This window comes from Atractosteus spatula, chromosome 17 (genome assembly GCF_055471065.1).
Source record: "Atractosteus spatula isolate fAtrSpa1 chromosome 17, fAtrSpa1.hap1, whole genome shotgun sequence".
Classification (NCBI taxonomy): domain Eukaryota; kingdom Metazoa; phylum Chordata; class Actinopteri; order Semionotiformes; family Lepisosteidae; genus Atractosteus; species Atractosteus spatula.
Genome location: NC_142722.1, coordinates 4,560,280 through 4,685,094, shown reverse-complemented (window position 1 = coordinate 4,685,094; position 124,815 = coordinate 4,560,280). Strand labels below are relative to the sequence as shown.

The 124,815-nt window shown below is 52.6% G+C and overlaps 6 protein-coding genes and 4 non-coding genes across 12 annotated transcripts; 6 read left to right on the top strand and 4 right to left on the bottom strand.

The window, feature by feature from the left end:
* Positions 1–11,469: 11,469 nt before the first annotated feature.
* Positions 11,470–14,758, bottom strand: cldn5a (claudin 5a). The gene has a single exon (XM_088935640.1). The coding sequence runs from the start codon at positions 13,176–13,178 to the stop codon at positions 12,531–12,533; it is 648 nt and encodes a 215-aa protein (XP_088791766.1). The 5' UTR covers positions 13,179–14,758; the 3' UTR covers positions 11,470–12,530.
* An 8,634-nt stretch (positions 14,759–23,392) lies between these two features.
* On the top strand, positions 23,393–56,899 carry LOC148818880 (septin-2). 3 transcript variants are annotated; one of them, XM_088935638.1, is made up of 13 exons: positions 23,393–23,509; positions 29,143–29,192; positions 30,027–30,126; positions 30,385–30,471; positions 31,222–31,345; positions 36,549–36,683; positions 37,890–38,007; positions 48,881–48,982; positions 49,187–49,332; positions 50,118–50,201; positions 51,554–51,611; positions 53,402–53,520; positions 54,683–56,899. In XM_088935638.1, exons 2-12 carry the CDS (start codon positions 29,166–29,168, stop codon positions 53,468–53,470), a joined length of 1,050 nt encoding a protein of 349 aa, XP_088791764.1. In that variant the 5' UTR covers positions 23,393–23,509; positions 29,143–29,165; the 3' UTR covers positions 53,471–53,520; positions 54,683–56,899. The 3 variants fall into 3 exon arrangements, with proteins under 3 accessions (XP_088791764.1, XP_088791762.1, XP_088791763.1); XM_088935636.1 differs by having other exon boundaries at positions 54,680–56,899; XM_088935637.1 differs by having other exon boundaries at positions 23,425–23,494; positions 54,680–56,899.
* Positions 56,900–68,849: 11,950 nt separating this feature from the next.
* On the top strand, positions 68,850–81,620 carry septin5a (septin 5a). Its single transcript, XM_088935635.1, has 11 exons — positions 68,850–69,026; positions 72,095–72,185; positions 72,962–73,048; positions 73,372–73,495; positions 74,739–74,873; positions 75,604–75,721; positions 76,550–76,651; positions 77,351–77,447; positions 77,596–77,731; positions 79,199–79,301; positions 79,818–81,620. The coding sequence occupies exons 1-11, from the start codon at positions 68,850–68,852 to the stop codon at positions 79,878–79,880; spliced, it is 1,233 nt and encodes a 410-aa protein (XP_088791761.1). The 3' UTR covers positions 79,881–81,620.
* A 1,807-nt stretch (positions 81,621–83,427) lies between these two features.
* Positions 83,428–89,548, top strand: gp1bb (glycoprotein Ib platelet subunit beta). Its single transcript, XM_088935639.1, has 2 exons — positions 83,428–83,463; positions 86,045–89,548. The coding sequence occupies exon 2, from the start codon at positions 86,058–86,060 to the stop codon at positions 86,667–86,669; it is 612 nt and encodes a 203-aa protein (XP_088791765.1). The 5' UTR covers positions 83,428–83,463; positions 86,045–86,057; the 3' UTR covers positions 86,670–89,548.
* Positions 89,549–91,351: 1,803 nt separating this feature from the next.
* trnad-guc (transfer RNA aspartic acid (anticodon GUC)) lies at positions 91,352–91,423 on the bottom strand. Its single transcript has one exon. It is a non-coding gene; the product is annotated as a tRNA-Asp (tRNA).
* Positions 91,424–91,961: 538 nt separating this feature from the next.
* On the top strand, positions 91,962–111,344 carry dhx37 (DEAH-box helicase 37). Its single transcript, XM_088935633.1, has 28 exons — positions 91,962–92,029; positions 93,739–93,962; positions 95,097–95,272; positions 95,897–96,009; positions 96,451–96,814; positions 97,638–97,786; positions 97,991–98,083; positions 98,204–98,300; positions 98,836–98,949; positions 99,500–99,601; positions 99,870–99,984; positions 100,284–100,382; positions 101,586–101,656; positions 102,315–102,456; positions 102,786–102,862; positions 103,172–103,404; positions 103,787–103,898; positions 104,417–104,523; positions 104,910–105,098; positions 105,687–105,811; positions 106,084–106,200; positions 106,357–106,529; positions 106,609–106,723; positions 107,155–107,292; positions 107,383–107,477; positions 108,443–108,516; positions 109,845–109,942; positions 110,595–111,344. Exons 2-28 carry the CDS (start codon positions 93,860–93,862, stop codon positions 110,669–110,671), a joined length of 3,468 nt encoding a protein of 1,155 aa, XP_088791759.1. The 5' UTR covers positions 91,962–92,029; positions 93,739–93,859; the 3' UTR covers positions 110,672–111,344.
* Positions 111,345–112,199: 855 nt separating this feature from the next.
* On the bottom strand, positions 112,200–112,271 carry trnaa-ugc (transfer RNA alanine (anticodon UGC)). The gene has a single exon. It is a non-coding gene; the product is annotated as a tRNA-Ala (tRNA).
* Positions 112,272–112,441: 170 nt separating this feature from the next.
* On the bottom strand, positions 112,442–112,513 carry trnad-guc (transfer RNA aspartic acid (anticodon GUC)). Its single transcript has one exon. It is a non-coding gene; the product is annotated as a tRNA-Asp (tRNA).
* Positions 112,514–112,951: 438 nt separating this feature from the next.
* Positions 112,952–113,023, top strand: trnaa-ugc (transfer RNA alanine (anticodon UGC)). The gene has a single exon. It is a non-coding gene; the product is annotated as a tRNA-Ala (tRNA).
* Positions 113,024–115,595: 2,572 nt separating this feature from the next.
* Positions 115,596–118,442, top strand: LOC148818872 (polyubiquitin-C-like). The gene is made up of 2 exons (XM_088935632.1): positions 115,596–115,720; positions 116,958–118,442. Exon 2 carries the CDS (start codon positions 116,965–116,967, stop codon positions 118,336–118,338), a length of 1,374 nt encoding a protein of 457 aa, XP_088791758.1. The 5' UTR covers positions 115,596–115,720; positions 116,958–116,964; the 3' UTR covers positions 118,339–118,442.
* Positions 118,443–124,815: the final 6,373 nt, after the last annotated feature.

Sequence of the window (124,815 nt, the reverse complement as noted above, 5' to 3'; positions counted from 1 at the left end):
CTTGACCCATTCCTGTTGGATAGCACTTCCTAAACAGTCCTCCTCCAACAGGAAATGAGCTCGCAGGCTGATTAACGTGTTTTCATTCCCAGCTGGGATCACGCTAATGACCGCCGAAAAGCAGAGAACCGCCGCCACTAATTAACAACGTCGACTGAAGGCAAACTTCCAAAAATTAGAGCAAAGTTCATTTCAACAGGCCCGAGAAAACCTCAGCTGTGCCTCCCTTGTGCTGCTGCTCCTGATCTTGTTTGTGCATCCCAGAAACAATAAGAATAGCTCCTTCGTATGAAACGTGTTTGCAAACCTAGTGCTTGATACAGCCCAAATCCCTGCTCCAGTTCAGCAGAGGAAACAGTGAAGGCTGTTTTCTGGTGCTACTATACAGACAACTGGATGGATGGATTAATACCCTCGTTCATTTATTTCCTTTTTTTTTTTAATTGTCTAATGTTAGCATGCCCAAAGGGGTTGGGCAGCCAGTTGACCTTGGACCCCTAGAGGTTTTTTTTTCTCCTTACTAAGGAGTTTTTGGTTCCTCTGCTCCGTTGTCTTCTGGTCTTTTCTGTTCTGTATTCACAACATGTAGGGTCACTTGCTTTGTTAAGCAACCTTGTTGTGAAAGGCGCTATATAAAAATGAATTGAATTGCACACGTTCCGTATGATAGGTCTGAGTAACCCTATAAAAATGTACTCTTCTGGTAGTTATTTTTAGGAAGAACTGAGCCAACTACCTCCGCTACCTCGCCGTTGGGCTCTTCATGTCTGACCCTGGTCACGGAGGGGCCCGGGAGTTTCAGGATAAGCCTCCAGTGCTCCTGGCTCCTGCTGTGAAGTGCTTTGGCACAAGAGTTTGACAACCTGCTGCCACGACGTGACCCTTCCTTCTGTTTTCCAGTTCATTCTTGGCAGCTGTTCTGCCTGTAAGTTGGGGATGTTTTGAAAGGCATGCACCAGCTGTGCTCCAAATCCACATGTTCTCTTTCAGCTTTTGTTTTTTTTTTAACTTTACTTTAAAAAGATTAAAGGTATAATTAGAGGTGTATTTATAGGAGTTTTAAAAAAAAAACAAATGTAGAGGAAGACAAGTCCCAGCAGAGTCCCAGTTCTCCAGATCGCAACAATTAGTTTTAGGTGCTTTAAAAATAGACACCTGGGATTATAGCTTCTTGAAGTTTAAGATATCAGTTTTAAACGGGCTTCACGTCCGTTCTTCCGCATTTGCAATTTTCCTGCCCACTAATAACGGGGTCTGATTGCGGGCAGTGGGTCTGATGGCAGGAAGGTGGAGCTTCGTTTCTGGAAGTGGCTGGGCTGGGCTGCGCCGGCTCTGAGCCGGTTTTTACACAAGCCCGCCCTGTTGCTCCGAGCGTGCGTGAGCTGCTGAGCCAGCAGGCTCTTCGCAATGAACCGGCCCGGCTGACCTTGGCCTTCCTCCCGCTGTACCGGAGGGTGAACCGGGTCCCTGCGCTTCGGATCGGCTCTGCCGGTTCTACACTCGTCTCGTTAAAGAGCAAGATACCAACAAAGTTGCCCACGGTGTTCGCTGAAGCCGGTATTGATGTTATTGAAGGATATCCATTTTCCCGGAGGCGTGGGGGGAAGCCCACTGCTCAAAGAAACGGACTCTGTTCGGCCCGACCCACGCGTTCGCGAAGTGTAAACCTGCTGAAGAACTGAAATCCTCTTCCGATTTCCTTTGTGCCCAAAGCACACTCCTATAGGGAAATAAAGGCCCTTAAACTGGATCCCCCTGTCTTACAAATAAACCAGCGATGGATGAGAGAGAAGATGTTTAACGAAACGCTCGTAAGAGACGCCCCGCGGGAAACCGCGAATCCGGAGTGACTCCGATTCTCTCGCTAGCTCTTAATCTGGTGCAGACAAAATCCCGACCCGAACGCGGTCCAAGGTTGTACTCTTCGAGCTGAAAACAAAAAGAACCGGGTGGCTTTCTCTGCCAGCCATTTGTTTCTGAATCCTCACCGGACTTGAGAGGAAAAACTAAAAAAAAAACCAACAACCGAAAACGACTAAAGGGCTGGAAGTTATTTTTTTTCCATCTATTTTCTCCACAGGAGATGACAGGGTATTTTAAATTGCTGGTTATTTTTAGACCCGTTACTCTGCTCCCCTCTCAAGTCGTGGCCAATTAAATTAATTGTGTTTTTAATCTGCCTTTTTCATCGAGCATTTTTCATCCCGTCATACTTCTTGAGACGTTTCCTGTGTGGATGTCTCTGTTATCGTCCGGTGCAAACGAGTTTCTGCTTATGAGCAGTTTTTTAAAGATGTATTTTGCAGCCGGCTCGCGACAGGGCCGTGACACGCGTGGGGCCCCTGCAAGGGCTCTCGTGACTGCGGCCCATCCACACGCACGGGCCTGTTTACAGCTGGCTGGGCGGGTAGCCGTCTGCCGCCCGTGTTTATTTTCTGTAATTGTTGTTCCGAACTGAGCCAAATCAGTGTTTATCTGCGCTTGTCTTGGAGGAATACACAGTGACGACAGAGGCGAACGCGCTTTCTGGAGGGAACCGCCCACGCCGGGCTTCTTGCGTGGGGGGCTGATTATCACGGAGTCGGCAGCAGCTGAAAGCTTTTACCCTGATGCATTAGGTGCCCAACCGAAGCTGAGGTGCGCAGAGGGGTGCAGGCGTGTCCCTCCTGAAGAGGGATCTCTGGGCAACGTCCTTAATCTGGTGCGGTGACCTCCCGGAGATGTTCCTGATTTTTAATAATAATAACAACTCATTACACTTATATAGCGCTTTTCTGGACACTCCACTCAAAGCGCTTTACAGGTAATGGGGATCCCCTCCACCAGCACCAGTGTGCAGCCCCACCTGGATGATGCGCCAGCAGCCATAGTGCGCCAGAACGCTCCCCGCACACCAGCTATTTCCCAGTTTGGGGGAGTTTCCCAGAGCTTTTAACATGCAGAACCTTCTGGGATACTCGTGTTAAATTGGGAAAGCGGCAGTACTATGACGGCCGGATTAAACTGGATTCATATAAAACAATATATTCCGAATTGTTCCGGTTTTGCGCATTAAATTTAAGCGAGCTTTGGAACGAAGTTTTAAGTGCAAACAAACCACATTGTTTTTTAAATAGATTGGGGTGATAAGACGGTTCTTCCAATTCCGGTTTTAGTTTAGTTTTACATGATCATGATCCCTTCTCATTGGAGTGACCCTCCACTCAAAGCACTTTACAGTAATGGGGATCCCCTCCACCCCCACCGGTGTGCAGCCCCACCTGGATGATGCACCAGTCCGCTCCCCACACACCAGCTCTCAGTGGGGAGGAGAGCAGAGTGATGAAGCCAGTTCAGAGATGGGGATTATTAGGAGGCCATGATTGGTAAGGGCCAATGGGAAATTTGGTCAGGACACCGGGGTTACACCCCTACTCTTTTTGAGAAACGCCCTGGGATTTTTAATGACCACAGAGAGTCAGAACCTCGGTTTTACGTCTCATCCGAAGGACGGCGCCTGTTTACAGTATAGTGTCCCCGTCACTATACTGGGGCATTAGGACCCACACAGACCGCAGGGTGAGCGCCCCCTGCTGGCCCCACTAACACCTCCTCCAGCAGCAGCCTCAGCTTTCCCAGGAGTCTCCCCTCCAGGTACTGACCAGGCTCACACTGCTGGGCTTCAGTGGGGCTGCCAGCTGGGAGCGGCAGAGCAGAAACAGCTGCTGCGCGCGTGATGTCTTGCGTTTCTGTTCACGAGGGGCACGGTGCTGCGCGCGGGAGCAGTCCTTCCGGTTGAAGCTGTCTCGTGGCGCAGCAGCAGTGGTGCATCGGCATGGCTTCAGGCTTGCAACCTCTCTCAGCGCCCCGCCACCCCGGGGTTACGCCGTGCAGAGACCCGGTATCAAAGAAACGCTCGGAGATCACACAGATACCCCTGCTGGTTAGGGTTCGGGGGAGATAACCCCCTTTTCATTCAGTGTCTCCGAGTGTAAGGTCTAGAAATCTAACGCACGGCCTTACAGCTCCGCTACGTCCGAGTTGGCAACAGGTGTGGAGAAGCCCGGCGATGGCTTATAACGGCCACGGGCTGTCTCGATTCATACCCACACCGGGTGCAAGTCCACGGCTCTTCTGCCTATTTTTTTCTTTCGGTACATTCCCACGTTCAGCCCGTCCTCCTTGCGATCTCGCCCATGAAACCGGGTGACAGCGAGTCCAGCTCGTTTCTGCGTCCGAAATTCGCAGCTTTTGCGCCGCGTGCCCCCGTGGAATGCGACAGCAGCGGCTCGCGTGGGAGGCGTGGGGGGGGGCATTATTATGCTGTAACGGGGCAGAGGGGCGAGTCGGGACTCGAAAGCCGGATCGGTGCGATTGCATCTCCAGCCGCCGCCGCCGCCACCTTCTTTAAAACAAGACGGAGTCGCGATTTCCAGTCGCTGCGCCGCTGGGGAAACGAGTCGTTCCTGAAGAACACAGCCGCGTTCGCTGCTTCCTTCGATTCCGGAGTGCAAGGCCGCAGCCCGGAGTCGCTGGGCTGGGAAAGACAGAGAAGGGATTCCTGGCTGGATGAAGTGAAGTCAGCGCAGCTCATGACCGGCTGCGAGCTGCCAGACATCCAGGATGTCTACTCCGCTAGATGTCTGAAGAAGGCCAGGTCCATTCTCAAGGACCCCAGTCATCCCAGTCACAAACTGTTTCCCCTCCTACCGTCCGGTAAACCGGTACCGAAGCATTCGGTCCAAGTCCAACAGACTACGGAACAGCTTCTACCTCCAGGCAATAGGACTGCTAAATAGCCAACCTGCAGCTCCTTCAGGAAACCACCTGTAACGGCTACATGGACACACAGTTTTCACTGTATTCCGCATAACTGCACTACATGTATATATTGCATACACCTTGGACACATAGCAGCTCTACTCATATTGAGTTTTATTCAATTTCAAAAAACGTAACCTCAATTTTGTGATTTTTGTGATTTGTGATTTTTGTGAGCTCGCAGGAAAGACATTTCATTGCCAGCAAATACTGCTGCACGCCGGACTGTTGTGCATTTGAGAAATAAACTTTGATTTGATTTGATTTTGGATTAGCGGTCCCGGATAGTGGGGCAGTACTGTTGCCCTCCCGGAAGTGGTCAACGGCGGTCAGACATTCCCGGCTCTGTCCTCCCCCCGGTACGAGAATCTGCACCTTCCAATGCACTGACCCCCGAATTCAGCTACGAGACGTGTATGATTTCACACCGTTTCTCACCATGAACGCGTGTGAGCCCCGCTGGGCTCTGTGAGACGACAGTCCACCTTTAACGACACGGCTCCTGCGTCTCAAATACGAGCGGACAGACTCAGTCCTTCACACGGGGGTGCCCAGCCCTCATCGCAGCTGAGCGCTCGGGTCCAGTGCTCCCTGGTCGGCGGCCGGGAGAGTTTAAGTGACTTCAGGGCTGCGGTGGTTAAAAGACGACGGCCTGCATGTTAGGGAGCTTAAATGAGTTGAAGTTAAAACCTCTCCTTGCTGCGGTTCAGTTCTTTATTTTAGCTCTCGGGTGGGACAGACCCCAGCAGGTATGGGGGGGTCCCCGGGACCGCAATTCGGAAGCCCTGCACCCCACTGAAGAGAATGAATGGAAAAGGCACATGTGCGCGTTTCCGGTCTTCTTTTGTTGTTCCTCAGTGTTTTTCAGGGAAATAAATCAAGAGAGGACGCTTTTTTCTTAATGCTTCAAATACACGTGTCCGCGGGCGGACATTATTGTTGTTGTTGTTCTTGTTGTTGTTGTTGTTGGGCACACATGGCCACATTATCACCGAACGTAATACCGACCATCTTGTAGATACCCTGGTTCGCTTTCACTGCTCAATCCCAGCAGTGGTTGGGGAGCTTTCCTGTGTTCAGCCCTTAGGAATGAGAGCGGGGGGGTCAGTCCGAGGCGGTGGGGACGAGGAGGGGGAAGCTGGGAACAAGAAGGCGTTACGGTAAACCGGGGTGTTACGGGAGGACCTTCTGACGCAACTGAAAACGCATTTCGGGGGGCTGTAGACCCTGCGGGGCGCAGGCTGCCCCTAACCAGGCTCAGCAGCTGAGAGGCGGTCGGTCATGTGGCCTGTCAGCCGGCCCTGTGCTGCGGTTCGCAGAGCGGAAAACGACATCGGTGCGCAGAGCCGGCGGTCTGAGCGGGAGCTCGCTGCGGGACCGCACGGACCGCAGGAAAGCGCCAGGGCTCTCGGTAACAGGTCTTCACGAAAGGACGCGATTGCACAAAGCTTTCATCAGCAGGAATCCGCAATCGGATGGGGATTTTTTTTTCCAACCTTCCACTTGGAACAGCAGAACGGTTCCAAATTCAGCCCAGACAGCCCGTTTAGTATAGGCAGTGAGTAGCACTGTGATTTCCGGATCTCATTTTCAGTTGGGGTAGGGTATGTTCCACCCTCCCACCACTCTTTGCATAGAGACGTGCCCCCTGTTCTTAGTTTCAAATACACTGCGTGAGTCGAATTATCAGAAGTGTTTCTTGAAGTAGACAATTTATGTGATGTCACTCAGCGTTTGTAATACCTTTATACATTGTAAGAAGTTTGTAAGACTTCCCTATATTAAATCAAAATCAAATCAAAGTTTATTTATCAAATGCACAACAATACAACGTGCAGCAGTAGTAGCTGGCAATGAAATGTCTTTTTCTGCGAGCTCACAAAAAAATCACAAGAATCACAAAAATCACAAAAACACAAAAATGACTAAATTGAGGTTACTTTTTTTTAAATTGAATAAAACCCAATATGAGTAGAGCTGTTATGTGTCCATGGTGTATGCAATATACACATGTAGTGCAGTTATGCTGAATACAGTGATATACAAACCAAATTACCATTTGGTTTGGTTACCATTACTGCAGATCCAACACTGTTACTAATAATCTGTTAACATTTCAACATGCATGTACAGCATAACGTGTTGAGGTGAAAATGCTAGAGACACCCAGAAGGATTCATATTTCTACCCAGATAGTTTTTAAACAAAACCAGCTCCTGCTTTGTTGATGCTTCTACAGCAGAAGCAGAGATTGCGAGATAAAAATATCCCCAGACTGTAAACAGTGGCATGTCAAAGAGTTTCCTGAGAAATGGTATCTGCTTTCCACCACCACAACAACAACATTTTTCTTGAATTGTTTTCTGTGTCGATGAAAACCAGGATCCGAAGGTGGCTGCTGGGAAAACACCCCCTTGGTCCCCTCTCTGCACCCTGACACCGAGTTCAATGGTTAGATTTTCAAAAGCAAGGGCAAGCTATCACTTGTGTCAGAAAAGTAACGCACACTCATACCGTCAGCTATGTTGACTCGTAAACCCCCCAGATAAGTTACACAGTAGAATGAACTGTGATTGCACCTGGACCAGGACTAGTTTAGAAACCTAAAACAGGAAAGTCAAATGTTCAGATATTACTGCAAGGCTGAGACTCTTTCAGATTTCCTGACACTCTGACCAGTCTGGGTTCGTGGTGGTTTGTATTGTGACAGGGAGCACACACATGATTAAAGACTGGATTGCGCCTTGACTTGGGATTTGATGATTGCCTTGGGAGGGCAGCAGTGCTGTTTTGTATCATGGCATTGTACAGTTCTTGGATTGATTTATTGTTGTATGTGTTATTCACCTTGCGGGCAGTAAAGGTTAATTCAGTTTAGTACCCTGGTGCAGTGGTGAGTCCTGCTGCCTCACAGTGCTGGAGCCCTGGGTTCAGTTCCTGGGGGGCTGTCTGTGTGGAGTTTGCACGTTCTCCCTGTGTTCTCATGGCTTTCCTCCAGGTGCTCCAGTTTTCTCCCACAGTCCCAAGTCGTACTGGCAGGTTAATTGGCTTCTATGAAAACTGGCCCTGCTATGAGTGTGTCTGTGTCTGTGATGGACTGGCGTCCTGTCCAGGGCGTGCCCTGCCTTGTGCCTGTTGCTGGTGTTTAACGGTTCTGGGGGTTCCCACCCCTGCCGCTCCTGCCCTGCCAGTTCGCCCCTCACTGCCTGGGCTTGAACCCGGGTCTCCGGCGTCACGCAAGAGGGAACTCGCCAGCTGAGCTAAGGGAGACCTCCCCCAGCCCGGGCGGCTGAGATCCCTGTTGTACACAGGGGCGTATTCGTGACACTTGCCGGGATGGGCTCCAGCTCCCCTGCAGCCCTGAAGGGGAAGAAGCGGTTAGGAAAGGGGGGGCTCTTTCCTGGGGCCGGCACAGGTGCCAGTAGTTGCGATTCCACACCGGGCTGTTGTGTGCGGCTGCGGGCGCCGACGGCGAGTGGCCCCACGCCGCCCACATCGCCCGCGCCGAGCTGCTTTCCCTCCCTCTTCCTGTTCCCACCCCCCAGGCGGATGTGTGGCAGTCTCTCCCTGCAGCGGCTCAGAGTCCCTGCTCTGACACAGCTCGGCCTGTGGCCTGTTTCTGCTTTTGACGCCTCTCTCTGGAAACCCCCCCCAACACACACACGCACACCTCCCCTCCCCTTGCTCCCAAAACCCAGAACGCTCCTCCGGGTTTCACTGGAAAACCAGGATGGCCATGAACTGTCACTGTGGTCACAGTGCATCGAGCAGGCCGGGAGAGCTGTCAGCTCTGAGGCTGGTTCTGCTCGTTCCCTCCTTCCTCTCTGCTCCCTGGCAGCGCGATTCTCTGCTTTTTTTAAGTTTTGATTTAGGCTGCATAGCAAAGCATGAAAGACAGCAGAACAAGAGAACTGTGAGTCCATTTCTTGTTTTGTTTTTTTTGCCTTGCCTGAGTTTGGTGTCAGTTTTCAATTGGACCTGTGCTTTCCCTGGAAAACTGCTGGCGCCTCCTGGGTGGCCACACGTCGCCGATGCGGGTGGGGCGGGTTCAGGTCGGGAGGTCAGAGACCGCGGGGTGGCCTGCGGTGGCAAGTGGCTCTTCTCTCCCCCGTGGGCGAAGGGTCAGCGCGTGCGTCAGGGGAGACACGGCGCTTACAGGCCCAGTACAGCACAGCGCTTTCTGCCAGCTCAAGTGTAGCACAAGCACGAGGCTCGAAGGTATATCGCAGGCCCTAAAACATCACGTCTCACACCAGGCCGGAAGGTGCTACAAGACCCTCTTTAATCCTTGTGTCAGCCTCTGCCCTGAACAACTCAACAAAAGTAGATAACGTTTGAATTTGCAGTGTCTTGCACCAGACCTCACTCCTGTTTCGGACACTTGTGATGGTTCCAGTGTGATCCTGCCTGTCTGTGACTGTCGGCTTTGCCAGAAGACGGCTGTACTGCAATGTAGTAGCCACACACACACACAACAAAATCGCTTCTAATCACAGATGTACTGTGGCTGTGATCGGAATTCCCTCTGTCACTAGTGAAGAATCTGGAATGCCTCTTGGGCCGTTCCGGAATCAGTATTGCAGGGATCAGTGGAATCAGTAGGTTGGGAGGAATTTGCTGTTCTGTTAAACACGGCCATTCTGACTAAGTTGTAGCCGGTCCCTGTATCCAGGCAACCGATGGCACTCAGGGGTTGCCATGGCGAGAATTCTTTTCAGTGATGTCATCGCCGCCAAATCTCTCCTTTTCTCCCCTCCACCAAAAGCAGGAATGAGGGGCTTTTAAAGGGGGCAGAAGACCCCCCCCACCCCCCACCCCCGCCCCTCTGTCTGCGTGGAGTGGAACTAACAAGCTCACAATATGCAGCACTGAGAGCCGAGCCCAGCTCCAGCAGCTACAACCAGGCTACTTCTGGACTGGAAAACAACCACCATGACCAGGTCTGACAGGCACTGAGGAGCAGTCTAAAGACACGGCTTGCCTGCTCTGAAACTTACTGGGGTCATTTTCATGTCTGAAACCCAACCTGAGTCCTCAGTCCCACAGCTCTCAAGGCACGCGAGTCTATACCACGAAGGATTTCGTGGGCAGACTTTGTTTCGCATTAATCTCTTTATCTCATTTATCAGGTCTGCTGCTCTGTGCCTAACGAGCTTGGAGGAAAATCGGAAATGAAAGGCTTCAGCGCGGAAAAGCGCCGCCGAGGGCACCCAGCTCTCGTTCTTACGACTCTTGTTCACTTTCGTTGCGAGTTTCAGGTGCTGCGGGAAATAATCGCAGGAATTGTTCTCGGAAATAGACCTCAGCTCACAGGGCCCCCGGAGTACATTTTGTCTCTGTCCCCCCCCCCCCCCGATCGGGTGAGTCATGAGGAAATGAGCTCAGGTCCGAGGCACAATTCCGGAGCTGGAACCAGCACAATTCCAGTCATCACAACAGCGGTGGAAGGGGTTGCCAGGGATACCAAAGAGATAACAGGCGCGCAATTACAGCGGCGAATGAAGCAACAGGTGTTTCGCTTTCAATGCAAAAGTCACGTATACGTTCTGGCACAGGGACGCGGCCCCGGAGTTTCTCCGTCTGCTTTATTCCCGCAACGGATCCGACCCGCCGTGTCCCCCCGTTACTGATATACCTCGGGAATGAATATGAGTTTCAGACCTGGACTGGACATCTCCGCATGACACAGAATTTCGCTTGTGCACCTCAACGGATCTCAAGCTCCCAGCGCGAAAGCTGGGGGATTGAGTTGACGTCTTACGTAATCGATTGGTTCGACGCACTAACGGCCGTGACAGGCGGCGGGGGAGACCTGCAGGCGGCGAGATGCATCCTCGCCCTGCCTGACCCTTATTATCTGTCCGCCTCACCCGGCCTGCCTTGTCATTAACACGCACCTACTGTAAATGCGTGCTGAGGAGTCAATCTCAGAACTTTCTGTGGGTTGGTTTTTTTACTCGTCCAGCCAGCGAGCACACACTCCCCCCCCCCCCCCAATTCGCGCTGATCGGAGCTCTGAACTCAGAGAACGGGGGCGGGGTGGGGGTTGAGCCGGCGTGCCCGACTGGGGTTGTGCGCCGACGGTGCTCCCCAGGGAAGTCGCTTTGTCCTGCGCGCTTTATGACTTAACAATTCGTTCTCCCGCAGAGTCCTGGTGCAGGCTCTCCCGGGAGACGTTTGGACACCCGAAGAATTAATGACGCGTCTCTCGACCCTCCCCGAGACGGTTATTTGTCGGGGACACAGCGGCGGTCAATACCTGCTGCAATCACAAACGTTCTTCTGAACACACGCCTCATTTCGAGAGGTAAATCTCTCGTAGCCTTCTGCTTCTTTGTCTGGGCAGCCAGGGGGCCCTGGGAAGCGGTGCGTCTGTTGCCTGAGGGGGAAAGATTCCGAATCCCCCCTTAGTCTAAAACGCGCAGAGTCTAAAACCGGTGAAAATTAACTTGTTAACCGCGCGTTTGAGGAGTTAGTTTGCGACGCGCGATGAAGCGGTGAAATGAAAAGACGAAAGACAGAAAGTTCTGGACTTCTCTCACGCAGCATACAGTAGCTCTGCTTTAGACGAGTACTTCGAAAATTAACCCCAGGAGCAAGGCGAAGACAACGCAGCGGACCGAAACAGATGTTCGTGAATATCACAGAAGTTCACACAAGAAAATCTCAAGCATGAGAGCAGTTTATTTCTCTGTACTTTTTTTTTTACACGTCACACTCGAATTGATCAAACATGCATTTTTTTTACCATTTCTTAAATACAAAAATAAATGCTTTCAGGTGAAAAGGCGATTGAAAAAAAAAATGTTACACAGTTGCGCAAGACACAAAGCCGAACTGACTGTACGGGAAAGTTATGTGGTTTAGTTTTTCTGTCTTTAAACAGAGTATTTCTGCTCGGATGCAGCCAAAACAATACACGAACAAGCAGCCAGGGACGAGCGAAACAAAGGTATGAGCTCGTTGCTGTTTCTAAAAACATCAGCCGTGTCCCTCTGTTACTGATATACCTGAGGAATGAATATGAGTTTCAGACCTTAACTGTCAGCTTTGTATGACATAGAATTTCGCTTGAGCGACTAACTGTTCTCAAGTTCCCAACTTGAAGTTGCTGGATTTAGTTTCAGTGAAACATAATGACAGAAAAATGTATTTGGGGGACAGCGGTATTAAGGCAGTGAGCCCCTCTTATCAACAGTAACACGCTTCCAGGACCAAAAACTTCACTTTCAGTTCAGTTACAGAATATTCCGAAATACACTTTTCATATAACATTTACAGATACAAATGCACAAGGGCTATCAATCCCGAGTTACAAGGCGTACAACGGTTTAGGAAAATCGACGAGCTACGACTAAAATCTAAAGGGAATATATACTTTCAGATTCATAACAGAAGCTCCGCAGTCGAGCCTGCGGCTACGCCCGGTACCTAGAAGAAATGCGTTCGATTGTTCGTGTCCTCCTCTCGGTTTCCTTGGATATGTCGAAACAAATTCGGTCCCACTGATTCGTTTATTTGCGATCCGTGACAAGTCGATGGAGAAAAAAAAACAAAGCGAATCGTCCCGATTCCAGTTCGGACCGGGCGGATCACATGTGCAAAAGCGTGTTTTCCAGAGCGGAGCTCTGCCGGCAGCCGCTGCGAGGTCTTCGATCAGCCCAGAGACCGACAGGTGCCGCTGGCTAAAAACACAACAGCTGCCCTTCGCGGGGCGAGATGGGGGGCAGCTAAACGTAATTGCCCTTGTCGTAGTCGCCGTTCTGCGTGGCTCTCTTTGTAGGGGCGTATTTGACCGAGTAGGAAGAGCTCCCCGGCGCAGGACACGAGCAACAGAGCAGAGTCCCGCCGATCAGCAGGAGAGCCGTGGCCGCCCAGCCTATGTACATCGCGGCTCCGATCTCTCGCTTCCGCGACGTGGGCACCTCGGGGTTGTAGAAGTCCACGATGATTTTGTTGGCCATCCAGCACAGGGGCACCAGCACGAACAGGCCGCTGATGATGTAGATCACCCCGCCGGCGTTCACCACCCGGGCCTTCACCTCCTCGCCCTTGATGCAGTTGGTGCACTGCACGCCCGCGATGGTCACCATGAGCCCCAGCACGCCCATCACCGAGGAGATGATGGTGAGGGCGCGGGCCGTCTGCAGGTCCTGCGAGAGCGCGAGCACGGAGTCGTGCACCTTGCACTGCATCTGGCCCGTGCTCTGCACCACGCAGGTCATCCACAGCCCGTCCCAGATGGTCTGGGCCACCACGATGTTGCTGTCAATGAAGGCCGTGACCTTCCACATGGGCAGCCCGCACGCCACCATCACCAGCAGCGAGCCCACGATGCACAGCCCCAGGCCGAGTATCTCCAGTCCCGCAGAAACCATCTTCCCTGGCTGCCTTTGTGCCTTCGGCGTCTGCCTCGCAGAATTCAAAAGCGTCGCTTTTCTGGGGGGGGGGGGTTGAAATTCTTATTCTCGGCGCTGGAGTTTTGAACCTCCGCCGTGCCTTGGAAAGCGAAGAACTTTTTTTTTTTATTCTTCTGACTCGCTTCGAGGGCACATCGCTGTCTGTGGGCTTTCTTTCTTCCAAACCAAGCAGAAAAGGGTCTTTTCTTGGCGGCTGTCCCCGTGTTCCCTCCGGCTGAGACGCGTCGCAGACTGAAGTGCTGAAGTAAGCGGCTCGGAATATTTAACTCGTGGGGTGGGCATTTCCACGGGTGTGGAGAGCCAGGCGAGAGGGAGGCCGGCGCCCAATGAGGGAAGGGCAGCCTCTCTCGGCCAATGGCGAGTGCGCTCGACAGGGAGTGAGAGACACACAAAGCGCAGGCGATTTCCAAGAACAGTTACTCAGCGCTGAATGGGACGGGGGACAGGGGTGGGAGCGGCAGAGGGAATGGGGGGAAGAAAAAGTTTGTTGTTTCGTACATCCTGCCGTGGTTTTTAAGAGGGCTTGTTCATTAAAAAAAAACGTTCGCTTTCTGCTACAACAACCCACTTTACTGCGGCGCTCGGGTGCGCAGACAATACCACCATGCCAGCTGGAAAGCAACAAGTGCGGAGCTCGTTCTTGCAGTTGTTACAGCCTCAGAAAAACAAACGCCGAACAATATTCTTCTGTAATAACCGGCTGTGTGTTGTTTTATTTTACAACCAGGCTCGTTGCGGTTGTTTTTTTTTTTATCTGAAGGAGACACGTGTGGAAGGCCGCGATTGTAATTAGCCACGGCGAGCATCCGTGCCCCTTCACTTTCAATTACCGCTGACAAGGTGTCCGAGACCCCGAGCCCAGCCGGGGGTATCCGTGTGCCGGCAGACGCGGGCCGGTCTCCGGGCACTGATGCTGGCCGGAGTGCGAAGGGTGATCAGGTCTCCTTTAACCCCCTCTTTCAGCATCTGCGCCTTCCCCAACGAGCGTGTTCAAGCCTTTACCGCAGCAGATTTTCGTATTGTTCCCTTTTCTGTTTCTTCCTCTACTTTATATGGTAGTCTGTGGAGGCTCGGGGCGAACAATAGCCGTGCGTTTCTAAAAATGTATTTCAGCGCTGCGTCGAACAATCGCGGGAGTCTGAAGCACCATCTTTCGGCTATGAATACTTTTTTTAAAGGACAATAAAAGCCCAGATCCCTATCAGACATCTGTACTGTGTTTTTCTTCGCTTCACAAAGCCCGATTTCCACACCAACACGAGGGGGAGCCAGGGGTACCCCAACCCCCTGACATTCTTTACCGGCTCCCTGCTGCCGCGGGTTCAGAAAAACAAGCCCTTCCTAAAGTTACAGTTAGAAAACAACAACAGTAGGTTAGAAAGCAGTGTTTGCGCGCTGACTGACACGTACGATTTTTCCTCGTCAATCCCAGAACACGACCCGAAAGCCGGCGTTTCCGTCTTGGCTTCTTGTAAATCGTTAACCCCGTCTCGAAGCCGCACTCCTCTCGGGAGTCCGGCGAAGTCCGCGAAGTCCAGCCCGCCGTCTCCCGGAAAATCGCTTCCTCCCCGCCGGGCGCAGGGAGCTGGAGCCGAGCCCAGCAGGGCCGGACCCAGCCCGTCACATGCGAACTCCACAGGGGCAGAGCGAGTCCACTACCCTCCGGCAGGGCTACCCAGTGCGCTGCGCTTTACCACGAAGCGCAACAGAGAGGCACTGGTCTCTGTCATCCGTGGCTTGAACTGAACCTCAGAGCACAGCTTTGCGGCAGCTCATCCAGGGGCTCCAAGCAGAGTCCGCGGGGCCCTGCTACAGTATGTGTGTGCCCGGACACCGAGGGCTCAGCTGGGAACTGGGAACCAGTGCGAAATGAGCTGAGAGGAGGGTTCCCTATTCCAGGTGAGCTCCAGAGTCTGGTTGGCGAACCCACCTGCTCAGACTGTTCCAGGAGATCACAGGGTGCACCTCCGGACCCCCAGAGTCACAGTCCAGCAGGTGTCCCGGGTCTCTTTAAAACTGCCCACAGCTGCAGACCCTTGGAAAAGTGCTCAGCTGTGAGACCCGATGATCGGCTCAATGAGGTCATGGAGGACAACAAACAACATGACAACATACACTTGATTGGCCATATACAACTTCTTGTATTAGGAATTTGTGTTTTCGCAGACCCCAGCTGGCTCTCCATGAGACACACAGACAGGGAGAGAAGCTGGGGGTCAGAGCGCAGGGTCAGCCATTTATACAGCGCCCCTGGAGCAGTTGGGGTTAAGGGCCTTGTTCAGGGGCCCAACGGAGTAGGATTCCTCTGCCGGCCACGGGATTCGAACTGGCAACCTCCCAGCCACAGGCGCAAATCCTGAGCCACAGAGCCACCGCCCTACTGTGTGGCCAGACTGAGATGGTACAGGCTGTCCAGCCCTCCAGCACAGGAGCTGTGCACCACTGTGCTAGACCCTCTGTTACTGTAATACTCTAATAAGAAACTGTGCTTTGTATAGTTGTCTTTTTTATGATGGCTTGCACTCCTGCGTCACAGTTCCAGGGTCGGTGGTGACTCTGGCCAAAGACACTCTGGTGTCTGGGTGGAGTTTGCGTGTTCTCTACTCTTAACTCTACAGTCCTGCGACTGGTGTCCCTTGTACGTGGGCGCAGGCGGACAGCTGTCCTGTGCTTCCGGGACGGGCTCCAGCTTGTCGCGGCCCCTGCCGGGCTCAGCGGATAATGGGTGGAATCATCTCACTCCTGCAGCTATCCGTCCCTCGGATTGGAACTGTGCTGAATTATTGTGTTAATTGTTTTCTGTGTGTTCTTTGGCTCTACATCGTGTTTTGCTCCAGAAAACGTAGGTTTTCTGCAGCTCTTTGATTGTCTTGGAAGCGAGTCACCTTGGATAAATAAATACTAACGGGAGGAAATCGCAAGCTGCTTCATCTGTAGCTGCATTTCTTCTGACATGTGAGAGCCTGACCGTGGCGGACCCGGAGAGAGGGAGCTCTGACTGCACTGGATTCGCAGTCCGGGCTTCAAGTGCAGTGCGCTTCAGACCTGGCCACAAAGCCCACATGAGCACGTGCAGTGCTGGATTCATCATGGGACTTCTGTGCTGCTACTGTGGATGCACTTTCCTACGGGTTCCTGTGGATCTCAGATGTCCTCCAGGCTTTTGCGGTCTTGGACTTCGGATTATAGTCCAGCGCAGTAAAGGACAGGGATGTCACGCTAAAATCATATGAAACCGTGGTAGACTGGGTAGTATGCAGTACAAACACAAACAGGAGTGTAGATCTCACCCAGAACCTACGAACTGTTACAAATCAGAGGGGGGCTATGGGTCCACCCTGCTCATTTAGTAATTAATTGATCCAGGGACTCATCTACTTGTTTTGCTGGAAGCAGCAGGGTAATCAGTTTCGATTGCATAGCTGAGAAGCTTGTTCCAGACCCCCACAACCCTTTGTGCAAAGACGTTTCTCCTGTGTTCGGTTTTAAATTCACTTCCCTGTGGGGTTTTTTTTTTTTGCCCGGGTGTCCCCTGGTAATCCCGAAGTACGACATTAAAGAAAGTGGAAGCTGTGCTGCAGTGTCAGGTCCGGGCTCCAGACACGACGCAAGCGCCTGTGCGGATGAAAGCCGGTGGCCCTCAAGGCCCCTCAGGGCCCCTCAAGGCCGGCCCCTCCTGGGTCCGCACTGGCACACCCCCGGAAGGAAAGCGCTCTTTCACAGCGCTGCCCGAGATCGCCTTCCATCATCTCCGGAGCTCCGGGAGCTGTTGTGTCTAAGGGAGAGGTGGGATTGAGCCGGTTTGTTTTGTGTTCCCAGTGGATGCACTTTAGGCTTTCCGTCCTGCAAACCCTGGGAGTCAAGGATGAGTGTGGTTTTCACAGGGAGAGAACTTGAAGTATGTCACTCGCCACTGGAAGTGCTTTGTACAAACTGTCCATAGGAAATCAGCTTGGAAGGTTAGCACTGTGTACTTATTGAGCCTACACAATGCACAGTGATTGAATGATGCTCACTGTGTGTTCTCAGCGCCTTTCTGTAATCCATGATAATTATCCTGGATGTGTTCGTGATGCAGATAAATGAGATAAGATAAGATTTTATTGTCCCCAGAGGGAAATTTTTTATGGACACCCAGCACTCCTGTACATTTAAATAGAATAGAATACAAAAAAGAGAGAGAAGAAAAACATTGCACATTATACTATTACAAAAAAAAATAATAAAAACATTGCACATCCCTCTAATGCACATGTACAGTATAACACATAACAACGTGTAACATTTATAACACATCACAAAAACATATCGCACTCAAGTGGGTTGTCAGAGTCCAAATTGTGTTTATCCTTGACATTTGCGTTGACAGCTTTAGTGGACAGTGGAACACAGGAATGTCTGTATCTGTTTGACTTATATTTGGGAACCCTAAAACCTTGCCAGAAGGAAGAAGCTGATATTCCGAATTAAGGATGTGGGAAGGATCTGATATAATTTTTCCTGCCTGTTTGATTAGGGATTTTTCAAAGATTGTCTGCAGGGAGGGGTGCTGTTTCACTCCCATGATCTTCAAAGCTGTCTGGATGAGGCGGGCGATTTGCGATTTTAAATTAACTCATAGATGACCAAACCACACTGTAATACCATATCTGATAATGCTCTCGAATACAGCACGGTAGAAGAGTAGCATTACTTCCTGTCGAACTCCAAACACTCTTAGTCTTCGCAGGAAATGTAAGTGCTGCTGATCTTTGGAGCAAACACTCTCCACATGAGTAGACCAGCACAGGTGACTGTCTATGTGTACACCTAAGTGCTTATATGAGCCAACCTGAGTGATAAGTTCGTTGTGGATTACTACCTGTGAGTGATCACCAACTGTCCGGGGATCGAAAACTATTTCTTTTGTTTTATTAGCATTCAAAATTAGGCTGTTGTTGTCACACCATTGCACAAATCTTTGGATTTCTGACATGTACACAGATGAGCTGCTGCCTCTGTGTATTAAGCCAAGAGCAGCTGTATCATCTGAGAATGTGAAAATGAAGTGGCTTTGACTCCTGCTTGTACAATCGCTTGTATAAAGTGTGAACAGAACTGGAGAGCTCACACAGCCCTGAGGGGCACCTGTGCTCATAGATCGTGACTCGGAAAGAGTTTTGTTGACCCTGACATACTGTGTGCGGTTTGTTAAAAATTAATGGTACCATCTTATAATGTTATGGTTAACAGACATTTGCTTCAGTTTACTAATTAATAGATGGGCCTGCAGCAGAGCTGAAGTCCACAAACAACTTCCGGGCATAGGCATTGGGGTCCCCTAGCTGATTTAGAATAAGATAAGGGGGAGTACTGTCTCACAAACATGTGGCATGCTCTTGGAGATCTCACCCGAGGGACGAGAGCCGAAGTTGAAAGGGTTGTCATTTTTCTGTTGCAAGTTGGTGCCTATTATGAAGAGCCCTGCTTTCCGAAGGCTAGGGCTTTCTTTAAGGACTCTCGAGCGTGTACAAAACTTGCATCCCTGCCTGGTGCCACACGTCGGTCCCCCTGTGTTGTGTGTCAGCCTGCACTGCAGCAGCCTTGACCCACGGTGTGCGTCTCTGGCTTCACAGTGCGCAGCAGTGGGGTCGAGCAGTGTGAGAGCCGAGAGCAGCTCAGGAAACTGCTCACATGCCTTCAGGAGAATCGACACTCTTGCACAGAAACCACGAGATGCAGGAAGGTCCAGTCATTCTGAAGTGCATCATTTTCCCATAATTACACTGTAAGATTAATATCACTGTCTATAATTACTTATGATCATCTTAAATTAACTTCCTGTCATTTATCAAGCGACAAACAGAAGACCAGAAAAAAAAACCCATCCTCAAGGAAACTCTCAACTTTTAAAGAATGTATTTTGCTCAAGTGTGAAACATAACAGGAAACTTGCAAACCCAAGGGAGAGGGAGGGAAATGGATCTGGCCAAACTGGGCTTTGTGACTGTGTCACAGAGGGCTTTACTGGTCAGGCACCTGTCCAGCTCAGGGAAGACATCGCCAGAGCCGAGCCCCGTGACCCCTGACCCATAGTGTTCCAAACATGAGAGTACCTACATCGTCACAGAGTAGATAGACTATGACAAAAGAGAATTGTGGACACATGGTTGGGCTCCAATTTGTATTTAAAACATAAGAAAGTTTGAAAATGAGATGACACCATTTAGCTCTTTTCTATTCTGTAACTACAGGGTTAACCACCACTAAGTCCATAAGCAAAAATCAGTGTAAAAAACTACAACAAACACTGTACAAAACTCATCACACTGATAATACCAAGGGATATCAAAACCACACTAATGTGCCTGTCCATTCTTAGTTCTGGTTTCTGATTTTCTGGCTCCGGGATTCTCAGGACCCCGCCAGCATATCAGGATGCTGTTCAAGTTTTGTTTTTGTTGCTCTGCACTTGTTTAGTCTGAGACACCAACCTGTAATTTTGCTTCTAAATTTAACAGCGTGATCCGTGTGGCAAACCTACTGTTTGTAGTGTAACCTATGTGACATTAGAGTTCCAGTCGCTGCCATTTACAGAGAAGAGCTGTTCTCTGATTTTTGTCTCGTCTCTATCCCTTCCCTCAGGTTTCTGGCTTTTTTTACATTGAGGAGCCGTGCTGGTGAATGCACCCAGATGGCAGGGCATAGAGTAAGGTGTAGGCACGTATCCTGTCATGCTTGTTTGTGTATTTCTGCATGTAAATAAGTAACAAAAGAGATCACAGCTGAAGTGAAGACTGATTGCCTCAGAGGATGAGCAGAAACAATAGTATGACTCTTTATGGTGTCTGTGAATGCACAGCCATCCATTTTCTGACCAATCTATCCAGTACAGGGTTGCAGGGCAGCTGCAGTCTGTCACAGCAAGCAACGGGCACAAGGCAGAAGGGGCACCATGGATAGGATGCCAGTCCGTCGCAGGGCAGACAGCCACAAACACCCACCTGTGCGTGGCAGGGACAATTTTCCCAGAAGCCAATAATCCTACCAGCATGTCTTTGGAGCGTTGGAGGAAACCCACACAGACAGGAGGAGAACATCCAAACTCCACACAGACAGCACCCCAAGCTCAGAACGGAACCCAGGACCCCAGCGCTGTGAGGCAGCAATGCTAACCACTGCACCACTGTGTCATTCATTAACCGCTCAAACTGGAACGGCAGAAAAAAGTTATACAGTATGGAGAGTCTGCTCGTGAAAGGAAGATGAATCAGTGTTTTGGGTGTAGTTTTGTCTAATGTTAGGGGTCAGGTTGCAAGTGAGTCAGTATAAACAGCTTCCTGTTCTGCTATAAACAGAGTATTACAAGGTGATCACAACCCCGATTGCAAAACTCCTAAATCATGACTTCTTGTGCTTGTGGGGTCAGAGCAATATCTGATCATGGGACCTGACAGTAGGCTTTATCAGTCAGCTAGCATGAATTTCCGCAACATTCCTGCAAGCGCTACGCAACTAGGCCAATGACCCAGATGTCCAGCAGCTATTCGGAAAATTAAAAAAAATCCAATCATGATCTTGAAACTGTCAGTTTTGTGGACCCTTGCATGGTTTAATTGTTAGAATGTGCCCAAGTATGGAAAGGAATTTCAACAGGTCGGCCTGTCACAGCCAGAGCTGCAATTATTTGCTAGCTGATAACTGTGCAGATCAATGTAATTGCAGCAAGGACACTGGCTGTATGAGTGTGCTGGAATGAAGTGGACTGTAAGGGCCTCATGCAGAGTGGGTTGGAGATGAGTGACCCCAGCACAGCCTGTAATTGGCTCTTGAAGGTCTGCCAGTTGGCAGGCACAACCCAATTATAAGATCTGACAGGAACATACAGCAGATGCAAATTAATTTGGCCTGCTCAAACAGGGTAGTTGGAGCAGCCTGGTTCCTCTGCAACACAAGAATGGTTGAAATCTAAGCCATGGTAGTATTGTGCAAACGAGGTAGTGGAGTCGAAGTTTTTCACGAAATGTTTGCACAGGGTCTTTTCAGACAGCAGACACCGAGAGGCTGAAGGAGCTGAGCCTTTTCGAGTCTTGGACTCACCAGACTACAGGCGGACTACCTCATCCACGTGTCCAAAGTCCTCCAAGGCTCTGACAAAGTCATCCCAGAGGTCACAAGTGGGAAGCTGTGGACATGAATGTCAGTCTGAGAACAGGAGGCACCTCTTCACTCGGAGGACCATGGGAGTGCTGACACACACAGGCGCCTCTGGTGATTAGCGCCAGAGGGATCGTTCCCCTGAGCACGTCGGCTCTCCTATCACCATTTCGTGTGCGTTTCGCAAGACTCGGTCTTCCCACACTTTCCAGATCTGAACGCCAACCATTGCTCGACCTCATCCCCTGCTTCTTTTATTTAGTTCAGCTGTCAGTGGTATCCAAAGCGACTTAACATCTGTTTCCATCTGAACAGCTGGGGTTTGTACCAAAATGACTTTTCTTCAACAGAAATGTCCTTCTCGTCACCATAAGGGTAGTGGGGGGGGGGTGCAGGGCCCGGGTTCTTTCCCAATCCTCTCCCTCCCTCCCAGAGTCTGACTTTGGTAGGACGTTGGGATCCTTACGAGCGAGAGATGAATATGTGTAAAGTATAAGAACAGCTGCCCAACCCTCCCCCCACTGCGAGGTACAAGGGTGAAGATGTGGAGGCAGAGAATGTGAAAGAGATTCAAGATCCGGGTGTGAGACTTGGATTTTTCTTTCCAAAATAAACTTTATTTCACAAAAGATAACTATAATATAGGTATACTGCAGGTAACAGGTAACAGGTGTGGTGGCTCATTCGGAAAGTTTTTATTTGATGTTAAGCTAATAATGTTTTAGAATGTAAGAGATAAGATCACTTTATTAACCCTTTACAATTTCTTGTATTAGAAATTTGTCTTTTCGCAGACCCCAGCTTGCTCTCCATGAGACACACAGACAGGGAGAGAGAAGCTGGGGGTCAGAGCGCAGGGTCAGCCATTTATACGGCGCCCCTGGAGCAGTTGGGGGTTAAGGGCCTCGCTCGGGGGCCCAAAGGAGTAGGATTCCTCTGCCGGCCGCGGGATTCGAACCAGCAACCTCCCAGCCACAGGCGCAGATCCTGAGCCACAGAGCCTCCGCTCCACTCCTAAAGTGGAAGTGTGGAACAAACTGCCCAGCAAGGTATTGAAGCCGATACCCCAGCTTCCTCTGGCAAGAAGCCGGCAGGATGTCTGCTGTCAACACCATTGCTTTCCCCTGAGGGACAGCTTCGCGTTCGCCTTGACGATCCTCGCACTCCAGTTGAGGGTCTCGTTGTCCTGGCTCTGGAACGAAACCCCCAATATCTTGAGGAGCCCCGTGCAGAGCTCGCACTTGGGTGCGAGATTTATATACGTAGATAAGCAAAAGTGTGTGAGAGTAGGATCTAACCTTCTGCCTGAATTTGTGTTGTAAACTCCAATTGCTACTCTTGTCTCTTTATGGTAGGGGACTGGTGCTCCCTGTATGAGTACTGGCTGTGGGACTACAGTGAAAACAATCAGCCTGCAGCTCCTGACTGCCACCCCATCCTAATCATTTGTGGATTTTCCCAAATGTAGATAATTAGTTGAAAATAATCCGGCTATCTCTTTTAATGTCAAATCTCTTTTCATAACTGCTCACATAACTATGCAGACCTGGACACATATTTGGCTGTATGACAAAAAAAAACACTTAAAAAGAGAAAGAAAAACTTAAGCTTGCTTGTTGCTGTGTATTGCATGTAAATAGCGCGGTAGAATCGCACTAATTTCAAGTTATCATTGTAGTAAACCTTGTTTCTAATTCGAATGCATATATATGTTAAAACTGCATCACAACATATCATATGTGTATTTGGCTTCTCTCTGTATGATGCTATTGCTACTAAAATCTGTAAAATTAACTCGGTTGAACACGTTTTAAAATTAGTTTTCATGTTTTTAAAATGTAAGACAAACGAGAAAGGGTGACGCCACCAACAGAAACAATGGAACGAGAGGAAGACACTGCATCCCTCTGTCCGCCATGTTGGCTCAAAGCTACCTTTCGGTTACACCCTTTACCACAGGCTGTTAGATCCAAAATGGTTTCCGTTTCACGCACTTTTACAGTGCTTTCCGAAGCGTAGCGCAGAAGTGTGCATTATGGGATAAAGGCGGAATAAATCGGGGAGGTTCCGGATTCCCTGGATCGGCCTGGGATAGAGAGAAGAGCAGAGGGAGACATCATTTTTAAAACTTTATTCAGGTACATTAAACTGAGGTAAGGAGTGCTCAAACAAACTGCCTAAACTCAGGTGGGCGTAAGCTGTGACGTTAAGGATAAAACCTTCAGGGTTCATTTGTTGGAAGTTGTTTAAGTAATCCTTCTGGAAAACACAGAAAAGTTTGGGGTGTGAACAGCTTATTTTGTATCCAGGTGCCCCAAAGTTTTTGTCCATTTGGAAAAAGACGGGAAGAAAAGTCGATACGACGTTACCGAGCGACGAGTTAACTAATAGGCGCACAGTACTGTGATACAAACAATCCTTTAATGAGCTCTGGTCTGAGTGCGGCCAGTTATAGCCCCGTTCATGGCTCCGTCCAGACTCTGTTCTCCCAGCTGGGTGGGGACGGATTTCGGGATTTTGGGGGAGAGCGCGCCCTACCTCTCACGAGCTTCTCTTTTCCCAAAAAATTCGCCATGCACGCCTGATTAACTGCAATAAAACGTAAAACCGACAAACTGATTAATAGCATAATTAATTCACAGCAATAACGGCTCTATTAATATTATTATTATTATTATTATTATTATTATTATTATTATTAATAATTATTATTATTTTCTTACATTTCTATAGCGCTTTTCTGGACTTTCCACTCAAAGCGCATGTTAGTAGTAGTAGTAGTATTGCGTTGTTTTATTAAAAACGATTAAAATCCATCCAACCGGTTTGGTCCAGCTGTAGTCCACCAATGATGCATCTCCTAAGTGTCACCTAATTCCTTGATAAGAGAGACAAATCCTTAAAACGTGACGCAATCCCGGGAAGGAGTTTTGTGTAAAAAAAAAAAACTGTTTCTGACAGAATTAATCATTACAGCTCTTATTCCCTCGTGGTGTTCTGGCATGAGTGACCCCGCTGTGCTTCATCATTTTTATAACACTATTTTCCTGTTTCAAAGAAACAATCATTAAAGCTCTTATCGTTTGGTGCGCCAGTAACATGGCTGCAAGCCACCATTGAATTTGCGCGGCGGCCGTGATCCCCTGGTTGTGCGGGATAAAATATTGGCCGGGAGGGAGCCCTGGTGCACTTTGAACCAACTTTCTCACCTCTCTTTACCGAGGAAAACTTCATCAGTTTTTGAGTCGCGAATTGATTAAGCAAATTAAGGTAATAGAACTGTGACTTAAAGTATTTTGTTTTATATCTCAAAGCTGAAGCTTTGTATAATTGAGCACGAAAGTCCGCGAATTTTAAATTGGCGACCGTTTCCATCCTCTTTGTTATAGCAGGGCTGTGTTTCCTCAGGCTGGGTGTCTGGACACTGTGAATATGAGGGAGAGGTGAGAACACCAGAAGAGTTTTTTTTTTCTTTTAGATGTGTGGCGATGTAACGGAGAGCACGCTAATCTTAGTGCGAGTTTGGCTTCCAGGAGCTGAAAGACAGCGTCGCTGGTGTCGATTCTCCGGGATTCGTGTCTTTCATTTGCCCTGTCTTTATCGCCAACAGGACCTCTTGGGTTCCCTTGCTGAAACGGCAAATTAAAGAAGCTCGGAAATGATGAGAAAATATGTATGGAGCTGCAAAAGAACCTTGGCTCTCTCTCTCTCTTTTTGTATGTTTTTAAAAAATGACGAATGCCTTGTATATTGATTAAATAGTTCAGGTGGGGAGCTGCGTCAGCATGCGTAGGCTGCAAAGGAACAAGTAATAGGTTTATTCCATGCTGAAAAGAGATGAAAGACACCACCACAGTTGTTTTTTTTTCTGTTTTCAGCACGGAATAAACCTATTACTTGTTCCTTTGGTTAAATTAGCCCCTGTGTTGTTTTGATTAATCGGTCGTTCATGATCGATTCACTCGAGTGACTCTGCGGCTTGAGCTCAACACCACCTCGTTAGGGCCGATCTGATTGGCTCAGGGGCTGGCGTGAGCGTTGAGCCTGTTGAAAATCAAGACTGTGTCACGCGGAAAGGTCCCCGTTATCAGGAGGACGCCGCCTTTGTGTCGTCGAAGGGCTGGAGGCCGGGCTGAGGCTCTCTCCGCTGGGGTGAGCACAGCCCGCGGTTTCGAACCCCGGCAGGACGAGCGCCAGTGTGTTGCAGACAGCTGGCAAGCCTGGGTCTTTCACGGCGTGCCCCCTGCCGGACAGCGCTGCTGATGGAGCCGTCAGTCGGCATTAACAGATCAAGCTGTGTGAGGTCTGGTCAATTAACTGTCGGGCCGCCTGTCCGGGGCAAAAGAAAGGCTAACATCCGGCGTCGGAGCTTCTGCTTAAAATAGGGAAAGATAACAGGTTTTGTTTTTCGGAGGAGGAAACAAAAGCTCGACTTTGCTGCCTGGTTTGACTTTGCCTGTGCGTTGAAGGAAGAAAGCTGAAGAGCTTCTCTGCCCCGGCTCTTGTAACTGTAAACCACCTGAGCCTGGGGCTCGGCTTCAACCCCCTGGCTGGGTAGCTGGTCCCAGATTCTCTCCTCCCCTTTCTCGCTCACGGTCAAAGCTGAAGGGATTCTGAAACCCGGCGCCTCTCCCAGGCCTCCCGTTCGCGAAAGTGGAGCAGCCTGGAGCTGAAACGGCCAGCAGTGTGGCACAGCAGTCAGGGCTCCAGACTAGCACCTGAGGGGTGGGGGGTTGTGGGTTCAAATCCCAGGGGCGGCACAGCTGTAATGCTCTTCTGTGAGGGGGCGTCGCTCCGTTTGCTCCAGGAAAGAAAAACCCCAGGCTGTGTGTGAGTGGGCACAAGTTTAAGTCACTTAAAAAAAGTGAAAAACGAGCCATCGTGGGGGGAGGGGGGGACAAGACACAAGTCTGGATGCAAGCAGAACTCTGTGCGGAATTATATTTCCTTCGGTTGTCAGTTATCAGCTGAGATCTTCTCCCATCTTGTCAAGGGGAGCAGGGCACGTGTCCTGCGTGTCCTGCGTGTGACGCGTGTGTGCCCGCGCCCAGTTTTGTGCGGCGGCTCACCTTCTTGAACCTGCGGTGACCCTCTGTGCTCCCTCTGGTCTGGCGGTGGGGGCTGTGTGGTAAAATGAGTCATCTGTCGGCATGAGTTGAGCTGGTGGCCTTCATTTCTTGAATACGAAACCGAAGATCTCTGACATTCCTTTTGCTTGGGTTTAGCAGCCCAACTAATCAACAGCCCAGTGTGGATTGTTGTGGAGTATTCTCTAGGTAGAGACGCAGTACCATTACAGTTCTTGTCTGTCATTCTTTGTCGGTTATTTTATTCTTCAGGGAGGTAAAAAAAGTGCCCAGTACAGCGTTGCTTTGTAGCACACCACTTGTAAAGTACCCTCCTGAGAACAGTACAAGAAAATCCCGCAGCAATTCAAAGTCGGAAAGCAGTGTGCAGACGATTTTGATTAAAAAAAAATGGCATCCAAGGAGTCTTGTTCGCCCCTGAAAGTCTTTGATCCTGGCTTTCCTCAAAAGCAGCTGGATTGGTCCTCTGGGTGCGGTGTGGCCCAGAGAGCTGCGTCCGTCTGTCAGGGGATCTGAGTAAATAATTCACCCCTGTCGCTGGCCATCTGTTCCCTGGCAGCTCGCGGTTTCCTGCCGCCAGGAGCGTTCTCAGCAGAGCAGAGGGTTCGGCCTGAACCCCCAAGACCCCTCACGCTAACATCTATCTCGGAACTAGCTGTGTTTATCTGAACAGGTCGCCGGGCAGCATGTTTTTCCAAGTTGTCTGTGGGTTCTGAATTCCGTTGATTGTTCGGGAGTTTCACAGAACGCCCCCCTCTGCCAGCGCTCTGCGCCCCAGATAAGGCAGCAACACGTGAAGAAGAGCTTATTTTTTTTAAGAAAGAACAGTTACCTGCTGTAACCGGCAGCAGCTGTTTCAGCCGCGGGTGACGGTTTTAGTGTTTCAAAAAGACCGGCGTCTTTCTGCAGAGGGGTGCTCGTGAGAACCATTCGGGATTTGAAAGGATTGCACTCCTCGTTTCCTTTAGCGCTTGACTGATTCCTTCTTCTGCAGCCTTCGGGCAGCTGGACACGATACATCTGTGAAAACCTCGCTGCGTTTAACTTTCACTAAATCTCTACTGAAGGATTTGTGGGCCCACTTTGTTGCTGTTGTAAATTCCATCTGGGTTTTTTATTTACACTCCTGTGCTTGATTAATTATCTCCCAGATGATAAGTTGAAGTTGATTTAATATTTCCGCAGACCACTCCAGGTTCAGTTAGCCGGCGCTCTGGAATAACAGCCCTCCCCAGTTCCGGGAGCTGGCTGGAGGTCTGTTCCTGCTGGCGGACACCTTGGCCAGCGCGCTGGGGAGTCTCGTGTTTGGATTAGCTGTAGCTGTTCCTCTGTGGGCCGGCGTGGGGTTGCACCGGTTAGCCTGGCTTCCCTGCAGCGCTGGGGCCCAGGGTGCACTCCCGGGCCTGGGGGTACTGTCTGTGTGGAGTTTGCATGTTCTCCCCGTGTTCACATGGGTTTCCTGCCGGCGCTCTGGTTTGCTCCCACAATCCACAGACACGCTGGCAGGTTAAATAACTTCTGGGGAAATCGGCCCTGGTGTGAGTGTGTGTGTCTGTGTGTGCCCTGCCCTGGACTGGCGTCCTGTCCAGGGTGTACCCCGCCTTGCATTACACTCCTGTGGCCTCCTGCTTCTGCGTTAGGCATTGACCCCTGAAACATTACCCACAATGTCGCAGCCTCTCAGCGCAGTTTTCTGCTGCCTCTCTCTGCCAGGCGCTTGCTTCACGCAGTCCGGCTGCTTGGGCAGTGCGACTGCATGGGGGCGTCAGTGCTGCGGCGGGGTCCCGGGTTCGATTCTGGGCCGGCACGCCTGTCTGTCTGGAGTCTGCATGTTTCCTGTGGGTTTCCACCTTCATGACACAGGCTGGGTGGGTTTGGCAGGCTAATCCAAATGATCTCTCTCTAAAGGGGGGTTTCAAAGGGACCTCGACCTTAGCTGGGAAGGGAGAGGTACCGTGTTCTGCCTGTGGAACCATCAGTAGAGCCAGTGACCTCCTCTCTGGTGGCCTTACTGGTGTTTTTTCAGGTTGGTCTGAAAGAGGTGGCACAGTTATAAAAGACATCTATCCAGAGCAGATGAGAATGTCAGAATGGGAAAGAGACATGAAACGGATGTTGTTATCCTCAGCCTGCAGTGGTATCAGAATATTACGCATGGTTAGGAAAATTGGTCCAGTTGGCACAGCAGCAGGAAGCCCTCAAAGGTCGTTTTCTTAGCAGGCTGGGCTGCTTTCTCCGTAGGCCCTTGATCCCAGTGGCCTGTCGTTACTTATTATACAATTTCTGGGCCGTCGGATACTTTTCCCCTACTTAAACCCGAGACCAAGCTGTTTATTTCAAGCCCGACGCGAAACGTGCTGGGAAAGATCCAGGGGCTGCTGGAGAGCTGCTCTGGGATCAGCCCCGCGGAGCGTTTCTGCTGGTGTCTGCGCCACGGCGGCGGCTGCCCGAGCTTAATCCCCAGCAGAGCGGTGGAGGAAGGAAAGCTCTTCAGCCGGACTCGTAAAACCTCCTGCCTCATTCACATCCCCAGGTTTTCTTTCCCACAAAAGAAACCTGCACAATGGGGCTGTAAAATGTCTCGTAAATCTAGACTCTCTGTAGGCTCTTGAAATGCCTCTTTCAAAGTTTGTTTTCTTAACTGGCAGTTTTCTCTGAACAGCAGTGCAGTGAATGAGCCTCCTGTGTTTGTGTTGTAGGTTTGGGCTCCTAGTCACTGGAGATGTCTCAGTCTGGAGAGAAAGGGAAGGTGAGTGAGAGTTCCCACGGGCCTTGACTGTCAGAAATTTAACTTGGACACCTGGACATCTCTTAGTGATAATAGTCACTAATTCCCTACACGTATATAGCGCTTTTCTGGACACTCCACTCGAAGCTCTTTACAGGTAATGGGGATCCCCTCCACCTGGGTGATGCACCAGTCCTCTCCCCACACACCAGCTCTCAGTGGGGAGGAGAGCAGAGTGATGGAGCCAGTTCAGAGATGGGGATTATTAGGAGGCCATGACTGGTAAAGGCCAGGGGGAAATTCGGCCAGGACGCCGGGGAAACACCCCTACTCTTTTCAAGAAACGCCCTGAGAGTTTTAATGACCACAGAGAGTCAGGACCTGGGTTTTTCGTCTCATCCGAAGGACGGCGCCTTTTTATAGTACAGTGTCCCCGTCACCATACTGGGGCACTAGGACCCACACAGATCGCAGGGGTAGCGCCCCCTACTGGCCCCACTAACACCTCTTCCAGCAGCAGCCTTAGCTTTCCCAGGAGTCTCCCCTCCAGGTACTGATCAGGCTTCAGTGGGCTGTCAGGGGCGAGTTGCAGGGTGATATGGCTGCTGATGAAAGAAAGCCCTTGCCGTCTTCCTCACTGCTCCTCTGAATCAGCACTGTAGTGCAGTACATCTCTTGAAAACTAAGTTAGTTTCCACACTGTGCTGCAGGTGTAATAATCTTGGTTATGGTGCTGGACTGTCTTCAGCACTCAGTCAAAATACCGTATAGAGGCAGTTGCAGTCAGCGTATGGCGAGTTTCCTGCTCCCCAGAGACAGGTCCTTTCAACATGTCTTACTGTTCCCGTTTTGCAGTTCCCAGAGGCTGCAGGATATGTGGGATTTGCCAACCTGCCGAATCAGGTCCATAGGAAGTCGGTGAAGAAGGGATTCGAGTTCACCCTGATGGTCGTGGGTGAGTCTGCGTGCTGGAAGAGTGGGGGGCGATGGGTTTTCTGGATGGACCCCTCCATGGGGAGGAGAGCTCGTGTTTCTCTGCCCGAACCTCGGTCGCTTCGCAGGCTGTCCACTTGAAACTGTCCCCTGGAAATAAAAGCTGGGGTCCTGTCCTGCCCGAGCGGGTACAGTGCCGGTCCCGGGGAGCCCCGGGTGAAGCTCCTGCAGAAAGTCGTCTTGAGGCTCAGCGTGGGGTGTGCTGTCTCTGTTCCTGCAGGAGAGTCGGGCCTGGGGAAGTCGACGCTCATCAACAGCCTGTTCCTGACGGACCTGTACCCGGAGCGCTACATCCCTGGGGCTGCAGGTGAGGCCGAGAGTGAGAGTGCCGTAGAGTGGAGAAGTGCAGCTTGGCAGATGCCAGGGTTGCTTCGTGGTCCGTCCGGTCTCGACAAGCCATGAGCAGTACCCCCTGCACAAAAATCGTAAGGAGGTTTGAAAAAGAGAGGAGTCTGCTGAGCCCTTCCAGATTATTTTGGCTTTAGTAGCTAAAATGTCTGAGGATCTCATCCTCATCCTGTCTTTGACACCATTTTATTTACACATCCATCTTGGAATTGCTGATCGTGTGTTTTTCACATGTCTGCACACGGCCACAAACACTGTGACCGCACACGGGGGAGAATGAGGACGTGCACAGGCAGACTCCTCCTCCCACCCTCCTTCGAGCCAATCGCCTATTAACACGTCACAGATGCCCCTCCCCCGTCCTAGAGGTTTTGGCATTGATGGGAGGAGCGGCACCACAAGCCTGCAGGCTTCTGCCTCTCTGAGAAAATGGACAACCCTGTCTGGATAATCAGACCTCATCCCTGAAAAGCTGAGCTTGTTGTGTGCCGCCACATTGGGAACCAGGTGGCAATGTGACCCACGTGACCCCGGCTCGAACCCATGACACCCAGATCTCAGATTTCAACCTGCACCTTTGCCAGCTGAGTCTCCCGGGAGGCTCTCGCGTCCATCCCACCGGCCGTGTTGCTTTTTCCCCGTCACCGAATGCGTCCTCGATCCGGTGGGCGGGCCCTTGCGGTAACGCGGTGTTCTCTTCGCCTCCCAGAGAAGATCGAGCGCACGGTGCAGATCGAGGCGTCCACGGTGGAGATTGAGGAGAGGGGGGTGAAGCTGCGCCTCACGGTGGTGGACACGCCGGGCTACGGCGACGCCATCAACAGCCAGGACTGGTGAGCCTGCTCGGCGCTCGGCCTGTCCTGCCTGCGTCTTCCCCGCTTGACAGCGCTGCTCTTTCTGTGTGTGATCTTCTGGAGTTGGGATTGTCGACGTTCTCAGTCTTGGGGAAGAGGGCGAGACTCCTGTGGTATAAAACGGGGGGTTTGTCACCAGCATTCTTGGGGGCTGTGCAGGGGGGGTCCCCATGCTGGCAGTGAACGCATCTCCTGCAGGCGCGGCAGTTTTATAGTCAAGAGTAGGAGAAGTCAGGACTTTAATCTGGTTTATCTTGAAACTGGGTGGCTCTTCCTGAGAGGTATTTCTTTGCACAGTGTCCTCCAGCCAAAAAAGTTTGGAAACCCCCCTGGTACTGTAAAAGGGGTTTGTAGTGTTGGAGAAGGGACACTACGGATCTGGTGTTATCTGATTTCCCTCCATTCCCAGCCGGTCAGTGTAAAGTGAAATGACCCATCGCCTAGTTGTTGTTTTATTCCTGGATGGATTATGTGCCCGGAGTGGATCAGAGCGCTGTCCGCTGGGAGTCTGGTCCGATTCCCTGTGTTGTCAGTGTGCAGCAAGAACATGGCTCTGCATGCGTCTCCTGCCCAGTCCTCCGGCCCGCCTGAGGACGAGACGGCGTGAGAGGAGTTACTGGTTACTTTTTTTTTTTCCCGGACCAGTTTCCTGAGATGGGCCGCATGTGTGGTAGTTTTGCACAAAAGAGAGGGGGGAAAGTGGGGGTGGGGGGGGTGTCTCTGTCAGGATTCTGGGGAGCGTGAAGGAGAATCCCCAAGCAGTGAGCCAGGGGCGCTGAAAGCCCTGTTGTCGCAGCTCCATCTTTTTAAAACAAACAAAACGAGGTTGGGAAAAGCTCAGAAAATCCAAGTAAGTGAGTAAGACAGGGCAGCGGGTGAAAGTTGGACATGGCTTTCGTCCAACGGAGATGACAGATGACGGAGGGGGTGGTGGTGGGGTGAGGTTGTATTTTTTTTGTTTCAAAGTTCCCTTCCTCCCACTCCTCGGCACTTCCGCAGCGGGCTGCTGACGGGGCAGAGCGAGCTCCCCTGGAATTCACGGAAAGCTCGGACTAGCGGCCATCCTGGAAAAAGTGTCGTTCGCCCTGGTTTGATCCCCAGAGAAGCTCTGGCGTGAGGCTCAGGACTCGCGCTGGGTCGCTGCTTCCAGCCTGGCCAGCAGCAGTGAAGCACCTCACTGCTGGGCAACATCCATCCGTTTTCTAACGGTCCAGCCTGGGCGGGGGCCCTGGGTTCAGTTACTGGGGCGCTGTCTGTGTGGAGTTTGTCTGGTCTTGCTGTGTTCATGCAGGTTTCCTCCAGGTGCTCCAGGTTCCCCCCCCCGCAGTCCAAAGACTTACTGGCAGGTTAATTGGCTTCTGGGAAAATTGGTGAGTGTCTGTTTGCCAGCACCGAGATGGGCTGGCGTCCATGGTGTACCGCTGCCTTCTGGGACAGGCTCCGGCTCTCCCGCGTCCCTGACTTGGATGAAGGGGTTAGAAGATGAACGTGTCTCTGGTTTCATTGTATTTTTGTTGTACAGGCTGGGAATGCGATCACAGGTGCTGGCGGAGTGAGGCAGGGGGTCCCCAGAGGGCACAAGTGGGAAAACTGCGTTTAAAACCGAGAATAGGAGGCCCTTTAACTACTTTACACAAAGGGTGGTGGGAGACTGGAACGATTAGCCACAGACGGGGCCAGATGGGCAGAAAGGTCTCCTCTCGCCTGTCCGTTTTCGTACACTTCACGTGCGGCGCTCCTGGTGTACCTGCGGTGTCCTTTTCCTCCCGATGTGCAAATGGGAGCCGACAGGCAGAGCGGCTGGACTTCCTTCCGAGCCCCCCCCACCACGGCCGCCGGGGCCTGCGGGCAGGGCATTGTATTAAAATCACGGCTTCCTGTTTATTGTCCTCGTTTGCCTGTGTTTATCTGTCGGGCTTTCATCCAGCTGCCCAGCGGGTGTCCTGCCGCTGTCCTCTCTCTCTCTCTCTCTCTCTCCCTGCTCCCCCAGAAAGAGCAAAACATCTCTCGCGCTGACCGTGCGTTCTGTCTTCGCCGTTTCAGACTGAAGCTGTTTATCTTTTGTGATTCCTGAGTCCCAGCAGCAAGCTGAGAAAGAGAGGAGTAAACAGGAGGGGAGTCGTGCTCTTGGCAGGGAGCTCTGTAACGAAGGCGACCAGCCAGACTGGGAGACTGGCGGGCGGGAGGTCACGGAGAGGGGTGGGGGTCCGAGACGGGTGGGGTGGGGGGGGGGGCAGGATCCTTCTTGGTTCGCAGGCTGCTCTCCGTCTGGTGTGTCCGCCGTGGGCCGCGGTTTGGAAGTGGCCGTCCCGGTTTTGGGCTCGCGTGCAAGATGTCTCGGGCCTGTTTCTGCACCGTCAGGTGTGCACGTCAAGACAGCGTTTAAGAGTCCAGTTGTCAAATAATTCCTCACCCTTCTAAAGCGCTTTTCTGGACCCTCCACTTGGAGCCTTCACAGGTAATGGGGATCCCCTCCAACACCACCACCAATTTGCAGCATCCGCCTGGGAAATAAAAAAAAAAACAGCAACCTGAAATTCACAGGCTGGATTTTTGCTTTTGTAAATTAGTTTTTTGTGTGTGTGTGTGTGTGTTGTATAACAAGGTGAGCACTGTGCTCAAAGTCACTCGCGTGCTCGCCAGAAAGGGTGCCATTGTGGCTCTGTGGCAGGGGCTGCTACCTACCTCCTCCTGGTTTTCATTCCGGAAGAGGGCACCCTCTGTGCGGAGTTTGCATGTTCCTACTGCGTCCTGTTGGGTTGCCTCCCGGCTTCCAGAGAGGTGCTGGCTAGATTGATAAAAACGATTATAGAAGCTGTCAGGGCGTCGTCCCACTCAAGAACAGATTTAACCTATTTGAGATGTAAGCTGAGGCTGCTGATGAAGGAGGGGTGAGCAGGACCAGTAGGGGGCGCTCACCCTGCTGTCTGTGTGGGTCCTAATTCCCCAGTATAGCAACGGGGACACTGTACTGTAAAAAGGGCGGCCTTCAGATGAGATGTAAAACCTGACTCTCTGTGGTCATTAAAAATCCCAGGGAATTTCTTGAAAAGAGTAGGGGTGTTACCCCAGTGTCCTGGCCAAATTTCCCCCTGGCCTTTACCAGTCATGGCCTCCTAATAATCCCCATCTCTGAACTGGCTCCGTCACTCTGCTCTCCTCCCCACTGAGAGCTGGTGTGGTGGGGCTGCACACTGGTGAGGGTGGAGAGGATCCCATTTACACGTAAAGTGCTTTGAGTGGAGTGCTCTATATAAGTGTAAGGATATTATATGATTAATGTATGTTTTCAAATCATTTTTAAGAACAGCCAACAATAATTTACTTGAAGTAACGACACCCTCGAATGAAGGGTGCTGTAAGGATTCTGGAGTGTTTAGTGGAAAATATGGCTGAGCCTGCTTGGCTGAGGGCCGAGCTCCTGGCCAGAGGACAAGGACACCCTGGGGCCCCTGTGAGTGAGGGGTGACCCACGGGCAGCTGCAGAGGGGGAGGTGGGAGACGAAGGGATCACCTGTAGGATTGATAACGGTAGAGGTGGATAGTGGATGTCAGGAGTGACTGCGAGATACTGACAGCCGAGTCTGATTGAGCTGAGCTTTCATTATAGTGCTGTACTGCCGGGGCTCATACCTACCTGAGCCTCAGGGCTGAGTCTTTCCTGACGAGCATGACGTCGGTCATGCCTGTTTCCTTGCTTGTCAGGTGTTTACAGAAAGTGAGAATATGTGCTGCAGTTCCACGCTCTGTATGGGCATCATTAAAACCACGTAGTACCTGGGGAGGACCCGACCCCTGGCATCCGTGCTGTGCGGTTTTCATGTCCATCCTTTTTGGAGCTCGAGAAGGCGGTAAACGTCTGCACTGTGCTTTTAAATGAAACGCTTCTCTGCAAAACGGGGCCACTGCCTTTTAATCAGAAGACTTCGGGGGGGGGGGGGAGCCGTCTCCGAGCAGTCAGCCAGGGTTTGAGGTCGGCCCCGTTTGCGATCCAGAGGCCGGGCAGGGAGAGCAGCAGCAGCAATGTGCTGTGTGTACCGGCCCCGGCCCTCCCCCCCTCCCCGCCGAGCCGCTGTGGTTGCGGGTCGCGGGAGCGCGATGTGTCACAGCGATCACAGAAGCGCTCGGTTTTTAATGAAGTCTTCCCCGCTGAGGGGCTGAGGGCTCAGTCCTGGCATGTGCGGAGTCTAGACAGGCCGGCCCTCCATTGATCGAGCTCTGGAGGCTCGCAGCCCGTCGACAGAGCTTAATTAAACGGAGCTACACACAGAGTGGGCTGTAATTTGTGTCGGCTAGAGTGCGGCGGGGATTGTTGCCGGCGCACGTCGCCAGCTGTGACCCAGAACCGCGACCCCGTCGCGCGGTTGCAGTCTTGATCTCCGCGGTGGGCTGAGTGCTGATTGGAGGGAGAGGCATGTCCCCCGGCGATTTGTCCCTGCAGGTGTTCGGGAGACGGCAGGGGGCGCCGTGTCACAGGGAGACGGGGGTGTGCCCTGGCCGGGTAATCCCCACCCTCCCTGCCCCAGCAACCCCTGAGCCGAGGACGTCCTGATGATCCAGACTCGAACCTGTGACACACCTGGGTCGCCACACTCAGTCCTCTCCTGTAGCAAGACATTTAACCAGTTGGGTCCCATTGATCAGCACTGTGCAAGGTCTATTTACTGAGAGCTGGAGGATGACAAAAGTATCAGTGAATACTGATAAACCGTATTGTATTCAGGCACTGTTGTTATTTTTTGTTTTGAGTGTAAAATGAAACTTCTCTCATGGCTGCATCTCAAACCCAGATCGTCCCACATGCACTAAGTATTTTAACAAGGGACTGTGTCTTAAGAGGCCACAGCGAAGAGGGGTCTCAGTCTAACTGGTTTGTTTTAGTCACTAAGTTGATCTGAGGATCTCATTCTTGAACACAGGCAGGGTATTGGCTCTGGCAGCATAGCTGGGCGGCCTGTTCCATACTCCCGCAGCCCTTTGTGTAGAGGGCTTCCTGTTTCCTTGCTGTGTTGTCTCCGGAGGCTTTTATGTAGGAGTTTCGGTGTTGGGACTCCCACGAAGAGTGTATTGATGGTGTCCCCCAGGGTTTTTTTGGGCGCCCCTCCCCCTTTCTTCATGCACCCCGTCTCGCTCTGCACCCTCTTTTCCTTCATCTCCTGCGTCTCTGCCTCCTCTCCTGCAGCTTCAAGACCATCATCCAGTACATCGACAACCAGTTTGAGCGCTACCTGCACGACGAGAGCGGCCTGAACAGGAGGCACATCGTGGACAACCGGGTGCACTGCTGCTTCTACTTCATCTCACCCTTCGGACATGGGTGAGAGGGCGGGGGCAGGGGGGCGCTGGGCGCAGGGGCGGGGGCGCGCCTGTTGGCCTTCTGCCAAACCGACGGCGTGCCCGCGAGCAAAGACGCCATGCTCCTGCTCTGGAGCTCCGTGGTGAAGGAGGTGCCAGGGCGTCGCCAGCTCACGGTCTTGACACAGGCCGGTATGGTACGGTATGGTAACGCTTGGCCCAGGCTGTGGGGAAACGGCACAGATGCTGTTCTGGTGAAATGCAGGGGTGTGCAGCTGGCATCCCCATCAGATGTTGTGATCGGGCGTTTCCTGTCCTGCTGCAGGAGAGCCACTTAAACCCTCAGCTTACATAAACCTTTTCAAATCGTCTGTTACCTGCTGTACAAGGGGTATCGGAAGTCAAAAGGAAATATATGCCTCTTCTGTCCTGAACTGGGATCCTGAAATCCTGCGTATGCAATATAAGCTCTTGTTTCTGACTTTCAATGCTCTAAACAATCTGTCCCCATCGTACTTCTCTGAACCCCTCCATGTTTACACCCCTAGGCTCCAGCCAGCTGAGGCCGGTCCTCTACTCACTGTCTCCAGGGCTAAATCCCAGACATTTGATGGTCATGCTTTCTGTGTCACTGCTCCAGTCTTGTTGCATGACCTCAGACTTTACGAGAGACTAAAGTCTCTAAACTCTCTTCAAATCTAAACTTAAAACTTACCCTTTTTGCCAAGGTCTATGTCTGATTACCTACAGTCAATTTGTAAAATTATTATTGAACTGGCTGATGGACGGGACGCCCTGGCCAGTGGCGTGACCTCCACAAGGTCCAACTCCGGTACCACTAGACTTTTTCCAGCGGGAACAGCCGGAGTCTGTGGTCTGTGGTCCGAACCAGACAGCACTGCAGCCCTTAGGGCAAAACTTCGGAGTGCACAGTTTAAGATCACTGCTTCCGTCTCAAGTATTGCTTAAGAAGACATTCATAAAATATGGTATGGATGGTAAAGGCAACTAGTTTCAGCAGTAAATGTTTAACGTGTCCAGACTTCTGATACACTCTGTATAATCAGTAGATCATAAGGAATGAAGGGGCTCTTCATCTTTAAAGAGCAGGTGATTTAATCACAGCCTAGCGGAAGGGCTGTGGCGGGGCCCTATGCGACCCGGTCCGCAGAGGTCCCGCGGTCGTCGTCCGTCCGGTGCCCCACGTTGACCCGTTCTGTCTCCGCAGCCTGAAGCCGCTGGACGTGGAGTTCATGAAGGCCATCCACAGCAAGGTGAACATCGTCCCCGTCATCGCCAAGGCCGACACCCTGACGCTGAAGGAGCGCGACAGGCTCAAGAGGAGGGTGAGAGAGCCGGGCAGCCGGCCAGTCCACCCGTCTCATTCTGACAGTGCTCCTTTCAACACAGAGCCTTCTCAACACGCTCCCTATAAACTACACATACAGCTCAGCTCTTATTTAAAGAACTCCCCCTCCCCGTTTAACTGACACAACTTTTTGGAATTGGCTCCAAAATGATGAAAACCGTTCATAAAACTGATGAGGTCAAATTTTTTTTTCCTAAGACTTCATTAGTCATTTGATGGCGTCCGCTATTTAAAAAAGCGGGGCATCGGTTAAAAAGGTCTGATTAATCAGGCGGCTGGTTCGTTTAGGGCTCTGACTGAGCCTTTGGACGTTCAGCTTGACAGAAAATCAACAGACGCTGGCGTTGCAACTGCCAGGACAGGAAGGGTCTTCTCTGGTGTGTTTTCCATCCGAGCTGAGCAGGTGAGAAATCTCTCTAGAGATGTTTTTTCCAATAGAGGACGAGAACAAAGCCAGGTCACAGCCAAGTGGCTCGTCGTTCACCTGCACAACAGAAATAATCCCGCGCTGTTTACTGCTGCGAGCTGGCTGCTGCAGAGGGAAGGCCGAAACGGGACTTCCCTGCGTGTCTGGAGCGGTCTCGCAAAACACACGGCTTGTTTTGATAGCTGTCGGCACAATCGCGCCGACCCAACGAGAGCGCGTGAAAGAAAAGCACATCTCTGTTTGTCGGGGGGGCAGGTGTTTCCTGCGGCCTGCTCCGTGTGCCGGCGGTGCCGCTGGCCTGCAGGTGCTCGCTGCTGCTCGACCTCCCCGACTTCTTTCCAAAACGGTCTTTGGACCGGGTCGGGCAAGTGTGCGCTGCGGTTGGAAGTTTGCACAATCCCGACCGGACCCCGGGCAGCCCGGCACGGCGCCAGCTGGCCCTCTTCCTCTCCTCCCTCGGCACCGGCTGGGGTTCTGAGACCGCGGGCAGCGTGCCTCTCCGTGGAACAGCGGCCTCAGGCCCTTGGTAACCAAATAAACTCCACCGGGCAGGAGAGAATTGCATTGTATAAATAGGATTTCCTGCCCCTGTGATATCACATCCCTTCCTTGAGCTCTGGACGATTGTTCCTAACAGGGCACTGTTGTGGATTTCTTTTTTGTTTGTTTTTAATGGGCCGTCTAAAAGGGCTCTTGATTTGAGCAGTGCCCACTCTGCGTGCAGCTCCTTCTGATTAAAACGCCGGATGCAACAGCACACGTAATCCTTCTATATTCTATTCCGTTTTTCTTTCAATTCGCTCTTTTGGGCGAAGCCCTGGCCGTTTTAGCAGTGAGCCCCTGCACTAATTACTTGAATTCTTCTGGACTGGATTCAGATTCGGTCCTTAAAATCTCACGCTGCAGGGCGCTGTTTGCTGACGGGTGGTGTAACGCACAAAAGCTTTTGCGAAAGCGTCATTTGAGATACTTTTCCAGTGCTAGGAAGTCATTAACAGGCAAACGGAATGTTATTACCTGGAAATAAGTGTCCGATTTAAACTTTAACGGATGATAAAATTGTATAATGCTCATTTACAACATCGGAACAGACTGGATCAAAGCGCTCGGCCACGTTGCTGAAGCTGATATTACTGCTGCTTTGTAGACACAGCCGGATGAGATCCTAGGATCCATTAAGCACCAGACTGACTGAATAGCTGCTCGTGTTTGCAACCGTTCTTGATTCTATCAGCTGTACTGTATCCTATTTGACGAGTGCATGAATAGCAGCGTGCTCCCCCTTCTCTTGCCCCACAGCTCCCTGCTGGGCAGTGTACTCTTTCTCTGCCCACTGCTGTGAGTGAGTAGGACAGGTCATCAATGCCTGCCCACCCCCCACCCCCCCCCAATCCTTTGACCAGCAACAATGACTCTGTCATTGAAGGCAACTGTTGGGGGCAGGAATGCCCTCTGAGCTGTCCCTCACCAGGGTCAGTGCGGTACAGTGAGAGCCCCTTGATCTCCTGCCGGCGTTTTGTTCCTATAACACTTCTCCGTGGAGCAAAGCTTCCTCTCGCAGGGCACCCCAATCCCCCACCCCCCTGTACGGGACACACCCGGAGCACGATGGGGATTAACAAGTTGAAAAAGCAGCATGAATAACTCTTCCACTGGGTGATGAGACCCTTCTTCTCATTTTGTGTCAGGTTCGGTTGTTATCACTGTTGACTGTATTTCCTGCGTGTTTGGTTTAGATATTTGCGAATCCACTCATTAACCAGCCTCACCGGGATCTAGCATTATCTTGATTTTGCTTACAAAAGCAGTGTATGTAGTTACTGTACGTCAGGCCTTGCACAAGGCAGAGCTGTAGCAAATATGTGAATTCTGTTTTGCTTGTCTGAGGTGTTGCATTTTAAAGAGGCACAACTCTGTGTACATATGTCTCCAAATCAACATTAAGCTTTTTTTTTCTTGCAATTGGCAATGCCTATGAAATATAAAAAATATCGGCCAGTCAAATTGTTTGGTTTCAAGGGAAGGACCTGAAGTGCTTCTTGTGGAAAAGAATGAGCTTTTTAAAATATTGAACAAGAATAAATGCCTTTTCCCTAAGCAGCTGTCCTGAGCCTTTGAAGTCAGAAGGAGCTGCAGCTGAGCTGTTCGGGGTTTAGAAGCGAGAGGGAGAATTTCACATTCTGAAACCAGTGGGAAGCCAGGGCAGGGAAGCCAGGCCTGGAATGAAAAGCAGCTCCTGTACGGCGCCTTTCTTATTGCACAGGCTTGGAAAGCAGTGCTGACGCAGCCCCAGCACAGGGGAGGTCTGTACCCCGCTGGGGGATCCCCAATAACGTTCCTCCGTCTCGCCCGGGAGACTCTGCCGCCCCCGGAACCTTGTGCGCTTGCGGAGGTCTTTCTTATAAACAGCAGGGCTTGTTGCCATGGCATCCCCTGGACATCCTGCGGTGTGATGAGATCTCCGTGAAAGGCCCGAGGTTTTTTTTCAAATTCAAACAGAACGACTGGAGTGCGCTGTGCACGTGAGTTTCCCGCACGGTCAGTCATCGCAGGGAGCATACCCCCGTCCTCCCTGCGCTCCCCGAGCCCCGGAACACCGCGACCTGCGGTTTGGAGTTATGTTTTCCGCTGCCTGGTGTTTTGGTTTATTTTGTTGTTGCTTCCTCTTGTTGAGAAGCGTCTCGCACGCATGACAGTGCACGGGACCCTGGGCCGGGGTGGCAGGACGGGACCTGGAGACTTGGGGTGTCCTGGGTCCCCTGACCCGCTGCGCGGACAGGTGGACGTGGAGTAAGACCGCGTGTGGTGATTCCAGGCTGGACAGCCCAACCAGCCCGTTTGGTAATGAGTAGTCAGCTGATTCCAGGGTCTGATCCAGCCGCATCTTGGAAGAAACCAGGGTATCGGCTTCAACAACATGGCTGAGCTGCTTGTTCCACACTCCCACCACTCTTTGTGTAAACAAGACTCTCCTGTTCTCCTTTTTAAATTTGTTTCCAGCAGTATCTTTTTTTTCTGCTCTCTGCAGTTGCTCTTCATGATCAGCTTTTTCCTGTTTTGTACTTATAGTTTGTTTTGCTCTTCTTCACGTAATGAAGGTGTTCACTGCATCTTGAATTCTGTGTAAATCTTTTTTGAATGTATTTTGCGGCCTCAGCAGTGTTGGGTGATTGGCCCTGCTTTGCCCATGTGTCAGGCCTGATTGTATGTATATCGGTTAGTACTTCAGATTGTTTTTGAAAGGCGCGTGCGAGTGGATTACATTTGTGCTCGGCTGGGAGTAGAACTATATTAGTTATAGTACAGACACTAGCTGAGGGACCCTTCCACTTCCAGCTATAATGGCAAGGGAAGACTTGTAAAATATGAACACGGAGAGAAAAGGATCATCACTTTTTTTTAAGGTTCTTGCTCTGCTTTCGCTTAAGCCCTTAAACCAGTGCCCCGCCTTGCTGGGACCCATGAGTCATCTTTGCACTGTTTTTTTTTGTTTTTGGCGATGTCCCTCGCCTTTCTCACCACTGCATGGTGCAGGTCTCACGGCCGAGCGCGGCGCATGGAGCCTGGCCATTGTTCGCTGCCGGTGGGAATCGGTTGGCGCTGAACAATGCATGCTTCCTGCCATGCAGCTGAGACGAGGCCTCGAGGCACGGCCACCGTCGTGCCTGTTGAGCCCGGTGGGTTGTTTTCCCAGTTTCCCTTGTTCCTGAAAGGCTGCTTTCCCAGCTGTTTGAGAGGAAGAAGGGTGGGGTCACCCTCCCCCGACCTGTCCTGCCCTGTTGGCACTGCCCCCCCCCCCCCAGGACAGGTCCTCGTTCTCCAGCACATTCCCACAAGAATGGGGGTGGCTTTCCCATTGAGCCTGCAGAGGATTTCCAGCTGACCGATACCCAGACGGCTTTCACTCAAGAGAGCGCCCTCTCCAGGAAGGACCGTGTCAGTGGCTGTCTTGAGAAAGGGTGCGGCTCGCAGCGCCAGGGGCCAGCGCTGCTCTGTAGGAACCTGGAAGGCCCGTTTGCAGGCCTTAAGGTTGGGCTTAAGATTTGGCTTTCCGATTTAGATTTGGGGAAAAGCCCGTCAGCAGCTTCTCTTTATCTGAAACGGCAAGCCGCCCGTCACTTCCTGACTCTCGAGCTGCAATCTCAGCCACTTGACCAACGTTTGCAAAGGAGATGGGGGGGAAACACTCCAAAAAAACTATGTTCACTCTTAAAAACAAACCTGTCAAAAGTGGCTTTGGTGTTACCAGTGACAATGTGTTAACCTCTCTGAGAAAACAGACGAGAGAGCTCTTTCCTCTTATTTTTACAAGCTTCCTTGTGTCATACTCAGAACTTGAGACCTCAAGACCTCTGAGTAGAGAGGAAAAAAAACAGACTTGTCGAGATTGTGATTGAGTAGCATGTCAGCTGACGTTAAGGATTTAAAAACCCAGCAGGTGTTGGGGATCCCTGCCCTCAACACAGGAGAGCAGCAGGGTCAGGACAGCAGGATCCAGGGGTCATCAGATTGGGAAGGATTACCGCCGGTACCCCCTCTCTCCTGGGACGCGTTCGGCCCGTGTCCCAGCAGGCTCTGCTCGCCGGCGATGTGTCCGCAAGGTGATCTAATTGTTGGCGTCTGCGGCTGGGGCTGCCACAGGAAGGTGGCCAGGCTCGGCAGCTGTAATAATTTATCCTCGTGCTCCTTGTCACGGGCTTTCCCGTCATTGTTTCTGCCCTGTTTCTTCCTGCGAGCTCTGTCAGGCGTGATGGATTGTCCTGAGAGAGCGGCGAGCGCGCGGCCTAGCCTCGGGCCCAGGGCAGGGCAGGGCGGCGGCAGGCCGGATCGGCCCGAGCTGGCCGCTCTCTCAGCTGGCTCCCGGGGAAACCCGCCGCCGGGCGGCTCTGCTCCACCTCCGGCGCAAAGCGGGTGCGTTTCGGCGTCTTGCTCCAGGAGCACGAGAGGCAGGTCTCAAAACGCATTTTACGTGTGGAGTGCATCATTCACTGAAAAGGCAACCATCCAGTTGATTAATGTGTTTTTAGACAATGGATGGATCTTTTTCTTCTTGATTCTACAGTTTATTTGGGATGTGCACCCCAGTCGGCGCCGGATCCAGGGGATTCTGGGACCCAGAGTGGCCACTCCCCTTCTCTGCGTTTCCTTAGGATCTCAAAATTTCCTCGGAGCTGTTCCACACTTAACTTCCTCGTGCAGAGGAGCTGTCAGGCACTTGTACTGTTTTTTTCCCTGCATTATTTGGTAAAAGTCACGTATGGGGAATAGTAGTAGACGTCCTTTCTGTGTGTGTTTTATTGGCTGTAATCCGAGAGCCGTGTCGCGTGTCCGGTGTGGACTCTCTGCGGCTGGCCCGCCAAGGGGATCGCAGTCCGGGCTCGTGGGCTTGGCGGACACGAGCCCTGGGTTTCGCCACCACCGCCTCCTGCGGGAGGATCAGCCGGCTGTCAGACGGACCCCGACTGAAATGAGTTCGGCTTTTAACGCGAGCAGGAATGCGCTCTGCTCGGCATCCTGGGCAGCAGGCCGGGGAAGGACAGAGCCGAGAGAACTGCTGTCTGCCCATGCAGTTCCCCTAGAGCTGCGAGTGTACCAGTCTGGCCCCGTGATCCTGGTGGGTGGCCCGGGGGCCTGTTTAAACGCAACTGTAAATTCGGGGGGGAGGGGTGCATAGTGATAGGAATCGCCCCCTCCCCCTCCCCTCCGTTCCTTATTGAGCTGTTGCCGTGGAGATGGTCTGACATGCAGGGCTGCTGACCCTCTGGTTTGGGCAGCTCCTTCTGTCTAATTTAATCGCTCCCCAGAGCTGTCCTTATCTCCGGCTGGGCCGGGCTGGGCTGGGCCGGGCCGGGCCGGCTCCGGCGCTCCGGCGCTCCGGGTTGGAGGCACCACAGCTCTGCCAGCCGCCGGAGGCAGGGAGTCGTTTTTAGGAAATGAAGGAAGGTAACTAATGATCGTCTCTCCCCTCCAGCCCACGTGGCGGCGGATCCAGCTGTTGTGGGTTCGAGCCTGGCCCCGTGGCGGCCATTCACCGCACTTCTGTAGCCGGTGGAGCACGGTATCGGCTTTGTACTTCAAGGAAAGCCCCTCTTTCACACTGCATTTCGGGTGCTCATCTCGGGCAGGCTGCACGCTGCGAGGTTACAGTACCTCCATCACGTGCGCGTGGCGGTGCAGACGGAAACCCCGTGCGCTGTCAGAAGTGTCTGTGCTTGTTCAGCCTCGGTGACGTGTCCTGGGTTTGCAGCACGTGCGCCTCCAACCCCTACAGTAAAGTGTGGATCAGTGGAGGTTTTCGGTTAAAGGAAGGAGGTAACTCTTATCTTCAGTTAGCCTTCGCCCTTCAGCAGAGCTGTTGGCACCCAGGAGAGCCGAGCCACGAGGGCTGAGCAGAGACGTGCGATGGTCCAAGCTGCTGTCGGGAGCAGTTTAGGATTTAGGGTTGAACGGCGGAGTGCGGCGGATTGGATCCTTTGCACACGAGCTCCTACAGCTCTTCCCTGCGGAGTAGCAGCCCATTCCCAGGAATAAGGCAGCTCCATAGAACAGGATTCCTTTTAATGGGAGTTCGGCTGAGGACAGCCCGCGTGTTCTCGTATAGCAATTACTTGGAACGGAGGAAGGCTCATTGTTTCAGCTTAATTAGGTCTGATTTGTGGTATTGATTGCCGGGGTGGGTTTTCAGACAGATCCTTCCAGCCTGCCAGGCCTAATGGAGCCGCCTGGCCCCCTGATTTCAGACTTGGGGGCGCTCTGCCCACCGGTTGGACAGTTTCCGAATTTCGGTCGACAGACCAGTCACGTGGCCGAGCCGCCCTGCGGGGAGCCTGGGCCCCCAGCGGCCGGCTCTTTCTCGGGGGTCCGAGCAGGACGGGCCGAGCGCAGATGTTGTTCCTGCTGAGATGCTGGGGCGGGGGAGCGGGGGAGCAGGTGCAGGCCAGGAAAGAGCTCGGCCCGGGCAAACAACGCCGAAATAAACAAGCTCCTGTGAGCTATAAATACCGAGCAAAACAAGCACAGAAGCCAAGCAGAAAGACCAAATGAGAACAGGGGAAAAGATTGAGGCAGACAAACCCTGCAGCACGATGGGGAGGCAGAGGGACCCCTGAGGCCTGGGGGTCCTGGACCCCTGGCTGGTCCGAGACGGACACCAGCTTGTCAGTCCGAGCAGTGGAACCGGGCAGCGGGCAGCCGCCTGTCAGCAGTGGACACGATGAATAAAACACCAGTGCGTCTTTTGTTTTTAAAGTACGTCCTCTCGAGGTCTCCCTGAGGTCTCGCTTTTTTTGTTTTTCGAAGACCCGCGTCGGTGCGCCCGCGGCAGGATCGACGTGGACTGAGCCGCCCCCTCCGTGCCCGCCTGGCCTGGCCACGCTGCCACCGGGGCCGTGGGGGGGGCACCGGGAGGCCCGGCGCCTCTCCGCCGCGGTCACCGGTGACCCGGCTCGGTCCGCACGGCGGGAGAGCCTGGCGCTCCAGTCCGCGGGCACAGGCAGGGCCGGATCCTCCGGGACGTCCCAGAGCAGATGAAAGGAGGGCGATCTTCCTTTCGAAATTAGAGGGGGGGGGCCCCCCGCAGCACTGTTGTTTTTAAGTTTCGTTTTCCTTGCTTTTCCTTTCCCGTCGTCCTTTCATTTACTTCTTTTAGCGGTAATTACCGATGTGTGCGACTCTGGAACCGCTGCCAGTTCAAACAGGGAGCAGGAAGCGGGAAGCTGACTGCTTTTTTCCCCCCCAGCTGCTTCATTCGAACCCGGGTGTCATTGGTTCCACGTGTGCCAAGTTGGACACGGGGGGGGTTGCTGCGCGGTTTCAGGCCTGAGTGGAGCCACCAGCTTCCTAATCTCTTCTTGTTTGGTACATGTTTGTTTGCTCCTAGGCAGCGGCCATCCCCAGAAAGTTACAAAATGAAATCGCGTGGCGCAGAACCAGTCACAAGCCATTGCTCGGGAAGTGTTTTCCGTTTCTGAAATCTCCAAGCGGGGCTGACTGGAGACAGTATCTGGGTGGCAAAACCTTAAATCTGCGTTTTCAGAACTCAGTGGCTGCCTGGTTTTGTGTGCCATTCTAGCTGCCTTAAAGCAAATGACTCTCTGAAAGCCGGCCTCTTCAGTGGTCATTTTTACGGTTGAGCTCTTTGGAAGGGGGGTTGCCACTGATGCTGCCGAAGAGAGTTTTGGGGGGATCCAGGGCCAGCCTGTTACTTTTCAGGACGTCGGGGCAAGGGAAGACGTGTCAGTAACGAACAGCCCAGGCTGTTGGGTCCCGATCCTGGAGGCCGAGTGCTTGTCCAGGTTTTCCATGTCTCTTTCCCCCAGCAGCACCTGCAGATTCATCCAGTTGAGCCAGTAACCAACTGGGTTGGTTACCAGTAACCAAGAGACGGGTTATAACAAAACCCTGGATTGCCTCCGAGTCGGGATTGGACATCCCCAATTTAAGGAGTTTTATAAAGAGCATGGTCAGAAAAGATCAGAAAAGAACTCAAGCTGGACAAACAGACTCTAGTTTTGGAAGAGCTGAACACTTCCATAATAATAATAATTGCTTACACTTATATAGCACTTTTCTGGACACTCCACTCAAAGCGCTTTACAGGTAATGGGGATCCCCTCCACCAGCACCAGTGTGCAGCCCCACCTGGATGATGCCCCAGTCCTCTCCCCACACACCAGCTCTCAGTGGGGAGGAGAGCAGAGTGATGAAGCCAGTTCAGAGATGGGGATTATTAGGAGGTCATGATTGGTGAGGGCCAGGGGGAAATTTGGCCAGGACGCTGGGGTTACACCCCTACTCTTTACGAGAAACACCCTGGGATTTTTAATGACCACAGAGAGTCAGGACCTCGGTTTTACGTCTCATCCGAAGGACGGCGCCTGTTTACAGTATAGTGTCCCCGTCACTATACTGGGGCATTAGGACCCACACAGACCGCAGGGTGAGCGCCCCCTGCTGGCCCCACTAACACCTCTTCCAGCAGCAGCCTTAGTTTTTCCCAGGAGGTCTCCCATCCAGGTACTGACCAGGCCCACACTGCTGAGCTTCAGTGGGCTGCCAGTTGTGAGTTGCAGGGTGACATGGCTGCTGTAAGGAATTCCTTTCTCAACTGGTCACAGATCTTGTGGCGAAAAGATTAAAAACAAGTCTCATCATGCAAGGAGTCCTGTTTGGTTTTTTTTTTGCAAGTACTTTTTAATTCAAAATCTCCCAGAGCAGAATCGCGGACTTGCCGCATTGCTGAGCCAGAGGCCCGATTCTCAGCGCCGTTCCCAGCAGCAGCGCGTCTCCTCGGTGGCCCTGTTCCGTTTATTTTCAGTGGCACAACAATGCGGTCCGGGTGATCTTTACCTCGGTCAAATGCTCTTTGAATTCATGTTAAGCAAACAATCCAACGTCCTAACAATGTGTTTTTTGGGAAGGATTGAATAGTTGCAGGTTCCTGCTGCATTGAAGTCTGTTCCTTTAGATGCAGAGAGGTGGAGGGGAGGAACCAGAAACCCGGAAAAGAGCTCTGTGCTTTTCTTCAGCATTGTTATGTAATGCATTGTTAACAGTTATACAAAATATGGCTTTGATGTTTAAAAAAATAAATATTGGGGGGTCAGTTCTGATCCCCTGATATCTGTATAGAAAGAATTATTTTTTGTTTTTTTCAGGGTTTGCAGTCCAGATTTAACCTGTGCATTCGGTCTAAGTTCAGATCTTGCTCATCTCCTTTTTCCCTCCTGTGCTTGGTGGCACAGTGTTGCCGTTCTCCTGGCAGTGAGCAAGCCAACAGCCTGCTGCGCTGGTTTTGGCCCTGACTGGATATGGACTGGATTGCAACAACAGTCATCGCTCCATTCCTCTGCCACCTCTGCCCCCTGCTCCTCCAGGGGCAGTTTTAATTAAAGCTCGCGCAGTGTCAGCAGGAATGGTATTCCCTGATCATTATTTCTAAGGAAAACAAAAGGCTCAAGACTGATCTGCTTATTCCCGTCTCAACTCTGACCTGCGGCGTCTTGTGTGCTGGTAGATTGCTTTGGAGCAAAACGATGCATGTGAATGATCAAACTGTTCTCTTCGTAACCAGAAGTATAGGTGAGACTTCTTACTTCTTGCCTTCGTAGGGACTCGCAGCCTTTCAGCTGCGGTGTGTGTTTCAGTAGTTGGCGCTTCTCGAAAACGTTTCCCTTTAATAAATGGGGAAAGAACCGTCTAGCCTCGGAGCCCAGTGTGGCAGCACCGGTTTCAGCATGTGAAGAGTTCAGAAGGGAGGGTGGGTCATGGGATCTCGACTGCGGCCCTACAGCGTGTGGCGGAGCACTGCCCGGGCGTTTGCCCGGTCTCTGTCGGGGCCGCCTGGCCCGGGGTCTCTGTCCAAACGCTTTCCGCTCTCGTCCGAGGGATTTCACCTGGGGTCTCCGGGTCTCCGCCCTTCCAGATCCTGGATGAGATTGGGGAGCACGGCATCCGCATCTACCAGCTCCCGGACGCCGACTCGGACGAGGACGAGGAGTTCAAGGAGCAGACGAGGGTGTTGAAGGTGAGGGAGCGAGAGAGACCGTGCTGGGAGAGCCTCAGAGCAGGAAACGGACTTTTTCTTTTCGTCATCTTATAATTATTTTTCCCCCCCTCCACCCCTTCCCTCTGTCTCTTTCGCACTCCTTCTCTTCCTGCGTCTCTCCCCCTGGCGCGCCCCTCCCTTTTCCTCCCCGGCCCTCGTCTTCTCTCCCCCTCCCCCTCTTAGGCCAGCATCCCCTTCGCTGTGATCGGCTCCAACCAGCTGATCGAGGTCAAGGGGAAGAAGATCCGCGGTCGCCTGTACCCCTGGGGTGTGGTGGAGGTGGAGAACCCCGAGCACAATGACTTCCTCAAGCTGCGCACCATGCTGGTGTGAGTCACCGTGGCGATGGCGGTGGGGGGATGGGGGGGAGGTGCTGAGTGATGTCACTTGGGTTCTAGAATCTTCGGGAAGCTCAGAGCCACATCCCTGCAGGTCGCTGGTGGCTGCACAGCTTGGGGTAAACAACCTGAGTAAGTAAGGAGGAAGGAGGGCAGATTTCTGTGCCGGGCACATGGAAGCCCGTTTGCTCATGTGGATCGGTTCCACTCTGTGTCAGTCAGGTAACATCCAGCTGCTTAATTGTTTTATTGAGGGGCCGCAGGGCCTGTCTGCCGGGACTCCAGAGCACAGTCTGTGTCCTGTCCCCCCAAGACTCTTATCTGAAATCGCCCCCTAGTGTCGGAGAAGACAAATGACCTCTTTTGCTGAACGGGCAGAAATGTGTGCATCCGCAGACTCAAGGAGGCCCTGCTGGCCGAATTGTCCGAATGCTTTGCGGCCCATTACCTCGGGGGGTTAAGAATGCTGAGGCACTTGAGTCGCTCGCCCGGTAAAGATGCTGGCCCAAGTGTCCCAGGACAGACTCTGGATCATGTCGTAGGAGCGGGGAGTCAGGATCCTGCTCTGGGGTTCCAGATGGGCGCTGGGGGGGGTCACGTGCCTCTCCTCCGGCTTCACAGAGCATCCTGCTGCAGTGACGCCCTGTGGTGGCCGTGTTCTGCACTCTTCCTCTGGGCTCAGAACGGGACTGCAGTGTTTCCCTGCCCCTTGACGGCTGCTGCTGTTCAGGTCGCCGCCGCCCGTCTGTGTGAGTCACGCTGTCGCTCTGTTCCAGGACCCACATGCAGGACCTCCAGGAGGTGACCCAGGACCTGCACTACGAGAACTTCCGCTCCGAGCGCCTGAAGAGGGCCGGCAGGTGAGGGACAGGCGCCCAAAGCCCAGCGCTTCCACTTGAATCGGACGGGCCTGTTCTGACGGGCCTGAGACTGGGTGCTGGTCCACCTGGCACCTGCAGGCCGGCACTGCTAGAGTCCGGCTGTGACGTCACCAGAGCTCCCAGCAGCCCTGGCGCTGCTAGAGTCCGGCGGTGACGTCACCAGAGCTCCCAGCAGCCCCGGCGCTGCTAGAGTCTGGCTGTGATGTCACCAGAGCTCCCAGCAGCCCCGGAGCCGCTGGAGGCCCTGCTGTGACGTCACCAGAGCTCCCAGCAGCCCCGGCGCTGCTAGAGTCCGGCTGTGACGTCACCAGAGCTCCCAGCAGCCCTGGCGCTGCTAGAGTCCGGCTGTGATGTCACCAGAGCTCCCAGCAGCCCTGGCGCTGCTAGAGTCCGGCTGTGACGTCACCAGAGCTCCCAGCAGCCCTGGCGCTGCTAGAGTCCGGCTGTGATGTCACCAGAGCTCCCAGCAGCCCCGGAGCCGCTGGAGGCCCTGCTGTGACATCACCAGAGCTCCCAGCAGCCCCGGCACTGCTAGAGTCCGGCTGTGACGTCACCAGAGCTCCCAGCAGCCCCGGCGCTGCTAGAGTCCGGCTGTGATGTCACCAAAGCTCCCAGCAGCCCCGGCGCTGCTAGAGCCCGGCTGTGACGTCACCAGAGCTCCCAGCAGCCCCGGCGCTGCTAGAGTCCGGCTGTGATGTCACCAGAGCTCCCAGCAGCCCCGGACCCGCTGGAGGCCCAGCTGTAACATCACCAAAGCTCCCAGCAGCCCCGGCACTGCTAGAGTCCGGCCGTGATGTCACCAGAGCTCCCAGCAGCCCCGGCACTGCTACAGTCCGGCCGTGATGTCACCAGAGCTCCCAGCAGCCCCGGCGCTGCTAGAGTCCGGCTGTGACGTCACCAGAGCTCCCAACAGCCCCGGCGCTGCTGGAGTGGGAGCCAGGATGGATGTGGTATAATGGTGCTGGTGGGGTGGGGGAGTTCAGCACAGTGAACAAAAGTAAACCATATTTGCTGGTTCATTGCGCCTTGCCGTGCAAATGAATGTTGTCGTCCTTGCGTGTGTGTGTGACTAACAGAGTGAAGAGTACCCTGTGGCAGCTGTGTCGCACGTTAGCAATGTGCATGAGAGCTGTTCCATCACTGCACATGAATTGCTTGGCTGCAGGGATCAAGGAGGGGGTGGGGGGTAATTTCGAGCCCACCCAGCCGTGAGGGGGTGCCTCCGAGCCGACCGGAGGGGGTGTTGTGACACTGCCCCTGCCAGGTTTCGAGGGACCCTGGGTGGTGCTGCTGTGGCTCAACGCCGCGTGTCTCTCTGTCTCCCCCTGCAGGGCGGTGGAAGACGAGGTTGTGGACAAGGACCAGATCCTGTTGCAGAAGGAGGCTGAGGTGAGTGAGGGCTGGGGCGAAGGGGGCGCGAGGAGCAGCTGAGCAGCAGAGGCTGTGTAAGGAACGCCCAGTGCACCCCTCCGGACTGAGATACGAGGCAGGGCGAGTGTGGCTAACGAGCTGCATGCAGGCTGACGCACGGTGAGAGGTTCAAACCGCAGACCCCTGGGGAATGCTGGTGCTGGTCTCCCTGTCCCGGTGGGATTTAGCTCCTTTTAAAAACGGATTATGGGCAGCACAGCAGCCGTGGTTGTCGGCGCTGCTGCCTCTCAGCTCCCGGGGTCCCTGGGTTCGAATCTGCTCTCAGCTGCCTGTCCGTGTGGAGTCTGCGTGTTCTTGACACGCCCCTCACCAGGATAATCGCTGAGCCCCTCTCTTAAATTGAACCAACAAGTTTCGTCCTTCCTGTTCGACACTGTTCCAGCCCCTCAGGCATTTTGGATGCTGAAAACAAAGCGTTTTGGCTGGTGTGGGGGATCCCCAGGGCCGGAGCTGGGAACCCCAGTGTTGCAGACGCAGTCATGGGGAGAACTAGAACCAGGGTTCGGGGTTCCTAAAGGTTGTTCTGCTGGCCCGGACTGGAGGGAGGAAAGGGACGCAGTAGCAGCGCCTGTGAATTCTTGAGGGGCAGGATTAGGGAGGAACTGCTCGGATAAATGGCTTTGTGATGTTGACAGGCAGCAGAGGGCCTCCTGTTCCCTGATATTCTGCAGTCCCAGCCTGGTGGAGTGTAAAGACTCCCAAATCTCCGAATTTCAGAGAGTGGCGACAGGCTGTTCTTGAGTTCGTTCTTCAAAAATTTGCACAATCTTTCTTTTAGGTTTGTTTGTAAGAGGCACAGGGAAAAAAGAACATAAAATTCGATACAGGCATAAACTCAGATCTAGCTAGAATAGTCGTGTTACTGGGTTCTAAGTCAATAAAAATGTGTCAAAGAATAGTAAAGCTGCTAAAACAGAAGCCCGTTTGGTAAAGAAAACGATCACAGTAGCTCTGCTGATGTATTCTGCACAGCTCCACTAGAGGGCGCACAATCCCTCTGTTTACTGCAGGACGGCCTTGCATGTGTTGGTTTGCTTCTTCACATGTAGTATAACTGCTTAAAAAACATCCTGCCCAGGCGTGTTTCTCCTGGTGCTCTGGTCCCTCCCACCTCACAAAGACACCCTGGTTGGGCTCATGGGTGTTTCCGAATTCTCTGTACATGTGCCCTGCGGTGGACTGGCGTCGCATCTGGGGCTGGGTCTTCCCCTGGCGCCCTGTGCTTCTGTGTTCAGCTGCCAGGATCCTGTTCAGGAATAATATGAGCGGCTTCTGGATACTGGAGGAACAGAGCCGATTAGAAGGCAGGATACAGGATTGTCAAATCAATTCGATCTCCTAGGCTCTCAAGACTCCATTGCGCTGTACAGCAGTATGTAAATAATTCTAATATTTAGCAGTTTTTCAATTAGGGTGGAGCAGTGGTCAGCATTGCTGCTTCAATTCCTGGGGTGCTGTCTGTGTGGAGTTTGTATGTTCTGCCCTTATTCACGTGGGTTTCCTCCGGGCGCTCCAGTTTCCTCCCACATTTCCAAAGACATGCTCGTAGGTTAATTGGCTTCTGTTAATTGGGAAAATTGGCCCTGGAGTGAGTGAGTGTGTGTGTTTGTGTCTGTATGTGCCCTGCGATGGGGTCCCCCACAGCCCTGAACTGGAAGAAGTGGTTAGAAAATGGACGTTATTGATGGTTAATGACGGCCCCTAATGAATGGGACCTGCCCTCTGACCCGCTCCGTCTCTGCCCACAGCTGCGCCGGATGCAGGAGATGATCGCGCAGATGCAGGCGCAGATGAGGAGGAAGCCGGCGGACGAGTGACGGGGGGGGTTGTCGGGGGCGAGCTGTCCTCCCCCTGCACAGCGACGCAGGTCAGAGCGCCGTCGGGTCGCCCTCTCTCTGATAGCTGCTGTCGATCCCCGAAGCTCCTCGCGGTATTGTTTTCCAGACAGTCCCAGTGTGAAGTGCAGGGCTCTGGACACGAGCCCTGGTCATTTTCCCACTTTCAGTACCAAGACCCTCTCAAGTCATCGAGCGGGAAGTAGCTCCTTTCTCTGCCTGTGGCAGGCAGCTGTAAGGATGTACTGCGCTGCAGTAGAGTCCTCTCCGGAGTGAAGTCAGAGATTGTAAGATCACTTTATTAGCCCTGTACAATTTCTTGTATCAGGAATTTGTCTTTTCGCAGACCCCAGCTGGCTCTCCATGAGAGACACAGACGGGGAGAGAAGCTGGGGGTCAGAGCGCAGGGTCAGCCATGTATACGGCGCCCCTGGAGCAGTTGGGGTTAAGGGCCTTGCTCAGGGGCCCAACGGAGTAGGATTCCTCTGCCGGCCGCGGGATACGAGCTGGCAACCTCCCAGCCACAGGCGCAGATCCTGAACCACCGAGCCACCACTCCGCCCAAAGGGTGCTGTGGGCTTCAGCCAGAGCAGCCGGCAGCGAGGGGGATGAGCCCCAAGCGTGGCTGTAGCTGGTAGCTCAGCCCCACTCACAGCAGGTCAGGGCAGCTGGCGACAGGGGGGAGCACTGCTGTGATTGGGGCATCATTGTAACGTGCCAAGGGCAGTACCATCCCGCTTTGAATTAGCACAGCTGCAATATACCAGATGGCCACTAGATGGAGCAGCATACACATTTATGATCTTGTTGTTCAAGGGGGTAGTTAATGGGGAAAACAGTTCAGACACCACGTGTAGTAAGATAACAGTTATTGGATTGTCCTTCTTTGGTACGCTTGTTCGGCCTCGTTTTGAATTTTCCATTGCCTCCTGTTGCGAGCGAGTGCTGCTGTTGCGCAGTGGTTTCTTTCAGGCCTGGAGAAAAGACCGCCGGCGTGGTGCAGCGGAGGGAGTTTCTGCTCCTGCACCAGTTCAGCACCGGGCTGTGGCTTTCAGCCCCCTCACTGCCGCGCGCCTCCGTCCCAGGGAGGGAGGGATGAAGCTCTGCGGGCCGTCGGGCTCTGGTCTCTCCTCCTGCGCTCCGTGATGACGGAAACCTCTTCCGTTGTTTTTTTTCCCCTTTGTTAAACAGCAGAGCGGAGGCCACCTCTGTCCACACCCGGCTCCTCCCTCCTGCGCGCCACTGACAGGACTCCTGCCCCCGACACCCCAGCACCGGGGCAGGGGGGCCCCCGAGCCCGGCCTGCCTCCGCGACGCCACCCGCAGCCTCTCTCTCTCTCCCTCTCTCCCTCCCCCTCTGTCCGTCTCCCTCCCGGCCCCGAGAGACCCCTGCAGTCCCAGCAGCTCCGGCTCGTCTGCTCCCGGACCCCCTCTCGCGCTTCTCATTCCGCTGCAGCGTCAGCTGGGCCGCGCTGAACGTCGTGGCCAATCGCCGCCGGCGTGGCTCGCCGGTCTCCAGCGGGGCGTGCCGTGTTCCGGCCTGTCCCAACGCCCGGACCCTCACCCCGATCCCCCACACCCGCTGGGCCTTGTCCTGAGGTTTGTTTTGCTCGGCGGAGAGCACTGCTCTCCCACCAGCAGGACCCGTGGGCAATCCCGGGACCCTCTGGGATACATCCCGCGGACGGAAAGCTCCTCGGTTGAGCAGTGGGGCGCTGGGGGGGGGTGGAGGACCAGGGGCTTCCCCGGATAGTACTGTTAGTTTTCCCCACCGGAAAGCAGCTTGCAAGTCATCGTTCCTGTCTGCTCTGAGCCTCCCCCCCAGTTCCCCTTTTTTATTGCAAACCGTTTTCTTGGGAACCTCCGCTGTTCTTGTTTCCCAGTCGCTCAGAACGCTGCGTTTTTTTGGGGTTTTCAAGAAATTCTCTCAGAAGCCCCCAGATAAATGACGCGTTCAGCCAGGGCGCAGGCCGAGGGCCCGTGCTACAAACACCCCCGGGGGGTTTGAAAGCGTTGGAGTGAAAGTGACAGGCTGGGACCCCCGCTGCAGGTCGCGCCTGGAGGGCAGGGCCTGGTCGGTCTGGGGGTCACTTTCCCCAGATCCCTTAAGGATCAGGGGTCTACAGCAGGGCTCCCAAAGTCCAGTCCTCAAGGGCAGCACCACAGCGGGCATGGCAGGTATCCTTACAGGTAAGCCAGTGGGTCAGAATTAATTAAGACCTAATTGGCGCACCAGTTAAGCTTTCATTGAACTAATTTAACCCTCGCGCTGAGGAGCTGTGCGGCTGATGTTTTGGGGCGCCTGCAAACCTGGGCTGTGGCCCTCAGGGACGGGACACGGGGACTCTGGGACACGGGGAGGCTCACTCCAGAGAAGGATTGGACAAGCAGGTGAATCCCGAGCTCTTTCATAGGCTCAGCAGGGGAACGGGAGGCTGTTTGATATCTCGGTACCATCTGCCCCAGAGGGGCAGTCTGCTGCCCCTGCGCTGGGTTCCTGTGCCAGGGCCAGACTGGCGCATGCAGGTCCCCTCTCCCGCGGGTGCTGAAAGCAGACGGCGCGGTCAGCCCTGGCTGATGGGAGCATCACGCGGATTCCCCCCCCCCACCACCACCACCACGTTCTCGTTTTGGATCGGTACGCGTTTCTCGCGGGCTCGCTTCGTCTTCGCTGGTCAGGGGAGAGAGAAGGCAATCAAGGGCCGTGCTGCACGAGAAACGCCTCCACATGTCCCTGATATTTCCTTTGTTTTAAGCCCCGTCTGCTGTGAGGGTGCCGGATGTTGCCGGGTGAATCGTTTTTGAAGAGGTTGTACCGCGTTCCCAGTATCGGACTGGCACAGAGCTCGGGGGCGGCGCTCTCAGCGCGGGGGGAGGTTTAGTTGCTTCTGAAGGCGGTCACTGGCGGTGCAGAACGAGACGGAGGAAAAGCTTATCGCAGCAAAATCCCGACTCATCCTCTGCAGTTTCTCCGTGAGCCGAGGGTGGGCGGTTCCAGTCTATTCGGAGCTCCGCAGCCTGGCCCGGAAACGCGTCGGATCGGACCGGACCGGTCCTGGACTGGCTCTAAAAGACTCCCGTTTTATCGAGGAGGCAGGGCGCTGAAAACCCCCTCTCCTTGTTGAAGAGGGGCCGGAGGAAAGTGACAGCTTGGCGTGAGCTTTTTTCCCCGGGTGTTGTTTTCCAGATGTGAGCTCTGTGCCAGCCCGCGGCCGCCACCCCCGTGGCCCAGAACCCTTACCCCTCCGGGGCCGAGCCCAGGTCTCCGGCGCTGGCTCTCTGCGCTTCTGGGGCCGGGCCGGACCGGGTCTGTGTTCTGTCAGACTTCCTATGTGTCTTTATTTTTTTTTTTTCGGATTTCCACACTACAGTTTTAATAAGAACTTTGAACAATAAAAGATTTGAAGAGAAGAACGCAGTGGGTGTTTTTCCTTTGGCTCTTTGGGAGTAATTCTCCTGTCCTGTGACCTCGGTGCTGGTGCCTGTCTCTCCAGAGCAGACGTGCTGGGCAGCCGGACTGCTGGGGAGCCCTGTTGGCACGTCGCTGTACCCCAATTTTGAAGAACTGGCGGATTTACGCAGGAGAGGGAGCAAAGGGCCTGAAATGTAGTCAAATGGAGTGAAACGCTACTGAGGGACAGTATAGCCTGGCGGGTCAGTCTCTGGCCTCGTGGCCGGCAGGTTGTGGGTTCGAGCCCCTGCTGCTGTCCCTTGAGTGAGGTGACTGACCCCAGAGGCTCCAGTTCCCCAGCTGTGGGAGGGGGGACCTGTGTTCACTAAGACTGGCTCTATGATGGACTGCTGGACACTGTGGTCAGCAGGATGAGCTCTGGGCCACTGTTGCTGGAAGACAGGATGACCTGCCTGCCTGCTGTGTGACCGAGGGAGACACACTGGGCCCTGAGGCCCCTGGTCTAGAGGCAACAGACCATGTGTTCATGCCTCTGCTCTCCAGCCCCCCAGCCCCCTGGCTGGAACAGGGTCCCCCTCTGCTCAAACACTGGAGTCCTGAAGCCGCCTGATACTCATTAATAGTTTTAATTCTCCAGCAGAACCTACAGCCCACACATCCTCACTCGCCCTCCAGTCAGCGATGCGGCTGTTTGTGTGGTCACTCCAGAGTTCGCTCCACGCTGAGGACACCGGGATGAGCTCTGGACCAACCCCGATCAGGCCGAGTGCTCACCTGCTGCAAGGGGTCCCCAACACTGGTCCTGGGGAACCCCCTCACCTGCTGGCTTTTGTTCCAGAATAATTCTCTGCACTTCTATAGCGCTTTTCTGGACACTCCACTCAAAGCGCTTTACAGGTAATGGGGATCCCCTCCACCAGCACCAGTGTGCAGCCCCACCTGGATGATGCACCAGTCCGCTCCCCACACACCAGCTCTCAGTGGGGAGGAGAGCAGAGGGATGAAGCCAGTTCAGAGATGGGGGTTATTAGGAGGCCATGATTGGTAAAGGCCAGGGGGAAATTTGGACAGGACACCAGGGTAACACCCCTACTCTTTTCGAGAAACACCCTGGGATTTTTAATGACCACAGAGAGTCAGGACCTCGGTTTTACATCTCATCCGAAGGACGGCATCAGTTTACAGTATAGTGTCCCTGTCACTATACTGGGGCATTATAACCCACACAGACCGCAGGGTGAGCGCCCCCTGCTGGCCCCACTAACACCTCTTCCAGCAGCAGCCTTAGCTTTCCCAGGAGTCTCCCCTCCAGGTACTGGCCAGGCTCACACTGCTGGGCTTCAGTGGGGCTGCCAGCTGGGAGCTGCAGGGTGCCAGAGCTGCTGCTGCCTCTTCCTCTGCAGATGCTAGAGATGATGGCGGAGGTGCCTTCTGACCCCTGTCTTACCCTCAGCGGCCCCAGATCTCCGCCTCCTGAGTGGGAAGCATGCAGTGGTTCCAGTTAAGCCCCTCGGTGTTTCGGGTTCAGCGAAGCAGGGGGGCTGGGCAGAGGCGCCCTCCACTGTACTGGCCGCAGGGGCGCCGTGCTCTTGCCCGTAGTCCGTCAGTACACGCATCGGTATGAAGTATAAATAAAAAAGAGAAGACGAATCGGTAGGACCCCAGCATGTCTGTCCGGCTCAGGCGGCTGCAGGAATGAGCACTCTTGCAGACTCCAATCGCACGGGGATGATCTTGCGCTTGCAGCGCGAGTGTTGGTCTTATCAAACAGCAGAGAAAAGAACGAAAAGCGACTTGCCAAACCACAAATGCCTAAAGAAAGGACCACAGTCTCGGATGCGTTCCTAGCCTTTTTTTTTAACTGTTCTCGTCCTCGGCGTTTTCTGCCAGGAGCCGCCAGCTGTAACCCCGGCAAGCGGCCGCTGTCAATCACCCCACCAGCAGGGGCGTGATTGGGTGAGCGCGGCGAGGGCGGGGCCCCGCTGCGCTCCGGCCAATGGGGAGGCGCTGCGGGCACGGAGCGCTACCGTGCCGGAGCCGGAGCCGAGCAGGCAGCGCACACCGCTCGGCGCAATGACCACCAACGTCAGGTACAAGAGCCGCATGATCAAGTCCGGTAAGCAAACACATCCACCTGATCCACCTGCCAGGCAGTCGCAAAGGTTTCATTCCTCTGCCGCCTTGCTTGTGTGTTCTAATGTCATTCCCCTCCTGTCTCCTGCTCTCCCGTCCTGGGGCTGGGAATGAAACCGCAACGCCCGTGCGCGTCTGGGCGTCGCTTCGCACCCCGAACCGGTGACGCGCGTCTGCACCTGGGCACCCGCCGCGGCCGCCGCAGAGGACGGGGAGGTGAGTACGGGGGACGGGTCTGGGCGGCGGGGGCGCGCACGGGTCGGACCCAGCCCGCCTCAGCCGAGCCCCCCGCACCGCGGTCCGGGGGCCGTTCAGTCTGCTGCGCGTTCGCGTCTGCTGGCGATTTTCGGAGACGGGCGAGGCGCCGGCGGTGGGGGGGGCTGGAAAGGTGCGGCCAGGTTGCCCCCCGGGGGTGCGGGAACGTCATCGCGCGGTGGCTTGGGGGCCGGGCTCGAGGCATCCTTTTGTCTCGCGCCGCGGTCCCTTGCGAACAATGCGCACGGGGCGGCCGGCCGGCGCGTGGCCGCAGCAAGGTGACAGCGCTCGCTCCGCACGCGTGGGGCAAGGGGGGGGGGGGGGGTAAACAAACCGGGGTCCCCTGCGCACGCACACGTGCTGAGAGCGCTGGGGGGAAGCGGTCCGAGGCTCGGACCCCCAGATGTGCTGAGCGGGGCGGTGACGTCAGCTCGTCTCGGTCGTGGGCATCAGGGAGGGACGTTCGTGTGACACGCTGGGGTGAAATCGCGCCTCACGCCGTTTGAAATGAAGCCGCAGTGCAGCAGGTCTGAAGAATGATCTAATAGAGGAGTGCGATTCCTGATGCAAAGCATTTGGTCAGTTTTCTCTGTTTTGGACACCGTGGGACAGGCCGTGTGTCTGGTAGTCGGTCACCGTGAGCTGTGTGCACTGTTACTGCATCTCGGGCTGTCCTGACCCGAGAAGGGAACGGGTACGAGCTTGCCTTTGAGCAGTCTGGAGCTTGCAGGGGGCAGTGCTGACCACTGACCGGGAGCGTGTGGCTCTCCAGTGGGGCCGTGAAACAAACAAACTCCAGCTCTACAGACACTGAGAGGGTCTTTCTTGTAAACTGGGAGATCTTCCTTTAAGGACTCCACAGGGCTCTAGACTCTTCTAGTGGAGTCCAGCACACTGACACAGCCCAGTCACAGGGCTCTAGACTCTTCTAGTGGAGTCCAGTTCACTGACACAGCCCAGTCACAGGGCTCTAGACTCTTGTAGCGGAGTCCAGTACACTGACACAGCCCAGTCACAGGGCTCCAGACTCTTGTAGTTTAGTCCAGCACACTGACACAGTCCAGTGGAGTTGTCTAGTGGAGTCCAGTACACTGACACAGTCCAGTGGAGTTGTCTAGTGCAGTCCAGTACAGTACAGTGTTTTTTTTTCTCTAATGTATTTGACTGTGTTCATATCTGTTACTATACTGAGAGGAAGGCAGAATCAGTTTGAATTGCAAACGATCCTCAGCCACCTGTCAGCTGTGGGTGTGGAGGTTGTAGTAACTTGTAGTAAAGCTGCCTGCAGTGACCAGCGTCACAGACAGTGTTATCTGCTCTGCTCTTCTTAACCTCTCACTTGCAGGCCTGTATCTGCACTCTTTCGGATAAGAGAGAGATCAGTGAACAGTGCTGGTTGCATCAGCCCTTGTTCTTCCCCCACGTGGTGCAGGTGTGACCTCGGTATGTCACAAGCAGTGTGAAAGAACAGACAACAGGTTGCAGAGGGACTTTGTGCAGGCTGGCTTAATAATAACAACAACTGTAACATTGTCTGCAGGCACCTGAGCCCATTTGAACAGTGAAAGTTATTTGAAGTTCTGCAACTTTCCTTTTCATGTCATTGTCTTGGGCCTCAAGACATTGTGTTTGCACTCCTGCGCAGTGGGCTGCAGTCGCTGTTTGCACTCCTGCGCAGTGGGCTGCTGTCGCTGTTTGCACTCCTGCGCAGTGGGCTGCTGTCGCTGTTTGCACTCCTGCACAGTGGCTGCAGTCGGTGTTTGCACTCCTGCACAGTGGGCTGCAGTCGGTGTTTGCACTCCTGCGCAGTGGGCTGCAGTCGGTGTTTGCACTCCTGCGCAGTGGCTGCTGTCGCTGTTTGCACTCCTGCACAGTGGGCTGCTGTCGCTGTTTGCACTCCTGCACAGTGGCTGCAGTCGGTGTTTGCACTCCTGCGCAGTGGGCTGCTGTCGCTGTTTGCACTCCTGCGCAGTGGGCTGCTGTCGCTGTTTGCACTCCTGCGCAGTGGGCTGCTGTCGCTGTTTGCACTCCTGCGCAGTGGCTGCAGTCGGTGTTTGCACTCCTGCGCAGTGGGCTGCAGTCGCTGTTTGCACTCCTGCGCAGTGGCTGCTGTCAGTGTTTGCACTCCTGCGCAGTGGGCTGCAGTCGCTGTTTGCACTCCTGCGCAGTGGCTGCTGTCAGTGTTTGCACTCCTGCGCAGTGGCTGCAGTCAGTGTTTGCACTCCAGGGAACGTGTTCATGATGAAAGTGAGACAAGCTGATCTCTATTAATGGGAGGAGAGTAGCCTACTGTGCCAAGATGATTACCATATATTTGACTAGCAAAAGAGCAGAGACCCCCTGGATATTCCTCACTCAGTAGTTACATAGCTGCTAGAGACACTCAAAATACCTTTCCTTCTGGCAGTTGAAGCCGATCAAGAAATAGCCGAATGAGATCCCGGGATCAGTTAAGTACTATTTACCAAACAGATTAGATGGGCCAAATAGCTGCTCTTTGTCTGTAACTGTTCTTGTGGTCTCGGTGTGGATCGTGGTCCTGCTTGTGACTGTGTGGTGTTTGCTGTTACAGTCGTGCACAGTGCGGTTCTCGAAAACAAGACGCAGAGATGAAACAAGGGCAAGGTGATTTTGTTGGACCGTCTTCCCAGACAAGGGCATTCTTCCATTTGGCCCTGAAATTCTGGTCTCCCTGGCAACTAGAAACAGAGCGAAAGAGAGGACCAGTTAGATTGCGAGACCACAGCAATCTGCAGACATTTCTCTTCAAGCCACCAGGCTGTTTGTGCTGCCTGTGCGCCGCAGGATTGCGACACGATTCAGATGGGCTGCGACACCGAGCTGCGTCTGAACCCCACGACCCTTGCATGACTCACACGTGACCTTTGACCTCTGATTTGTCCCCGCCCGTCAGAACACCATCTCATTCTTAGAAAAACACGTAGTTTAAGTGTTTATTTCGGGTGTGCAAAGTCTTCTCTTCCTTTTAGAGTAGAGAACATGCATCTTAAAATAAGCTTGCTTAATAGTCCACGTCAAGTGGGGATTAAGAAATCGATGATATTGTTTTTTTAATGTAGAATTGCTGTTGATTTTTACTACACCCACCGGGCCTGGAACAGGTAACTGTGTGCATGGTGCAGGAGGAGGAGGTGCACAGGCTGACTGCTCCCTCCCCCCCCCCCCTTCGGGCCAATCGCCTTTTAACACATCACAGATGCCCCTCCCCCAGCTGGTGGGAGAGGGGCATGTCCTGTGTCCATGCAAAAGCCCAACACCTGCAAAAGCCCAGGAGGCCACATGCTTTCACTTTAACGGTGTGCTTATGTGTGTAAATATTATAGTAAAAGGCAGTACAGTGGCACATTGTCGCAGCACTGGGGCCCTGGGTTCAATTCCTGGGGAGCTATCTGTGTGAAGTTTGCATGTTCTCCTTGTGTCCATGTGGGTTTGCTTCCGGGTGCTCTGGTTTCCTCCCAGAGTCTAAAGACATGCTGCTGGGTTAACTGGCCTCTGGGAGAAATTGCCCCGTTGTGGGTGTGGGTGTGCCTGTCTGCCCTGCGATGGACCGGCGTCCTGCCCAGGGTGTATCTTGCCTTGTGCCCATTGTTTGTTGGAGGCACCGGCTCCCCCACAACCCTGCGTAAGGCCGTGAGAAGATGGAAGGATGTTCTGATAATAACAGTTCCTCACATATATGCAGCGGTGTAGAAGGAATGCCGGTCAGGGTGGAGGTGCTTTTAAGAGCTGTTGTGAAACGGCTGCTTTTTAATGCTGTGAAATAGGTAGAGACAGTCCCCCAGCTCGGAGCGGTCCGACGGCTCTCCCTGGCCGTGGGCAATCCTGCTCGATCCCGTTCCGTGGCTCGCTCCGGGATTCCGGGCGGCTCCGGCTCCGGCGTGGGCGCCTGTCTGCTCCCGCCGGCTCTGCAGCGCCTGCTGCCCTTGTGCATAATTCAGCACCTGCAGGCTCTCCTCTGCCTCCGCAGCCCCGTGCTGCAGGCGACTTTCCTTCAGTAAGACATGAAAGGAATTCTCAGAATGCCTTGCGGACGCAAACACACGTGTTTACAGAGGGAATTCAGAGGGAGGGAGGGGGGCAGGGGGCTTGGGCAACAAGCTCAGGTCTCGGCTCAGGAGCAGCGCTGGTGCAGCGAGACAGAGCCATCTCTCTCGAAGGGCCTCCCGCTCGCGCACTGCAGCCAAAGCCCTTGTTGGTGTTTTCAGCGCCTGGTGCAAATGTGTTCTCCGTCCGGAGCTTCCCTAGGATTGCCCGAATGAGTTTTGAAGCTTCAGTAATCCGAGAAGCGGGCCCTTCAGGCAAGAGCTGTGCTCTGAGCCTGGGTCTCTGGCGAGCGTGTGGCTCTGCGCAGCTGGAGAGGTGCAGGAGCTCGGGGGGTCTGCGATAGCTGCAGCTGCAGTGTGTAATTCAAACATTGCACTAAACCTAAAGTGGATTGCAGCATTTAAATACAGGACAGAAGACAGCAGACACACAAAACGGGAACCTAGAGTAGCAGGGAGTGGGAGTTGGTGTTTCGTCTGCGATGGGTTCCTCCCCTGCCGTGGTCCGGCCAGGCACAGCCGCGCGGTTCATGAATTAGTCCGCGCTGAAGCGTCCTGGGGCGCCCTGGGGTGTTTTGGCCAAACTGTGGGGCTTCCACCTTGACTGGCATTCAGCTGCACAGCCCGAAACAAACCGGCAGCAAAAAAATCCAATCTCTCGCTTTAACCTGGTTACCTCGGATTTACCGCGCACCGGGACAGAAGGCCGAGCGCCTGCGCCATGAGTTACAGCGCGCTCAACCCAGACGATCAGGGGCCTGTGTTTCCCACACCAGCCCCACAGTCACTGTCCATCTGGCCTGAGACACTCCTGCCTCCTGTGCAGAAATGAGCTCTGTGCTGTTAGACAGGGCTGAGGGAGAGGAAATGTCAATATTACAGCAGGACACAAGAACAGGTACGAGCAAGAGGCCAGGCAGCCCATCTGGCCTGTTCAGTAGTCTGTAGCGAATTCATCCCAGGATCGTGTCCAGCTGTGTCCTGAAAGAAGCCAGGGTATCAGCTTCATCAACATGGCTGGGCAGCTTGTTTCACAGGGTAAAAAAGCGGCTCCTGTTCTCTGATTGAAATGCATTATCACATAGTTTCCACCTGTGTCCTCTGGTTCATGTTTCACTTCTTCAGAATGAACGTGCTCAGTCCGTATTCAGTGTGTGCTCACTCTGTGCTCAGTCCATATTCAGTGCATGCTCAGCCTGTATTCAGTGCGTGTTTAGTGCATGTTTCGTCCGTGCTCGGTGCATGCTCAGTCCATATTCAGTGCATGCTCAGTGCGTATTCAGTGCATATTCAGTGCTCAGTCTGTGTTCGGTCCATATTCAGTGCGTGCCCAGCCCATGTTCAGTCCGTGTTCACTGCGTGCTCAGTCCATGCTCAGTCAATATTCAGTGCATGCCCAGTACGTGCTCAGTGCGTATTCAGTGCGTGCTCGGTCCATATTAAATAAGTGCTCAGTGCGTGCTTGGTCCGTGCTCAGTGCGTGCAGTCTGCATACTGCTGTGGAGTGTCACCTGCCCAGTCAGGCTGCAGCTCTGGATGACAGCGCTCTGTCTCTGTAAAGCACTGACTGAAGAGTAGCTCTGTGGACAGTACCCAGCCAGGGCAGTGAGGTATCGCTGGCCAGGTCGGGCACCGCTGGCTTCAGCTCTGAGGCCCGGAGGTCTGTCCGGTGTCGCTCTGTCCCAGGGCTGCTCCTGAGATGTTCTGGGGAGTCGTCATCCTGTTGTCCTCTGTGTGTTTCAAAAATGAGCATGGAAGCCGGGGATGTGAGTGGACGTGTGACTGGGCTCAACCAGGAGCTAACCAGGCTCGGCTCGGCTTGGCATTGGAGTATAAAGAGGGGTTCCCAGCAGTGTCTGCCGTGGGAGAAAAAGAAGGATCACAGGGTGACAGTCTAATTTATCTGTCCAATCAAGAGCAGAAATCACCTGTCTTGTCCAGGTACGGGAGTGAAGCAGCTCTTCTCCTTACAGATGTGACTTTTGAAACAATCCATTCCAGGTGGAATAAATTATATCAGATCCCTTTAATATTCCTAACTTCTACCCTCTGGAAAAGGTTTTAGGGCTCCCAAATGTAGATCAAACACTGTAGGTGCAAATATTCACTTGTTCCCCTATCTATTAAAACACTGAATACAAATAAATGGCAAAAGTTAGTGCAATTGCATATAAACCATCAGTGTACATACAGTTGCATTTACCCTGGTACAGTATAAGTCGAACCGCTTATATGCTGTAACAAGCTATATGGTTAATAAGTCATGACATTTTTTGTTGATAGGTGAGATGTGTAATGTTTTGTGATGTATTCAGATGTACAGAAGCAACGTGTGTCTATATAAAAGTTCCCCTAGAGGACAATAAAGTTTATATCATCTTAAATAGTAAACATGAACATGAATGATAGATACTGCCCGAGGAAGAGCTCTGTGCTTGAAACGCGCTGCGTTGGGTGTAGGGTGTTGTGTGCTTTTTGCTCTTCGGGCTCTGTTTATTGTTTCGCTCCCATTGAGGCAGCAAGTCTTTTCTCAATCAAGTGGCTCCCCCCCGCGGCGAGCAGCGAGGGCGGACAGTGTTCGCCCGTGACCCGCGGATCCTGCTGCAAGGAGACCCTGGGTTTCTTCCTGAACACTTCCCCGGGGTCGAAAACACGACTGCACGGGATCTACCGTGGGAAATTGCGATTGCAGGCTATCTGTGCCGATGGTTTCATTTATTTGTGTCCCCCAAAAAAACCCCACTTTCAGAATTTCCTGTTCGTTACTTCATGGTGTGATCTAGCAGGGCTCGATGTAAACGTGTGAGGTGCCAGACGTCAAGGCCTGAGACCGCTCCTGCAGTGCATCGCTACGAAACGGCATTTCAGCCCTGAAGATGGACGTTTTGTGGGTGCCCACGTACTTGTTTGGAGTTATAATACTGCGGCGAAATCCCGCTTACTGTGGCTGCCCGTGCACAGCGGCGCATCGTGACGGTTTCACGACACGAGAGTGGGTGTGAGTGCTGGGGTGCTCTCTTCCTGTCCTGCTCTCGCACGCAGTGAGGCCTCTGCCTGTGCTGGCGCAGGTCAGGACAGCAGGCTGCTTCTTACCGAGAGCCTTGGGTTTTTTTTTTTACCAGACCAGCAAACACTGGGCCTCTGTTGTGCTGGGGGGGAGAGGAAACCCCAAATAGGAGCTGGAGACCTGCGCTGTTGGCAGGGTGCGACTGGTGTGTTCTGCTCTTCCTGTGGAAGGAATGGAGCGCTGTGTTTTCAGAAAGCTGAAAGCTCTGATTGTCATGCGGCGCGCGCCTGTGTTTCAGCGCACGTGTGTGTGCGTGTAGGGGGAGATCAGTGAGTGCTGTGTGAGCTATGAGTCATTGCCTCAGTTCCCCACTGTGAATCTCAGGTGCCCCAGCAGCTGGGTAGTGAGTGTGCGTGTCTGTCTGGAATGGTTTGTGGGGGGGGGGGCAGGCATCGCCAAGGCAACCGAATCCTTCAGTCTTCAGGGCTATTGTGACATCACAGTGAGACATCTGCTCCATTCATGTGTGTTTCCAGCACCCCTCTGAGTGCTCACCCTGCCTTCTCGACAGACATGCTCACTGGCCCCAGCAGCTGGTCCCAAGCCCACCCTCAGCCCCCTGGGTCACAGCCCCCCCCCCCCCCCCAAGAGGCCAAGTTGGGATGCTGTAAGCCAGAGCACCTTTGCCCTCAATAAGGGGGTCTTTATTGTTTTGAGCTGGGCCAATGTGTTGCTTGCTTCTGTGATTGCTGACTTGCCGACAGCATTTCTTGGGGCTCAGAAAGATTTTTGACATAATTTCTTAGAACCCCACCTGCTCCAGGGGTGCTGTATAAATGGCTGACCCTGCGCTCTGACCACCAGCTTCTCTCTCCCTGTCTGTGTGTCTCATGGAGAGCCAGCTGGGGTCTGCGAAAAGACAAATTGTATAGGGTCAATTAAGTGACCTGATCTTATTTAAAAAGAGGTGTAGGACGTCTGCTGAGGCTGTTTTTCTCAGCCGCCTCAAACAGGACCAGTGTTCCTCTCTTTTCTTCGTGCTCTCGTTGCTGCTGCTGCTGCTGCTGCTGCATTATCATTCATATTATCAGGCCAGGGCTGGGCTGGCAAGCAAGCCAGCTGTCTCATTATTAATGAGCGCTGTGCTCCTGGATGGCGTCATTCCTGGCTTTCCGCTGCCCCCTTGTGGGGCAGAAGAGAATTGTTCTGAAGCCTGGAGCCCTTCGATACAAAGACCTTTCCAGTTCCCTCTGGAACAAACCTGTGGGTGTGGCAGCGCTGCACTGGCAGGTGATGTATTGGGAAAGAGGGATTAAAACGTGCCGGGAGCCCAGTTCAGGTGGGAGGTGGGAGCTCTGTGTAGCTGCGGTGGACTAAGGCTTCGGCTTCAGCAGGGAGTCTGGAAGCAGCGGAGTAACTTGGGGGCTGTGATGATTTGGGGGTACACAGCACGGCCTGCAGAGGGGGAGCTGTGTGGGTACAGGCTGGGGGAGAGGGGGGGACATCCTGCATCCCTGACAGAACTGGGGCGCTGTTTTCCTCGCAGACTTCAGCCACATTGCTGGTAAACCCAGCGAACTGGCGAGCACTAAAAATGAACAAAAAAAACGGATAAAAAAAGCCAGTCTTTGCGCTTTGATACCCACGCCCGCCTCGAACGGCGCGTGTTGTCGTGCGCGAGGAGGAGAGTCAGCCTGGCTCTCTGCTCTGGGACCCAGACACCTGGGGCAGGAGCCTGCGCACACCGGCGCTGTCGGACCACGTGTGAGAGCCCAGGGCTCGTGATAAATCCCGGGCCGGCTCGGGCTGCTGAGCAGGGGGAGTGCGCGCACCCAGCCCGCCCCCTGCCTCGCTACTGCCCCCCCCCCCCCCCCACCCCCCTGTCTGCTGCTCAGGCTGGTGACTGGGAGTGCTGGTCCCCACGTCGTCTCGCGATTGGGACCAGCACAGGGCACGCCAAGCCGGGCACAGAAGCCAAGAAAAATAATAATAATCATTAATAATAATCATTAATAATAATTGCTTACACCCTCCAGCACCACCAGTGTGCAGCCCCACCTGGATGATGCGCCAGTCCGCTCCCCACACACCAGCTCTCAGGGGGGAGGAGAGCAGAGGGATGGAGCCAGTTCAGAGGTACAGAGATGTATAAAATAAACACTTCGGTGTCGATCCCTTTGCCCCGCAGCCTGATTCCTCCCAGCTCTGTGAGGGGCCCGCTTCTCAAGCGCAGACTTCCTTTGCAGAGCACGAATAACACAGGCCGCCATCGCGGTTTCCCCTTGCCAGCAGCCGTGAAAGAACTCCGTCTCGGATGAAAGCTCGGGCTGTTCGCTGCTGGCTGCGCCCCTCGCCTCTGCACCCCCCCCCCCCCCTCCCCTCGGAGGCAGGAAATTCCACTCGGCTGGCCAGAATTCCAGCCCTGCTTCCCAGAGCTGGGGGAGGTCTCTGAGAGGGGGTGGGAAGGAGGGATGAGGGATAGGGATAGGGATGAGGAAAGAGGAGGAGGAGGAGGAGGGCGGATTGAGCGCTTCCTCGGCACGGCCACTGCGTCTCCTGGCCCTCTCCCCCCCGGCTCCTGCCTCTCTGGCCATGGACGCGATTATCCTGCAGGAAAAACTGGTGGAGCGTCTGCTGTCTCCCAGGATCAGGAGCAGCCGGGTGAAGGTAGGAGGGGGAGGGGGGAGGAGGAGGTCTGGGAGACGGGGAATCGAGCTGAGGGATTGGAGAGGAGCTGGGAACCGGAGGCGAGGTGGCGAGAGAGGGGTGGCCGAGGGCGCTAGTTGGGAAGAGAGGAAGGGGATGCTGGGAGGAAGCGGGGGTCATGGGTCACTGGCCGACCCAGGGGGAGAGTGAGGGCGAGAGGGAAGCAGGGTGATGGAGGGGTAGAGGAGATTAGGAGGAAGAGAGGAGGCAAACAGATCAACCTGCAGCCTTACAGCATAGACGCGCGTCTCTTTCCTAAAGTCCCTGCAGGACTCCAGTGGGGTTCAGCTACGGGGGGGCAGTTAAGCATTGAAAGACCAACAGTGTAACTAAACAGTTGTCTGGAAGAAAGCCCTGGAACGGGTGGTTTGGAGGAGAAAAGGCTCCTGGCGTAGGATTAAACAACCCTGTGCGTTTGTATGCTCACGTGTGTATGTGTGTGCGTATATACGTGTGAATGAGTGTGTGCGCACGTATGCGTGCATCTGTATGAGTGTGTAGATGTGCGTGGGTGCATGTGTGTGAATTTGAGTACATGAGTGAGTGTGTGTATGAGTGTATACTGTATGCATGTGTATGAGTGTATATGCATGTGTGTGAATGTGTGTTTGTGTGTGTGTGTATATGCGTGTGTGTGAATGTGTTTGTGTGAGTATATATGAGTGTGTATATGAGTGTATACGAGTGTATGAATGTGTGTGTGAGTGTATATGCATTTTTGTGAATGTGTGTGTGAGTGTGTGTGTGACTGTATATGTGAGTGAGTGAATGTGTGTGTGTATATGCGTGTGAGTGTGTATGAGTGTGTGAGTGTGTATGAGTGTGTGAGTGTGTAAGAGTGTATGTGTGGACTGGGCTGTGTGTTAAGAGACCCTGAGCTGCTGGCTGCTGGGAGAGCAGGTCTCTTGTGCGTCAGACCAGCCAGCTCTCCCCCTTCAAGGCCCTCTCGGTGTCTGCGAGAGGCTGGCAGGAGCAGCCCCGCGGGCCCCAGTGCCAGCTCTTGTTTACAGAGCGGGCCCGCGGGGCTGGCACAGCCCGGTTCCCCTGGCGCCGGGCTGCAGGACGGCGTGTGCGTGGGGAAGCCTGTGAATGGGCCCTGTGTCCCAGGGTCGGCGCACAGTGTGCAGGCTGGAGGCGCCAGCTGTGCCACGAGGCGGTCCCGCGCCCAGCTTCTGCCGCGCCTGAGGAGGACCAGAGCCCCCTTCTCACTGGGCCTCGCGTGCACTGAGGTGCTCGTGTAAGAATAGTTCCAGGTGGGAGGAGGAATTTTCCCCATCCAGCTCCCTGGGGTGCTCCTTAGCTCATTGACCTGAGGATCTTTGGTCCAGCTGATGCTTGGAGGTTCCCACAGGGCTTGGCAGCTTGCTCCCAGCACCCACCACTCTTTGTGTAGAGACTGACTTACTCCGAGATCTCTCCTGAGCACAAAGGGGTTCGGAAGGGTCAAAACTGTGAACAAATTTCAGGATTTTGAGTGCTTGTGTCGAGTTCCCTTGTAACCTCCTGTGTCCAGGATAGGAGAGATTCCATTCCTGTGCCCTGTGTGACATTTGCTTTAGACCTGGGCTTATTCTGGCTTCTTTCCTTCAGACCCCTTCCGGGGTGTGATGTCCGGTCTCTCCTGCGGCGATCGGAATCAGGAGTATTCCAGTAGTGGTCTGAGCACTGTGCTGTAGAACCCTGCGCAGCTTTGCCCGTTGGGACATTGTGGGGCGGGACGGCAGTGACTCTGCCAGATTTGGGACCGGGGGTCGAGCTGCAGGAAGGATAGTTTTCATTCCAGCTCCGTTTTGCCGCTGGGACCCCGCCAGCCGTGTGAGGGGTGTCAGGAAGCTGGCCTGGATGGGAAGTGATCGGAAATGATGGATCAGGCAGCTGAAGGCCCTATTCAGCTCTGGTCAATGAACTCCCTGTTCCGGCCTCTGTGTGTCCACACTGGGCCAGCTCAGCCTATAGAATAAACAGACAGAGAGGGGTTCATCACTCTCAAAGGCTCCCAGTCTGGCGTAGAAAACGTTCCCCAAGCGCAGGCACAAGCCTTTCGCTTCTTGTCAATGCGAGGTCTTGTTGTGTGTGAGGAGCTCTCTGCAGGTGCTACAGGACAAGCCCCTGTGACAGGGGGGTGCAGTCCTGGTCCTCGGAGGGGGGGGGGGGGGCAGAGTGTCTGCAGGTTTTCTCTTGACGAGCTGAACCGGCTGGTTATTTTTCATAACTGGACTCATGTAACAGCCTCTCCCTGCTCTTCAGGTGCTGTGGGTTTAGAGAGGCCGGGAAAACCTGCAGATATAGTGCCCCCCCCCCCCTTTCCAGGACCGGGACTGCACCCCCCTGTCACAGGGGCTGTGTGGAGCGGGCTGGGGCGCTGGGGTGAAAGGGGGTGCCAAGCAGCTCTGGCTGACCCGCTTTCTCTGCTGATGGGACGGTCGAATGTCCAGTTCGCCCGCCTGTCCGCTCTAGACCTGGGTCTGATATCTTCGAGGGTGGCAGAGCAGCGGTTCTCTGGATCCGCCCTGGGCCGGTACATTCTGTATGTCCAACTAAACCCATTCCAAAGACTGGGGACACCTGGAAGGTACTGATTGCTTTAAGCAAGAGATTTGTTTGACGGGAAGATCTCTGTTCGTCGAAGGCCATGTGGTATTTAGAGTTTTATTCTCAGCAATCGACACATGACCTGATCTAACAGATCAGCCGCTGAACTGATTGTGCTCGGATCACTCCCACGTCTTCAGAAACTGCCGGCTCAGAGGTGAACCCTTAACGCCGGGACGGGGAGTCCTGAGGAGCCGGGACGCAGATCTCAGCTCCCATCCCCTCCTGCTCCAGAGCCGACAGCCAGCTCGGTGGCGTCGGGGGTCCAGTGAGCAGCTGACCGGAGACCCCCTGACGATCGAGAGGCGGAGGCCGGGAGCCCTGACGAGTCCAGCTTCAGTCGCAGGATTGATTCAGCACAGTTGATGAATGAAAGTCCTGCGCACTCGGTCCTAACTGTCTGCCTGTCTCTCTCTCTTTTTTTGGGGGGGTGCCAGGAGAAGCAGTATGTGGGGTTCGCCACCCTCCCCAACCAGGTGCACAGGAAATCTGTCAAGAAGGGCTTTGACTTCACTCTCATGGTGGCAGGTGAGAGACCCTTGGTCTTCGTCTGAGCGCTCCGCTGCGTGGCTGTCCTGGGGCGGCTGTCACGCCTGTGTGCAGTTTCATGGTGATGTAATAGTTGAGGAACAGCAGCTACTGATTGTCTGCCTTTCCTATGGCTCAGGGCAGAGGTATCTGGCGCCTGTCAGGCAGCTGAGCTCACTGTCACCGAACAAGCCTGAGTGTCCTTTCACTGTGGTCACCGGTCCAGTCACCAGTGACTCAGACCTCTCTGGGGAGCAGAGGGGCAGTCTGGGAGATCTGGGGGGCAGAGGGGCAGTCAGCCTGGGAGATCTGGGGGGCAGAGGATCAGTCTGGGAGATCTGTGGGGCAGAGGGGCAGTCAGCCTGGGAGATCTGGGGGGCAGAGGATCAGTCTGGGAGATCTGGGGGGCAGAGGATCAGTCTGGGAGATCTGGGGGGCAGAGGGGCAGTCAGCCTGGGAGATCTGGGGGGCAGAGGATCAGTCTGGGAGATCTGGGGGGTAGAGGGGCAGTCAGTCTGGGAGATCTGGGGAGCAGAGGATCTGTGTGGGAGATCTGGGAGGGAGAGGATCTGTGTGGGAGATCTGGGGGGCAGAGGGGCAGTCAGCCTGGGAGATCTGGGGGGCAGAGGGGCAGTCAGTCTGGGAGATCTGGGGGGCAGAGGGGCAGTCAGTCTGGGAGATCTGAGGGCAGAGGGGCAGTCAGTCTGGGAGATCTGTGTTAGTCTTGTGTCTAGCTTCAGGCCAGCTTCATGGGCTCCTGTGTTGTTGTTTCCCAGGGGAGTCTGGGCTTGGAAAGTCCACTCTGGTCAACAGCCTGTTCCTCACAGACCTGTACAAGGACAGGAAGCTGCTCAATGCAGAAGGTTGGTGTCTCTCTCCTTCCTCTTCTCTTCCTTCCTCTCCCCCTCCTCCTTCCTCAACTCCTCTCCCCCTCCTCCTGCTGTTGCTCTCCTCTTCCTCACCTCCCCCTCCTCCTTTCTCTCCCCCTCCTCCTTCCTCACCTTCTCCTTCCTCTCCTCCTCTTCCTCTCCTCCTCCTTCCTCTTCTCTGCTCTTCCTCTCCTCCACTCTCCTTCCTCACCTCCTCATCATCCTCTCCTCCTCCTCCTCCTGTGTGGAAGCGGCGGAGCGCATAGCCCCCTCTCTCCGAGCCCCTCCTGACCCGTGACGTGCTCTTGTTTGCGCAGAGCGGATCAGCCAGACGGTGGAGATCACCAAGCACACTGTGGACATCGAAGAGAAGGGTGTGAAGCTGAAGCTCACCATCGTGGACACCCCTGGGTTCGGGGATGCCGTGAACAACACTGAGTGGTATGTCTCTGCAGCGCGGTGGGGTTCTGGGGTCCCCCAGGCTTGTGGGCCATGATGATTCACTGTCGTAGCCTCTGTCATGTGGTTTGATTTACTCCTTTAGGCACAGACCGTGCACGACTTGTCTTCTGCTGTAGCATCAGCTGATCGGAAGTGCAGCTCAGTTATGGTGATGAGTTCAAAGTTGCAGGAATTTCATGTAGGTTCAGAATTGAAAGTGTCCCTCCAGCAATGGTGGAGTGGCAGGGTGGGGGTGAGAGGTTTGACAAGGGTGCGGACTGCAGGTTGAGGGTTTGACAAGGGTGCGGACTGCAGGTTGAGGGTTTGACAAGGGTGCGGACTGCAGGGTGAGGGTTTGACAAGGGTGCGGACTGCAGGGTGAGAGTTTGACAAGGGTGCGGACTGCAGGGTGAGGGTTTGACGAGGGTGCGGACTGCAGGGTGAGGGTTTGACAAGGGTGCGGACTGCAGGGTGAGGGGTTTGACGAGGGTGCGGACTGCAGGGTGAGGGGTTTGACGAGGGTGCGGACTGCAGGGTGAGGGTTTGACGAGGGTGCGGACTGCAGGGTGAGGGGTTTGACGAGGGTGCGGACTGCAGGGTGAGGGTTTGACAAGGGTGCGGACTGCAGGGTGAGGGGTTTGACGAGGGTGCGGACTGCAGGGTGAGGGGTTTGACGAGGGTGCGGACTGCAGGGTGAGGGTTTGACAAGGGTGCGGACTGCAGGGTGAGGGGTTTGACGAGGGTGCGGACTGCAGGGTGAGGGGTTTGACGAGGGTGCGGACTGCAGGGTGAGGGGTTTGACGAGGGTGCGGACTGTAGGGTGAGGGGTTTGAGAAGGGTGCGGACTGCAGGGTGAGGGGTTTGACGAGGGTGCGGACTGCAGGGTGAGGGTTTGACAAGGGTGCGGACTGCAGGGTGAGGGTTTGACAAGGGTGCGGACTGCAGGGTGAGGGGTTTGACAAGGGTGTGGACTGCAGGGTGAGGGTTTGACAAGGGTGCGGACTGCAGGGTGAGGGTTTGACAAGGGTGCGGACTGCAGGGTGAGGGGTTTGACAAGGGTGTGGACTGCAGGGTGAGGGGTTTGACGAGGGTGCGGACTGTAGGGTGAGGGGTTTGAGAAGGGTGCGGACTGCAGGGTGAGGGGTTTGACAAGGGTGCGGACTGCAGGGTGAGGGGTTTGACAAGGGTGCAGACTGCAGGGTGAGCTGTTTGACAGGGCCGTTGTGTTTTGACTTGGCCTTAGCTGGAAGCCCATCACGGATTACATCGACCAGCAGTTCGAGCAGTACTTCCGGGACGAGAGCGGCCTCAACAGGAAGAACATCCAGGACAACCGTGTCCACTGCTGCCTCTACTTCATCCCGCCCTTCGGACATGGGTGAGCCTGACCCCTGACCTTTGACCCTTCACACTGCCACCGCCCGGTTTAGCACCTCCCCCTGAACCTGGCTCGCCCTCTCCTTCGTATCGCCGCTGTGTTCCTTATTATATTTTAGATAGTTGGATTGGGATAACAGTAGGATGTAAATCCGTTTCCAAATTGTCCAATAAGCGTGGATTATTTCAACTGGCAGTCCAACAGCTTTTATGGTGAGTATCAGACATCTTTTGAGTCATCATAAGATACAGTTTATGATTACTGATTAATAAAACCCTTCCCTGGTGATCAGAGATGGGAAAGATGATTCTCTCTCCCAGTGACTCCCAGTGACCCCGAGACTTGTGGTCTGCTGACAGTGCCAGCCCCTCCTCCCTCCTGCACCCCTGTGGTGTTATAGAGCCCCTCAGTGTAGATTTAAACAAAATGAGCGATTCCTCTCATGCTCAGCCACTAAATGAGCTCACAGGATGGGAGTACTGATCTATGGACAAGTGCTGTCGGTGGATTATGAGCAGCAGTAAAGAGGTTGAGTGTAATTATAGGGCTCTAGTGTAAATTTACAGGGTGCTGTAGGAGTGCTGTGTAATGAATACTGTATGTGTAGGTAGATGTCTATTATGTGATGTGTAGAAGTACTGTTTGTATGTTTTGGAGGCTTCTGTCTGTGTAAATCGTAGCTGCTGGGATGAAAGACACATGTCTGTCTCTCCCTGTGCTTGGTGCCCAGGCTGCGGCCAGTGGACGTGGAGTTCATGAGAGCCCTGCACGAGAAGGTCAACGTGGTCCCCCTCATCGCCAAGGCCGACTGCCTCACGCCCAGCGAGGTCAAGAAGCTGAAGGACAGGGTGAGAGGGGGCGCCCCCTGGCAGAGCCATGCCAGTGCACCCACACAGCCGGGGCAGGCCCGCGAGGGGATCCCCCAATCTCACGTCAGTGTGGGTGTCCTCTGGCTCAGCCCTTCCCAGTACCTCACTGAACGAGCAGGTTCCCTGTGTCAGATCTCAGCTCTCTAAAGAGGAACTGTGACACTATTTTTATATTTCCGTGTTTGAAAGAATCAGCATTGCTAAGTGCATTTCAAACCACAGTAAAAGTAAAATGTACCTTGTAAAACCTCCAATTTACATCCCAAAATAGACAAAATTTCCAGGTATGTGCAGTGCTAAGTTCTGAGATTCAGAACGAGGCAACAAAACTTCCGGTAACGTGTTGTGGCCTTATTATATTGTAAACAAGCAGGCTTGTAAATAGAAATATTGCTCTCAACTTCCAGATGGTTTGGACAAAACTATTTACTTGTTAACTCTGCTTGCAGATCACATTGGAACATTTCTGAAGTGAAATGTCTGCTGCACAACCTGTACTTATTACATCACAGTACATCAGTCATTACAGTGACTAGTGAGCAGGAAGGGCTGCATCACGTCACAGATCACACAAATTCTCGCTCTGGCCCGTGGTGAGGCCAGGGGTTTGCAACACCATGCTAACTAACAGCACTTTCACAAAGTTCACGATTTTGAGTTTGAATTCAGAATTTGTCAAAATCGTTCTATAACGTCAATGAATGTATTTTGTTACGGAGATTTAATATCCGACCTGGGAAACTGGGACTGCGGTTCCCCTTAAAATCGGTCCCCTTCACCCTCTGTATTTCTCCTCCTGTCCCCCAGATAAGGGAGGAAATCGACAAGTTTGGGATTAAAGTCTACCAGTTCCCAGACTGTGACTCGGACGAGGATGAGGAGTTCAAGCAGCAGGACAAGGAGCTGAAGGTGAGAGGGGTAGGAGGAGGAGGAGGAGAGCAGGCCTGCACACTGCCCCACCTAGAGGGGACGAGTGACAGTGACAAACAGACACCATCGCAGCGTTGACGGGATCCGAACGCAATGTTTCTGAAGCTTTAGCAAAGCCCGCCGACGAGCTGTGTGCACTGCCCAGCTTCATTTACCCACAGGCAGATTGTAAACTCCCCTGAGAGCGCGGGCCGCGGGTTCGAGCTGCGCCTGTGTAATTAGCGAGCTGTGTCTGGGACTAGGGTGTGTGAAGCGGGCCCCCCCTGTGTGTGAAGCGCCGTGGGACCCTTGAGGACAAAACGCTGGAGTGACCTGCAGGACAGGCGTGTCTGTGTGTCTCTCTGTCTCTCTCGCTCCGGGCAGGAGCCGCTCTGGCTGAGCTGAGCTGTGTGACGGGCGATTCCAGATCGACTGAGTGGAAAAGTGAAAATAACCGAAGATTAAAATCTTCCGTTACAAAACCCTAAGTAAACTCAAGACTCCAAGTGAGACAGGAATAATATATTGTTAAGGTTTTTTACAGAATCAGTGGCAGGAATTCTGCTGCTGATGTTTTTCCACTCCTTCCTCCTTCTCACTCTTCCTTCTCTCTCTCCTCTTCCTCCTCTTTCATTCTTCCTCCTCTTTCTCCTCTCCTCCTCTCCCTCTACTCCTCTCCCTCCTCTCCCTTCTTTGTAGGAAAGCACCCCATTCGCTGTCATCGGCAGCAACACCATAGTGGAGACCAAAGGTCAGAGAGTTCGTGGGCGCCTGTACCCCTGGGGTATTGTGGAAGGTAAGACACCTGCCTTTTTCTTCACCAACCTTTGCTCATAGACACGTGTACCTCCGAATTCAGGGGTTCCCCAACTGGCTCAGCACAGGAGACCCCATTTCTCTCAGTCCTGCTTTTACCAGATGTGTGTGTGTGTGTGTGTCTGCAGTGGAGAACCAGTCACACTGTGACTTTGTGAAGCTCAGGAACATGCTGATCCGCACCCACATGCACGACTTGAAGGATGTGACGTGTGACGTCCACTACGAGAACTACCGGGCGCAGTGCATTCAGCAGATGACCAGGTCAGTGCATTCAGCAGATAGCCAGGTGGTCAGTGTATTCAGCAGATGACCAGGTCAGTGCATTCAGCAGATAGCCAGGTGGTCAGTGTATTCAGCAGATGACCAGGTGCTCAGTGTATTCAGCAGATGACCAGGTCAGTGCATTCAGCAGATAGCCAGGTGGTCAGTGCATTCAGCAGATGACCAGGTGGTCAGTGTATTCGGCAGTTGACCAGGTAGTGCGAGGGGACAGGACAATGGTTCCTCCCTACTACTACTAGTACTAATAATAATCATAATCAGGGTGAGCACCCCCTGCTGGCCCCTCTAACACCTCTTCCAGCAGCAACCTTATCTTTCCCAAGAGGTCTCCCATCCAGGTACTGACCAGGCTCACACTGCTGGGCTTCAGTGGGCTGCCAGCCGTATTGCAGGGTGACGTACCTGTAGCTGCTGGCCCACTTGAAATTCATCTGTTCAACCTGAACCTAGCTTTGGTGGCAGGGGTGGGATCTGCACACAGGATTAGGTGGGTCGGACCCACCCTGATGTAGAAAGCCTCAGCAGTCTGAATTCGGTCTGTCACTTGCACCCCTTTCTGCTTTCCTAGCTGACAGGTGGATCCCGATTGCCTGAGGACAAAAACAGAAACCAGGAGTTTTATTGCGCCCAAGACGGCAGCAGTCTGTCTTTGAGATATTTACACCCTGAGTCCCTGAACCTCCCCCTAATAAAAGGGATGAACACTGAGTTTCTCACTTCGCTAATGACTGTGAGGGTCTAGCCAAAGCCTGGGTAGACAACCTCCCGTTTACACTTTGAGCCTTTGAGCCCTTATGTATGGAACACAGCTTCCAAACAGGTGAAGCCGGTGCTCTAATAACCTGGAGCAAATTAGCCAATTCGTTTTCTCCTGTTCCTGGAGCGTGTTGACACTGCCCTCTGGTGGCCGAATCCGGTTTTGACACTCCTGATCCAGCTTCTCTGTTACACTTGCCCAGTGTTCATGGTTTAACGCCATCAACCTCTCTCAAGGCTTCACAGTCTTGCCTCCCTACAGCTGCCTGCTGATCCAACTGGTGAAGTAATTCGATTAGTGAAACGAGCGGGTGAATCCCCAGGTGTGAGTTATTTTTACAGATGATGCAGTCAGATCTACAGTATCTTAAGAAGATGGATTTGTGAACTCCCATCCGGGATGAGTCTAGAAGTGCATACAGTTTCACCAGTGATGCTTTTGTACTCTTAAGTGAAAAATGGATTTGATGCCGCCGAGGGGTGATGAGAAAGCTGACAGCAGACAAATATATCTGTGTCAAACACGAGAGACGAACGCTGTCTCAACAAGGCTGGAGCAGGGATATTTCTTCAGCAGTAACTCCGTACTGAGAGCAGTTAGAGCTCCTTCCCTCTGGACACACTGGGGCTCCAGGGGACGCAGTCCTGCACTGACCAGGAGCCTCCCTCCCTCTCCCCTCCTCTCCCCAGTAAACTGACCCAGGACAGCAGGATGGACAGCCCCATTCCCATCCTGCCTCTGCCCACCCCCGACGTGGAGACGGAGAAGCTGATCAAACTGAAGGATGAGGAGGTGAGTGTGGGGACAAGGGGTGTCGGTATCTCTGCGTCGGCATGTCTGTGTGTGTGTGTCAGCGTGTCTGTGTGTGCGTGTATGTCTCTGTGTGTGTGTCAGTGTGCGTGTATATCAGTGTGTCTGTGTGTGTAGATCAGTGTGTTTGTGTCAGCCTGTCCCTGTGTATATCAGTGTGTGTATATATCAGTGTGTATCAGTATGTGTAGATCAGTGTGTGTATGTCAGCCTATCCCTGTGTGTATCAGTGTGTGTAGATCAGTGTGTGTGTCAGCCTGTCCTGTGTGTATCAATGTATGTAGATCAGTGTGTTTGTCAGCCTGTCCCTGTGTGTATCAGTATGTGTGTGTGTGTCGGTCTGTCCTCAGTGTGTGTGTGTCTGCCTGTCCCTGTGTGTGTGTACCAGTGTGTGTGTGTGTGTGTGTGTGTGTGTGTGTGTGTGTAGATCAGTGTGTGTACCAGTGTGTGTGTGTATAGATCAGTGTGTGTACCAGTGTGTGTGTGCCGTGCCCACAGCTCAAGCGGATGCAGGAGATGCTGGAGAGGATGCAGCAGCAGATGCACGAGCAGGAGCAGTGAGCCGCCCCACGCCACGTCACAGCACGAGAAAGACAGACTCTCCACAGACCAGGCGAACCTGTACAGAACCTCTCCGCGCTAGCCGGCGATCTCCTGTAAATATTGCGTGTTTAGTTCATGGTTTTCCCAGGAGCATGTTCTGTGTGTGGTGTCTGGAAGCCTTCACCGGCAAAAAACAAGATGGACAAGGCCTCCAGCCGACTTTAATCTGTACGTGCCGTCCGTTTTAAAACAACCATGTCGATGAGGAGAATAATAATGTATGTTCTAATATTTAAATGAGTCTCTATTTATGAATATGCTCAAATGTTTCTTAATGCGCGTTCAGGGTCTGGACTGCTCTTGAGAGTTTTTGTGTCCCTGCTGTCCCGTGGTCCGCTGTCTTTGAGCGCTGTGTTGTCAGTTGTGGATCTGTGCGCAGGTCAGCTCCTCTCGTCACCGTTCGAGAGGAAGGAAAAGGTCTTGGACCCCTGGGGGTCACCTCGAGGTCCCGACACTCTTGGACGCTCCGGTACAAAAGGGGCCGGACTGACTGGTGGGTGTCGGAGGAGTCCGATCTCCGGAGGGAGCCATGTTCTGTTCTGAATACTGTGAAGCCCAGACAAGCCAGAACAAGTTGAAACCTTTTAATACAAGACTGTGAAAACGTCCTGTTTTGAAAGCTGGAAGCTAATCGCATGAACTGCTTCGACACTGGCCATTTCCTTCTGTGTCTTTATTTTTTCATGTTTAAATGTGTGAGTGCACTTCCCTAGAGCCCAAGAGCCAGATAGCTGCTGGTACCCTACAGTCCTTTCCTGCTGTAATTACCAGATCAGCCAAACGCTACACAATTCACCATGATCACATTGTGATATTACATGATATCACCATATCATATCGTGGTATTTCAGTGCCAAAACACACAAAACCCCCCAACTCACTCCAGAGCTCACCCATTCAGTTAAAATCTTGCGTTGCTTGTACAAAAACTTCGCATTCTGGCAACTTGGTTTTAAATGAATTGACCGTGAAAACATGCCAGTCTTTTCAGCTCACACATTCGGTTTCCAGCTCCATGCAAAATAATTTCATACACAAGATTGAGTCCAACTCAACCCATAATTTGGCCAAGGAAGTCCAGACATTTCCTGTTTATTTCTCTTACAGCGGGCGGCTCTTGTCAGAACGGTTTGGCTGTTTTTGGATGTAGGGTGTCAGTTTTACACGCTTGAAGGCAACAGTCCCTCCTTCCTTTCATTCCAGCTCATTGCCGGCGCGATTAGATTAACAGTATTACATTTTTAAAGCTGGGGTTACAGCTGCATCTGGGCCTCTTGGGTGGAGGTGCTGTATCTGCAAGATACGTTTTGAAGAATGGAGAGATGTGTTAAATTATTCTAGCTAACGTTTAATTAAATATACTAGTAATTTATTTGGATGGTAATTAAACAGGGGGTCCCAAGGACATTGGAGGAGAAGAGTTGGCCTGTTTTCATGCGGTTCGCCCCTGATTGGCCCAGCCGCAGCTGAGAGAACCAATCGCCTGCCTTCCTGTGGCTCTGTGTGGGGCAGACTCGGCTGCCTGCCGGTGACAGTGGGGCTGCCCTGCCCGTGATCCCGGTGCTTGTGTGTTCTTAGTGTCTCACGCCTTCCCGCCGTCCGGCTCCCAGCGGTTTCCCTTGCTACAGTAGCCCTGCCTGCAGTGTGAGAGCCGTGCACATGTTTGTACCTTAATAAAAAAAAACTCCTGTCTCCTGAGTTCGTCTGGAGGCTTAATTTCATGGTGTGCGTGAGAGCGTGTTTATATGAATGTATGACAGTCTGAGTGTGACTGTATATGCGAGAGTGTGACTCAGTCTGTATGCGTGTGTGAGTGTGACTGAGGACTTTTCTGGACACTCCACTCAAAGCACTTTACAGGTATTGAGAAATCCCACTACAGCCACCAGTGTGCAGCCCCACCTGGATGATGCGCCAGTCCTCTCCCCACACACCAGCTCTCAGTGGGGAGGAGAGCAGAGTGATGAAGCCAGTTCAGAGATGGGGATTATTAGGTGGCCATGACTGGCCAGGACGCCGGGGTAACACCCCTACTCTTTTCAAGAAACACCCAGGGATTTTTAATGACCACAGAGAGTCAGGACCTCCGTTTTATGTCTCATCCGAAGGATGACACTATTTTACAGTACTGTGTCACTATACTGGGGCATTAGGACCCACACAGACTGCAGAGTGAGTGCCCTCTACTAGTCCCACTGATACCTCTGACACCAGCAGGAGCCTTAGCTTTCCCAGGAGGTCTCACATCCAGGTTCTGACCAGGCTCACACCTGCTGAGCTTCAGTGAGCTGCCGGTGGTGAGTCGCAGGGTGATATAGCTGCTGGTAAATGTATGTACAGTATGTGTGAGAGCGTGTGTGTGACTGTGCATGTACAGTAGGTGTGGGAGTGATTGTGTGAGCTTGTGTGTGTGCGAGAGGGTGTGTGGTCTGGGTTGGCCAGCGTGAGGAAGAGACGGTTCCAGCTCTCTGCTGGTTTCTGACATGTCTGTTAACACTGCAGTTGTTCCCGGCTCTCTCCTCAGGAAGAGGCTGTGCTGAGTCACCCCTTATCTGGGCCCAGGCTGCAGATGGAAGTGTCCCTTGCAGTTTCCTCGGGCTTCAGCCATCAGCGTTATCACAGCACCGGCTGTGCCACAGGGCGCTGACGCCCGCCGCTGTGTGCTCCTGTCATCACAAACAGTGGCTCTGTGGCTCAGGATCTGTGCCTGTGGCTGGGAGGTTGCCGGTTCATATCCCACGGCCGGCAGAGGAATCCTACTCTGTTGGGACCCTGAGCAAGGCCCTTAACCCCAACTGCTCCAGGGGTGCTGTATAAATAGCTGACCCTGCGCTCTGACCCCAAGCTTCTCCCCCTGTCTGTGTGTCTCATGGAGAGCAAGCTGGGGTCTGTGAAAAGACAAATTCCTACTACAAGAAATTGTACATGGCCAATAAAGTGATCTTAAACATGGAACGAAACAAAGTGAAGTACCAGGCTCTTGAGTGCCACCTACTATACACTAGATGAAACTACAATTTAGTCGAAGACATTAAGAAAAGTTCAAGTAGGTAGGTAATTAACCTTTACTTGTTCCTTGACTAAATTAGTTCCGTTAAGAAAAGTCGTACAATTGAAGGCTAAACATCAGGCACTTCAGCAGCCAGCTGGGGGTCAGCAAACATGCCTGAGAAAGTTTCATGTTTTTTTAGCATTTGGAGGGATTGAGTATTTCCTTCCAGTAGTATTCCAATGCTGGAATTGGGGCTGCTGCACTGAGGCTGTAACACTTTGCAGTGTGAATTCCTGCCCTCATTTTGTCAGAGGAGCTGCCCGAGACAGAACCGCATCATAAACACCGCTCTTGACATCAGGAGCTGTGAGCAGCCGAGTTCCTGGGGCTCCCGGTCTGCGATCTGTGTGTTTTCCTCCCTGCGGCCGCCTGTCAGTGTGTCAGGGGCTTATCTCTCTCCCCCAGCTGTGTCTCTGTCACGGAGACAGCTGTAGCAGCTGTCCTCCTTCCAGAAGCACAGCAACTCCGTCTGCAGCAACATCGGCTCAAGTGAGTACAACTGCTCTCCCAACCTCTTTTCTCCGGGCTGTAGATCTTATTTTCATTTCAAAGTCGCATCTCGTAAGCGGTATCGTTCGCACATGCCGTCTTCCCCAGTGTCTGAGTTGAAGAGTGAGGACAGGTGTGGACAAGGGCAGGAGCTTCGTCCCCCTGGCTGCCACCAAACGTACTTTTACCGAGAAAACACAGAATTTGCCGGGGGGAATTGTTTTCTCTAATATGGACGGTTAAAAACAGAAGTGGCTGGTCTTTGGCGGAAAGGGACAGGGTGGTCTTTGAAACCTGAGTGCCATACTGCCCTCGACTTTGTGTTGTCTGCGTTCCTACGCCTCGCGGGTCGCTCGGTACACCAGACCTGCCCAGTGTGAAAGACCAAGCTGGGCCATGGCGCCCCCCTCTGTATCCGGGCCCGATCGGGAGTATCCTGCCCCGGTTCTGCTTCTGGATCTCCTTCCCACTCTGAATGGCTCCCTGAGTGGTTTCATGAGGAGACGTCAACATGCCTGAGCCAGCAGCCGTATCACCCTGCAGCCCCCAGCTGGCAGCTCCACTGAAGCCCAGCAGTGTGAGCCTGGCCAGTACCTGGAGGGGAGACTCCTGGGAAAGCTGAGGCTGCTGCTGGAAGAGGTGTTAGTGGGGCCAGCAGGGGGTGCTCACCCTGTGGTCTGTGTGGGTCCTAATGCCCCAGGAACACTGTACTGTAAAAAGGTGCCGTCCTTTGGATGAGACTTAAACTGAGGTTCTGCAATCTGCACTATTTGCATGATCTACTATGTTTTTTTCTCACTACCACATATCTATTGTTCTCCACAACAGATTTATTTTTCTGGCTGTTGTCATTTGGAACGTGCTGTCTACGTTGTGTGGTGTTGTCGGCTGTACTGCGTATGTCCCAGGAGATCAGTGAGAGGACAAATTCCAACGTTCATGTACATATGGCAATAAAGTCCTCTGCTGTACTACTCTACTCTGGCGAGATCTCTGCTCGCTCGCCCCGTGAAGCCCAGACTGGTAAACTGGCAGGGCTGTGGCTCTTCCAAGATGGGTGAGACCATCAGGGCTCAGTGATGCTCATGGCAGCGCAAGACAAGCTGCCCAATGTGACACATGCACACACGCAGATCGCGGTACAGCCCGGGTGGCTGGCAAGGCTGCTGGTAATTATCGAGCCCTTCTTTCTCCTTTCACCTCAGACAGTAAGGGTCAGGGCATCTCTTTTTGTCCTGGTTAAAAAAGCTCAGACTGCCGTGAAATTTCCTGGCAATACTGTTAGCACAACCTCGGCAAGTTATAATAATAATGAACTTAATTTTATATAGCGCCTTTAAAGGTGGCTTCTCAAAGCGCTTTACAGAACAACAACAATAAATAAAAAGAATACACACAATTACAATATACAGAGGAGACCGTGGATGGTGGTACTAAGAAAAGCAGAGGGGTGAAGAATGGAACCAGTTCAGTAAAGGCTCTTCTAAAGAAGAGGGTTTTAGTTTAGAGAAGGTGGCTCTCTGATATCCTTGGGCAGAGAGTTCCAGAGCTTGGGGGCATAACAGGAGAAGGCCCTGTCACCCCTAGAGTGTAGACGGGCTTGGGGGACAGTAAGGAGGGCAGAATTCGAAGAGCGAAGGTTGCGAGGTGGGGAGTAGGGCGATAGTAGCTCAGACAGGTACTGAGGTGCCAAGCCATGCAGAGCCTTATAGGTGAAAACTTTAGAAAAAGCTTCTATCAGTTAATTGTTAGTCATTGCTGGCTGCAGGTATTACCACTGATATTTTTGATGAGCGCAGCACCCATCTTGAGCAGAGTACTGTGTGGACCGCTCTGAGTATCCGTGCAGCTCCCTCAATACCGGCCTGCTGGTGTCACGAAGTGCTCGGGGGGGGCGTGGTCCAGGCGAAAGTCCAAAGGGAAATCCAGGTTGAAAGCAAGAGTCCAGAGCCGGGTGATCCATCCAGGACAGACAAGACAAGGGTTTAAAAACCGGAGCGGGATCCGGTGCTGGGATGGGGAATGAAAGCCAGTTAATGAGGCCAGGCGTTCCAAGCCCTGCATTCAGACGGTCAGGACGCCGTGATGAAGCCGATGCCATCAGGTCTCTCCTGGACCCGCTGGTAGGCGGGCTTCCGGGCGTCCATCTCCCAATGCTGAAACCGGAATGCTGGGAGTGTCAGGCTTATAAAGGAAAAGGGCTGGAACAGGAGGGCAGGTGCCCCAAAAAATTAACAAAAACAAGAAAGAGCCGGAGCGCCCTTAAGAGGAGGGGCTTCCCATCGTGACAGCTGGGACTAGATCCAAATAAAGATCCTCCTGGCGCACAGAGCCCACATGTTCCCCCAGCACAAACGGTGAAAGACGAGCCAGAGGCTGTGAGTGGAAACTATGTGCAAGTGTCTTTAAAACTGAGAGCAGCAGCCAGTTCTGTACGCAAAGGGTTGTGGGAGCGTGGAACAAGCCGGCCATTGTCATGTGGGTGAAGCCCATGCCCTGGTTTCTTTCAGGAAACACCAGGTGGGCCACATGGCCTCCTCTGGTTTGTAACCTTGTGTAAACCCCTCCACCTCCGGCGCAGGTTCGACTGGAGAATGAAAGGCGGTGCCAGGCTGTTCCAGCTCCTTGCTGCCCTGCTCCCCCTGCTGGTCACTGAGGGCTGCCCGGCCCCCTGCACCTGCCAGCGCGGGACGGTGGACTGCAGCGGCCGCCACCTGCGGACCGACAGCCTCCCCTCCGCCTTCCCCAGCGACGCCACGCGGATACGTCTCCACGACAACCGCCTCAGCTCCATCCCCGACGGGCTGTTCGACCGCCTGCCCGTCCTGCAGGGGGTGTCCCTGCACGGCAACCCCTGGGCCTGCGACTGCGGCCTGCTGTACCTGCGCGCCTGGCTGCTCAGGCAGGAGCACCGGGGGCTGTACAGGAATGTCACCTGCAGCTCCCCCCCGGGCCTGCAGGGCCGGCTGGTCATGTACCTGGCGGAGGAGGAGGTCCTGTCGTCTTGCCAGTACTGGTACTGCGACCTGGCCGTGCTGACGCAGGCCTGCCTCTTCCTCTTCGTCCTGCTGCAGGCCGTGCTGCTGGTGCTCGTCGTCGTCTTCCTGCGGCGCTTCCACAGGCTGGCGGAGGCGGCGCGCGGGGGGCCGGAGGAGAGCTCCCCTGCAGACGCGGACCGCCCGTGGCCGAAGGCCAGGACTGACTGACTGACGCGCCGGGGGGGGGGGGGGTTCCAGCGCGGAGCACAGCCTCGAGGCTGCTGCGATCTGCTGCCTCCCTGGACACTGAGCTGCGCAGATGCAGTGCTGCAGGCGCAGGGGCTGTGTTTCGGGCACCAGAGCCTCAGCACGCCGATAAAGGCTTCTGCTCCCATACACACACACACAAACAACGCCACTAGCCTCTCCCGTTAATAATAATACTAATAATAATATTAATATTAATATTATTATTAAGGTCACTGCCCACCTGTGGCTTTTCGCTTGCTCGGACCTGCAGATTCACTTCCAGGTCATGCCTGCTTGGCGGAGTGGTGGCTCTGTGGCTAAGGATCTGTGCCTGTGGCTGGGAGGTTGCCTGTTCAAATCCTGCAGCTGGCAGAGGAATCCTACTCCGTTGGGCCCCTGAGCAAGGCCCTTAACCCCAGCTGCTCCAGGGGTGCTGTAAAAATGGCTGACCCTGCGCTCTGACCCCAAGCTGCTCTCCCTGTCTGTGTGTCTCATGGAGAGCAAGCTGGGGTCTGCGAAAAGACAAATTCCTAATGCAAGAAATTGTATAGGGCCAATAAAGTGATATGTTATGTTATGTCAGGGTGGGAGGGGAGGGCATGGCCTACGTGGTCCAGGTCACCCCTCTGTCTGCCGGCTTTGTTTCCAGCTCAGATCCCAAATTGTTTAATCCAGTCCTTAATCGAAACCGAGATCCTGGCAGTCTGAACTCTGAACTGTTTTCAGCTGACGAGGTTCCTGTTACTGATTTAAAGAAAACCCATCGAATAACTGCGACATTATAGGTGCAAAGCTTTACCACCTGCAAAATGATGCCACCGCCCTGATTGGCCAAAAATTGCCAGGTCAATTAAGGGTTTAATTAAAGCACAGAGAAAACAGCTGGAAAGAAAACCAGCAGAGATGGGAGCCTCGAATACTCCTTGTTCCCTCTTATCATTAGCAAAAAAGGAATCAAAGCCTGAAGCCCTTAACCACATCATCAATCTCATCAAGTTTAAAGCACAGAAACAATGTTACAACATTACCTTCGTACCCAGAGTGGAGGTATATGTTGCTGTGCTAGAGTTCGTACGGACATGTTCGCCATGTTTACCCGAGAGGAAGCTGCTCTTCCTCTGTGGTGATCACGCCTCTTGTGCTGCAGGTCAGTTTTGAAAACGGTTGTAGTGAAACACGCCTGTGTGAATCGCGGCCTGCGCTACAGGTGGGAGCGAGGCCATTCAGCAATGCTCTCGATCCCGAGCCCAGGGGAGTGCCCACTCTTCCGCGCGCTGTAGCTGTCTTCAGTGTGAGGCGGAGACACTGCACTCGCCACTGACGCATTGAGACAAGAAGTGTCTCAATGAAGTCAATTAAAGTGGGACTGGGGAGGAAACGTCCCCTGTGTGATCAGGTCGGCATTCGGGGTGGTCTTCCAGGTGATTTTGTAGTAAACAACACGCTAAAGCCCTGACTCATTGTTACGCCCCAGTGTGTGGTCTTCCACACTGCTGACTTTGATTGTTCTCCCTCCCCCATTGGTCCATCATTACACCAGTTTCCGTATGACATCATCTTCAATTAGCTTCTCGACCAATCACAGCTCATCATATTCAGTATAAAACATGGAGGCTTTCAGAAGGAAGAAGCCTTTTGTTTGACTTTGGTCCTGCTCAGCTTGGGTGTGTGGGTGTGTGGGTGTGTGGGTGTGTGGGTGTGTGGGTGTGTGGGTGTGTGGGTGTGTGGGTGTGTGGGTGTGTGGGTGTGTGGGTGTGTGGGTGTTCGTATAGTTTCAGCTTTGTACTTTCGTTTGTTTGTGTTATCCTTGTTTTGCCATTACCTTGCCCAAACTTATTGTATCAGCCTCTGTGTTCTTTTGTACCCTGTTACTTGTCTACTCTCGTTTGTGTTCATAGTTCACTTGTGTATTTGTGTGAACTCTTGTGTATAGAGTTAGTTCAGGTTGTTGGGTGCATGTTGCGCACACGTAGTTGATTCTTGTATGAGTCACACTAGTTTAGTACGGGTGAGTGCCGTTTGTCTTGTATGGTGTTGGGTAGTCAGTGGAGGTTAGCTAGGGTGTTGAAGACGCCGAAGACCGTGTGTTTCGGGTTTTCTTCTGTAGTCAGATTAGCTTTCCCTCACTGTCATAGCCAGCTCCATTTTGTTTGTTATTTTCTTTTCTTTGGCACCACTCTAGTTCCCTTACCCTGTGTGTTATTGTGTCCTATTTTGAACCAGTCACTTATTCAACTTAAAATCATCACTTTTGCACTCACCCTTCTTATCACGCTTCCTAGTCCCTCACCAGAACCCACCTGCTTCCAAAAACTATCCTAAATGTTACACCCTTTCACCCCTCGACACTTGGGGTATTAACACTCATGCAAATAAAATCTCAAAGAAAATCTACAATAACTGTGCAGCGGCTTCAAAGTGGTTGGTCTGATGCTTTTGACACGAGGAACGAAGTCCCCCGGATCTCTGGATAGCTCCACGGGGCTGAGCCTGATCGCTGTGCTTGTACAGTCCCCTGGTTGGGAGTTCAATGAAACATCGGCAGTTAACTGCAGTGCCTTGCAGCAACCAGAGTGATGTTACAGGATTTTAGAAACCTGACCAGGGCTACGACACATTCTGTTCCACTCGGGTGCCAGGATCCAGTGTGTGGGCGCTGTGAAGATCTCACTGGGAAATGTGGGAGAAGCACAACGCCTGGAATTTAGATTCCTGCCTCCTCTTGTGGTTACAGCAGGAAGGAGGCTTGTGTGGCTTCGCCAGCTTGTCAACAGCTACTCCGATTTGTTCAGTACAAGTCGTAACCTTCAGTTGTTTTATATGTGCCTGCTCTTTCCTTAATAAATCACATTGATTCCTGAGTTTTTCAGTCTTGATTTCCTCCACCTATCTCCTTGAACAGCTCAAAGAAATGGGGACCAGCTGCACATATAAAAATAAGCTTATCACACCACCATCCATTACAATGATGATTCCTCACATTTACATAGCACTTTACATCCCAAATGATCCCTATAATTTCTATGGAGGTCCATTTGTTGGGATCTGGGAACCTGTGTAATTGTACTAAGGCAGTTTCCTATGTGCAAGTAACCCACATGTTTGTTAATTAGACCCGAAGAGACAAGCATGATCAATTGTACTCAAACCGCATTTTTATCATACACTAAAATGCATTTTTTATCTACTATCTATTAATTTATCCATGTTTATGATGAAAAGGGCATAAATTAAGTCATTGAACAAACATACTTTTTTTTTGTAATTTCACGTACACTTGGGACGCCATGGTACCAAGTCCCGGTTTTCAATTCGTTTTTTCATGGCCTCAGTGGTTTAGGCATTGATATGTTTACAGCGTGTTCATTAGGTGCTGTAGCCTCGTTTGGAATCTAATTCTGGGGTTAAAAGCTGCCCACACGACAACAACACCTGGCGTACTGCGCCAGCATCCCGGATTACCCCCCTGGTGCAGCAGTTGCTCGCTCCTGCCCCTGGGCTGAGTGCAGGGGGCAGGACTGTGGGACCCCTCCTCTATGTGCAACGCTGTGGGATGGAAAATAATCAAAATAATAATCAGAAGAATTCATCAGGAATTGACCGAGCAGTTTAGTCCATAAGTAAAATAATTATTCATAGCCCCCAGCTTGTAAGGCAGTGATTTCTGCAGAATATAGCCAAGCGGTTTGTATAATTAGAGGCACGTGAACACTTTATTCGCTGGCCCAGCTTCAGTGAAGAGAGTAATAATCCAGGCACGCTTGGTTTAACAAATATTATTAACAATGACAATACACACAGCAAAACAGACAACACACGAGTTACTAAATTTACTGTACATTACGTACAAACAAGGCGTTTCGGAGGCCTAACATTCTCATCAGCCGGAAAACCCCAGACTGCGACCGAGTATGGAAGACTTAAATAATGGCCACAATAAGAGAAACGCTGCCTTCTTAACAAATGCAATACCATCATTGAATCTCTCTCTCTGCAGACCTGCCACAAAATAAATGGGAGCCTATCTCCCTATTTTAAAAACGCGCCCACAAGCAGGAAAGACGTTTCTAACTGAGGCATCTTTTACCCAGGAATCCCAAGTTCTGGAAAAACACAGAATAGCAGGCTCTCTCTAGCGGGGTTAGAGAGAGGGCCAGTCAGGCTTGGCTTGGATGATCATGAAGTAGGGGCTCTTGCCTGGCACAAGCTTCAGGTCCCCACTCCTCCGGACTCCTCTCCTCTCCCTCTTCTTGCTCTCCCCTTCTGTGCTCTTAACCTGATCTTACATGGTGTGTTTGCTCATTGTCAGTCATTAACCCACAACTTAATTACCTAGGTAACACCAAGGTCAACTTTACCATAGTTTGTGCTCAGGGGACCCCCCCCCACACCTCACTGGCCACCCCTGGAAGTGGAATTTGAGCTGGAAGTCTTTACTCTGCCAGGTGTTGCAAACTTTATCTCAACTCTTAGAGACACTTCCTAGTCACTCGACAACCATAACGATTATAATAATTAGGAGTCAATATATTATTAATAAGTGTCTAATATTTAATAACAATAATAATTATTGTTGTTATTTGCACGCAATTAATAAAATGTCGCCAACACTAGGAAGACGTTTGAGGGGAAAAATGAATTTGAGAAAAAAAAAGTTGCACCTCCCCGTCGGGGAATCGAACCCCGGTCTCCCGCGTGACAGGCGGGGATACTCACCACTATACTAACGAGGAGCGGGCTGAGGGCTACGGCCCCGTTTCTGCCTTTAAACCTTTACTTACAGTCGAATTAAGGACCGCTGTTTTAATCTCAAAACTCAGTGTATTTTCTCGTCATTTCTGCCCAAGCCCGAGGTGGAACTGAAGTCGCCGCAGCTGTCTTAACTGTTTTGAGCGTGGAGACTTTAGTTATTTCTATCAGCATTAATTTTTTTAACGAAAAAACGACAAAGTTCTTTTCTTTTTACACCTGGTGGTTGGTTTTTAATTCTCAGTACACAGTGACATTGTCTCGTGTTTGCTCGCTAAATAAAAACCGGCCGATTTCAACGCATCGTGAACAGCAAGTCTGTCGAAATACAAATTTCACGAGTGTCCCACGTAGAGGACATTTTGATTTTTGCATGGAATATGATTGTTAGTGCCGTGTAATGAAATATTCGAGTCGAAGATAATTTCCGCTCCGGAATTTTTGTCTTGTTTTTTATTTGGAGTGATGACATCGGAACCTTTATATTTCGAGACTCAGGAGCGCACCGTCCGATGCGATGGCGGAACTAATTTGGGGTTACACCCATCACTTCCTGTTGGTACATGTGAGTCTCACGTTAGAAGACTGAGGTATGTGGTGTTTTCTTTGCTCGTCTTTTACAAGCAGCAGTTGACAAACCACATAGTAAAAACTCTCGCACATACAGGGTACAGATCTAAAATAAGCGTAGACGACAAAGAAATTGCAATGCCGGTTTTGGTGCCAAAACGGTATTGAAACTTTTGAAGTTAAACCATGAAGAGTTAGCGAGATCTTTGCTATAGCTGTGTTTGTGGGTCCCGAATGCATACTCGTGATAAAATGTGCTTTGGTTTCCTGGTGAGAATTTTGTGTAGACGAAATCTGCTTGTCGTAGCTCCTCGCAGCGCTATCAAACACTTAGCGAGGGGAGCATTCCTTGAGGCGACGTGTTCCGAGACGCTTGCCGATTGTGGAGGCTTGTTCGTTGGAAAATAATTCAGAAGTATTCGAAAACACATCCAGAACTCTTAATGAGAGTTCAGCCAGGCTGCACGGCAGTTTATTGTAAAGAAAGATGCAACGTTTAGCGAGATCTGGTAGTGAAAGGCAGCACATAAGATTGAAGATGGTAAGAACCATCATCTTCGTGTCAGTTCACGACAATAAACGAGTTGAGACGTGACGGGGTTTCCTAAATTATATCGGACTCGGTTGACAATTTGGTTTGTCCTTTTCGTCCTGAAGGATTTAAAATATTCGCATACAGAAGGGGACCCACTTTATCCACGTCTGATGAGCAGCCCATTAATTACATCGCCCCAAACTGAGCATTCTCCCCTTATCTGGACTCTGTGCTGTTGTGCGTTAACGAGTGCTCAATGCAGATTCACACCTTCACCTTGAATGCCTACTGCCTAAAACTGAAGTATCGATCTTTCATGAAGGTACGAGAACTAAGCTGTCTGAAAATCTAAATAAACCATACCGCATCCCCTGTTTGTGTCCCAAGTTCGTTAATCAAAACCCATCTTTTCTAAATCCATGTCGACTGTCTCATGGAATCCTGTTGACATACAGGTGACTGGTTCTGATGATCCTTTCACGAGACCTACTGGTCTGTGATCCCTGCAGTTATTCTACAGGTGTGTTGCTGGTGTTTCCGGGGTCTGAGATCGTGCCCTTTGTGTGCATCTGTGACATGTTTCTGTCAGGACAAGTCATTTAGCCAGCAGCCATATCACTCTGCATCTCACAGCTGGCAACCCACAGGAGCTCAGCAGGTGTGAACCTGGTCAGTACCTGGATGAGAGACCTCCTGGGTAAAACTAAGGCTGCTGCTGGAAGAGGTGTTAGTGGGGCCAGCAGGGGGCGCTCACCCTGCGTTCTGTGTGGGTCCTAATGTCCCCAGTATAGCGACGAGGACACTGTACTGTAAACAGGCGCCGTCCTTCGGATGAGATGTAAAACCGAGGTCCTGACTCTCTGTGGTCATTAAAAATCCCAGGGTGTTTCTTGAAAAGAGTAGGGGTGTTACCCCAGTGTCCTGGCCAAATTTCCCATTGGCCCTTACCAATCATGGCCTCCTAATAATCTCCCTCTCTGAACTGGCTCCATCACTCTGCTCTCCTCCCCACTGAGAGCTGGTGTGTGGGGAGCGGACTGGCGCATCATCCAGGTGGGGCTGCACACTGGTGGCGGTAGTGGGATTTCTCAATACCTGTAAAGAGCTTTGAGTGGAGTGTCCAGAAAAGCACTATAGAAGTGTTAGAATATTATAGAACAAATCATTATTATAATTATTTGGTTCGTTTCCCAGGTGGAGCCTCCCTTCGTGGCTGCTTAACTTCTGTCCGTGACCCCAGGAGTGCGGGGGGGGGGGGCTGTAGCCGCCACCGCCGCCGTCACCTCGAGGCCGAAACCCGCCCCGCGGCGCCGCCATGGGGAGACTGAGGAAGAGGCACAACTGGAAGAGCCGCCAGCAGAAGGACGCCGGCGCCAGGCCGCAGGGGCCACAGAGCGACGTGGTGGTTGAAGTGGAGGGTGAGGTTTCCGCCTGGCGCCGCGTGTCATCGACCAGTCCTCCCCGCTGAGAGGAGAGGAGCTGACTGCCAGGTGTACACGTGTATTGAAACTCTTATTCCCGCGGATCTCTCAGGATGTACAGCAGACAGCACCCCACGATGTAGACAGTACATTACTAACATAATTAATAATACCCAGAACAATAAATATGTGGGGAAAAAAACCTGGTAGCCCACGGAGAAAGTGCAGAGGTGCATTGAGTCTGAGGCAGAGCAGTGGGTAGAAGCAGCTCTCAAGCCTGCTGGTCTGAGCCTCAACAGTGCCGTCCTGCTGGCCAGAGCGCAGGGGGGAGAACAGTCTGTGGTTGGGATCCTGAATGAGGGATCGGGCTTTGTTGAGGCAGCGGAAGGTGTGAATCTCACCGATTGATGGTCAATCACATCCTATAATCCCCTCTGTGCTGTTGCCACAACCCACAGGGTCAACACTTGACCCTGAGGCTGCCAGAGCCCCTGAGGGTTAACCAGGCTGCAAACAGCGCAAAGACAGCGTATCAGTGGGGCTGCTCAGGTGCTTCAGCGTGCTCACTGGCCAGTAGTTCACGATGTTTATGGCTATAGGGGTCACATCCAGCGTCTCCTGTAGGATTCTTGGGAGACTGTGTCTGTAAGCTGGTTGGTCAGTGTGTTACAGACACCTGAATGTGAATTTCCTGCTCTGGAATAATGCCAGGCACACCTAATTTCCTCCAGAATGGTGGGGTCTTTCCTCCTCTCTCTGCGGCAGTCCTAAAGCAGTTCCTGGTGGCCTTGTTTTCCGCATCTGACGAGCAGCCCATTAATTACTTCCCCCCAAACTGAGCATCCTCCCCTTATCTGTACTCTGTGCTGTTGTGCGTTAACGAGTGCTCAATGCACATTCACACCTTCACCTTGAATGCCTACTGCCTAAAACGATCGATCTTTCATGAAGGGATGAGAACTAAGCCCTCTGAAAATCTAAATAAACCATTCCGCATCCCCTGTTTGTGTCTGTTGCTTGTTCAGGGAACAAGTTTGTGAATCGGTGCCTCTAAGGACTCGACTGGCGTGTGTTTAAAGAATATTCTGTCCCTGTTTGTTCAGTTAGTAACAGTTTCTTGCCCCCTCTCAGACGGAGAGGCGCTGAAGGGTGTGGATGAGAGCAACGCCCTCGTCCTCCCGGCCACGAAGAAGAAGAGGAAGCCGGGGGGGGCGCTGGAGACGAGCGCACCCAGGAGACAGCCTTTAACCCGGAAGCAGAAGAAACAGCTGCAGAAGGTCCTGGAGCTGAAGGAGAAGAAAGCCCAGGTGAGCCTGATGGGCCGGGAGCCGCGGTGCTTGGGTGCAGACGTGCTGTAAATCATTACATCGCCGCTGCGCCGGTTTAGCCACACGGATCTGGTCTGAGGCACTGTGGTTTGAGACCTTTTTTAAGTCTTTCCTCCATTTTTAATTTCAAATTTAATAATTGTAAAATTAACATTGCATTAATGATTATTGTTCATTTTACTAAACTGTTGCTTCCATGCCGTTTGTTGACCCACACCTCTGCTTCTTTCCTTCCTTGTCTCCCCTTTGACTTCCCTTCCTTTTCTTTCTCCTCCTCCTGCCTCCTCTCTCTCTTCCCCATCCTCTCCTCCTCCTGCCCCCTCTCTCTTTCTCTCTATCCTCCTCTTGCCCTCTCTCTCTCCGATTCTCTCCTTCTCCTGCCCTCTCTCTTCTGATCCTCTCCTCCTCCTGCCCTCTCTCTCTCTCTTCCCCGTCCTCTCCTCCTCCTGCCCCCTCTCTCTCTTCCCCGTCCTCTCCTCCTCCTGCCCTCTCTCTCTCTCTCACTCTATCCTCCTCTTGCCCTCTCTCTCTCCGATCCTCTCCTTCTCCTGCCCTCTCTCTTCTGATCCTCTCCTCCTCCTGCCCTCTCTCTGTGCTCTGCAGCGCGCGGAGATCCTGAGCAAGCTGGCGCAGGTGCAGGTCAGCGATGCCGAGATGAAGCTGCTGTACACCACCTCCAAGCTGGGCACAGGGGACAAGCTGTACCAGAGCAAACAGTATGAAGGCTCCTTCTCTACCGGCTCAGAGCTCAGCAGTGGTTTTAGGTCTCCCACAACCTTCCCAGAACCTTGTCTGCCACATGCAGCGAGTCGGCTGTTGTAGCTGGATGTTTATTACTGGTAACATTGTGTTGTTTCTGCAGAAGACCATGTGCTTTTATTGTTTGCAAATATGCACATACAACCAATAATGGGCGAGTGTCGGCTTTAATGTACCTGTTAAATCTTATTTTGGGCAATACTTGGGTCTATATTGTTTTGAGCAATGTATACAAAGAGCCGGCTGCTGCTAAGTCCTGGAAGTGGCTCAGACCTCTAAGCAGAGGGAGTCTTTTTTTGGAGGCCTGAATATCATTCTGCTTTCTGGCTGAGGTTGTTTCTGTTTTTATGGCTTAATCGCACCCTTCATTCCCCTGGTCTGTCTTCCTCTTCTCCCAGTGTCATGGAGGACATGGGGGACGGGCTGGCCGGCCAGGTCAGCAGTGTGAGAGGGGCCAACCGCAAGAGGAGGAGGAGGAAGGACGCAGACGAGGAAGAGGAGGGGAAAGAGGGAGGGGAGGAATCGGACAGCAGCAGCAGCAGCAGCAGCAGCACCACCTCCGAGGAAGACGAAGAGGACGTGGGGGAGAGAGACGAAGGGCAGGCTGAGAACAGAGACGAGCCGGTAGAGGAACCCGTGGGCCCGCCTCCAGAGAAGAAGCCGGCACCGGTACCGGAGCAGCCGGGCCCGCGGCAGGCGGAGAACAGACAGCCGTCGGAGCCTGCGGTCTTCATCCCGGTGGACAGGAGTCCAGAGATCCAGGTGGGCAAGAGGAGCCGGAACGGGGGGGGCGTGTATCAGCTCCCAGGCCCAGGAGTTCAGGTGCTGGGCCGTGCTGAAAGCAGTTATCCGACCTCGGCAGTGGCAGCGGTGTGTGGGCGGTCACAGCCAGGAACACTGCCCCCTAGCTGGCAGGAGGAAGCAGCACAGGCCTTTGTTGAAACAACCAATTCTTAGATCACAGCGGAACAGATGAAGGCTTGTTCCATGTTGAAAAGAGATACAACGTTTTGGCTGTGGAGCTTTCTTCAGGTGTGAATAAACCTCACCTGTTCCTTCGCAGCCTACGCATGCTGATGTAGCTCCCTACTTGCAGTTCTTAATGTTGACACAGTTAGTGATTTTTCTGCCTGCAGCAGCGCTCTGCCACCTGCCTGCATACAGTATCCCGGTGTCCGGAGTGCTGTAGTGTCCGGAGCGCTGTCGTGTTGATCCCGCTGTTGCGTGGATCCCTGTGTCCGAAGCGCTGTCGTGTGGATCCCGCTGACGCGTGGCTCCCGGTGTCCGGAGCGCTGACGCGTGGCTCCCGGTGTCCGGAGCGCTGTCGTGTGGATCCCGGTGTTGTGTGGCTCCCGGTGTCCGGAGCGCTGACGCGTGGGTCCCAGTGTCCGGAGCGCTGACGCGTGGGTCCCAGTGTCCGGAGCGCTGACGCGTGGGTCCCGGTGCCTGGAGCGAGGCAGCATGGGTCCCGGTGCCTGGAGCGAGGCAGCATGGGTCCCGGTGACGGCGCAGTGTAGGAACGGGGGCAGCCGCGCCAGTGCCCTGTGCTTCCCTGACCCTGTCACCCTGCTCCACGTGTCTCCAGGCCGCCCGGCTGAAGCTCCCGGTGCTGTCGGAGGAGCAGGCGATCATGGAGGCCGTGCGGGAGAACCACTGCGTCGTCCTGTGTGGGGAGACGGGCAGTGGGAAGACCACCCAGGTGCCGCAGTTCCTGTACGAAGCCGGATATGCCAGGTACGCCCCCCCCCCACCACCACCACCACTGCAGTGCTGGGTTTGCATGTCTTTTTGGCTCCTCTCCTCTTTTGTTCTTTTGTGACGCTGTTTCTCCACCTGTTTGTGAGCGGCCGTTTTCACCTTGCCGTGTCATTGCACGATTCTCATTACACTAGACAAGTGTCCAGTCTGGTTCTCTCTCTCCCCCCCCATGTGCATCAGCGGGGACGCCATCGTTGGCGTGACGGAGCCCAGGCGAGTGGCCGCGGTTAGCATGTCCCAGCGGGTGGCCAAGGAGATGAACCTGTCCACACGGTGAGTGGGTGGGCGGGCGGGCGGGCGGGCGCTTCCTGGGGCGGCCTTCCTGACACCGGCCCCATGCCTCTGTGCCTGCGCGTCCTGAGCCGCTCTGTCCTCTGTCCTCCCTCTCCACAGGGTCGTGTCCTATCAGATCCGCTACGAGGGCAACGTGACCAGCGACACCAAGATCAAGTTCATGACTGACGGCGTCTTGCTGAAAGAGATCCAAAAGGTACTGAATCCAGAAGATTGCGGAGCTGTCGCAGAAATACTGTATATTCTTAATGTAGAGCTTTTTATCCCATACAGTCTGCAAGAATGGCAAACACATGGTCCAAGCTGCCATTTTTAGTGTAAGGCTCCACGGCCAAAACATTGTGTTTCCTGTCTTTCCTTTTCAGCTCGGAATAAACCCGTTTCCTGTTCCTTTGCAGCTTATGCATGCTGTCGCAGCTCCCTAGTTGAACTATAATGTGTATGTCACTTATGGTACAAATTACCCAATAAATCGGTTCATTTATTCTGGTGCAACAAGGTCTGTTTCCTGTCGGTCTCTGGCGTGCTGACCCGTTTATCTGCAGGCGTGTGTGTGTTTGTCCATGCCGGTTGTGTACAGCTTGGTTTGATGTCTGCGTCCTCACGCTTCAGAGCCTGGTCAGCAGGAGCTCCAGCAGTAAGGCAGAGCTGTGCGCCTGGCTCATGTTGTTTCCGAAGCGCCGAGGAAGTCTTCCCGGGAGGTTCCAGCTTCCTTTCTGCTCCCTTTTCAGGATTTCCTGCTGCAGAAGTACCGGGTGATCATCATCGACGAAGCCCACGAGCGCAGCGTGTACACCGACATCCTGATAGGGCTGCTCTCCCGCATCGTTCCTCTGCGCAACAAGGTAGGGGGCGCCCTGCTGCCTCAAGGGCTGGGGTGGGGCGGGAGAGGATCGGTCCCTCATCTCTTGGGTGCTCGGAGAGAGACGTGATCGGGAGGCGGTTGGAGCTGCTGCCTCGCAGAGTTTGGGTCTTGGAGTCCGGATTCTGGCCCGGGTGCACCTTCTGTGTGGAGTTTGCATGTTCTCCCTGGGTCCTGGTTGATTGGAGTCCCTGCATTGTCACCATATGCATGCATGGATGTGTATCCTCACCAGGGTGTCGTCCCGCCCTGCGATCACAGGACACTGATCTGGGTGGTCGAGACAGTGCGACAGCAGTGCCTGGCGTGTCTGTGCGTGATGGCGTGTGAGTGGACTTGCGCTGAAACTGGCACCCGAGCCCAGGCAGCGCAGGCGTTCAGGTTGCTCTTGCGCTTATCTCCTGTGTCTCTTGGTGCAGTCGAACAAACGTGTTGCCCCCCCCCCCCCCTTAGTATGAGCCATCACCTGCAGGGGCTCCGGTTTGGTGTGACCTGCGTGTTTACGTGTGTCTGCGTGTGTGTCCTCTCCACAGAGGGGCCTGCCTATGAAGCTGATCGTGATGTCAGCCACGCTGCGGGTCGAGGACTTCACCGAGAACAGGAGGCTGTTCCCCGTCCCTCCGCCTGTCGTCAAGGTCAGAGCGTCCTGCCGCTACCGTAGACAATATTATTTTCATGCCAGCAGCCCTATCACCCTGCAGCTCGGGCCAGCAGGGGGCGCTCACCCTGTGGTCTGTGTGGGTTTTAATACCCCAGTATAGCGACGGGGACACTACTGTAAAAAGCAGCTCGATTTGCCTTGAGTGACCACGTGCCCCCCAGTCTGGGGGAGAACCCCCGGTGCCCTTGAAGCAGGCCCAGGGTTCGAATCGGTGTGACTCAGGCTGCGCGTTTGCTCCGCAGGTGGACGCCAGGCAGTTCCCGGTTACCGTCCACTTCAACAAGCGCACCCCGCTGGACGACTACGGCGGAGAGGCCTTCCGGAAAACCTCCAAAATCCACCGCCTGCTGCCGCCGGGTGAGAGTCTGGCCGCGCCGCGCGGTTCGGTTCGGGTTTTACCCACGCTCCTGTGCAAAACCGCGAGTGGCTCGTGATCCGTCCCGCTGGCGCTGGTTTGAGCCCGGAGAGGATGAGACCGCCGAGCGCTGGGAGTCCGACTTCTCCTCCCCCAGCTGATCCGAATCCTTGTGTGCCCGTATTGAAAAGTCCCGCCAGGGTCACAGCGCTGGGAACGGACGAGCCTGGTGGCGGGCAGTGACCCTGGAATCAGCCGGAGTCTGTCCTGCCTGACGGCCGTGTGTGTGTCTGTCTCGCAGGGGGCATCCTGGTGTTCCTCACGGGCCAGGCAGAGGTCCACTCCCTGTGCAGGAGACTGCGGAAAGCCTTCCCGTTCCGGCCCAACAGAGCCGTGCCAGGTGAGAGCTGTCCGTCGGCCGGGCCGGCGGGTCTCCCGGATCTTGTCGAGGCATTCGCTACTTAGATTAGATTATTCTTTATTGCCACACAGCAATAGTTGGTGGACTTTGCTTTCGGTACAGCAAAGAACACGGATGAGACATACATACAACGTATACAGTACAAATTTAAATAGGACGGAAGACAAACATCGTTACATATGTAAACAACTTTCCATGTAGCTGCATTATCATACCATGGAATTCAGAGTTTGTGTGGCAGTGGGAAAGAAGCTGAGGTTGAAGGCCTTGAGAGGAAGGATTTGAAACGTTTTCCAGAAGGGAGAAGCTGAAAGAGATCATGAGCAGGGCGAGAGGGGTCGGAGATGATTGTCTTGGCACGATCGGAGGTGCGGCTTGAGTAGAGAGATGAAATGGAAGGGAGTTCACAGCCAACAGTTTTTGCAGCTTTGGACACAATCCTTTCCAGTCTGCCTTTGGAGTAGTTAACCAAGCCCCCACACCAGACTGTAACAGAGGTGGTCAGAACACTGTGGATCATGGGTGTGTGGAATTGAAGGAGAAGTTGCCGGTTCACTCTGTGTTTTTTGAGTTGCCTAAGAAAAAAACATCCTCTGCTGTGTTTTCTTGACTATGTTGTCAGTGCTGGTACTCCACTTAAGATCCGTGTTTGTCTGTACCCAGAAATTTAAAACAGTTTGTAGTCTCTATGGGAAGATCATTAATGAAGATTGGAAGTTATGTGTTCTGGATGCGTCGGAAGTCAATGATGATTTCCCTGGTTTTAGAAGGGAATCTGCTTTAGGTAACAAGTCTCATCATTATTCGAGATGAGGCAGACTGACTTGTTACATGTTAACTTTGCACACAGATCACTTTAGAACATTTCCGCAGTGAAATGTCTGCTGCACAACCCGTTTTTATTCGCTCTGCATCACGTTACATCAGTCATGACAGTGACTAGTGAGCAGGAAGGGCCTCATCATGTCATAATTTGTAGGAACTAAAATGCGAGTTTGCACTTTCATTAAGTTCACGATTTTGTGCTTCATTTGAAATTGATAGCTTTTTTCTATACTGTCAATGAATTGATTTTGTTATCGAGATTCAATAACCGGTTTGAAAAATGGAACTGCAGTTCCCTTTTAATTGTTTGTCTTGTTAAGTGATTTGAAATGTTGTGATGATGTCTTTGGTCTGCAGAGGCAGATGAGAAGGAGGACTCGCCGGAGGAGATGAGGAAGTTTAAGAAGGCCAAGCCGAAGAAGACGGTGGTACGAAACCATGCAGCTCCCTTGCCTGCAGGACCTGCAGTTGATCGGTGCATGTCGTCCCAGAGCAGGGGCTTCTGTAGCGAGTGGCTTGTAGAGGCTGAGAGGGGCCCGGTCGCTTGGACAGCTGTTGTGGATGAGCAGCACCCTGCTCTGGGTTGTCTCTTTTGTGTGCAGTGGGTGTTTGGGTGTTGGGTTAGCAGAGCGGATGCCATGCCATGTGCTCCCCATCACTGTACCCCTACTGCTGGCCTGTGTACCCTGTCAGTCACTGTACCCCCCCTGCCGGTCTGTGTTCCCTGTTACTGTACCCCCCCTGCCGGTCTGTGTACCCCCACTGTACCCCTATTGCCAGTCTGTGTACCCTGCCACTCTACCCCCCCTGCCGGTCTGTGTACCCCCACTGTACCCCTATTGCCAGTCTGTGTACCCTGCCACTCTACCCCCACTGCAGGGTCTGTGTACCCCCACTGCAGGGTCTGTGTACCCCGTCACTGTACCCCTGCTGCTGGTCTGTGGTTTGCTGAGTTTTTCTGTCAATATCCAGCTCTTTGTTCTGCCTGCGGCCGGTAAAGTCCGAAATGGATCGAACGGCTGTTCCGTGGGAGTCTTGCACGCTTGCCTGCGCTAACCCAGCACTCCCCCTGTGCCTGCCTTGCAGTCCATGCCCAAAATAGACCTGGATAACTACTCCGCCCTGCCGGTGGACGAGGGCGATGAGGACCGCGGAGCAGGGATCGGTGACGAAGAGGAGGGGTCTGACCTTGACCTGGATCTCGGGGAGGAGGAAGGGGCTGACAGAGGTACAGCAGGGTGCTGGGACAGCTTTAATGAAACGGATGAACGTAGTAATTCAGACCGGAATTATAACCCAGCGTGAAACCCTTGGAGTTTGTCTAGTAATGTTGCCCGAAGACATGGTGTTCTGTAACCTGACTGGCCCTTAACGCATTAAATGCTTCTTACTGCCAACAGCCGATAGGATGTTCATCCCATACGCAGGGGTATCTACATGGGCACATGACAGCGGAGCTCAGCTTTGCACAGGGAGCCTGTTGATTGTGTCTGGTCTACAGGAAGTTCAGTGCTGTAAGCTAACTATCTTCCTGTTGTGATTCTTCTCTTTTCACAGATGAGAAGTCAGACCCTAGTCTCCCCCTGTACGTCCTCCCTCTCTACTCCTTGCTGGCTCCGGAGCAGCAGGCTAAGGTCAGTGCTTGGGGGCGCTCTTCTGCCCCCTCTCTGGGGTCCCCTGGTCTTGGGTTCACGCGCGCAGCTCTGTGACGAGTGCCTGGGAGGTGATTGGGCTGGGATCTAGTCCTTCTTGGGTTTTGTCTTTGGTGAACTTTGCACTTTGCTCAGGTGCATGCAGAGCCCTCCTGGGATAAATAAAGTATTTTGAATTGACATGCAGGGGAGATTTTTGACCCATGCGAAACTAGCGAGACTCCAGCCTCGTCTGCGAGGAGCATCGGATGCTGTCTTACCGCCGCGCGTGACTGTCTCTGTCTGCCTCAGGTGTTCAGGCCCCCTCCCCCGGGCACGCGGCTGTGCGTGGTGGCCACGAACGTGGCCGAGACCTCACTGACCATCCCGGGGGTCAGGTACGTGGTGGACTGCGGCCGGGTGAAGAAGCGCTTCTACGACCGCGTCACCGGCGTCTCCTCCTTCAAGGTCACGTGGACGTCCCAGGCCTCCGCCAACCAGCGGGCGGGAAGGGCAGGCCGCACAGAGCCCGGCCACTGCTACAGGTCAGAGTGCAGAGGGCATGGGGTCACCGCAGGGGTGGGAGGGGGAATCGAAGTGTGAAAATATCTGCCGAGCTTTCCACCCTAGCTACCTTTCAGAACTTTCAGCACAATCCTGATTTAAAAAAAAATTATTGTGAATACACTTCTTCCAAATTCACTCGCATGTCTCAGAGTGCACCAGCACAGGCACAGTCACGGGGGTAACGGTTTGTGCTTTTAACACCGGGAGAGTGGAGTGGATCGAGTCGGTCCCCTTATATGTACCTCGAGCCCTCGTGCTGTAGTGTGGATGTCAGTGTAACTCAGAACGGGGCCGAAAGTGGAGACCCGACAGCCACTCCGTCCGCAGTCGGACTGACTTTTTCTGTGCGTCCCGCGACAGGCTGTACTCCTCGGCCGTGTTCAGCGATTTCGCAGAGTTCTCGGAGGCGGAGATCACGCGCCGGCCCGTGGAGGACCTGGTCCTGCAGATGAAGGATCTCAACATTGAGAAGGTGATTGGGGCAGGGTGGGGCGGGACACTGTGGGTATGGGGGGCAGGGTGGGGCGGGACACTGTGGGTATGGGGGGCGGGGCAGGGGCGGGACACGGTGGGTATGGGGGCGGGGCATGGGGTGGGGCATGGTGGGTATGGGAACAGGGCAGGTTGACACCTTGCATCCCACCGTGAGAACGATTTATTCAGGGCTGTCTTGGCACTGCTCTCTAGAGACACGGCGCCGTCAGTTTTGGAAGGTGTGGTTCTGCACCCTTCCCACGCTGAGGAGTCTCACCGGCAGAGCTGCGTTCCAGCGTGTGTGGTCCTTAACACGGAGGTTGCGAAACATTTCCTCCGCTCTTGAGCTCTGCCTTTCTCTGCACTCAGAAGTTTCGGTCCGTGCGCTAGGAAGGCTGCCCCAGGCAGTGGCCATCTCCCCTGAGTTAGCGCCCCGAAAGACCCAGCACTGTGCTTGATCTCCTTCTCTCTCAGCCGGTCCAGTTTCTTCACGGATGTGTTCTCTTACCTGCGCAGGTGATAAACTTCCCGTTCCCCACGCCGCCGTCCACCGAGGCCCTGATCGCCGCCGAGGAGCTGCTGGTGTCACTGGGGGCCCTGGAGGAGCCCCCCAAGACCGGCCGGTGAGGGGGGTGGAGCCCCAACTGAGTGATGGGTTTGGGCAAGAAGTCACCCTCACCTCATGTTGCTGAGTTCTGTGCCCGGGTCAGAGAGTGTGAGAGAGTCAAAGAGGGGGGTTTTGCCCAGTGAGTGTGGCACAGTGAGTTTGTGCCCCAAGGTTAAAACGGGTATTTTACAGACGGAATGTGGTCGATATGCTTGGGCACCAAAGCTGTAATGGTGTGAATGATGACTCCACGTGTCGGCCCATGCAGAGCTCCTCTGCTGAGCTTGAAATACTCCGCGCCCGGCACCGGCCTACTTCCTGGATCCTGCCACTGGTCGGACCCTGGCTGTTGTGTGGCAGGAATCCCATTATGACAGGGTTTTCACTTCCATTGTTCCCCAGGCTGAAGGTGTTGGAGCGGGCCCGGCTGAGCTGTCCCATCACCCCCCTGGGCCGCGTGATGGCGGCCTTCCCCGTGGCGCCACGCTACGCCAAGATGCTGGCGCTGGGGCGTCAGGAGGGCTGCCTCCCCTATGTCATCGCCGTGGTCGCCGCCATGACGGTGCGCGAGATCTTCCAGGAGCTGGACCGGTAGGTGGTACTGGTTCTGTTTTCTCTCTGCACCTCGCTCTCTCCTGCAAACACCTCATGCACCGGGCCTGGTGTTCAAGAACCTGTAGCTCCAGTTCTTTTGAGCTGTGGGTCACCAGGTTTCCCTTCCAAGCACGTTTTCAATCCCGCAACCAGGCCTGGCCTTCTTTGGGATGATCTCTGGGACCGGGGCTGTGTTCCTGTGAGACCTGCTGGGCAGCAGATCTCCAGGCCGGGATCTGATGACCCTCTCTGGGACCGGGGCTGTGTTCCTGTGAGACCTCTGGGCAGCAGATCTCCAGGCTGGGATCTGATGACCCTCTCTGGGACCGGGACTGTGTTCCTGTGAGACCTGCTGGGCAGCAGATCTCCAGGCTGGGATCTGATGACCCTCTCTGGGACCGGGACTGTGTTCCTGTGAGACCTGCTGGGCAGCAGATCTCCAGGCTGGGATCTGATGACCCTCTCTGGGACCGGGACTGTGTTCCTGTGAGACCTGCTGGGCAGCAGATCTCCAGGCCGGGATCTGATGACCCTCGGACTGCCGATTGGTCATCCCCCCCCCCATCTGTCTCTCCTGTGTTGCAGGCCAGCAGGCAGCGAGGAGGAGCAGGGCGTGCTGACCCAGCGGAGGGCGCGGCTCACCCAGATGAGGAGGCTGTGGGCAGGGCAGGGGGCGTCGCTGCAGCTGGGGGACATCATGGTGATGCTGGGTAAGGCTGGCGGCGGGGGTGGGGGCGTGTACATGGCTGGGGGGGGGAGGGGGGAGGAGCAGGGTTGCACGGCTCTGCTTCAATAGCTCGGGTTCAAGGCAGGAGGCTCCTTTCACAGCAAAGGTTCTCTGGAAGCAAGCGACCCGGCCCGGTCGCTCACGCGCTCGGCCCCCTGTGATCCTGAAATGGCCACCGAGCGGCCTGCTCTCTAGTGTACAGGCCTCGCCTGCCTCAACGTTGGCTCTTTCTTTTCTTTGCACTGCTTTCTGCAGGGGCCGTGGGGGCCTGTGAGTACGCCGGCTGCACCCCCAAGTTCTGCGAGGACAACGGGCTGCGGTACAAGGCCATGGTGGAGATCCGGAGGCTGCGAGGGCAGCTCACCACCGCAGGTACTCCACGCCCGCCTCGTGGTGGTGGGGAGAAATCGGCGAAGCCCACGATCCGACGTGATCCCTAAAGCCATGGGAGATTCCTAATGGGATTCTCGGTGAGCCGATCGGTGCTGGATTGAGACCTGAGCTGCCCCTCCTCTCTCTCCCTCTCAGTGAACACGGTGTGCCCCGACGCCGGCCTGTTCCTCGACCCAAAGATGGCGCCCCCTACGGAGAGCCAGGTGCTGTGCCTTCGGCAGGTGGTGCTGTCGGGTCTCGGGGACCACCTGGCCCGGCGCATCCAGCCGCACGAGCTGCTGGACCCCCAGTGGAGGAACGGATACAAGGTCCGACACCGACCCGCCGGCCGCAGTTCTCTCTCTCCTCCTCCCCTCCTCCGCCTCACCCTCCTCCCCGTCTCCCCAGACTCCTCTCCTGGACGATCCCGTGTTCATCCACCCCAGCTCCGCCCTGTTCAAGGCGCTGCCGGAGTTCGTGGTCTACCAGGAGATCATGGAGACGAGCAAGATGTACATGAAAGGTACGTCCGTCCGTCCTTGGCCGCGGAGGTCAGGCCCAGACCTTCGGCTGCTGCTCTTCTTCTGCGTGAAGAGTTGTAGGTGTCTGGAACAAGCTGACCAGCCACCACATATTGAGGCTTGGCAACTGTGGAGAAACAGCTGGAGGAGATCTTCGGATCGCTTAGCGGGTGGATCGGACGAGCTGGATCGGCTGAGCGGCGCTGCTTTTAAAACCGTTCTTGGTTTACAGTGCACGATTAGCGCTTAGGAACAGCTAGTAATTGTTACTTTTCTTTTGTACCTTGTGAGAAGAATTGGGGGTGTTTCCTTGCGAACACTTGTAGGTTTGTGACCTCCGGTAGAAGGAGCTTTGTCCTCAATTTAACCGTCTTCCAATTTCACTGCCTCCTGCTCTCCTTGTCTCCCCGCCCCTCTCCCGATCCCTCTCCAGGCGTCTCCGCTGTGGATCCGGAGTGGATTCCTCTGCTGCTGCCCCAGTACTGCCATTTTGAGAAGCCCCTGGAGACGCCGCCCCCCCGCTTCTGTCCCGAGAGCGGCCGGGTCCGATGTTGGCGCGAGAGCACCTTCTGTGAGTGACCTGTCTTCGTCCGCGCCCCGCGCGCTCGCCCCGCAGCCCCGCAGCCCCGTGTCGCTAACCGCGCGCCGTCTTTGCTCGCAGACCGAGTGGGCTGGCGGCTGAGTGCCATCGAGGCGGATTACCCAGAAGGCCTCGAGCGCTACAAACTCTTCGCCAGGTTCCTGCTGGAAGGACAGGTAGGCAGCACGCCCACACCTCCCTCCGCGCGGGGGCGGCTCTGCAGCGTTTGCCCTGATCGTGATCCTGTCGTGGAATTTTATCAAAGAAGAGCCAGGAGAGGTGTTCTCATTCCCTCAGTAAGGTCTTTATTCATATTGCAATATGGGAAAAAGCCACCACCCGTCTGTGCAGAGAAGTGAAAGCTGATTCAAAAGCAAGCAGGGAGAGCCCTTGTTTTAGATCTTTTTTAAGCTGATGCAACACTTCAAGGACAGGCAAAGCAGTAATTTTCCATTCCTTATAGGTTTTTGCTTTAAGCAAAGATGAGCAGTTATTCAAATAGTTTCTCATACTCCCTTCTTCAAGCAGCAGAGATAAACGTTATTAAAACATCCCGTGCCCTTGACGAGCTGGGTGCTATCACACTTTGTTCTAAGTATCCAGCTGCTTCTACAGCACAGCTCTGTCCGTAAACAACATTTTTAGGATAAAACACTTTTTCTCAGTAACTTTCCATTACAACCCAGAGAGACCGACGCGCAGAGCAGAGGGATTTCGAAATGGGACCAACCTGCGCTGGCAGGGCAGCCGGTTCCTTTAAAAAATGGCTGGATGAGCTCTTTGCGTGATTTTAAAAGGGGTTTAACACGTAACAGCCACGGGACCAGAATTTCCAACCTCATTCTCCGGATCAAATTCATCTGTTCTGAGCTCTGGGGTTCCCTGTGCAGTAAGAATCGTGCAGGTTGATGTGCCTGGTCAGCAGGTCTTATGGCTGTGGGCAAAGAGCTGGTCTGAATGCTTCTGCTTTTTTATAGATGTATTTTGTAAAGGCTGATTAGAGTTGCAGTCGAGACTGTTGTGTTGCATTGCTCATGGTCACGGTTTGCTCTTTGCGAAACTGTAACGGAGAACACGGAGATGAAGGGATTCCGGGTCCTGTGAAAAGAGTGCTTCCTCGGTTCCTCTCGTTTTCCTGCAGGTCTGTCCCAAGCTGCGCTCCTACTCGAAGTGCCTGCTGTCCAGCCCGTCCACCATGCTGAAGACCTGGGCGAAGTGAGTGTGGGGCCTCTGGCTGTCCAGCACTGGCCTTCAGTGCCAGTGCAAGAGAAGGGGATCGTTCTCTCTGGGTGCCCCTGGGGTCCAGGCTGCTGTGGGAACATGCAGGAGGGGGGTGTGTCTTGCACCCCAGCCCGTGAGGGTTTTAAAGGGGAGCTGCAGTCCCAATTTGTCAAACCCGTTATTAAATCTTGATAACAAAATAAATGAATTCACAGTATAGAGCAAATTTACAAATTTAGAATTAAGCACAAAATTGTGAGCTTTGTGAAAGTATTGTGAGTCGCCATGTTGTTGCAAACCCCTGGTCTCGCCACAGTATAGAGAGAGAGTTCCCACGAATTGTGTTGTGATGTGGCCCTTCCCGCTCGCTAGTCACTGTAATGACTGATGTAATGAGATGTACAGGTTGTGCAGCGGATATTTCACTGCAGAAAGTTTTCAATGCAATCTGCAGGCAGAGTTAACGAGTAAGTAATATTTGTCAGTAAAACCGTCTGGAAGCTGAGAGCAACATTTCTACTGGATTAAAAGAGCCGTGTTCACCAGCCTACAGTGTAACGGGGCCACAACACATCACTGGAAGTTTTGTTGCCTCGTTCTGAATCACAGAACATGGCGCTGTGTGTGCCTGGAAATGTCATCTACTTTGTGATGTAAATAGGAGGTTTTGCAAGTTACTGGGTGCACTTTACTTTTACTGTGGATTGAAATGCACTCATCAGTGCTGATTCTTTCTAAGCCCGAAATATAAAAAGAGCGCTTCAGCTCCCCTTTTAAAGAAGGAATCTCCTCGGTACCCGCTGCAGAGCTCCTCGGTCCGGCTGGGTGTCCCGGGATCAGGAGTGTGAGCGCTGGGCCCTGCTAGAGCAGGGGTTCCCCATCCTGGTCCTGGGAGCCCCCACACCTGCTGGGCCTCATTCCAGCTGAGCTTCATTGCCTCGATTGAATCGATACGCTGCTCGATTGTAACTTTTGTGCAAGTACAGTTTTTCCACTTGAGAGCTTGGGATTTGCAAAGGCTGCCTCCAGTAGGTTTAAAATCTGAAAACAGCCACACAGCTCAAATCAATCCTGTGATTAAATCGATTATAGATTCAGTGGTGTGGCTGGAACGAGACCCGACAGGTGGGTGTCCACTACCAGGGCTGGGAGCCCGTGTGCCAGAGGCTGGTCTCGTCTTGGCCCGGGCCCGTGGGGTGTTTCTAAAGGGAACAGGGTGCAGAGCCTGGTCAAAAGGGGGGGGGGGGGGGGACTCGCATATGTCGGCCGTCCATGCCTCGTTATCTAATCTAAAAAGGATCTGCCCTCCCTTCCCCCCGCAGGCTGCAGCCCAGGACGGAGGCCCTGCTGGGGGCGCTGGTCTCCGAGAAGGCGGACTGCCGTGACACCCTGCTCGCCGCCTGGAGGAGGAACCAGAAATGTGAGTCCGGCTCCAGCCCAGCCGCCCCCCGGGGCCGGTCCCCTTTCTGCCCGCGGGGTGCCAGGTGGTTAGGATGAGCTCCGTCAGCCCGCTCGGACACCAGGACCCTGAAGACTGCTCTGGGGGGGGGGGAGCCGAACTGGGTGAAGATCTGTAGAACCGCACGGCACACACCCCGGGGCGTTCCAGTCGCTGGCTGCCCCACTGCCAGGCTTGAGGGCCCCAATACAGCAAGGCCTTCTCTGTCTCTTTAGTATAACAGCCACAGCTGAAGACCTCTGTGAGGAGTAATAGTGGCTCAATTAAAAGATCAGCTAATGATCAGCTCAGTGATCAAAGCACTGCAGACCTCCGAGACGAGAGCTGCGTCCCAGTGTTTAAAACGCTGGACGTGCTCTCACGGCGCCCCCTGGTGGATAGTGGCGGTGTGCACATGGTCCCATTTGTGTACCATGTTCCGACGAGTGCAGCTTCAGCAGATGTTTTGAATGGGCTGTATTATCTAGTTTGATAAAGTCTGCATTTCGTTTGCTGTTAAAGTTATGAACGTGTCCACCCAAGAAGCCTTTTTTAAAACAGAATATATCTTTCTGATGGGTTGATGCTCATAGTTTAGTCCTCATAGACAGCGCTCTTCACCTCTGGTTTCCAGATCTGCTGTCGCCCTACTGCCAGTGGCTCCCTGAGGCCATGCACCAGGACGTCGCCAAGAGCTGGCCCCCACTGTGACCAGCGCCAGACATCCAGAGGCCTGGTCATCGCCCCCGCGCACCGCTTGTCCCTGTCCCTGCCGCTGGCCTCCCCGCTCTTGACCTCTGACCTCTGACCCCCTGCCGGCGAGGAAACCCGAACGGGTCAGAACCCGCTGGCCCTGCAGGGCTGGGGCGGATCCCGGATCCCAGGTGGTCCAGCAGGCCCGGCGGTGCTGTCGCGCCCTGGACAAGCTGGTCACTGTTAGAACAGGGGCAGGAAGCCAGTTCCACCGCTTGGCCACTTCATATAGAGCAGCTTGGTTTTTTTAAAACGCAGACAAACTGATACTTCGAAATCTGACTTTCGGCGACGGGAATGTTCAGGACTCGGGCAGCGGGGCGGCTCTCCGTGAGGAACGGCCAGGTGTCCAACTCCGGGTCACCAGCAGCTGCCCTGCGGACCTGAAATGAGAGACCGGCCTGGGATCCTGCGAGATGAAGATCAAGGCTTCAGCGTGGAGCAGGCCCTGTGGCTCGTGTAGTGGCAGAGGTGCATTTCAGGGCTGTGGTGTGCCAACTGCACCCAGCAGGACTTGCCAAGTGTGACTTAAATACTGTTCATGTACCCACCACGGGACTTTGTAAGACCCTCCTTCCTATATGTACAGTTTAACATTATCATGTTTTAATAAAGAGGTTGGATAGTAGTGGTGAAGGACTTGCTCTTTTAAATATCTAACGGTGTGGGGTTACTTCAGCATGGAGTTATATTCGGGTAGGGAGCTGCGTCAGCACGCGTAGGCTGCAAAGGAACAGGAAAAGGTTTATCCCAGGCTGAAAAGAGAAGTAAGGAAACAACGTTTCGGCTGTGCAGCCTCCTGTTTTTATCTAGCTATTGTTATTTTCATGCACCTTGCAAGATGTCAAAGTACTTCAGGTATAAGAGGGTAACCGCTCCACCCCCCCACTGCACACAGATCAGGGGGACAGGAGCAATGTGCCCTCTAAGCTGTGCGCACACACAGGTTATTACATCGGCGCCCATAGGAAATTAAAAAATTTAATTCCAAAAAGAAAAATGATAATAGAACAAACACAGTCGTCAATTGAAAAATTGACCACACGAGACTGGCTGCGATAATAATGTGCGCATCATTATTGCTACAGTACTCGAGAACCGATGTCAATGCTCTCGTAGTCTCGAACCTCCCTGCTCACGCTCGCTCCACACTCAGTCTCTATGACTGGACTCGTTGAATCGCTGTCCCGGTCTGTTGGTGATATGAGGATGACTAGATTAACAGAAAATTATTTCAGGTTTACAGTTTTGCGTACACTCAATTTAGTACGCACAAGTGTTTGTCACTGGGGGAAAAAATTTGCACCACTTGAATTTTTTGGTGCGCGCAGGCCATTAAAAATTATAGAGCACGGTGGCCAGGAGAGAGACTCAAGGTGTCAGTTGAATTCAGATGTGTCCACCCCTTATAGTGATTTCAAAGCACTGGATTCAGTGGCTGGGTGGGGTGAGAGATGAACTGGCAAAATGCGGTAAAACCGAGAGTTGGAGATGCCGGGGATTGAACCCGGGGCCTCATACATGCAAAGCATGCGCTCTACCACTGAGCTACATCCCCACCTACGAAAAACAACTTGACGGTGCCCCTTTTTTTTTTTAGTCGTGTGCCCTCAGGCTAGTAGGAAATAAAGAATATAAAAATATGTTTTCTTCTGCTGGCAGTAAGGCGCTTGCTTCTAACCGAGAACAAGCAGGTTTTTAAATACAGTAGAAAATAAAAAGTTGCACCTCCCCGTCGGGGAATCGAACCCCGGTCTCCCGCGTGACAGGCGGGGATACTCACCACTATACTAACGAGGAACGGGCTGAGGGCTGCCGCCTGCCGCAAGCTCTTTAAACACAGATGCAGCGATGACGTAGACGAGCTGCAGCCCGACGTGTCGGAAGTCACGACTTCTCCGGCTGCGATGGGACCACTAACACTGGGAGGTGTGACACTGACCTGGGCCGCCTGTCCTGTTTGTTCAGTCATAAAAGTAGAGCGACTGACGGAGAAATGCGCGAAGGAAAGGGCGAGGTCTATGCTTTGTTGTGGTTTCTGTGTGAACAAACGAAAAATCTCCAATATTTTTCTGTGCGGTTTTTCACCTTTCGAAAGGAAAGCGAAATACTTTATCTCAACGTGCGGTTAGTTGTTTTTACCCGTGACTTGACGAGATTCGGTATGGTATATCCCCTAGAGCTGAGTTTTTAACTGCATCATTTGATATCCGCTTCGAAAGGCGAGCTAGCAGCTGTGGGGATGTAGCTCAGTGGTAGAGCGCATGCTTTGCATGTATGAGGCCCCGGGTTCAATCCCCGGCATCTCCAAGCAACTCTTTTTCTCAACCAATTTATACAATCGAAAATCATACGGCCGTTATCATCATTTCAAATCTGTCTGCAAAAACGTGTCTTTAATCTCTTAATAAAGCCGAAGACAGGGAGCATTAGTTTTATATTCAGCTTTTTGTTTTTAGAATCCGTCCTAAAAATCCAATTTCTACAAATTTCAGAAGGCGAAAAGAAATAGCATGTTGCATATTTTGTATTATAAATACTGATTACACTTTCGACATCAACACTAATAAACTTTACTTCATTCGGCACCTTTTAAGACCGGTTTCGTTTCAAAGCGGGCTGCGATAGAATAAAGGGCATTATTTTAAGCACAATGTTTTTAAATGTAATGAAAATAAAAAAAATCAATTATTCCACCAGATGTGATTTGCATATTCAAACATACACGTTTCAGACTTTTACGAAAGTTTATGCACTCTCCCTTGACTGTAGTTTTTATCCATAGTTTAGCTGCAAAGCAGCAAGGGGTTAAATTGCTGATATTATCTGCATAGCCCCAGCCTGACATGCGCGCTGGCGATTCTCGGGGGCGTCTCCCACATGACCGCCTGCCGGCGCCGCTCTGGACCAATCAGAGGCCTGTTGCTACGCTCTGCCTGTCGCCTGTTTATCTGCCACCGGGGGCCTCATCCACAGCAGGTCTGTCCGGTTACGAGCCTGTATGAAGTTGAACTTCACCCAAGAGGGGTGGTCCAGTAAAAGCCTGTGTAAAATTCACCATTTGCCGAAAGGGTGGGTTTAGTGTGATGCTGTGTATATTTCTGCTTCAGTGGGGAGTTCTGAGTCACCTGGGTGTGGATATTTGTTTTTTTTCTGATCTGTGATGTCATGTAACCATATTGATGACAGTCCTGCGCTCGAAATGACTCAGCGTTTCCTGAAAACTGTATCATTACATACTAAATAAACTATTTTTTTTATTATTTTCTGGGTCGCAACTCTCTTGTTCAGAAATATCTTTAAAATATAAATTTAAAAATTCCCAACAGTACGTTGCTGAAACCTAGATGCCTGTGAGTTTTAAAACGTGGGCTCAGTAACGATTTGCTAGTTGTGAAGAAGCTTGTCTAAATGAGACATACATTCACATTACATATACCCCATTCGCTCTCTAAATAAAAAAAATGTTTTTTCCCCCCAAAAGTGTTCAGTTGAGAAACAGGATTATCCGAGCAAACTAGTTTCCGCGTTTACGGAAGTATTGAAGGATTTTAAGAGAAAATTCACGAGAAACGGATTCGTTTCCATTTTTATGGACATTAAAACCTGTCCTTTTATATAAAAATGATTCACCCTATGTATATTTTTATTACGTGATTAAAATATGTTTTAAAACTGTATTATTCATGTAGTCCAGGCTTTATTTGGTGTACCATGTGTGTCTTAATTCGATAATTATATAAATATAATGAAATTATATAAATAGCTCGTCTTATTATTGTTATCAAGTCGGGGCAGAGTCTGAGCACGGTTGCTAGGCAACCCTAAATGGGTCAGCAGAGAATTAACAGGCCGGCTGTTTCCAATACAGTATTTCCTTGTTCCTTCTGCTTAAAAATAAAGGCGAACAGATTTTAAATGCCTTAAGTAAACTATTTACTATCTTATTAATATATATTATTATCCTGTTTACTAATTAATAAGGTTCTTGCCGCCTCTGTATTTCTGTAATTTTACTACAGCTACCAAGAATAATTTTGCTAAGACAAATGTGTCTCTGTGGTCGAATAAAACAGGGAATGAAACGCTTTAAAATTAAACGAGCAAGTTGTCAATATCTTGTCAAATTGTGTGTCATTTCGTTAGGCGATTTCTGTATGTCACTAAAAATACGTTTTAATGTGACTGACCAGTGACCTCAGGAAAAGCATTGTTACATTTGTCTGAATTGTGAGGCACTGCGTGATGACTTGCAAGTCCCCCCCTCTTTTCAGAGTTTTAAGAGTCAAAACTGTCATCGTTCACATGTGAGGGGTGATTCAATCATTTCTGTCAGGACACCTGCACTTAACAACACTTTTCCTGACCTGGTAGGTTCTGTCTGTGCTCTAATGGTATATTTTAGCAAGTGCCCTCCTTTTTCTGTTCTCAATGGACTTCTCTGGTATCATATTATAATTATTACTATTAAATATAAAAGAACACGAAGCCAAAACTGCGTTTATAGAGTGTGTTCACTAGTTAACGTGTTTCTCGCCATTTCTTTATGTTGTTTGATTCTTTTGTTTGCATAGCAAACTAAAGCAGATACACCCCACCCATTCCTCGTTATTTTTCTAGAAAAATAAAACATTTTCGGGGCGGATCTATTCTGGAAGGTGTTCGGGGAAGCCGAATCACTACTGCCTGTTGTTATGTCTTTGTCGACCTACAGCAAAACACTCGCAAATTCCACCCCCAACTAGGTTCAACGATAGCACAGTATTCATATAAAACTAAATTCCTATTTTATATAATTTTCTTCTGGCCTGGGTCTTTCTCTGGCGTTCACGCACGGTCATTGTTAAGGAAGTGCGTAGTGTCTAGTCCCTGGCTGGGGTAGCGGCGGAAGGATACGCCAGCTGGGGTATAAATAACCGAGCCCTTTGTTCACAGCAGACATTTTGTGTGTTTACACGGAAGAGCGAGGAGTAAAATTCCAGTGCAAGGCAAAGCCAACAACTATATGTAAGTATTGTTTACGTGGGTGTTATATTTTAAGGTTTCTGTATTTTTCCTCGCGTAAACGATAACCTTTATTACAGATCTCCGGCCAGAGACCTTTAAAACTGTCGTTCGAATTAGTTTTTTTCTGTTACTAGTCTCTGTGTCGGATTTATTTGATTCTGAACATTTTAACTGGGGAGGCTATCAAAAGGGGGGGGGGAAAGGCTGCGGACGTAAGAGCTCAGGTTTATATCGGTAGGTTGTCGGTATGTTAATTCGCGATGACAGGGAAATAAGGGAGTCGAGTGGCTTAGAGGAAAGACGTCTGTTGCCGGCCGGTTTTGTAAGCGATTTCGCCGGGCTCAGTCGTTGCTGTTTCCAAAATGGAGGCTGCGCGAGCGGCTCGCTGTAATGGCAGCTGGTGACGGGTGAGCCAGGCTTCCTGTCCGCGGGGACAGGAGCGGGGCGATGACGTCTCACCACAGTTGCCTGGCAACGACCTTGAGATCGACCGTACACCGAAGTGATGAGGGGATCATGAGCAATAATCGTAATTTATCGGGGGTGTTGGATTGGACTTTTTTTTTTGGTCGGGGGGGGGGGAGCGTCATTAGACTTTGTATGATAAGTGACTCTTTAGAATAAGAATGTAGTAAATGCATTACTTAAATTCAAAAGCGCTTCACGATAGTTAATGAATCTCTCAAGCGCTGAAGATATTGGGGTTCTCTGTGGCTCTTAACGTAGGTTGAGTAGTATTTATTGTGGGGGGGAAGTAGTGCCCCTACGGGTGACAATAGTAAACACGATTATGGTGCTTAAGTATCAATTCAATTCAATTTTATTGTCATTATACTTACACGGTGCATAGTATAATGAAAAGTGTTTCTCATTAGTCACTCAGGTGCAGTATATAAATAGGACAGAAGATAAGACAATAGACAGTAACACAATAGCAGTAACATGTAATCAAAGCTGTGCAACATTCCACAAATAGAGAAAATATAACAGGACAAAACAGTGCAAGGTCATTCTTGGAGCAGTGCAAAAATAGTATGGTTAATTAATCAATTTTAAATATTACGACCGGTACAGTTTTACTGGGCTATCGAGGGGACAGTACAATTTCGGCTTGTGTGTGTAGTGGTGTAGGAGTACAGTCATTGTGGGTACAGGAAGACCCACAATGTGGTATGCACTTTCAGTCTGAGTGACTGTGTGCTTGATGTTTTAACTTTAGACTTCTGTTTTCTCATAGTGCAACCATGCAGATCTTTGTGAAAACCCTGACTGGCAAGACCATCACCCTGGAGGTTGAGCCCAGTGACACCATTGAGAACGTGAAGGCAAAGATCCAGGATAAGGAAGGCATCCCTCCTGACCAGCAGAGGCTGATCTTTGCCGGGAAGCAGCTGGAAGATGGGCGCACCCTGTCCGACTACAACATCCAGAAGGAGTCCACTCTGCACTTGGTCCTGCGTCTGCGTGGTGGGATGCAGATCTTCGTGAAGACCCTGACTGGCAAGACCATCACCCTGGAGGTTGAGCCCAGTGACACCATTGAGAACGTGAAGGCAAAGATCCAGGATAAGGAAGGCATCCCACCTGACCAGCAGAGGCTGATCTTTGCCGGGAAGCAGCTGGAAGATGGGCGCACCCTGTCCGACTACAACATCCAGAAGGAGTCCACTCTGCACTTGGTCCTGCGTCTGCGTGGTGGGATGCAGATCTTCGTGAAGACCCTGACTGGCAAGACCATCACCCTGGAGGTTGAGCCCAGTGACACCATTGAGAACGTGAAGGCAAAGATCCAGGATAAGGAAGGCATCCCTCCTGACCAGCAGAGGCTGATCTTTGCCGGGAAGCAGCTGGAAGATGGGCGCACCCTGTCCGACTACAACATCCAGAAGGAGTCCACTCTGCACTTGGTCCTGCGTCTGCGTGGTGGGATGCAGATCTTCGTGAAGACCCTGACTGGCAAGACCATCACCCTGGAGGTTGAGCCCAGTGACACCATTGAGAACGTGAAGGCAAAGATCCAGGATAAGGAAGGCATCCCTCCTGACCAGCAGAGGCTGATCTTTGCCGGGAAGCAGCTGGAAGATGGGCGCACCCTGTCCGACTACAACATCCAGAAGGAGTCCACTCTGCACTTGGTCCTGCGTCTGCGTGGTGGGATGCAGATCTTCGTGAAGACCCTGACTGGCAAGACCATCACCCTGGAGGTTGAGCCCAGTGACACCATTGAGAACGTGAAGGCAAAGATCCAGGATAAGGAAGGCATCCCACCTGACCAGCAGAGGCTGATCTTTGCCGGGAAGCAGCTGGAAGATGGGCGCACCCTGTCCGACTACAACATCCAGAAGGAGTCCACTCTGCACTTGGTCCTGCGTCTGCGTGGTGGGATGCAGATCTTCGTGAAGACCCTGACTGGCAAGACCATCACCCTGGAGGTTGAGCCCAGTGACACCATTGAGAACGTGAAGGCAAAGATCCAGGATAAGGAAGGCATCCCACCTGACCAGCAGAGGCTGATCTTTGCCGGGAAGCAGCTGGAAGATGGGCGCACCCTGTCCGACTACAACATCCAGAAGGAGTCCACTCTGCACTTGGTCCTGCGTCTGCGTGGTGGCAACTAGTTGAAGTTCACCTTTGCACTTTATTCTAACTGACGCTTCCCCCCCCCCCCCCCCCTCACTTCCAGTTCCTTGTAACCTTGTTCCAATAAAGTTCAAGCATTCCACATCTGGTCTCCTTTGTTCTGTATACAGTATGTTGTCCATTCTAGTCTGTGTAATTTGCTTTAACTTTGAGGATATTAACAGGTTTAAGTTGCCCATCCTCTCTCTGAAATAAGGTTACTTTTATTATGTGGGGGTTAACAGCCTTGGAGGTAATCTGCTTTGGTGGTTTTTACGGGTGCGCATTCCAGCTCTTTGAACTGTAGTTGGACATGCTGCTCTGTTGGACCATGTCCTGAGATAGGTGTCCACTGTGTATTACTAAGTGGGTTGTTTCATGGTTCTGCTTAAACTGTCTTAATATCACCAGTTTTTTCTTGGTGGGGGAAAAATCAAAATGGTATTTCTTTGGCGGGGGGCAGGCAGTGTTAAGGTGGTTGCAGCTGTCTGTGAGTTTATATAGCAGGAGGGCAGCATGTGGTCATTCTGCTCCAGGTAGGTAAGTCAACATCCTGAGCACTGGAGCTGGAGTAACGGAAGAGTTTGCTGAAGCAGTACTGTCGGCGGTGTAGTCGCAGCCGCCTGCGCTGTTACAACCGAGGGGGGTGCTCTCGATGGAGAAATGCGAGATGTCGGCTGTGGGACCTCCTTTCCTTGTAACCGCTAGTTTCTCTTAGGGGTGACAGCCGCCGTGGCACAGGTGCGCGTTGAGTCCAGCCTGGCGCTTACTTAAGCCCCGGAAGCCCCACGGTTTTCCGCCGGCGTGGAGAGCCTGCCTCCAGAAGGGAGCAGTTCTGCTTAATGGGCGTTTGACGGCGTTCTCCTGAAGAAACAAGTACTCTCCCTCAGCCTCGGCACAACGAGCTGCTCATCGATTTTTAGAAAGCGGGGTGGTTGTAGAGATGTGTAGCAGCTTCGACTTTCCGGCTCCCTTCATGACTGGAAGGCGATACAGGGGTGATCAGGTCAGCCCAGTCCATCACTGGGGTGCAGCTCCTCTCTATGGTGGACATGTTTACAACTCGCTGTCTCAGGAAGGCTGGAAGTAGCACTAATAATAATAATAAACTTTATAGAGCACCTTTCATACAAATAGCAGCTCAAAGTGCTTTACAAACCAAGCGTCAAAATAAAATCTTAAAATTAAGAGAGAGACTTTCAGTTGTAAGGGAAAACACAGTAATACAGTGAAGCAACATACATGTCAATTTATGCTTGAAAAAGAAAGAAATACAAATGAGAAAAGTCGTAATAAAGGACAGCTGATTTCTCACAATCATCCCTGTCAGGGGAGGAGCCTGCAGCCGAGCTCATCCTGGTTCCTCGCTTTTCTCCCCCCTTCCCTCTGGGAAGCGTTACAGGAGCATAAAGGCAGGAACGTCTGGACTCAGAGACAGTTTCATCCCGCCAGCTGTCAGATTACTGAACTCTACCCCTGCCTCTGACTCACACTGATGTGGTTTTTCTCCTCTCGCACTGATCGTCTGACTTGGTGTTTTTTTAAAGTTGTATGTTATTTAACTTCTTGTTATTGTTGCTGCCGCCGCTGTTCTGTGTGTATGTCTTGATGTTTCCCGAGTGTCTTTGTATCGGAGCCCACCTGCAAATAAGCGTCTCCTTGCACTTGTGCACAGGACAGCTAAACTGAGCTGCACTGAGCAGAGCCCGAGGCGGATTCTCGGTAAAAGACGAGCGGAATATCTGCGTATCTGTATGTCTGAGGAAACGGATAGTTAAAGGGACAGTCTTCTCGTTTTCAGCGTCTATTGCCAGCCTTCGCGGTCTGTGCAACACGAGCGGTTTCGTCACAGGGGGTCAAGGCCCCAACCACTGCTATGAAGTGTGTTAGTTTCGCCACCCGATGGCGCTGGTGAGACAAAAATAGACCTGAACTCCCGTTGACGCTGTGGTATTATAGTTTACACAGCGTTTTTCATCCCAAAGGATCCCTGAGCAATTTGGAGAATCGGGGGACCTATTTCACTCCACACCAAACTGCCGTGAGGAGGAGAGAGGAGAGCCGGAGTGGAAATTCCCCAGGACACGAGGGAAAACACTCCTGCTCTCCGCCATTGGAGCTTCAATGCCCAGGTATTGGAGACTCGGGACCTCGCCTCTAAAAGGATCCTGCAGGAGATCGCTGTCAGAGGCCCTGTAAGACACCAGAGCTCTCCCGCAGCGCTCCTCTCAGTGAACCGCAGGGTTTGCGGGGATAAGTGAGCGCCGGGCTGGGTTCAACACGCACCTGAGCCGAGGGCGGCGCTCACGCCTAAACGGTTATAACTCAAGGAGATCCCACAGCCGACGCTTCGCCATTTCTCCCTTTCCCAGCGTGAAAGTGACCTTTGTGCCAGCAGCCATATCACCCTGCAACTTACAACCTGCAGCCCGCTGAAGCTCAGCAGGGTGAGCCTGGTCAGTACCTGGATGGGAGATCTCCTGGGAAAAACCAAGGTTGCTGCTGGAAGAGGTGTTAGTGGGGCCAGCAGGGGGCGCTCACCCTGCGGTCTGTGTGGGTCCTAATGCCCCCAGTATAGTGACGGGGACACTATACTGTAAACGGGCGCCGTCCTTCAGATGACACGTAAAACCGAGGTCCTGACTCTCTGTGTCATTAAAAATCCCAGGGCGTTTCTCAAAAAGAGTAGGGGTGTAACCCCGGCGTCCTGGACAAATTTCCCCCTGGCCTTTACCAGTCATGGCCTCCTAATAATCCCCCTCTCTGAACTGGCTCCATCACTCTGCTCTCCTCCCCCACTCCGACGGCAGGCGGAGCGACGCGCCGGTTGGAGTATTTCTCGGTCGCAATTAATGGCAACGTCAGCTCAAAGATTTGGTTCAAACCACCAAATGGAGACGGGCGTGCCGACAAGCGGACAAGCGGGATTAACGCTAGGAAAGAGAGAGAGCGTGAAAATGACCTTTGCCCCCCCCCTCGATTCTAGCAGCGGCATCGTCGCCGCAGGCTGTGGCTGCCCGCTGCCAGCAGGACTGCTGCCCCCTTCCGGCAAGCGCCTGCATTACTCCACAAGACGCCTTTCACGGCGCTTTGGGTGGCGTTTAGTCTCCCTGCAAGAAACCAACACGGAGGTCCCTGTTGAAAAACGATCATTTACTTGCGGTTACAATATATTGGAATTCCTCATTTGGAAAAACGCATTGACTGGAAAATAATTTGGATGATGCCCAATAAATATTGTATAACCAATAAGGTTAAGGAGGTTTCATACAAAATAATTCATTGAATTTACCCAGTTAAGACTCATGTTATCCATCGATTTAAAATTAATATAGATGATAAGTGTGTTTTTTTGCGACAATAGCCCTGAAACTATTCAGCATTTGTTTTGGTAATGTCCCCAGGGTAAACATTTTCTGGACTAAGTTGCCGACTTATATTAAAAAAGAAACCAATATCGATATTTGTTTTGATGAAAAAAGATGTTATGTGAAGTTTCAGCCCCATCGAAAACAATATTAAAATATCGTTTGTAATCAATGTAATTATTATAATGGCACGTTATTATGTACATAAAATGCAGTGGTCTGGGAAGAACCCTTTGTTTGAGCATTTTAAAATGGACGTAAGGGGGTATTTGCAGACTATTTCGAAGTGCAAACCTGTGAAAGCAGTGCAGACACTATTTTGATTTAATTTGTTTAGATAGATAGATAATACTTTATTAATCCCGTAAGTAAATTGATGTGTTACAGCAGTCCAGCCCAAGACAAGCAAAACAGACATCAGAATAGTTATCAAACAAAAGACAAACAAAATAAATAAATAAAAATAAATAAATACATAGGTGTGTGCAAAATGTGCTGATCATAGTCGCTGTAAAAACAATAAAATGTGCATAGGTTTATACAGACTGATTGTCCAAAAAGTACAATGGAGTAAACATGCTGTCCATAGAGGAGCAGATGAAGGGCTAACAGTCCTAGCCTAGGGCAGCGTTATACACCCTGACAGCCGCCGGGAGGAAAGACCTGCGGAAACGTTCCCTTGAACACTGTAGCTGGAGCAGTCAGTTGCTCAAAGTGCTCCACTGCCTAATTAGTCCCATGAAGCGGTTGAGAGGCATAGTTCATGATGGCTGTGAGCTTGGTCAGCATTCTCCTCTCAGCCACCACCTCCATGGGGTCAAGGCTCATCCCCAGCACAGTGCCAGCCTTCTTGATGAGTTTATTGAGCCTATTTGCATCTTTTGTCATGATGCTGCCGCCCCAGCACACAACAGCGTAGAAGATGGCCGCCGCCACCACTGATTCATAAAAAATGTGTAGCAGTGTTCCACACACACCAAAGGACCTGAGTCTCCTAAGAAAATAGAGTTGGCTCTGACCTTTCTTGTACAGGGCATCAGTGTTACCAGACCACTCCAGCTTATCATCCAGGTGTACCCCTAAGTACTTGTAGGAATGTACACCCTCTATGTCCTCACCCTGGATGGAAACAGGGCTCAGCAGAGACTTATTCCTTCGAAAGTCAAAAATCATTTCTTTGGTCTTGCTGGTGTTAAGCTGGAGATGGTTAAGATGACACCACTCCAGAAAATTGGTAATCTTTTTTTCATAACTTGAATTGATGTTGTAATATGTACCCCTGACGATCTTTTTGTCTTGAACTGTTATATGTGCTCTTGTTTGTATTGTAATTTGTGTTATTCTGTTATGCATAAATAAAAATAAGAAAACAACACATAATATCCCCCCGTATACACGAAATGCAGAACATTTTAACCTTTTAATACCATTTTACCTCACCTTTACATACCTTCATTGTAAATGAATTACTTGTAAAGCTCTTAGGTTCCCGGTCATTAGAAATGATCTGAATAATTGATTAGAGAGATAAGACTTGATTGATCCCGAAGGGAAATCGAGGTGTTACAGCAGCCCAGCCCAAGACAAGCAAAAACAGACACCAGAATAGGCGAAAAATGAAAATAAAATAAGTACAGCAATACAAAATAAAATATAGAGTTAGGCGTGTGCAAAATATGCTCATAGTCACTGTATTTAAAAAGATACTCAGAGAGCGTCATAACTCCGAGAGAAAAAAAACCCCGAAAGTAAACGATATTCAAAACTAAAACTAATATACACTACAGGTAGTAAACAAACAAAAAGACACACAAATCAAGGAGTAACAAAGGAACCGGAGCTGCTGCTACAGGCTGCCGCACGCACGGGGCCGTTACAATTTCTCACAGTTAGTTGAAAGGGTTACATTCTGCTTTTAAAACCTTTTTATAAAATAACGCGGTTAGTTTCTACCCATTTGCTCTCGAACATATCATCACTCATGATCATCCATTAAGTGTCTTTCCTGGAAGACGGATATTTACATTCCTGCTGGTTTCCTCTGTGCCAGTAAAAAAGGATTGTAAAACTGCCCGTCTGCGATGGCTCTTGTGAAGTGGTCTTAGGACTCAGGACTGCCGTCTAAAAGTTGATGAGTGTGAATCAAATCGATTTATAGGCAGCCTGCGCTGAGCAATGGCGTCTCACCCCACGCGTAATTCTTTTTCCACGCACGACGACGGCGCACCCCGCGTGCTCCGACAGGCGCTTGTGGGAAAGGAGGTTGCTCGACATGTGAGCGTCAGTGTCGGGTCAGAACCGGTTATCCACGCATTGCTGCCCTTTTCATAGTTAAAGCCCAACGAAATCCATGATTTTCCACGCCAGACATCTGACACGCAAACGCTTGGAAGCCCGTTTCCGCCAGGGGGTAAAAAAAAACGCGCTACTTAGTATCTCAGAATTCCGACTTTATATCTCAAATTTTGCGACTTCGAAATAGCCCACATGTCATTGTCTGTCCTCTTCTTATTGTAACGGATTCGGGTTCTTGAGCTGGTGCCCTCGCCGCTCCCAGCCTAGCTCCTGCCTCACTGCATGGGCTTGAACCCGGGTCTTGCCAGCTGAGCTGAAGAAGACCTTCTTTTTTCAAGTAAAAAAGGACATACAATGGAAATATGTAAAAGGTATAAGTTTCAGCTTTTATAATTGTGAATTCCCCTGGGTGTGAAGTGTCTGTTTCTGTATGTTATTTCATATCCCGTCTCCGTTTTTGTATTTCTGGTGTTTAAATAAAAACTTTTTTAAAAAGCCCACCGTCCACTATTCCATCCGCGTGCTATGGAAGCACATATTTCATTGTTCTTGTGTTTTTGTAACGGATTCGGGCTCTAGGGCTTGTGCCCTCGCCGCTCCCACCCTAGTTCGTGCCTCATTGCATTGACTCGAACCCAGGTCCTGCCAGCTGAGCTAAAGAACACTTTCTTTAACCCCGGCGGCCAGCATCCCTGTTATGCGCAGGGGAGGGTTCCCAGACAAGTTTGGGAAAGGACGCAGCCTAAAGAACTGGACAACGAACTGAAGGACCTCAACTGGATGGCCGTACACAAGAGACTGGCCACCAGAGAG

What these genes read in the sequence shown, in the direction of transcription:
- cldn5a (XM_088935640.1), bottom strand. Translation starts at nt 13,178, where the DNA reads ATGGTTTCTGCGGGACTGGAGATACTCGGCCTGGGGCTGTGCATCGTG.
- LOC148818880 (XM_088935638.1), top strand. Translation starts at nt 29,166, where the DNA reads ATGTCTCAGTCTGGAGAGAAAGGGAAG. An exon ending in AGTCTGGAGAGAAAGGGAAG is followed by an intron (nt 29,193 to 30,026) that starts GTGAGTGAGAGT and finishes CCCGTTTTGCAG; the next exon opens with TTCCCAGAGGCTGCAGGATA. An exon ending in CGCCTGAAGAGGGCCGGCAG is followed by an intron (nt 50,202 to 51,553) that starts GTGAGGGACAGG and finishes CTCCCCCTGCAG; the next exon opens with GGCGGTGGAAGACGAGGTTG.
- septin5a (XM_088935635.1), top strand. Translation starts at nt 68,850, where the DNA reads ATGAGGAAAGAGGAGGAGGAGGAGGAGGGCGGATTGAGCGCTTCCTCG. An exon ending in CTTCACTCTCATGGTGGCAG is followed by an intron (nt 72,186 to 72,961) that starts GTGAGAGACCCT and finishes GTTGTTTCCCAG; the next exon opens with GGGAGTCTGGGCTTGGAAAG. An exon ending in TCAAACTGAAGGATGAGGAG is followed by an intron (nt 79,302 to 79,817) that starts GTGAGTGTGGGG and finishes CCGTGCCCACAG; the next exon opens with CTCAAGCGGATGCAGGAGAT.
- gp1bb (XM_088935639.1), top strand. Translation starts at nt 86,058, where the DNA reads ATGAAAGGCGGTGCCAGGCTGTTCCAGCTCCTTGCTGCCCTGCTCCCC.
- dhx37 (XM_088935633.1), top strand. Translation starts at nt 93,860, where the DNA reads ATGGGGAGACTGAGGAAGAGGCACAACTGGAAGAGCCGCCAGCAGAAG. An exon ending in AAGCTGTACCAGAGCAAACA is followed by an intron (nt 96,010 to 96,450) that starts GTATGAAGGCTC and finishes CTCTTCTCCCAG; the next exon opens with TGTCATGGAGGACATGGGGG. An exon ending in GAGCCCGGCCACTGCTACAG is followed by an intron (nt 103,405 to 103,786) that starts GTCAGAGTGCAG and finishes GTCCCGCGACAG; the next exon opens with GCTGTACTCCTCGGCCGTGT.
- LOC148818872 (XM_088935632.1), top strand. Translation starts at nt 116,965, where the DNA reads ATGCAGATCTTTGTGAAAACCCTGACTGGCAAGACCATCACCCTGGAG.